The sequence below is a fragment of the Lissotriton helveticus genome, chromosome 2_1 (genome assembly GCF_964261635.1).
Source record: "Lissotriton helveticus chromosome 2_1, aLisHel1.1, whole genome shotgun sequence".
NCBI lineage: Eukaryota > Metazoa > Chordata > Amphibia > Caudata > Salamandridae > Lissotriton > Lissotriton helveticus.
The window spans coordinates 1,887,957,835-1,888,102,013 of NC_136059.1; positions in this window are offsets into that span (position 1 = coordinate 1,887,957,835).

Here is a 144,179-nt window from a genome sequence, read left to right on the forward strand (position 1 = left end):
ATTCAGCCAGCGATTAAACTTCCACAGCTGACCCCTCACCAGGGGAACACAAATAAAATTACACCACAGAACATCCAATCCTGCCTAGGTAAAGTTCCAGCTAAACGGGAACAAATACCATTCTGGTTGGCACAGAAAATCACCCAAATAGAGGCGGTGTTTCCTGACACCACCCCGCTGGAAAAACACAGGATTCTGACTATATGTCTCCCAATGGGAATCGCACCACACATTGAGGACTGTGACACTTGGGGTACAGTCTTTGCTTCCATCTACACAAAAACGCACGGTGTTCCATCCATTTCGGTAATACCAGATGTGCTAAAACAAATTCAAGATGAATACGGTCCAGAACCTGCTTTAACTCTTGGTATGAAATTACTGAAAGACTTCAAGCAGGTCTCGGCTATATTACTAGCCAACATAAAAGGTGAAGCAGCAAACGTGGCGATCCGCCAGAGGTTAAAAGAGACAGATATAGCAGACCAACCAGCTGAAATTGCCAGAATCATAGAAAAATCCTATGAAGAACTAGGCAGAGATAGTCTAGGTGGAATACCAGTAAAACCGCAACTGACTACAAGTCCAGAAAAAATATTTTTTAATAATAATAATTCAACAAAAAAGAACTGGGATGGAAATAAACAATCCAATCCTAAAGAAAAGAAATTCCAGTCCAGAGGAAGGTCTCCGAGGCGAAGAGAGAAATCTCCAAACCTAAGACAGAGGTCACCGCAGAGTGACCCCTCTGGGAATAGATATAACCTTAGAAATAGGGATAATATTAAAAAACCTGATAGATATCAAGACATTGATACACGTCCCTCTCAATCTTTTCAGAATTCCTCGCAGAAATCGGAAAGAAGAGGACGATCAGAAGAGCACGCCAAGTCCAAAGACAAGGAACCTGCTCAACTGAAAAAGAAATTACAATTTCCAAAAAAGAAGGTAGCCAGTATCAAGGTAGTTAACAATGCCGAGAATACTGAGGACACAACTGAAAAACGGAGAGTGGGCTCAGACAATGCTAGACAGCGCAGCAGAGGTGAGCATAGCTCGCAAAGTCCTTATGAATCATCTGGAGACAGTGGACACGAATGAATACCTTCAAGTGGAAACTGCAGACACCAGAGTTAGCAAGCCCCACAAGATATACGAGATAACATTACGTATAGAGGGAGATAAGACTAGGAAAATTAGGGGACTATTTTGGGATAACCTCTCCAAAGGCTATGACATCCTTCTAGCTGAAAAAGACTGGCCACCAGAGTTTGTCAGGGAGTGCCCTCATGGCGAAGAAGTAATTATGCCTGCCTTCTCGAATCATATCCCGATTCATAAAAAATATACACTTGCTAGAAAGTGGGCAGTGGCCTTAGCACCTGCTTTATATAAAAATCACGTAGGATGGGATGAGGATTCTCCTCCTCACAAAATCCAGTTAAAATCACAACCAACTGCACAAAGGCAGTACCCAATTAAGCAAGAAGCTAAAAAACAAGTAAATGAAATACTAGATCAGCTAGAATACCAGGGGGTGATTGAAACTTGCACCTCACAAATGAACAATCCTTTGTTTCCGGTCTCCAAACCAGACATTTCATACCGTCTAGTTTTGGATTACCGACACCTTAACACATGTTGCAAAACTTTTGCAGTGCAAAACTCACACAGTGCTGCACTAATGAATAACATAGTGCGCAAAAAATACAAAACAACCTTGGACTTCTCCAATGGATTCTTTTGTCAAAATATAGCACCAGAGAGCAGATATTTAACTGCATTCTCAGTAAATGGCACTCAAAAACAATTCTGTCGGTTAGCCCAGGGGTACAAGAACAGCCCGGGGGTATTCTCAGCGAGAGTAATAGAATTACTACAACTATATGATGATGAAGCATTACCTTATGTCGATGACATTTACTTAACAGATGATGACTTGGAGACTCACTTGAAAAGAGTGAACACCATAATACTTGGTTTCGCTGCAGAGGGTTACAAATTCAACTTCAAAAAATCCAGAATTGCCCATCTGACAGTCCTATTCTTAGGATATGAGTTATCAAGTGAAGGCAAAAGCCTGGCAGACAATTTCCTAGAGAAATGTGCCGTAATCCAAGCTCCTAAAACACTAAAAAACTTACAGTCAATTCTAGGCTTCCTAAATTTCGGAAGAACATACATTGCAAATTACGCAGAAAGGGTCAAACCCCTTTACGATCTAATTAAACCAGACTTTAAAAGATCCAGTTGGACTCAAACACACACAGAAATTTTGAGATCCTTACAAACAGACATGCTAATTAAAACAAAGTTAGAAACACGTGATAATACACGCAACCTTGTGATCCGAGTCATCCCAGGGAGATGCGGATTCACATACCTAACCTCTAATGAGGGAGATAAGGTACCCATTGCATTCAAATCACACATGTACACAGAAGCTGAACAGAAATTCAGTAATACAGAAAAAATCATTCGTGCAGTTCAAACCGCAATAGCTAGAGAGAAAGACATAGCTGACGGTAGACATATCACAGTCAGAACAGCGGAATCAGCCTTTGAGGCACTAACAACACCGTGTAATTTACCAACAACAACATTGAATCCGGAATGGATACAATGGGTGAATTCAATCACAACGGACAAAGTAGACTACTACTTTGATCCAGAACTAGAAGAATTGAAAAATCTAAAATATGAAAAGACGTATCCTCTGCCAATCGACATTCTGCCTCTACGACATTACGCCTGTGTAATCTATACAGACGGACATGCTCAACCCTCCGTTTGGGGAGAACAAGCATACAACCCCACATGTGAGATTACAAAAGAAGTGTGGCGCGGAGGTATATTAAAACCTCTATTAACAAAATCACACTCAGTAGAAACTAATTCAGAACAACAAACTGAAATAATCGCATTGAAAATGGCGCTAGATAATGCGGATCGCGAATTCCCGACACTTATAGTGTCAGATTCATATTACTGCGTGAAATCATATAACAGCGATTTGCAGACATGGATTCAGAACGGTTACAAAGATGACACAGATGCACCAATAAAGCAGAGACTGCTCTGGGAACAAATAGCTCTTTCACAAAAAGAACTACCAAAGACTCACGTGACTCACTCACTGAGTCATCAACGTGATGGCGTTCACGTTGTAGGGAATTCATTGGCTGAAACAGCCGCAGCGGCAGCCACTAAATCGGCTCCAGTAGTTCGAAAAAAGCGTACATTAAAATACATTGACGGTGAAACATTGCTGGCGGTAAAAACGTCATTAAAAGGCGACTGCTCAGCGTTACCGATCAACTATCCACTCAATTATACATACATAATCGATGCAAACTCCGTCCCTTTTGCTCGAATCCCTGGAGTGGGGGATAGAGTGTTTCCAAACATGGACAGGAGACACTTGTTAGTTGCAGACGCACATATGGGTGAGGGTCTTGGACACCTCAAACTAAAAGATTCTCTGGAAGATTTACAATCACGGTACTGGTGGCCAGGCATGAGCCTACATCATACCATGTTTGTAAAAAACTGCCCAAACTGCAACAGAAATCGCAGTGGGGAGAGAAAAAATAAAATACGGTGGAATCTGACTGCAGATAACATCACCAGTACAAAGAATGGCTTGCGATTAACATATACAGGCTAGTTTCCACTTATAATGTAGATCACCAGCACTCGGCTGACGTCCGGACTATTATACAAGATTTGCGAGTCTAAATGGCATATACGCTAAGAGCATGCTACGTTCGACCATTGTTTTCACTCAGGCAATCCAGCCTGGGGGGGAAACATGGCCAAATGAGCACAGCCCAGCGGGAATCTTCTCACTTCCTTCCTGAGGGTACTGGATGGTGTAAAGAAAAAACCAAGGCAGAAAGCAATCTATAATAGAAAGGATATTAGGTTCGGGAGCTGGGTGGGTCAAACATCTAATAAGTGTCCAACGTAGTCTAAATAACTTGCCAAGAAATTCTCTGTATGGATTCAGTCCGTAAGAATTATTATTCGGAACTAGGATGTTGATCTCTGACCTTGATAGTCAGACTTCAGTGGTAATAGAAAAACCCTTTGATGTCAAAGACCGTTTGGCTATTTTGCAGGACTTAAACAAAACAAGAAAAGACCTGAGCAACATACAGTTGAAACAACAGCCAACAACCACTGAAGAATCACCACCTGTCCCAGCAAGACCTGTCTGGATTCCAAAAGTCGGGGATTTAGTCAGGGAGAAGATCGCGGTAAAGAAGGAATTTGGGCCTTCTTACAGAAAAGCAGTTCCTGTCTTGTCTGTCAACGGGACAAGATCAGTTGTACTACCGCCACTTGCTGGAAAAAAGGAGAACCGAGTTGTATCCATCGACCTGGTAAAACCACAACATGTGGCCGATAACAAACGGTAGGCCAAGTGGACTCCCAATAAGTAGCAGAACACCAAGGTTTGCTACCAGTACAGAGGTCCTAACAAAGAGGCTCATCACATTCGAAACGCCTAGAGAAGAACAAGAAGGACTATGCAACAATGCAATAGAACTAAGACCTCTGAAAACCCAAATAAAAACATTTAGCAGAGACACACCAATCTACAATGAAGTACCAAGTGACAATGCAAGAAACAAAAATCCTGAAGCAATTGGAACAATTGACAGAACTGCATCCGGGTACTTCATCAACTTCGATGATTCCTCTGAAGGTTTCAGTGAATCAAAGACACAGCCATCATCAAAATCCTTTAAAGACAAAGCGAAGGAACTTTTGAAACAACTGAAAGAAACATATCTGGTTTCTCCATGGATTGAATTTTGGGTGGGTTTTGGTGCATTTATCCTCATACTTTGGCTCATCATGGTATTTACTTTGGGACGCTTCATTGAGGGAAAATATGCTAAAATGGACACAGCAAGTCAGAACATCAACTTGGTCCTCAAACCACACACATCTTCACACGTCGAGAAAAGAGAACTTTCTCCAGAACTTTCTTCAGCCAACTTCACAGCCAATCCGATACCTGGTGGGGTAGCCTGGGACAACACTGACTATGAAATTTATGGTCCGGTCGAGATCCTGAAATATCCATACCAAATCAAGATCTCTTTGAGTGACTTTGCAAAACCAAACTCATTTGCTGATGATTGGGACTTTGAAAGTATTAACAATATGATGTCTGACTTAGTAATGTCTGCTAAATTTACAAAACATGATTATTTGCAAGGTTCTACAAATTATGATAGTATGTATTGCTATAACCATTATGGTAACCATTTCTTGCATAAATCTGCACAACCTAGAAATGTTTTAAATTATAATCAATGGGAACATTGTGCAACACCTCCAAAAGGGAGTTCAAGAACCGTTTATGACAAATATTCATAGATTCAAGGTTTTAACACAAGTAATGCTGAAACATTTTATTACAAATTGTCAAACAAGACAGGGATGAAAACCATGATAACCAACACAAAATTGATATATTCAGATTCTTTCTTTGAAAAAATGAATACTTTTGGATTTGATTATTGGGACAAAAATGTTGATTTGAAAAGTGTTTGGGGTACAAAAGAATGGCAAGTACAGGGTTTAGAAGCTTTGTTTAGAGCCTGCATGATCCCAGAACAAATGATATTTTTAAATGACACTGTTCAACAAACCACCTGTCTTGGCTTAGCCAAAATCAAAGATTTAAATAACCTGTCTATTCCAAAGCCAACAATGTTTAGCAATAAATCTGATACAGATGAAGAAATAGACATAAACCATATACTTAACCAAAACAGAACACATCCTGATTGGAAACAATGGTTGATCTGGCCCACAGATACAAATAACTGTCAAGATAGATTCCTGAATAAAACACAGGGTTTCAAAATGACCAGGCCAGACCCTAGATATCCCCAAAGACATCACCCAGGGATAATAACAACCTACAGTGTGGGCAAATTATGCCTTCAATGGCTACAAACTTCCACACTGCCTGAAATTAAGCAACACCTAACTTTACTTACTGATGGTGCTGACTTGCGTGATTTCATAATGGGACCACGCAAACAGCGTCAAAAGCGTTTCATAGCAGCCTCTGTATATGCAGCATACAATGAGGCCTGGAAGGTTACTCAAATTGAAACAGCAGAAAGAATACGGGAAATTGACCGTATCAATTTGGAAAAATCACTTTCTGTAGTGGACAATGGGTTAATGACTCTGTCCTCCAGAATATTTTCATTGGACAGCATTGTGTCTTCAGCAATCGATATATTATCGCAAGACTTACTGTTATTACAACATGGTCAGTCACAATTGCGTTCTATTGTACAGCTTGGCTGGACGTTACAAAATCTGCGTTCAGGCTATGTGCCTTGGCGTTTAATCAACACAACGTCACTATTCCAAATCTTTAACCTTACTGATAGACAAATCGGTATGGCGCAAAAGGGTGCTGATTATACAATCTTGAGCATTGAAAAACTAGAAAGATTACCAATGACAATGTCAGAACGACCTGTCAGTGAATGGATAATACACGGAATCATAAATATTCCAATCTCAACCTTCAGGTTTCAATACTGCCAAAAATATATACAGGCTGGCATGTACGAGAAATTGGGAAAGGGGTACCTTAAAACAACTTGGAACCTGCCCTATTCACATGCATGTGTCAGTAATAAAGGACAGAAAGTGTTTCTTAGTGGCAACAATTGTGCTATGTCACTAAGCGGCACGCTTCTGTGTAACGGTATTAGTTTGCACGGAGCCTGTGAAGGGAATTCATACAACCTTTCATGTCACCAGCAAGGCGCACCTGCAACTGAAATAGAACCATTCTTTCAAAGACTCTATAATGGGAGTTACATTCTTATTGTAGACCGCAGATGTTGCAGTCTTATGCCCGGGACTCCTTATCTAGTAACTACAACGGCGAAGGTCAAGTGCTGTGGACGTTCTTTGTTCCCCAGCTCCTTTCCAGACAGGGAGGCGAGGGCATGGCCCAGTTTGAAAATTACTTCTATTCGAATAGATACTTTAAGCAGAATGAAAACAGTGCTTCTTCAGACGCCTACAAGGCTCACGTCATCAAAAGAAACGTATGATCTACAAGTCGCAAGGACGACTGCAGAGATACATACATTATTATCAACCAATTCCCCCGTACATTTCGCGGAAATCCTAAGCGAAATCTTAAATATTTCTGATACCACTGGGGTCTCAAAAGTATTTAAGACAGTATTTTCGATGGCATTAACACCATTCAAAGCCATACTGGGTATTTTTCCAGATTTCGTCCATTCGATTTTTGGCGGACTTCCCCTGATCCTGGGACTAATTGCAGGAATCCTATTCCTAGTCCTTATTTTTCGTTATGGCAACCCATGTCACAGATCAAACTCTCGCGACAATGGAAGATACGATCCTAGCCATTGGATACCGGGACCGGATATCAAAAATCCTGGGACTCTCCCGGCTTAGAGACCTGAACATGACTTGGTTTCTATAATTTCGACCAATGTGGCAAAGGTGTGTTTTACCTGTACTAAGGTGTCTGCTATGCGGAGAAGAATGCGTGTTAGACACCTGTCTGACGCTACAATCGGATGCGCCGGTGGATGCAGATACACTGTTGGTTCCTACCAAGGTTCACGCTTTGTGCTGCCCTCAAAGGCTGCCAATCCTGATGACGGCATTCCTGGAATCTTCACCACTACGATTGAAGAGTAGTGAAGTTGAAGATGAAAGCAACATCGAACAGGTACGACCTTCTGTCAGCAATGCAAATCAGAATGTCAATGGAGACAATCATGCGCACGAATGCATGGTTACCCCTATTTCCGACTTAGTGGAACTTTCCCATGAAGCTGTTGACAGTTTTTTCGAAAGCCTGAATGATATGATGTTCTCTCCAGAACAGAAATAGAGACTTTTGAGTAAACTCGCAAACGGCGTTCCCTGAATTCGGCCTTCAACTTTAAAAATAAAGTCACATGAACAATTACAATCCAGTTCACGGACAGCGATTTTTTCAGCAAGCCCCTAAAATATTTTTCTATATATTTTTTTCCGGGACACTAATCTTCTGCTTAAAGTAAGAAACTATTCCTAGAGAACTAAGATTTCTATTTTTAGATACTTTATATAGACTTTAGCTGCCCGCTGGTATGTTCACAAGTATTTTATTATGTGATGAAATGGTCTCGAACTTCCTTTCTGTATAGCCATATTAAGAGCCATTTCATGTGTATTTCTCATATACCAAAAAGCAATAATGCATAACAATGCGTGTTTACTTTTGCATTTAATTCATAGCTTAAGTGCATACAATATATATGACTGCAATTTTTCAGTATATTTGAAAATTTCAAAATGCATTTATGTATTTTGGGGTGGTAAGGTATACACTATACTCTATAGTATGTTGTACTATGTTATACTATGCATAGATTAGTAGATATGACCATAGTTAGCGTGGAGTGGGTGTCGTGTATTTCTATAGGTTCTGAATCAGTCCCCCTATTCCTGACCCTATTCTGGTTAAACTAACTATCAAGTTAACTAACAGTCAGCCCATGAGGCAAGAAATCCCCCATGATGCAGATACCGTTATCTGACGCAGTCACACTACGGCACAGGAACGTGTTATCTGATTAGGTCATAACGCTTGAGATCTAATTAGACAAGCGACATTCCTCCAGCCCCTGATAAGGCATACGACGTTCTCATAACAAATCAAACCTATGACAACCTGGATAATCCGTGCGGCCATTGTTTTGATTTCACAGAGAACTTTAGTAAAGAATGTGCTAACGAGCAAGTCGTATGACATCTTTATTGACGTACCTATGTCCATCCTTACGTCAATCCCGGCACCTTTAAGGTATAAATATTGCCGACCTTGCCCTATGCAAACACACGCGTGGTGACAAGACGGAGCAGCCATACTTGCCGAAGCCGAGAGCAGAAGCAGACCCCGCTGGCAGCAGCCCCGCCTTCCTGACGCGCTGAGAGACGCGCTGCTATCTCAAGCCGAGAGACCCAGCACCGGCGCTTTCGGGCAGCCCTCGCAGGCAGCCTGGAATATCGAGAGCAGAGAACGAGATACCATTCCTCATTCATCCTAACTTCCAGGTACAGAACTGAATAACCCCTCACAGAGAATTCTTTAGTTATTCACTTGGCAAAAAAAACTTAACTTAAACTGTAACTTTCTATTCCCGCCCACGCATTAGACTTAGGTCAGGTACACGGGGTAGGCGTATTTAGAAACACCAGTTGAGCACGTTTAGTCAAATGTATATGTGTATGTAAATATATTTTAACCATTTTAAACATCATATGGCTCAGAAACCATATCAATGTTTTTACAGTATTATTTTATACTATTGCTTCTAATGTATGCACTTTACTTAACTATAAGTATTGCAATAATATCGATCCATTTCTCATGTATGAGAAAAGAGACTGATCAATAAATAACACCTTTTTATTGAACACGCCCGTCTCTTCCTTTTCTCTACATTCTGATGAGACTAAGAATGCACGTACTGACTGAGTAAAATAATTGCCTTGTGCTCACACGACTCTTGAGATTGACTCTTGATTAGGGGAGAGCAAAGTTGTCATGTTCTATGGTTGTCAGAAACTAAATCCCTTCTTGTCTAATCAGGGGAGGTAATTCTTTCCTGAACATTCGAGAAAGTTTCTAGCGAACTCTGAGCTTAGCTGGCAAACCCAAAAATTAAGTCTAGTATCGACAGTAGTAGACCTAGTTAACGTCTGGTCTAGGCCTTTACTGCTGTAGGTACTATTCCAATGCGCAGAGCCTATTGGGAAAATAGGAGATACACTACAGAGGCACACCTGTACAAAGGACACCATTTGACTGGCATTTGCCTTGCTACAAACTATTTGAGAGACTTATCTCAAAGTGATTAAATCACAATTTTTATTTTCACCATGTTTGTTCTGCCATTATTTTATCTTTGCAAATGTTAGATTCCTAGCAATGTTCCAATTTAAAATGTGTAGTACCTACAGGTTGATGTTCAGGGATACCCAGAAGACACAGACTCAGGACTGGACTGATTTTGTAGATTGTGCTACTAAGGCTCTGGAGGGCTGGTTATTGGGCAGCAAAGTACAGAACTTTACAGGATTGTATAATTTGATTATGAGGGAGCAGATCCTTAGTAATGGTCAAAACCAGCTTCTACACCAGCACCTGGTGAACTCAGATCTGACCTCACCACAAGAATTGGGTAAGAGGGCAGACAAATAGGTCAGAACCAGGATTAGGCCTAAAAATCAGGGTGGAGACCAGAAGAAAGATTCTACCAAGCCTCAAGAGAAAGGTGGGGATAAATCAAAAGACAAGTCCTCCACAGGGCCCCAAAACTCCAATGGTGGGGGTGGGTCTCAAAACAGTTCCTCTAACCAAAAGAAACATTATTGCCATGTCTGTAAACAGCCGGGCCACTGGAAAACTGACAGCAGTTGCCCATGGGCCAACAATAAGGAAAACATTCCCCCAAGTAATACTCCCAGACCTCCTGTTACTGTTAGTAGTAACCCCTCAGGGGGTGGGAGTGCCCCCAAGAATTTGGGTAGGTTTACCTTGGGAACTCATATGGACTCTGGCCTAACCAGGTCCCCTACAGCAGCTACTCTTGTCTGTGAAGATGGCATGGGGTTTGGCAAATTCACTGCTTGTCCCAACACTTTGGCCAAGTACAGACAGGAGCCCCACATCAATGGCCAGAAAGTTGAAGCCTACAGAGACACAGGGGCTAGCATCACTATGGTGACTGACAGTCTAGTCCCCTCAGGACAACTTTTACCTGGGTTCACCGATCAGGTCTCCAACATTGATGGAGTGCAGAAAGATCATCCCATGGCAGTAGTAAATTTCAGCTGGGGAGGTGTCACTGGCCCAAATAGAGTGGCAGTGTCTACAAACTTGGCTGTAGATTGTCTACTGGGAAATGATCTAGAGATCTCAGCCTGGGCTGGGGTAGAACAAGAAACCAATTCCAAAATGGTAGGCCTTCCCTAAAAGGTTAGTGGGGCTGTGATTGCTACAGCCCCAGCTCAAGCAGAATTCCTTCCTAAAGAGGTTGGAAAGGCGGTGATGGTCACAGCCCAAGCTCAGACAGACTTCCCTGAAAAGGTTGGCAGGGATGTGATGGTCACAGCCCACACACAAACAGAGTTCCTTCCTGAAAAGGTTGGTAGGGTTGTGATGGTCACAGCCCAAACTCAAACAGATTTTTGTGTTGAGAAGCCTGAAACTATGGATCACTCCACTCAGACAGAGGAATGTATGACATAATATCGACAGACAGAATATCTACATACAAAAATATCGACACAAAAATATCGAAATCAAAAATATCGGAGTCATATCTTCATAAAGGTAAGTACAAAAATATCGAAAAATTTATATCGTAGTACAAAAATATCGAAATTAAAAAATATCGTTTTTTTAAATGTATTAATAATAATGTAAAAATTATTTTAAAATACATATAATTTTACAAATATTAAATAAAAACATTAAAACATAATTAAAAAATTAAAACTAATACATATACATTTAAAATAAATAAAAAACTTAATAACAATGTAATTATTTTTTTTTATTTCATTTAATTGATTTAAATTAAATTTAAATTTATTTTAATTTTTACCCTGTACGCCTGTACCCCAAAAACCCAAAACTGACCCTGAACCCTAAAAATACCCCTGTACCCCAAAAACCTCAAACTGACCCTGAACCCTAAAAATACCCCTTTACCCAAAAACTGAAAACTGACCCTGAACCCTAAAAATACCCCTTTACCCAAGAACTGAAAACTGACCCTGAACCCTAAAAATACCCCTTTACCCAAAAACTGAAAACTGACCCTGAACCCTAAAAATACCCCTTTACCCAAAAACTGAAAACTGACCCTGAACCCTAAAAATACCCCTTTACCCAAAAACTGAAAACTGACCCAGAACCCTAAAAATACCCCTTTACCCAAAAACTGAAAACTGACCCTGAACACAAAAAATACCCCTTTAACCAAGAACTGAAAACTGACCCTGAACCCTAAAAATACTCCTTTACCCAAAATTAATTAACATTATTTAATTACCAATTAATTATTAATTAACAATAACAATAAAGTAAATATATTAGCACATTAGCTATAAATAATTTAATTTACTAATTAATATAAATTTTTCCCAAATAATTAATTAACAATAACAAAAAATTATATATATTAAAAAATTAATTCTCACAAAGCCCACTTGGGAGAGCCCACGCAGATAGCAAATATTCGTTTATTTGGGAAGTTACAGCACAGTGAATGCAAGTCTGTTCCAATGAAATAAACAGCCTGACGCGTTTCATGCTTCACAGCATTTCTTCAGAGGCTGGCGTCCTTGTGAAGTGAAGCACTCGGCATTACAAAAATAGTCTTCCCAGCTGCCCCAGTGGGCGTTGGCTCTCGCTTAGTCTGCTGGTTGTTGTAGTGCCGACAATCAAACCCCAGTGGGTTGCTATCACTTCGACAAACTTTGGACAAAATAAAAACCAAGTGGCTCTGGAAAAGAGTCCTGCTCACACCATGTTGTGTCTTGTTGCCTCCCAAACGGCTATTCTGCCTGCAATGCTGCTTCGAGTGAAAAGCAGCGCAGTCCAAACATCCATGGCAGGTCTCTCCCACGACCGGGACCGGCCGTCATTAATTGATTCTCACAAAGCCCACTTGGGAGAGCCCACGCAGATAGCAAATATTCGTTTATTTGGGAAGTTACAGCACAGTGAATGCAAGTCTGTTCCAATGAAATAAACAGCCTGACGCGTTTCATGCTTCACAGCATTTCTTCAGAGGCTGGCGTCCTTGTGAAGTGAAGCACTCGGCATTACAAAAATAGTCTTCCCAGCTGCCCCAGTGGGCGTTGGCTCTCGCTTAGTCTGCTGGTTGTTGTAGTGCCGACAATCAAACCCCAGTGGGTTGCTATCACTTCGACACACTTTGGACAAAATAAAAACCAAGTGGCTCTGGAAAAGAGTCCTGCTCACACCATGTTGTGTCTTGTTGCCTCCCAAACGGCTATTCTGCCTGCAATGCTGCTTCGAGTGAAAAGCAGCGCAGTCCAAACATCCATGGCAGGTCTCCCCACGACCGGGACCGGCCGTCATTAATTGATTCTCACAAAGCCCACTTGGGAGAGCCCACGCAGATAGCAAATATTCGTTTATTTGGGAAGTTACAGCACAGTGAATGCAAGTCTGTTCCAATGAAATAAACAGCCTGACGCGTTTCATGCTTCACAGCATTTCTTCAGAGGCTGGCGTCCTTGTGAAGTGAAGCACTCGGCATTACAAAAATAGTCTTCCCAGCTGCCCCAGTGGGCGTTGGCTCTCGCTTAGTCTGCTGGTTGTTGTAGTGCCGACAATCAAACCCCAGTGGGTTGCTATCACTTCGACAAACTTTGGACAAAATAAAAACCAAGTGGCTCTGGAAAAGAGTCCTGCTCACACCATGTTGTGTCTTGTTGCCTCCCAAACGGCTATTCTGCCTGCAATGCTGCTTCGAGTGAAAAGCAGCGCAGTCCAAACATCCATGGCAGGTCTCTCCCACGACCGGGACCGGCCGTCATTAATTGATTCTCACAAAGCCCACTTGGGAGAGCCCACGCAGATAGCAAATATTCGTTTATTTGGGAAGTTACAGCACAGTGAATGCAAGTCTGTTCCAATGAAATAAACAGCCTGACGCGTTTCATGCTTCACAGCATTTCTTCAGAGGCTGGCGTCCTTGTGAAGTGAAGCACTCGGCATTACAAAAATAGTCTTCCCAGCTGCCCCAGTGGGCGTTGGCTCTCGCTTAGTCTGCTGGTTGTTGTAGTGCCGACAATCAAACCCCAGTGGGTTGCTATCACTTCGACAAACTTTGGACAAAATAAAAACCAAGTGGCTCTGGAAAAGAGTCCTGCTCACACCATGTTGTGTCTTGTTGCCTCCCAAACGGCTATTCTGCCTGCAATGCTGCTTCGAGTGAAAAGCAGCGCAGTCCAAACATCCATGGCAGGTCTCTCCCACGACCGGGACCGGCCGTCATTAATTGATTCTCACAAAGCCCACTTGGGAGAGCCCACGCAGATAGCAAATATTCGTTTATTTGGGAAGTTACAGCACAGTGAATGCAAGTCTGTTCCAATGAAATAAACAGCCTGACGCGTTTCATGCTTCACAGCATTTCTTCAGAGGCTGGCGTCCTTGTGAAGTGAAGCACTCGGCATTACAAAAATAGTCTTCCCAGCTGCCCCAGTGGGCGTTGGCTCTCGCTTAGTCTGCTGGTTGTTGTAGTGCCGACAATCAAACCCCAGTGGGTTGCTATCACTTCGACAAACTTTGGACAAAATAAAAACCAAGTGGCTCTGGAAAAGAGTCCTGCTCACACCATGTTGTGTCTTGTTGCCTCCCAAACGGCTATTCTGCCTGCAATGCTGCTTCGAGTGAAAAGCAGCGCAGTCCAAACATCCATGGCAGGTCTCTCCCACGACCGGGACCGGCCGTCATTAATTGATTCTCACAAAGCCCACTTGGGAGAGCCCACGCAGATAGCAAATATTCGTTTATTTGGGAAGTTACAGCACAGTGAATGCAAGTCTGTTCCAATGAAATAAACGGCCTGACGCGTTTCATGCTTCACAGCATTTCTTCAGAGGCTGGCGTCCTTGTGAAGTGAAGCACTCGGCATTACAAAAATAGTCTTCCCAGCTGCCCCAGTGGGCGTTGGCTCTCGCTTAGTCTGCTGGTTGTTGTAGTGCCGACAATCAAACCCCAGTGGGTTGCTATCACTTCGACAAACTTTGGACAAAATAAAAACCAAGTGGCTCTGGAAAAGAGTCCTGCTCACACCATGTTGTGTCTTGTTGCCTCCCAAACGGCTATTCTGCCTGCAATGCTGCTTCGAGTGAAAAGCAGCGCAGTCCAAACATCCATGGCAGGTCTCTCCCACGACCGGGACCGGCCGTCATTAATTGATTCTCACAAAGCCCACTTGGGAGAGCCCACGCAGATAGCAAATATTCGTTTATTTGGGAAGTTACAGCACAGTGAATGCAAGTCTGTTCCAATGAAATAAACAGCCTGACGCGTTTCATGCTTCACAGCATTTCTTCAGAGGCTGGCGTCCTTGTGAAGTGAAGCATTCGGCATTACAAAAATAGTCTTCCCAGCTGCCCCAGTGGGCGTTGGCTCTCGCTTAGTCTGCTGGTTGTTGTAGTGCCGACAATCAAACCCCAGTGGGTTGCTATCACTTCGACAAACTTTGGACAAAATAAAAACCAAGTGGCTCTGGAAAAGAGTCCTGCTCACACCATGTTGTGTCTTGTTGCCTCCCAAACGGCTATTCTGCCTGCAATGCTGCTTCGAGTGAAAAGCAGCGCAGTCCAAACATCCATGGCAGGTCTCTCCCACGACCGGGACCGGCCGTCATTAATTGATTCTCACAAAGCCCACTTGGGAGAGCCCACGCAGATAGCAAATATTCGTTTATTTGGGAAGTTACAGCACAGTGAATGCAAGTCTGTTCCAATGAAATAAACAGCCTGACGCGTTTCATGCTTCACAGCATTTCTTCAGAGGCTGGCGTCCTTGTGAAGTGAAGCACTCGGCATTACAAAAATAGTCTTCCCAGCTGCCCCAGTGGGCGTTGGCTCTCGCTTAGTCTGCTGGTTGTTGTAGTGCCGACAATCAAACCCCAGTGGGTTGCTATCACTTCGACAAACTTTGGACAAAATAAAAACCAAGTGGCTCTGGAAAAGAGTCCTGCTCACACCATGTTGTGTCTTGTTGCCTCCCAAACGGCTATTCTGCCTGCAATGCTGCTTCGAGTGAAAAGCAGCGCAGTCCAAACATCCATGGCAGGTCTCTCCCACGACCGGGACCGGCCGTCATTAATTGATTCTCACAAAGCCCACTTGGGAGAGCCCACGCAGATAGCAAATATTCGTTTATTTGGGAAGTTACAGCACAGTGAATGCAAGTCTGTTCCAATGAAATAAACAGCCTGACGCGTTTCATGCTTCACAGCATTTCTTCAGAGGCTGGCGTCCTTGTGAAGTGAAGCACTCGGCATTACAAAAATAGTCTTCCCAGCTGCCCCAGTGGGCGTTGGCTCTCGCTTAGTCTGCTGGTTGTTGTAGTGCCGACAATCAAACCCCAGTGGGTTGCTATCACTTCGACAAACTTTGGACAAAATAAAAACCAAGTGGCTCTGGAAAAGAGTCCTGCTCACACCATGTTGTGTCTTGTTGCCTCCCAAACGGCTATTCTGCCTGCAATGCTGCTTCGAGTGAAAAGCAGCGCAGTCCAAACATCCATGGCAGGTCTCTCCCACGACCGGGACCGGCCGTCATTAATTGATTCTCACAAAGCCCACTTGGGAGAGCCCACGCAGATAGCAAATATTCGTTTATTTGGGAAGTTACAGCACAGTGAATGCAAGTCTGTTCCAATGAAATAAACAGCCTGACGCGTTTCAACATGGCAACAAGACACAACATGGTGAGAGCAGGACTCTTTTCCAGAGCCACTTGGTTTTTATTTTGTCCAAAGTTTGTCGAAGTGATAGCAACCCACTGGGGTTTGATTGTCGGCACTACAACAACCAGCAGACTAAGCGAGAGCCAACGCCCACTGGGGCAGCTGGGAAGACTATTTTTGTAATGCCGAGTGCTTCACTTCACAAGGACGCCAGCCTCTGAAGAAATGCTGTGAAGCATGAAACGCGTCAGGCTGTTTATTTCATTGGAACAGACTTGCATTCACTGTGCTGTAACTTCCCAAATAAACGAATATTTGCTATCTGCGTGGGCTCTCCCAAGTGGGCTTTGTGAGAATCATATTAAAAAATTACTCTAATTAATGTAATTTACTAATTAATATTAATTAAGTACCAATTAATTATTAATTAAAAATATGTACACACTTATATTAATTAATTAACTAATTAATATTAATCAATTACCAATTAATTGTTAATTAAAAATATTTACAAACATATATTAATTAATTAACTAATTAATATTAATCAATTACCAATTAATTATTAATTAAAAATATTTACTAACATATATTAATTAATGAATTATTATTAAATTACTTCCCACCCTATTCCCCTATAAACCCACAACCCGCTCTAATACTAAAACGCAAAATGTTAACAAAATTACTAATTTTCAAACATACATTTCTAAACATATTTAGCAAGCATATAAATAACAAAATAAAATACATAACACTAAACAACAAAATTTCGATATTACTAACATACATACCTTAATCTCGATATTCAGTCTGTCGATATTATGGCACATCGATATACTATACCATCGATATTAAAACATCGATATTATTGTATATCGATATTTTAATTTCGATATTTTGTCTGACTACCCAGACAGAGAGTATTGGGGAGGAAGAAAAATCTCCCTCCCACCATGCATTAGGTGAGAGTCAGCCTCCTCAGGGAACTGACCCTACCCCTTGTGAAGAAACTGCCCCAGAGGTAGCCAGGCCTGGCCTGACAGAGCCTCTGATGTCAGTGGACCCTTCCAAGGTGGGACCCAGTCTGGAGCAGGTAACCTGCCCCTCTCTACCCTGCCTCAGTCAGCCCAGGGCTGTAGAGGTCAGGGAGGCCAGTGGACCCCAAAGGGCCCCCTGTCCACAAGAACACCCCATCAGCAGATTAGGGGGAACCAAAGCTAGCAGCCCTAGCAAGGTGAACATTTCAGAAACTCCTGAGGGATCTCCCTTACACCTATTTAGGAACCTCCCCCAGATGGACACTGTTGGGCACAGCCAAACATGGGACCCAAAGGCCCCAAAACTGACCTGTCCCTCCAGTAAGCCAACAGAAGGGACCCAGCCTCCAGCTGTAGGCAGCCAGAGGTTGACCCTGAGAGCACAGTGCAACTCAGTCATGGAAAGAAAGGCACACATGGTGGATAGTGATTGGAGGAAGCTGAGCCCTACATTAGTGGAGCCTCACTTCAGTACTCCATCTCAACAACAGCCTTTTACTTTGCCAAAACACACCACAGGTAGAGATTCCCTATGGTGGAGTGAGGGTGAGGAACCCTAGGGTGAGGGATTACTTAGTGGACCATGAGACAGGGGGTAACCATGCTAGTGCAGGTACTTCCTTATATGGCCACTTAGGCAATATAGGCTTACCTGGTCAAGGATAGCCTTATCTCCTTTCGTTTGGAGGGGGGGTTGTGTAGGAAGGTGGACACCTGACTATGGTTACCCCAGATTTTTTGCCTTGTGTTTAGCTGGTTTTCGACTTAGTTGGCCTGGGATCCTGCTAATCAGGGCCCCAGGTTATCTGCTCTCTCTGTAAAATGGACTCCATGTACCCTAGGTACATAACTAATTGGATATTGGGTCACCTTATGAGCCCCTGTATAGTGTACTATAGGTACCCAGGGCATAGGTGCACCCAAGGCCTACCAGGGGCTGCAGCATATCTTTTGCCACCCCTGGCTGGCCATCCAAACTGACACAACTGGCTGATCACTCAGCTGGGGCAAGGTCGTGTAATCACCCCTTGCTTAGATATAGTATACCTATGTCTAAACCTATATCTAGACACATATACACCTATAAGTCACTCCTATGGCAGGCCTTAACAATCCTGAAGGCAGAGTGTTTGGTTTTATGTGAGATGGTGCTCTAGCATGAGCTGAGCCTGTCTGCAGCTTTCGGAACCATGTCCTTATAGCTGTTCTAGGATATTGCCATACCATATACTCTTAAGTGCAATATGTACCTCGCGATGAGATGCTATCTTTGGTTTGGCTTTATCAAAACATGTCGTGTAAGGTGTCATATGCTTTGGAATACTACCCCCTCGCCAGTCCAGGTGACGGGGGTAGCATTCCACCCTTCTAGAGGGAGAAGACATGTTACTTCCATTAATCCCGGTTAAAGTTAACCAGAGCCTCAGCATCACAAAATTGATGCTGCTGCCACAGACACAAGTCTGACCTCCTGATGCTGGGAGTCCTTCCAGCGAGGGAGGCTTGGACAATAGGTTTCCTGTCACAGGGAGGTGCTAGCACCACCCCAGACAGGCTATAGTGTATTGGGGCAGGGAGGGCTGAATGAAATGAGACACTGCCTGGGGCACACAAGGTGTCCCATGTATAGTCCAGTTCAAACCGGTGCTGGGGCACCCCAGCCCCAGCTCTGGCGTGAAACTGGACAAAGGGAAAGGGGTGTAACCACCCCCTTCCTGGGTCCCACCCACAGGAGGGACCTAGCAGGTAATCCAGCCCCTAGATTTGGTATATAGGTAGGAGCTGAGTCCCAAGACTTTATATTTATCCTGACTGAAACTCTGATACGAAACTCTGGACCTTCGACATCCTACTCGACGTAGAAGACTGAAGAATCTCCCTTTTGGTCAAGGAGTGACCACCCTGTACAAGCAGGCACCATCAAGCGCTCAATGGTTTGCTTTGTCATTGCTCCTGCCAGAGCCCGAACACAGAGCCTGACAAGACCCACACTTCCAGACATCCAACAGCCCGATCCACAGCCACAGCAAAGCTGAGCCCCGTGGAGGCAACGAGAGACGTGGGACCGGCCAACTTGCAAAGCCAGTGAATTGCTTTTCATGCAACTTCTGAGGCTCCCTCGAAATTGTGCATTGGAGATTGAGAAGCCGCAGCCCCAAGCATCAGCTGTATCGAGTGCTGCGTGGGGCCCTTTTGCATTTTCCTGCTCGACGAGTCTGTCTGGTCACTTGCCCGTTGGCTAGTGGCCTCTGTGATGACGAAATCCAAATTCTACACTGCTTGTCTGGTTGCTCCAGACTGGCCCTTGCTTCCCCGCGAAGGAGAAGCCCCTCAGTCCTTGCTGGCCTGAGTGAGAAGCCTTCTTTGAATCCTGCATGGGTTGCCTTTGCCAAGGCTTGTTGACTCCAATCCGGAAGCCGATACTGCCGACAGCAAGAGCCTTTGTTGGACAGTCCGTGCCCAGCTCCTGGCTGTCGTCGACACCTCCTGGTCCATGTGGCAGCAGAGACAAGCTTCACAACATCACCTGATTGCTTCCCAACATCGCCTGGTTCCTTCCTGGTTCCATCCTGGTCACTGGCTAGTGACCCAGACTCTGTCCCCTCTGCTTTCAGGTACTCCTCATCATCGGTCCACCCGTGGATCCAACTGGCATCTTCTCTCCTGGTCGCCTGCAGCATCTTTCTCCAAGGCTCCATAGAACTCCACGACGAAACCCAACACACTTTGGGACCTATGCACCCGCTTCCTGTGGGTGAGGTAAAGTGAGTACTGCTGTGCTCCTGTGAAGATTAACTCTCCTAGTGTCCTAGTTTCAAGTGGTTAGCTTCTAGCCCAGTCGGAAGACTCCTAAATCTTTAACTTTCTAACTTTACACACCTATTGACTTCTATGTGTGCACGCGTGTGCATTTAGACTCTGCACCCGCATCCCGTGGGCCTTCTGCTTCCTAACTACTGTTAGTCCAGTGTAGCCCCAGCGATTCCCTAGGCCCTAGGCCTTTCAACTGTTCGTGACGTGGTTCTTATACCACTATTTTAGTATATGGTTTAGTGGGCCACCAGGGCCAATCCATATTTGTGCAACTTATTGTATGTTATATTGAGTTACTTGTTATGCACTTGTGCCTCTGCCCTCATAAAAAGTTCAGAAGATTGATTTAGAAATAAATACATATATTTTGAATATATAACCGGTGTGGTGTCCTTTCATTTGGTATTAAAGTGATTGCATATGGTAAAACAGCTGGCTTTACATGCCCTCTTGAGTTTAGCCTAAGACTGCTTTTGTCCATGCTACCACTAGGATAGCAGGTCTATAAGGTTGACTTTACAACCATCACCATAAGGGTTGTTTGGACTGATAAAGGGTGCCCACTAGAATAGTGGACATCACATATCAGGCCAACTTCTCACAATAAGTACCTAGAGACAACTATCAGGCCCATGTGGGAGGGGCAGGGGCGTAGCTTCAGTGGGGGTGTTTGGGGTGTAACACCTCTGAAATGCATTGCTGATTCAGTAGTTGGTCTAGGGTCCCTGATTCGGATAACTTATTTCTGCATAGTTTGTTCTTGTTTCACTAAGAGATTTTACCTTGTTCATTTGTTGGATCAGGGATACTTAATATATATAGTGAATGGTTTACCAAAAAAGTAGTAAATCTGCTCTCACAGATGTGCTCCTTTAATGGGTGCAAATGTACTACTGTTTGGAATTCAGAAACATTGGCAGTAGTAGCCTTGGCAAGCTGTTCTAGTCTCATGTTTCCAGGCATACTACTGACAGTCAAACACCCAAAAAGTGATCGAATGAATGGAGTAGCCTTCCACATCATTTTTCATCCACTGTTCAACAATATGTCCGCCTAATGCAAAGCAGGACTCACCCTGTCCCCTATGGAAACAGTCCACCCAGATTATTGGTCATCTCCCCCTCCATCGTGGAGCCCACTGCTTTTTTAGTTGGGAAGTTTGAGATTCACACTCCCTGGATCTCATTAGCTAAGCTACGCCCCAGCATTTTTCTCTTTCCCATCTATAAGGTGTGAGGATGCCATGGCCACAGCCTTACAGGCCTTCTCAACTCTAGTCATCACTCTGTTCCCCTGTCATCAATCACTCTGCGCTGCCCTGCATTTGAGACCATATCTTCGTTTACTCAACCTGCCGTTCGCACCCCTGTGGCAATAAGGTAGTTGTGACGTCCAGAGTGCATCAAAGGGTGTGAGGATGTCTGCTTGCATCCAAGAGCAGACATTTGAGGGCTTCCTAGATTTCCCAGTACTCTCTGCGTCCTGGAAAAGCTTTCAGGTGCCTCTGTCATTTTAACTTTACAACCAATGTTTTGGTTAGGCCCAACATTCAAACTTTTACAATATTTCATTTATTTGTTTGCGGCATGTTATTTTCTTAAATATATGAAATTAAAATCTCTACACCGACCGAGTAGATACGTTTGTAAAGTAAAATACTGTTTTATGAATTATTAAATCACTTTTAAAGGTAAATTCGAGTCAATAAGTTATTTTTCACAACCTTTTCCCATAGATTCCTACAATTAAGGTGGCTTTGAACATGTCTCCTATTTCCCAGACACCAGATACTGGGGCGTTCAGTCGAGAAATCGAACTGAACTACTACAAAGATAAACCTGTTTTGCTAAATCCGCCGTGTGCATGAGCTATTGATGTCAAAGTTGTAGCGCTTCACATGAAAGAAGAAACTTCACCTACAGTCCGGGAGCTGGCCGGGTTCTCTCTCAAACCCCCTGCGAGGGGAAACCGACAAGGTAACCCCTCCTGCCATCCACCTTTCGAGCTCAAGCGAAAGTGTCACAAACATTCCGCTGACAAGTCATGGAATATGCTGCCATAATGAGCATAATGCATTCCTGCCGGCAGGGAAACCATTTCGTGATTTAGTTGGCCTGCATTTGTGAAACGTAGCCTTGCTACACTCAGGAATTTGTAAACATTGCATGTATTTAGGGAAGATCAGAGGCATGACTCATAGCAAATCTCTGACAGAGCAAACAAACAATTATTATTTGTTTAGTGTAATGAGAAAAGGTAGTTTCTGCTTGACTGTTCTTTCTTCGTCGGCATGCCCCACCAAGAATGATGGCAGAGTTCCCATTGCCTTCTTGATTCTGTGTTTTTCCCTATTTGTTTTTGGAACAGAACAGGGTGGAAAATGAAGCCCAAATTGGGCATAATACATTTATTTTCAACTTCGCTTAATATGCGTACCTTATTGAGAACGTTTTGACCACGTGCCTCTGATAATCAGGGTGCAATGTACTTTAAGAATACACAGGTAAGTCAATTTTGCAATACTTCTGGAATAAAAACTTAACTTCAACAAATATTAAGTTTTGAAAGAAGTTTTTTAAAAGACATTTGCACCAAGCTTACATAGTTACATGAAAATTGCAGATTTAAAATGAACATTATGTTCTATAAATAGGTGCAACACCTTATCAAAATTGAATACGTTGCACATAAATAAATTCTTGCATAATAATAAGAACAAAGAAAGAGAGAGAAAGAGAGCAGCATATGAGAAATGTTAATATCTATTGAAAAGAAAAAGAGGAGTGAAAAAGAAGTGTATATGTATAAAGTCACTAGTAACATATTGTAAATATAGATTCATAAAAGGAAATATAAACAAAAAATACAATAGTACGATTCACGGAGGTTTGGGGACCTCTTCCAAGAGAGGATGGTGACTAGCAAAAGTTTGAGCAGAGGTGTCTAAAAAGATAGTAACAGGTAACCAAATTCTATCCCTCCTAATAGCAAGTGAAACTGGAGTAACATATGCTTTATCTAATTGGTGAATATAACGCACACTGTACCAACAGGCTCGAAAATAATTTTGCGAGGATTGCTTTCAATCTGTTGAAAGGCAACTGCAATTAATAAATATATTGTAAGAGTTATATGACTGCTGTTATGCGGAACATCGGAAAAGACTTCCAAGAAAAACAGTTGAAAATTAAAATGGAATGTATGTATGAAAAATAGTATTATTTAAGACCATACCGTCAGGAAAAATTGATGAGTATATGGGCATGAAAAAATCATATGGTACAGATCTGCAGAGATAGCTTTACATCACCAAATTGTTCCTGAATACGCGAATTATGGGGTGTCATGTGCTGCACTCAAAATACCCAGGCCACATGGAATTTAAACATAAACCCCTGCTACTGACAATAGAGTGAGGTATAGGCATACTGGTTATAAACTTATGGTGTCTATAGGCAATTACTCTTCAGGACCGATTATATTGCCAAATGGAGAGGGAAAGTATAGATAATTACTTTAGAGAAAATGAGGAGTTCACCCAGGACACCAAAATTGAATGTGATGCCTTTTAGGCAGCGCTCAGAATGATATGTATTAAGATCGCTCATAGAACTAGGGAGGATACTTCAGCAGGAGACTCTGTCCCTTGAGAAGATGATTTTCCCCATAAAGGGTGAGATGAAGAACAACATAATAGTGTCCCCGTGTCCCCTCTTGTCCAAACGGATATCTGCAACCCTAATGGAGAGAGTCATATGGATCACTGGCAGAACATTGGAACCAAATATATTGTGTGGATAGGATATCGTATCAAAAATATCGAGGACCAAAATATTAAGAAGGTAAGTGCAAATTGGTAAGTATAGATGTACTATTCTTAACTCAACATCTACGTGCCTTGAAGATATTGTCAAGGTACATATATGTGGAGTTATACATAGAAAAACTTAGCTTACCTAAAGTAACTTACCCTCACGATATGTTTGTCCTCGATATTCTTGACATAATATTTAATCCCACAATATCTTTGGTTCTGATATTCTGTCTAATCACCAAGTCAATGCCTGGACTATAAAGAATATATACCCAAGTTATATGCCGAAGAAGACAAGGTGGGAAGACCATTGGCGTCAATACTTTACACTGAAAAGTCCTCATCATCCATCTATTCCATATGTAGAGATGATATTGAGGTTCTCAGCTCACAATTAGACTATTATAAACTACTCTACTCTGCCCAGCATCTCTGAGAACTAAACAGAGAGTTGAAGTACCTGTTCTCTGTTGCAATTCCTTATTAGCATCCTGCCACTACAACACTGTTGAAGAGATCCAACATCAGGAGGGATCAAGCTTGCCGTTGACCATCTGGCAATGTGGTAAATGCCTGATTCAGAGAGGGTCCCCATCAAATGTTCCACTAAAAACACACAGCTTACTCCCTACCTCTTGTCCATGTACATGGCAAAAGTACAAAAAAGTATTTTTACACAGTCAGCGACGGAGGGGATCATAATTGTAGTACTTAAACCAACCTCAAGTCAACATGCAACCTATATTATGAGATATTAGGAAAAGTACTATCCAATAGATTGCTACTGTTACGTCCAGAGCTGAAGCATCATATCCAAAACGGAATAATTCCAGGTCAGAATACATTTTGTAGAAGAGGCAACTATGCCCTCTTATGAATGTGTTGCTTAAAAATAGGCCATATCCCAGTGGTGGCATCACTGAATGTAGAACAATCCTTTAACACTCCACCTTTGGCCTTACCTATTCAAATTCCTTCTAAAAATGAGCTTTGGAATGGGTTTCCGGAAATGGATATGCCTCTTGAACTCTAACTCAGGTGCGAGAGTGCACAAAGGACAGTTGATCTCCTAGCAGCAGTCAGTATGTAGGGGTACCAGACAGGCATGCCTTGTGTTGTGCTTCTAATTGTGCGTGCCATGACGAAATTTTAGGACCAGTAGCCCAAGCTAGGTGATACTGCGGATAATAGGTATCACATAATCTCCTTATATGCGGATGCTGCATTAGTATACGTGCATGGCAGGAAGAGGGATATTCAAGATGGTATGGACACCCTAATTGAATACTCAAGTGTACAAAATAGTGATGGATGGAAAGCTTGAATTAATCTAAGCCACTGGTAACTACCCGGGTACACATCCCAGCTCATTGTTTAATTTGCACACCATGCCATCTCAGTATGGGCCCAGCCGGTGCACAGTCAAAATATCGATTCCCTAATATCGACCTACAGTAATATCGAGTTGTAAATATCGAAGGTGAAGAATATCGAGGTCAAGAATATCGTTGGACAGAATATCGACTCTAAGGTAGGTAATATCGATTTTTTTTTATATCGATGTAAGTAATATCGAAGTTAGTAATATCGATATCAATTATATCGACTCTAAGGTAGGTAATATCGATTTTTTTTATATCGATGTAAGTAATATCGAAGTTAGTAATATCGATATCAATTATATCGATGTCACTAATTTCGATGTTACTAATATCGATATTTGTTGGTTGTTATGTATTTTATGTGTATGTGTTATGTTTTTGTTAAGTATTTTATTTGTTTTAAATTTTATGTGTACTATTTATTATATATTAAAAATGTTATTTTTATTTAATTTTATGTTTTAGTACTGGAGCGGGTTGTGGGTTTATAGGGGAATAGGGTGGGAAGTAATTTAATTATATTAAATAATTATACATTTTTACTAATTGTAAATTAATTTGAATTAATTTTTGCATTTAAGTTCTGTAGCGGGTTGTGAGTTTATAGGGGAATTGGGTGGGAAGTAATTTAATTGTAATTAAGTCATTATTTATTTTAGATTGGTATTGATAGTTATTTTATTTCTAATTAATTATTAATTGGCAATTAATTATTTTAATTGGTAATACATTTTATTAATTGGTAATTAAGGTTTGTATTTGGTAATTACTTTTTATAATTGGCAATTAATTTTTTTAATTGGTAATTAAGGTTTGTAATTGGTAATTACAATCTTTAATTGGCAATATATTTTTTTACTTGGTAATTAATTTTTGGGAACTGGTAAATAATATATTTTATTGTTAATTAATTTTTATTAATTGGAAATTTATTTTATTAATTGGTAAATAATTTCTTATAAAAATACTTTTTATTCAAAAATATATTTACTGTTTACCATTTTTTAATTGTTAATCCATTTTTTATTAATAATATGTTTTTTGTTTTGAAAAATATTTTAGTGTTCAATATTATTTGGTTATTTATATTAATTAATTAATATTTATTGGTATTTATTGTTAATTTATTGTTAATTAATTATGTAATTGTAATTATGTTTTTAGTAATTATCAATGGGGATTTGCAAATGATGTAGTTATTCTAAAATAAAAATTTTCATTATTTTATTTACAACAATTATTTATAGTAGTAGTAGTAGTAGAAAGCTTTATTTCGATATATACACATATCTTAAAAAGCATTACAGTACAAAAAATGGTTTTTTAAAAAGTACTCTTTACATTAATACAAGCATTTCATTCCTTATTTAAAACATACAGTTTGTGCATTGACACATGGCAAAGGAATTTATGACAAGATCATTAGCCTCGAAGATCGAGTCCGCCAAGCCCAACCCAAGAATTTAGCAAGGGAACATGCAAAAAAGGGACAAGGGTCAGATCTTAGAATTCGTAAGGCTTCGTGGTAAGATCTTGTACCAAGGCTCCTGCATAATGGCTTCAACCAAATGCGGCGCGGGACTACATAAGCTGGACAAGCGAACAAAAAGTGAGGAACTGTCTCAGGCCTGTTTACACAGAAGGGGCAATAAGGGGTCGTTTGCACCGGTACCTTCCAGCTAGCAGTCAGTGTCCCCACTGGCAATAGACCCACCCTAAATTTAAAATATAGAGCCCTCTCCCAAGATTTGGAAATCATATCCAAATATGGCTCACAAAAGTGGACATCCTTAACCATCAAAAACTCAACAGAAGTTTTACACAGCTTAGAGTTACAGTTTCTACCAGACGTCACCCATGACCAATATAGCTTCTTAAGAGTCTGCTTAGGCGGGGCGGTTCTAGTAGCCCATGCTAACTCAAGCCCCAAATTAAAAAGAAGACACTTAACTTCCTTTAACCAACGGACTTTATACCAGCAGGGTGTCAAAAGCAGTTCTCTTAGGGCTTCAGCATAGCTAGACAGTTCTGGGACCCTCCAGATTCGTGCCCATAAAAGGAGGGGACGCAACCTCGCTTGATCACTTATTGGGCGAGTTCCCATATCTAAGAGGAGTGGTAAAACAGGTGTACTATATGGTAAGCCCATAAGATCTTTATGGAATTTGTTTTCAGAACTAGTTAGAGAGTCCACTTTCTGGACACCCCATAGTTCAGACCCATACAGGGCTGCGCTAACCCCCTTGCCCTATAGATGTCTAATACAGGGCCAATGGGTTTAAGTGGGGAAGCCCGTTGTTCTTTTAGGAGCGCCCCAACCACCCTCTTATGAGCCAACAATGCCTTTTGATGATGTGGTTTCCAGCTCATAGAATCGCATAAACGAATGCCCAGATAGTCAAACTCTTTTACTCTCTCAAGTGGGACGGAATCCAGGAACGGTGGAATAACAGTTTTCCTCGGCGGGTTCAGGACCAGGAACTTGGTTTTACCTACATTAATAGCAAGGCCCCTAGTATCACTGAAGTTCTTAAAACTGGAAAGTAGACATTGCAAGCCTGCAGGGGTTTTTGAGATCAGCAGGGTATCGTCTGCGAATAGGAGGGTAGGGATTTTCCTGCCCGCCAGGGAGGGTGCATCAGCTGGTTGATTGAGTAAGTGCTCCACCACTCCGTTAACATCTAATGAGAACAGAGTGGGGGCTAGCACACAACCCTGGCGGACACCCCTATTCACAGGAATGCGTGCTGTTTTTTGGCCATGATTACCCCACCTGATCTGCGCAAAGTTATCCTTATGCAGCTTTATTAGCATATTAAGTAGATATGCGGGGATACCCATTGTATCGAGGACACACCACAATTGGTCTCGTGGGACCAGGTCAAAGGCAGTCCGTAAATCAATGAATGCAAGATACAGACTGCCCTTGCCCAGTACAACCACTTTCCAGTAAAGCATTAATAACCGGAATGTCTGTTCGATGGTCCCCGTGCCAGTTCTAAACCCAGCCTGATAATCTGAGAGTATATGTTCTTCCTCAACCCACTGTAAGAGTCTTCCTAGCACTACCTTACCCGCTACCTTCTGGGAAGAGTCTAGCAGGCTAATCGGGCGGTAGTTAGCGGGGTCGTCCCGATTCCCTTTTTTGAAAATCGGGACAACCTCCGCCCCCTTCCATGAATCCGGCAGACACCCACCCATCAATACAGCATTCAGAAGTGAGGCAATAAGACTACTCCACTCTTCAATATTGACCCTAAGTAGGTCGCCTGGAATACCATCAGGTCCCGCAGCCTTATTCGGAACAAGGGACTTAATTGCCCCCTCTACTTCTTTGGTATGGAAAGAATTGGCCTCATTATGATCCGAGCCATCAATGTGCGGGAGGTGCATCGTTGTGACTGGAGAGCCCCCCGTTAGGGAATAAAGTTGAGAAAAATGGGTAAACCACACCTCTCCAGATATATTGCATGTCAGTAGAGAGTCTTCGGGTTTATGCCTTGCTCTCAACAGGTCCCAGAAGCCCTTCGAGTCTTTCCTAGAGCTGGCCACAATTAAATCAGACCAGAATTGGGTTTCATGCTCAGCCCTGGCCAGCGCTAATGCCTTTTTATAGCTTTTCCTCACGAGACTAATGTGTCTACTAAGGCCAGATTTCACTGCTCTAATGAGCTCGCGTTTAGCAGAATGACAAGCAGGGGAAAATCAGCTCGCTCCTCCCTTAGGGGCCCTTCTTTTCTTCTCTCTAGTGCCTGCTGGGTGAGATCTGAACAGTTCTCCTAGAGCATTGACTGTCTCTATAAAGAGAACAGGGACAACCGTTTTACTAGGGCCCAAGGAGTCCAACCGTGTTTTCATATTGACCATTGTGGATTTTATTAGAGACATCTTTCCTTCATCCACAACAACTTTTTTCCATTTGAGCCGTCTACCGCAGTTCGAGGGGTAAACCTCATGCGTTGATTTCCAAATGTGTACGGGTGAGCTTGGAGTCATGCCCAACCAAGAAGGAGACAAGGTCAACACTAATGCGTTATGGTCGCTATCAGTAGTCGGCAAAACCTCCATATCTTACAGGTGGGCCCAGAGCCTGTAGTTCAGGAGCATGTAATCAATCCGGTAGGTGTGGCCTACCCTGTTATATGTATGTGCCCCTTTGGAGTCAGACCTAGATCTCCCATTGGTAGCCCTTAAGCCAAATTCCATACAAAGGGCATTAAGACCTATAGCACTCTGGGTCAATTTTTTTAATCGGGTCAAGAGTGAGAAGGGGAATACCTCTCCTAACATCTTCTTCCCAAATATCTAAGATGTCATCACTAGCAAGTGGTTCAAACGAACAATTCAGATCCCCAGCTAGTAAAACTAGAGAATCCGCATTGCAAGATCCAAGTTCCTCCTCAATGCTAGTACATGGCAGCATAGAGGCACCACCCATTGCCCCCCTTAAGTAAATATTAAACACCTCCAACTTTTTCCTACCTGAGCCTTTAAGTGATAATCGCTGCAGGTCAGGTGATTTGGTGGGCATTTGTCTAACAGAAAGACCCAATGCAATACTAACCCAGATTAGGAGGCCGCCCGATGGGCGGCCTTTGCTGCCGGGTAATTGTAGTGCAGGCACGAAGTAGGTATTGTAACCCACCCTGTGTCGGGGTTCTAGACACCAAGTTTCCTGCAAAAGGCAGATCCCAAAGGATTCAATAAAGGAATTCCAATCCGGAATGTCCATGTAGCGTACAAGGCCTGCTACATTCCAACTAAGGACTCTTAGCGTTGGACTCCCATCAATCCGCGGGCCCACTGAGGAGGCAGGCACAGGGAGATCACCAACAAGGGCGAGCCCCTTTCGCGCATGCGCCCGCAGCAGGTCCGCTTCAGCTTCCCCCACTAGGGTTTGTAATCCCTCCACCCCTGCAATTTTAGTTACAGGGGGTTCGGAATTGCTGACAGCATTAGGTCTGGGACTATTTGCAGGCGCCTTTGACAGTGATGGTAGAGCGGTCTTGGACAAATTGCACAGGTCATGATGTTCCTTAAGTTGTTCGGCATCCCCAAATCAACTGCAATATCCAAATCTAAATGGCCTACAGAGTGTATTACGGCAGGGGAAAGATCTATGGCGCTAGGTATTGGTCTTTCAGGTTCCATTAGTGTTCCCCTTAATAAACTGCCCCCACTAAGATTATTATCTAGGATCCTATTCTCATTTACCGGTGGATGTATTTTAACCTTAGCATCAGGTGGGACTCCCTGAGGCAAGGGGAGTCAATCTACATCTTCTAGGCATCCAAACCTATTAAAGGTGGGTGCCCTGTGCCACCTGGTATTTCGGTCTTTCCATCCTGCTCTCAACCCTCCCCGAGCCGAGTGTTGAACTGATAACCAATCCCCCTCATGGTTTAAATTGGGGTGGGGGGGGTAAAAAAATGTTAGAGGTCTCACTACAATAGAAGAGTTCTCTCCCCCAATATTCCACGAGCATATATGTTGGGCCGTTTGTGGATCCTCAAATGAGACCACGATGCAGTCACCTGAGATGGATTTAGGTGAAGGTCCTATCCAAGGGACTCTGCGCACCATGAGTATTTTGCTTCTCATATGGTTGAGGATCTGCCTGTTAGTGTTCAGCCAGTGGGTGACCTTATTTCTGAGGGACTGATAATTTTCCTGAGAGTGGCTCCCTATTTCAGGAACTCCAGTTATCACCGCCACATAGGGCTTTGCATCTGGGGGGAGGTCTATATATCCCCCACGAAAGTTGGCATTGTTTTGCGGGCCCTGTGTGAAGGTGCGCTGGGCCTTCCTAGCATTCGACCTTGGGACATAGCCTTCTTTGTGTGTTATAATCGAATGTTGCAGGAAAGGTTTTGCTAACTTTTGTGATAATTGTGGAGTTTTGTGTTCACAACCCTTCGTGCGCGGTTTAGGTATTGGCTTAATGGGGGGCGGTACTGGTGTAATAATGATGGGTGTTGGGGTAATTAATTCAGCTTCTGGTGGGGTACTAACTTTATTGGCTTGGAGACTAAGACTTGCTAATGTTATAATACTTTTTTGTACCTCTAGAAGATGGTTTTCAATACGTGCGAGTCTAAGGTACAGAGGAGTTAGAAGCTTTTTTAGGGTTGTCCATACAATATTTAGGAATTCCTCGTCTCTTCCCTCTACCTCACATGGTTGTGACCCATTAGTCTCTTCTATGGTATCTATGTTCGTGATGTCACAAGATATGCACATGTCGTCTGCACTAGAAAACTCCTGCTCTGGGGCTATGGTCCTGTCTATTTTACTTTCTGAGGGAAAATTTCTATCAACAATTTTGGCCCGCTTCCGTAGATATGCAGAACTAAATTTGCGTTTTCTTTTCTGCAATAGACCCTTACTATTAGGACTCGAGGGATTGACGTATTCCTCAATAGTGGGTGAAGTAGTTTCAATAAGCGTACCCGAATCCGGGTCGGTGGCAATTAAAGGAAGGTTTTGACTAGGAAGTGGTAGGATAGGGGCTGTAGTAGAAAATGCCACAGATGGTGGTAGTGAGGTATAACACACATCGGCCTGCGTAGAAGTAAGTCGTAAATTCAGTGGTTGCTCAGGGGTTTTTGCAGTTGCTATATGGCCTAAGGAAGATTTTTTGGACATAGCAAATTTTTGTGACAGTCTTCTTGCTTCCTCTAGGTCTAAGGAAACTCGTTCCTGCATTTTAGTGATTTCAATATCTATAGCAGTGTTCGTTCTAGTTATGAAATCATCTAGGGTCCCATTAAGCATCTTACCACCCTTTGCAGTCTTGCTACGGCTTGCCCGTGTGCACATGGTTCAGAATGAAAATTAATTGGGAAAGAGTTGTAGTGACAAGTGATAAACAAAATATTCCAATGAAGGAAGAGTGAAGAAAATGGTATGGCCCAGTCCAGTCTCTCAAGTCCTCGAACAGCCTCAAACGGCCCGCTCTTTGCCCGGTCTTAGCCCCGGGCTGAGTCCCGCGCGCGTCCCGCGTGCGCGGATGAACGCTTCGTTTATTTACAGGTGTGCTGTGGGCGTGCCTTGCAGGGAGAGCGGGCCAGGTGATGTTAATTGGCCTCGCGGGGACTCCTGGTAGCTGGAGTCCCCCGCGTCACGCTCGCAGCCCTGCACGCCTCGCACACACAACATGCAGCTTGGGCCCAGATGAAGCGGGACCCGCGAAGCGGGTCCGGCAGAAAGTGTCCCCGCTCAGGCTGATTGTGGCAAAGAGAGATTCAGGTACACACCCTCCAGGGAAGACGATAAACAGTCTCACCCGCTGCGAGGAAAAGGCTGGTTTTCACAGGTCCAGTGTGCTGTGGGCGTGCCTTGCAGGGAGAGCGGGCCAGGTGATGTTAATTGGCCTTGCGGGGACTCCTGGTAGCTGGAGTCCCCCGCGTCACGCTTGCAGCCCTGCACGCCTCGCGCACACAACACGCAGCTTGGGCCCAGATGAAGCTGGACCCGCAAAGCGGGTCCGGCAGAAAGTGTCCCCGCTCAGGCTGATTGTGGCAAAGAGAGATTCAGGTACACACCCTCCAGGGAAGACGATAAACAGGAGTCTCACCCGATCCGAGGAAAAGGCTGGTTTTCACAGGTCCAGTGTGCTGTGGGCGTGCCTTGCAGGGAGAGCGGGCCAGGTGATGTTAATTGGCCTCGCGGGGACTCCTGGTAGCTGGAGTCCCCCGCGTCACGCTGGCAGCCCTGCACGCCTCGCACACACAACACGCAGCTTGGGCCCAGATGAAGCGGGACCCGCGAAGCGGGTCCGGCAGAAAGTGTCCCCGCTCAGGCTGATTGTGGCAAAGAGAGATTCAGGTACACACCCTCCAGGGAAGACGATAAACAGGAGTCTCACCCGATCCGAGGAAAAGGCTGGTTTTCACAGGTCCAGTGTGCTGTGGACGAGCCTTGCAGGGAGAGCGGGCCAGGTGATGTTAATTGGCCTCGCGGGGACTCCTGGTAGCTGGAGTCCCCCGCGTCACGCTCGCAGCCCTGCACGCATCGCACACACAACACGCAGCTTGGGCCCAGATGAAGCGGGACCCGCGAAGCGGGTCCGGCAGATAGTGTGCCCGCTCCGGCTGATTGTGGCAAAGAGAGATTCAGGTACACACCCTCCAGGGAAGACGATAAACTGGAGTCTCACCCTATCCGAGGAAAAGGCTGGTTTTCACAGGTCCAGTGTGCTGTGGGCGTGCCTTGCCGGGAGAGCGGGCCAGGTGATGTTAATTGGCCTCGCGGGAACTCCTGGTAGCTGGAGTCCCCCGCGTCACGCTGGCAGCCCTGCACGCCTCGCACACACAACACGCAGCTTGGGCCCAGATGAAGCGGGACCCGCGAAGCGTGTCTTGCAGAAAGTGTCCCCGCTCAGGCTGATTGTGGCAAAGAGAGATTCAGGTACACACCCTCCAGGGAAGACGATAAACAGGAGTATGTTATATTTAACTTCGACACTATCCAACGTTTTCCCTACTATCGCACTCTCTGGAGTGGGAATAGTAATTTTTACCCCTACGCTATCCAATGTTTTCCCTACTGTTGCACTCTCTAGAGTGGGAATAGTAATTTTTACTCCTACGCTATCCAACGCTTTCCCTACTGTTGCACTCTCTGGAGTGGGAATAGTAATTTTTACCCCTACGCTATCCAACGCTTTCCCTACTGTTGCACTCGCTGGAGTTGGAATAGTAATTTTTACCCCTACGCTATCCAACGCTTTCCCTACTGTTGCACTCTCTGGAGTGGGAATAGTAATTTTTACCCCCACGCTATCCAACGCTTTCCTTACTGTTGCATTCTCTGGAGTGGGAATAGTAATGTTTACCCCTACGCTATCCAACGCTTTCCCTACTGTTGCACTCTCTGGAGTGGGAATAGTCATTTTTACCCCTACGGTATCCAACGCTTTCCTTACTGTTGCACTCTCTGGAGTGGGAATAGTAATTTTGACCCCTACGCTATCCAACGTTTTCCTTACTGTTGCATTCTCTGGAGTGGGAATAGCAATTTTTACCCGTACGCTATCTAACGCTTTCCCTACTGTTGCACTCTCTGGAGTTTGAATAGTAATTTTTACCCCTACGCTATCCAACGCTTTCCCTACTGTTGCACTGTTTGGAGTTGGAATAGTAATTTTTACCCCTACGCTATCCAACGTTTTCCCTACTGTTGCACACTCTGGAGTTGGAATAGTATTTTTACCCCTACGCTATCCAACGCTTTCCCTACTGTTGCACTGTTTGGAGTTGGAATAGTAATTTTTACCCCTACGCTATCCAACGTTTTCCCTACTGTTGCACTCTCTGGAGTTGGAATAGTAATTTTTACCAGTACGCTTTCCCTACTGTTGTACTCTCTGGAGTGGGAGTAGTAATTTGTATCTCTACGCTATCCAACGTTTTCCCTACTGTTGCACTCCCTGGAGTTGGAATAGTAATTTTTACCCCTACGCTATCCAGCGCTTTTCCTACTGTTGCACTTTTTGGAGTTGTAATAGTTATTTTTACCCCTATGCTATCCAACGTTTTATATAACTAATTTAAAAAATATTAAAAGTATATTTACTTTTTTTACATTTATTAAACATAATTCTTTACTTTTTGTTTATGTTTTTATTTTATGTTTGTAAATGTATTTGTAATTTATAATATTTTGTATTATTTTATAAATTATTAAAATAATTATTACAACTTATTGTTAAGTACATATATATTATATATTTTCTGTATATGTTTAATTAATGTATTTTTATTATATATGTATTATTTATTAATTTTAAACATTATTAGATATTTTTAACTATGTTGATTTTATTTATTTATTAGTGTTATTTACTTTATTTTACATTTATATTTTTACAGAAAAAAAAGGTTATTTTTACATCGATATTTTTAACATCTATATTTTATTTTCGATATTTTTGTACTTACCATGTTGTAGATAGGATGTCGATATTCTTGCCTTCGATATTTTTGAATCGATATTCCTGTAGGTCGATATTTTGTAGGTCGATATTTTGTCAGTGATCCACCTGAACTGGAAAAGAAGCTATCCAATACCGGTTTAGACCTGATTGAGATTATTCAGTCTGATGTAGCTTGGTTCCAGTGGCACAGTATTGAGTCGACTGGATTAGTGCATTGGTTTATTACTAGCAGCCAATGAATCAGCCTTAGACAGACTTCAGGTCGTGCAGAACACGGCGGCCAGGCTGATTCTGAATGACCCGGTAAGATCAGCCTCCAAGCCATTGCTCCAGCAATTACATTGGCTGCCCATTCGGAAACGGTGCAGTTTAAAATCCATTGCATCATTCACAAGGCATTGTTGAACCAAGGCCCACAATATATGAAAGATAAATTTCATATATATTTGTCCCCACACGGTCTTTGCGTTTGGTAGCCAAACACTTACTCAATGTACCAAGAATAAAACGGACCAGACAGGGTGCTAAAGCCCTTTCTGTGCTTGGCCCCAGTAATTGGAATAAGCTACCCGCTCAGCTCCGCTTAAGTGCTGAGCATTCTGCCTTTAGGAAACAATTAAAAACTTTTCTTTTCAGCGCCTGAGCAATAATTCCCTCTGATAATGCATTTCCCAGCACGGAGATACTCCTCCGGGAGTCGATTCAGGCGCTTTATAAGTAAATATATAAATAAATAAATAAACAGTGAGCCCTGGACCCGTAGGGTATTGCACTGAAGTATACAACAAAGTGATAGGTGCAGTGCTTGACTTAATCTCAGCCACTGGTAATTGCTTGAGGCTGCATTCCAGGCCATTGTTATTTTGCACACCATGCGTCCTCTGTTTGGACCCAACTATGTGCCTATCAGTCATCACCCTTCTCCAATAGGAACAGTCCAGTCCATACTGCCAGGCCAGGTCCTCCCTGAACCAGGACACAAGCAACTAAAACCATAAAACCAGTTTTGCCCTGATTGGAGCACTCCAGTCTGGTGTAGCTTAGTTCCAGTGCGCCACAGAGCAGGGGACCCATGCCTGGACAAACTTTTTGCACTTAGTGTGTTATACTAAAGTATACAAAAAGAAGGATAGGTGGAATACTTGAATTAATCCCAGGCACTGGCAATTGCCCAAGGTGGCATTCCAGTCCGTTGTTATTTTGCACATCATACCACCTCAATTTGGTGTACTTGATGTATGAAGCTATTCTAGTTGAAAGTTGATTGGCCACAGCCTACCCGAACCTCTATGTTACAGAAAAAACACTGTTGGAGGAGGTTTCTGAAGTAGGAGTGCACATCCCAGAATTACCGACATGATGCCTATTGAGGTTTAAAGAAGTGGCTCGGAAGCAAAATGTGCTGCATGGGCTGCCACTGGAAGTGGGACTGTGGTTAGCTTATAAGAACAGGTAGTTATTCATAACGTCAACACTGTATAAGACAATTTGGGCATTTTGGTGAGGAGAGATGAGTGAACCTCCAAAATATGCTTCTCTGCAGTTCTTAATAACACGTGAGGTGGAGAGGAGCACTGTATCTCTAGTGTATGGCACCTTACAGCACACCTTCTATGCAGATATGACCATACTGGGGGAGCAGTGGGAGGTGAGCCTGGTCAGGGACCAGTCTACATGGAATGGGTGAAGCATACAAAGAGCATACATTAAGACTATCAAAAAACATAATGCTCACATTAATTCAGTTTAATTACCTGCCCCAGGCCTATCTGCTCTCCAAGCAGAGTGATAGGATGTATAGTGGAGCAGCACTTGTGCCCTTGATGTCAGGTAGCTTGCAGACTCTTTCTGTATGGTTTGGGACAGCCCCATAATCAGGAATTATTTGAAAGAGGTAGTACACCTGGTTTCAGAGGTGAAAGACAGATCGTCTGGATCTGAGGGCCTTAAAGCCTCTTTGGACTGATGCCTGGGGCTAGGAAACACAGTGTGATGAACAGAATAATCGACATTGCAGTGATATTAGTGAACAAAAGGATCTCAAAGTACTGGAAGGCTGATCAGCAACTCACGATTATGACAGGGTCACCTGAGGAAATGGCCTAATGCTGAGAAAGCTGATCTGACATCACTGAAGGGAAATGGGAAAGGCAGAATGGAGAGCAGTGTAGGGGACTCCATATTGTTAGAGTTGGGCGACAAAACACACCACCTTGAAGGACTGGATGTCTTCGATAACATACAAGACCAACCTTTAGATGGAGGGTGATGCGATCAGTCCTGATGTTACAGGGAAGGGGTAGGATAGAACAAACATGCTTATGAGATCTAAATTTGAAAACTGGTGAAACCAGACCATGAGACCTGATAAAGTATGTTTTCCTTTGATTGTTAATTGAAAATATGAGGCCCTCTGAAAGGGGATTGACTGAAAGCAGTGATAAGATCTTGACCGATATATTACACAGGTTAATTTTCAAAAACGAAAACAAATGAAGAGTCATTTGGAATACACAACCTAAGGCATACTTACTCTGACTAAGTGCCCTAAAATAATGTACTCATTGATTCTTACTGTGCTTGGGTTGAACATCTTCACACAATACTTGACATATAGGAATGAGGTTCCATACAAGTGCCACAACTACAACTTATAGGTAGCAAAAGGCTTCTGGCTCAAAGACAAGTCACTAAGTCAGCTCCATTCTCTTTCTATAAATGATTACTCTGTTGCTGTTGACAAAATCACACACTTGGACTGTAACATTCTGAGACGTTTCACTAGTCATTAGAGAACGTTGAGCAAGAAATCCCTCAAACGTACTACTCATTCTCCAGATGTTAGATTTTTGTGGCATCAATGTGAGTGCAAAACCCTGGATCTGAGCCTTGCAATAGTTTTTAAAGATACATATCTGTTATCGTTTCAGAATGTTATGTTCTATAGCTTTAATTGAAGTGATCTTTAGAAAATAAGTATTACTTCCTCAAGTCATTTTACGGCGGAATACCTACATGTTCTTCACGACTTGCTGCTAAAATACTAACACATGTTAATACCAGCTAGGTCAACGCAAAATAATGAATATATACTCATGAGAGAAAGTTGTTATCCTTGGGTTTTTGGTAAGCCATTGAAATCAATAAATTGTCACTTTCATTATTACAATCAATTTAAGGAAGTGCAAAAACGAATTGCTTAGAAATGACCTGACTTTAGACAGAGCGAAGGTGTGAGTCTGTGAACTAAGAAATTAGAAGCAATTTTTATAATGAGCTCAATATGCATATAGATAGATGCTACTTTCAGCAGTTTTTGCCCCACAAAGCACATATTTGCTATAATATATTTGCAAGGAATGTTTACTATTAATAGAAGTGTGATGTGGAGTGATTGGAAAGATCAGATTTAGCAATGTGTTTGTTCCTTAAAAGTAACATATACAGATGAGCATTGATCTCAATAATGTATAACAAATGTAACACAGCGCATAATCATTGAAAGCCCACTTAGAACGTATGTTTGCAGGGTATGTCAGCTAATTTATTTTTAGAGCTTATATTTTTCACATTTTGTTGGAGAAAAATAACACATTTCACACACCTCAAATTGAATTGCTTGTGATGCTTTAATAAATGTGTTATTGTTAGACGGCATCTTTGGCGTGGTTTCACCTAACTTTTTGCCTCTACCTTCTGTGTTTTTGATGCTGTGCTGGATTTCGTTTTTGATGGCTTAGATGCTTTGGGGACTTTGCCACTGCTGATCAGTGTCAAAGTGCAAGTGCTCCCTGTGTAAATTGTTATTACCATTGGTTCTCCCTGATTGGCATATTTTGATTTACTGGTCGGTCCCTAGTAAAGTGCACTGGTAAATCAAATACTACTAGTGGGCCTGCAGCACTGACTGTGCCACCCACATGAGTAGCCCTGGAAAGATGTCTCAGGCCTGACACAGCAGTGCTTATGCGCAGTTTGCTAACTGCCATGTCGATTTGGCAAGTGCACTCACTTGCCAGGCCCTTACCTTCCCTTTTTTTACATATAGGACACCCAATGGTAGACCCAAGTTACCCCCCTGGGCAGGGTGCAGTGTATGTGAAAGGTAGGTCATGTAACATGTCCTGATAGTTAAATACTGTCAATTTTGTTTTTCACTATTGAAAGGCTATTTTGCCCTTCAAGACAGAATGGAGAATGCTTTGCAACATTTTACAAGCGTATCTTCCCATAGGGATAAGATAGAAAACGAAAGTTTAGGCTCTCTGAACTCAGAATTTAATAACACATCTTTTACAAATGATGTTTTTTAAACTATGTGTTTGAAAATGCCACTTTCAGAAATTAGGCATTTTCTTGTTTAACCATTCTGTTTGTTTCTGCCTGTTTGTGTATTGATTGTCTGGTTTTGGAGTGACGGGCTGGGAAGGTGCATTCTCTCAGACAGCCACTCGGGGGTTGATGTGTGTCCTGCCTTTCCTGAATGAGTCAGGGCAGGGCTGAATAGACCTGGGATACATTCAGAGTAGGAGTGAGGAGTTCGCACTAGCACCTCAATAGGCCCGGTCTGCATTTAGAGTGGTTGGGGGAGATTTTCCTTGCTCCTGAATAGTGCCTGTCTGCCTTACACAATTCTGTCTCCACCTCCTGCCGGGCAGCTGCACTAGAGAGGACAGAACTGGTTTGGACTGGGCTCTCTTACCCTTGCACAAAGAGAAAAAAAACATTTTGGGGTATAAGTATTAGACCTAAAACAACCCCCTGAACTTTAGACTACTTCTTCCTAGAGAAAAGTCTCCAAGGGCTTGAGTAGAGGTTGCCTCCTTTTCTGAAGTCCCAGGAACACAAAGACTTCACCCCAGGTCCCCTGATCTTCCTTGCTGGGTGTTCTGACCTGGCAGGAGTGCCTGTGGCTGTGTATGGCATCTCAAGGTGGTTTCTGCTACTGGGAGCTGAAAAGCAACGCAACAACAAGAAAATAGTTGCATCCCTCTTCTTGAGACAGTTTTTCCGATGCAGCGCCATGGTGCGAGAATAATCTCCCCGAACTGCAGCTGTTGAAACCGACGCAGCGCCAGTCGCCGCTGCAAGAATCTACACATCAAAGGATCGCGGCTGAAGAAATTGATGCAGCGCTGCTCAACGTTGCCGCATCCTTCGCCAACGTATCCCAGATTTCCACGCATCGTCCCTGTGAAGCAAGATTTCCCCGATGCATCACTTGCAGATCAGATTCGTCTCAGAATTGACGCATTCCTTCCCCTCACAGACCAGACCTGACGCACACCGCTACCCTGTGTCCAGCGGAACTGTCGCATCCCATCCACGAAGGTCTCAGGAATCGCTGCATCTCTTTGTTTTTCGACACTTCCCATCGCTGCAGTTGTTTAGCTTGGTGAATTTTGTGGCAACTACAGGTACTTTGCAAGAAATCACACATCCATAGTTTTCTATGGACTCAGTTGCAAAAACGTTTTAAAAGTCATTTTTCTTAATACTTGTATGTTGGATTTTTGTAATTTTTAAAGTTTAGATAAAGATACTTTATTTTTCTAAACCAGTGGTGTGTCCATTTGTGGTGTTATCACTGTGTTACTGTGAGTGTTGGTACAAATACTTTACACCTTGCCTTTGGGATAAGCCTGTCTGCTCGTGCCAAGCTACCAAGGGGTTAAGCAGGGGTTATCTAAAGTGTGTATCCCTCTTACCCTGACTAGAAGCAAGGGTCCCTATCTGGACAAAGGCACCTACCTCTGCCAACTAGAAACTCCCATTTATAACAGTTAACATTACAAATGATATATATGAAACCATTTTGCGTTTGTAAGCCTTGCAATTCACAAAATCACATGGCTACCTTCATCCCTCATTTTTAGGAGCAATTATTTGAGGTTGATAGAGAAGGTTTACCAGCAAATCATCGACGTCTTTGTCATGTGAATGGAAATAGTCATTGCCAGATACCACTTCTTACATTAATTAATCCTTGACACTAGTGCAGACTGGAGTAGGAGCTTGAGTCAACTACAGCCTGCTCCCAACCCACACCTACCCATGTTCAACTACTGCAGCACTTCATTCTCTGGCTATTGGGTCTTTTCAGATCATCACTGAGACACTATGGGCATCTCCAAGGCAAGCCAATCTTGCTTTTTGTTGTGGGCACACAGGTAAAGACCCTATCACCACAGATACAGAACACCAAGTGCACAGCTCTTGCAGATCACCTCAATGCCGACAATAAAATCAACAAAGAAATGTTTGACATCATCCTAGATTTTACTATGCCTCCTGCTGCCTGCAGCGATATCACCCACTCGCAGGAAATGTGCAGTTTTCTCAAGGATTACTGAGATGGCAAGGAAGAGGAGAAGGGTAGCCCGAGGTCACCGCAGTTCAGAGGTATGTGGGTTTAAATTTATTTTGAAATAATGTTGAATTACTTGATAATAGGGGGGATGGAGGTGGGGCTGGCCAATTGCGCTCCGCTGTGGAGTGTGCAGAGAATTGCCTTCTCTGTGTTCTCCGCAGAATGCAGAGTAGGCAAATCTCTGCACACTCCGTGGGCAGAACGGAGATCTCCGACTGAAGTTAAATCTGATCCTTCTTAGCAGAAAGAACACAAGCGGGCAGCCTGGCACCATACTCTTCAGAATCCTGCAAACTCTGCCCCAAGGTTCATCACTCAGCCCCACCCACTTCAATGCATATATGATTCCTTGTCCAGTGTCATCCATGTAGACAACATCAATATCCTCTCCTAATCAGAAGACATGCAACTCATTCACTCCCTCCTCATAGGGGCCCTCAACACAAGAAAAGGTTCACCGACCGCATGACTATAGTCGCAAACTGGATGAAAGCCAACTCTCTCAAGCTCAATACCGACAAGACAGAAGTAGTGATCTTCGGCAAGGACATCTCACCATGGAACTCCAACCAGGGGCCAGCTGAACTCAGACCCACCTCACACCCATGCTAGGAACCTCTGAATATTCATTAACAGCAAACTAGACATGACCCCACAAGTCAACATTTTCACTACATCCTGCTTCTTCACCTTAAAGATGCAGAGGAAGATCTTCACATGGCTTCAAAGCAACACTTCAAAAACTTTCATGCACATCCTACTCACCAGCAAATTGGACTATGGGAATGTCCTTTATGCTGGGAACACCAAGCAACACACTAAAAGACTACAAACATTCCAGAATGTGGGCAACCAGATTCATCCTCAATCTCCCACACAGAATTCACATCACACCACACTTCAGGGAGCTTCACTAGCCACATATAGAAAACCGCGCTCATCTCAAACTCCTCATACACGCATTCAAGGCCCTGCACAATTTAGGCAGCATCTACCTGAACAGTCACATCTCCTTCCATCAACCACCCAGACAACTTTGCACCACAGGATTCCTACTTGCACACATCCCCCGCATACACAGAAACAGATGAGGGTGGGCTTTCTCTTACAATGCTCCTAAAGAATCAAATGACCTCCAAATCCACATCAGAGCTTCCTCCTCGCTGCTTGAATTCTGCTAGAAGCTGAAAACGTAGCATGGACAGGACTACATACACACACCTGCTCAGTACCAGGATAACCTTACTGGTAATAATGCTCTTTAAATATATACATAACATATGCACCACTAGCCAGATGTACCTGTTTATCACCATGCCATTGTCATTAGCAGAAAGACAAGGAGTGACAAGGGAATTGACAACTTCCCTTGGGTATTTAGCACCCCTGATTGCACCCATATGGCACTTCAGCTATCTCACACAGAGAACACCATCTCCCAACAGGATCACTGATAGAATATCGACAGTCAGAATATCGAGCTACAAAAATATCGACGCAAGAATATCGATGTCCAGATAATCAAAGTCCCATCTACATTAAGTACAAAAATATTGGGATCAAAATATCGTTGTCAAAAATACAGTTGTTAAAAATATCGTTTTTTTAATGTTAAAAAAGAATGTAAAATAAATTAAATAATACATAGCGTAGGAGTTAAAATTACTATTCCCACTCCAGTGAGTGCAACATTAGGAAAAGTGTTGGATAGCGTAGGCGTAAAAATCACTATTCCCATTCTAGTGAGTGCAACAGTAGGGAAAGTGTTGGATAGTGTAGGGGTAAAAATTACTATTCTCACTCCAGAGAGTGCAACAGTAGGGAAAGTGTTGGATAGCGTAGTGGTAAAAATTACTATTCCCACTCCAGTGAGTGCAACAGTAGGGAAAGTGCTGGATAACAGAAGGTTAAAATTAACATGCTTATCAATTCAATATTTTTTTTAACTAAATAACCAGTTATTAATTAATTAACTTTAAATTAATTATGAATACCAATAAATTAAAATTAATAATTACTTTAAGAAAACTGAATTACTTCTCATCCTATTTCCCTATAAACCCACCACCCGCTCCTAAAATAAATTAACACAATGAATATATTAAATGATTAATCAATTAATACACATGTATTACCAATTATTAATTAATTAACAATAAACAAAATTCAATACCAATAAATAACAATGAATAGTTACTTAATTATAATAAATTACTTCCCACCTTATTTCCCTATAAACCCACAACCAGCTACAGAACTAAAATGCAAAACTTTATCAAAAATAATAAATAATTTCTAAAAATTATTATTTAATTTACTATAATTAAATTACTTTGCACCCTATTCCCCATAAACCCACAACCCGCTATGGTACTAAAACGCAAAATTTAATTACAAAAAAAAATCCTAACTTATAAAAATGTAATACATATATTTAAAAAAAATACAATACATACCAAAAAATATAGAACACATACATATAAAATACATACTAAAATACATAACACTAATATAAACATCGATATTATTAACATGGATATTTTTTGCAAACGATATTACTGACTTCGATATTAACTAAAACAATATTTCTTAACTGCATGTCGATATTCTGCTCACCGATATTCTTGATGTCGATATTCTATCCCTTCGATATTTAGAACTCAATATTTCTGTTGTTCGAAATTAACAGCTCGATATTATGTCTGTGCACCCTCCCAACAGACACCCCTGATACTACATCAGCTTGCAAAATGTATGTGGTCCCCGGTGCTGCTTCACTGATATGTATATTCTGCCTTTTCTGGGAGCACACACAACAGCTGCATCTTCCCAAAAGTCACTACTGTTACTGGAGGTTTCGCTGCCATGTGGCTAATTGGTAAGTTAAAATAACTCTCCTGGGTGTGCAACATGTGCATCTGGCGAATGGCGTCCCAAACACTGTCACTCATTGCCTGAATATATCGTAATTAGGGCTCCCGGTTTTCCGTTTAAATGTATTTTTACATATAAATACAGACGGAAAACAATTTTTCCTTTGTCTGTATGTATATGTAAAAACTGCAAAATCCTAGTAAATGTTGCAGCGCTGCTGTGCTCGAAATCAGTTCTCGCCACGTCTCTCTTTCTGATGTAGGGGAGATTCTTTCTAATCCTTCCAATCAGAGTCTTTAGGTGACGTACTGAACCAATCCTGGTCAGATTTAAGCTCACTGAGTGAGCATGTGAACACCTCCGGCCCTTCTCTCAGAACATTTGCCCCGCTACTTCCTCCTTTTGCCTGCACTACGACCAGCACCGTGCCACCGTGTTGCCACAGTCAGCATTTGTTGCTGCCCCGGCCCTTCGGAATTAACCATCTCCAGGGCTCTGCCTCTTAACTAAGCTCCCTGCCAGCCCTCGGCCATTTCAAGTAGAAAGATACCTGTATTTCCCCTGTGTATGTGCCCTCAGAGGACAGATGAATGGTGACTTCACAGTGTCCCTAGAAACAGCAGAGAGCTAGAAGCCTGGACACTAACCCGAGAAAGCGACTCCTCACACAGTCTGTCCCGCTGCAGCCTTGGGCTCCTCCCCCTCCGGTTAGAATTGGCAGCACCAGAGTCCGAAATCCGATCCTCTGTCCTCCTTGCTCATGTGTGTGTGTGTGGGAGGGGGCGAAGGGGGGGCGGCGGCGGCTCTCTTTTCACTTCGAGATTGGTGTGTTTTAAGTTGCCAGTTTCGTTGCTCCCTCGGCTCTTTACAGGTCCCTTGATGTACAACTTTACAGCTCCGTGTAAAAACACTGGCGGAGTTTGTGCAATTGCACATGTGTTTTGGGGGCATGTTTGTTGGAAGGGTGTTGTTACCCAGCTTGTGTGCACAAGCCAGGGATGTTGCACAAGGTAACAGTTGTGTGTAGTTGCAGCGTATAATTATTCATCCACCAACAGCACATTAAATTAGATTATTTACATGCCATGAATGTTTGTGCAACCGCAGTAACCGCAGTAGTAACTTTCACAAGCTGAAGGGCATTACGTTTCGATTACCATGGATTGGACACTTAAACCTGGCAAAGAAAGGAGGCATAACGACTGAAAAAGTGGAAGCACATCTTTTATACATGAGGGGTGTTCAGTTCCAGCAAAAGCAAACTTCTTCATTGATTTCTAAGCTGTTCGGTATACATCAAATTAGGACAATAACAGCATAGTGGCGCAACTAGAACCAAATTGTTTTTGGTGGTGGGGGGTTAATTCTTCAAGCAGTAGGTAGCATGGAGAGCAGGGACTCTAAGAAGTGGTGAAAAAACAACAAAGCCTCATTAACAGGCAGATGGTCTTTTAAAGACCAGTGAAGTACTGAGGTGCGGCTGTGTGTCCCCTGGAAGCTGCTTCAGCCCGACTGAAACACACCAATGAAATCAGGAACTTCAGCCTTACCACCCCATTCTACAACTGATCTCTGTGATTGAAGAGTGCTCTCCATATAACATATTGATGCATACAAAAAAATATAGACTTTAAATTTGGAAGCCTCACACACCTTCCTTTGTAAATTTAAATAAATGTGGAAAAATACGTTGGCTTTTGCTTGTAGCAAAATAAATGTAGATAAATACAGAAAAAACGCCTACAAAATAAATATGGATAAATACAGACGGAAATGGCAAAAAAATAAATACCCTAAAACCGGGAGCCCTAATCATAATAGACAAAATCTCCATAACAATAACTGTGTATATGCATTTAGAATAGTTGCACAACTTAACCAATATCTTTGTTAAAGGTGATACCAGTTATACCCTTGATCCCCATCTCCTCATATCTTTCTGACAACATCACAGCCTCAACAGAAGTACGAAAAGGCACATACATATGAAAGAGCCATCATTCAATGCACTTTTGGAATCCTTAAGTAGACCTTCAGATGTCTTGATCATACAAGGAGGGTATATCTGCAAGCCTCAGAAATTGTAACGAAGAAAGTAGTAGCTGTTTGTGTTTGGGTGTTTTACAACATGGATAAGCTATTGGACTGACATATAGACAACAATCTTGACCTATGGCCACATGCAGCTTCACAGTATGGGGTTTTGAAGAGATATCAGGTTGTGCAGGTGTGTTATCAACTAGTGGCCTCATTATTGACTTTGGTTGCTGCATCATTGTTGTTGGACAGTGTTCTGCTAATGATGAATGGTGGACTACAACACATTCCACATATACCATCTTGAGACAACACAATATCACTATCATAATGGCACAATCACACATCATGTGCTCAATTTAGTAATACACTTACACTTCACTTTACAGCTCCTTTTAACACATTTACTTTATTTCAATATTAGAAACATTTGCTTACTTGAGTACTTGTTTTAGCCATCACATGTTCCCCTGGAAGAAAGGAAACCCAATTCATCATATACACCCCTCTCCTATATTTATTGACACCTAAAATCTGGGCAGAGAACCTCCATGTGCAGGGCAGAAGTTTTTTTTTTCCATTCACAGAGTACAGCTTCGCCTACAGCTGCGAACAGGAACCGTCATGCAGGGCCAAGAATTTGAGTAATCTGTGAGCCATTTTGTTCCATCTTTTCATCACAAGAGCCCATTTTCCATCCTAGTGCTCCACACCCACCATGGGAAGGAGTGCCGGAAGCAACATCTCATGGCACAGGACATGCTGGGGAAATCTTCTTAACCAATTTGCTGTGCCCTATATTGAAAACACTGCATAGGAGGTAGCTTAAAACAGCTTGAAATATTGTAAGTATAATATGTACGTGGTAATAAATGTGTGCTTATATTTTGAAAGTGGTGTCTGTTGTCTCATTTACTGTCTTTATAGTATATCCTTGTTTCCTTGCTTCACAAGTTATTCTGTAAGCAAATGAATGGTTATTCCATTGTTCTTGTAATTTAATAATACAAATATTTGATGTATATGTAATTTTATTTGGGCACAATGGAAATGTACATAACACAATTAGTAGTTTCAAAAACGTGTTTTCATACACCGTATATTTCTGAAATTTAACTTATAATAACTTTTTTAGCCTTTCGTAATTTATCATTAAGCTCTGTGTTTTTTAACTTTTGGTATAACCAGCTCTTACAAGTTGAAGTACACACTTCTCTACACTGTTGACAGTATGATACTCAATATCTTTTTTATCAATTACATATTAAAAAATGAGTACTTTCATTGTAGAACAATTACATGTTTATAAGCCTTAAAAACATTTACATAATCCACCAGTACTCCCAATGTCAATATCCTTTCATGTACAATGTTTTATTCCCAAACTAACTAAGTGTATGCAAGTCTATTATTCTCCTTATAATACATGTGACGGGATTGCAGGAAAGTACTCAGTCCTTTGGTAACTTGACATTCAAAAACTAGGTCAGCTCACGCTAAAGACTTTCCCCCTTATTTGCATTGCAATGGTCTGACCTAAAAACCATGAATAATTCCCCACTGGATAGTAACTTAAAATTTGTCTCTTTAAACGTCAAAGGGCTTAACCACCCGACCGAACACAAAAAAATCAAAAACAACATATTTCAATTGTAACCTGATGTTATTCTACTAAAAGAGACAAAAACTAACCATGGGGGACTTGCTGGCTTTGGGAGGAAATGGATTGCAGACATCCCCATCTCCTCTATGGGACGCAAGAAAGGTGGGGTGGCCACCTTAATTTCCAAGAATTCAGGCCTATCCACTATATCACACTTGACGTATGAGAGTGGATGATGGGTTCTTTAAAAAATGTACTAAAAATTCCTGCCACTTTCACGTTCTCAATGTACATGGTCCGGATAGTGATGACCCGGATATCTGGGACTCTTTGACCCTCCGCCTGAGCGAAATTCTAAGTGACGATCTTGTAATCTTGGGCGTTGACTTCAATCTTCCCTTAGATGTAACCATCGACAGACAGTTCAGGTCACCCTTCAACCTTCTAGGTCACACAGGTCATCACACAAACTATGTACTAGACTCGGACTGCTTGACTCTTGGAGACTCAAATACCCAGACAATAGAGACTACACCTTTTATTGCCATCCCTCACAATTCTTATTCCAGAATAGACTATTTACTAATTTCCAAACCCCATATTTATCTGATAGACCAGACAGACATTCTGAGGAGGCTAATCTCTGACCACTCTCCCATTATCTTCTATCAATCAATCAATCAGGTTTTGTGAAGCGCAGCTACTCACCTGAAAGGGTCTTAAGGTGCTAGGGTGGATGCATACCTCTTGGATGTTCACTGTGATTCTTCAAAGAGACAGGTCTTGAGGTCCTTCAAGGATTTGGAGAGTGTTGGTGTCTGTCAGAAGTGGAGAGGAGGGCATCCATGCCTTAGCTGTGAGGAGGGAGAAGGGGTGTCCCCCTTCTTGATGAGTGGTACAATCTCAAGAAAGAGCTGGGCTGAGTGGAGGGATCTGTGGGGTGAGTGGAACGAGAGGCAGTGGTTCATGTAGGCGGGTCCGGTGTGCAGAGGGCCTTCTGGGTGTGGGTGAGAAGCTTGAAGGTGATGCTCATGCGACAGGCAGCCAGTGTAGTGTACTTAGTCGATGGCTTTTGTGGCAGTGGCGTGGTAGGTTTAGGACAAGTCTGGCGGTGGTGTTCTGTACGTTCTGTAGTTTGTGAGTAAGGTTCTTGTTGATCCCGGTGTAGAGTGCATTACAGTAGTCTAGTCTGCTGCTGATGAGGGCATGGGTGATGTTCTCTTGTGTTCAGGTGAATCCAGTGAAGGTCTTTCAGAATAGGTGGAGGGTGTGGAAGCAGGAAGAGGTGACAGCGTTGGAGGTTCACCAGGTGTCGGAATGTGGACCTATGGTGAGTACTTTGGTTTTGTCCATGTTGAGTTGTAGGCAGCTGTTCTTCATCCACTTGGGGACTGTTTCCATTCTTTCTTGAAAGTTTTGTTTGGACACGTTGGGTTCGTTGGAAAGGGAGAGGATGAGTTGGGTGTCATCTGCGTAGGATACAATGTTGAGTTTATGGGATCTGACAATGGGGGTGTGCAGGGCCATGTAGACGTTGAACAGGGTGGGGCTGATGGAGGATCCTTGGGGAACTCCGCAGGTGGTTGGTGTGGGATCCGAGAGCAAGGGTGGGAGTCTGACCCAATGCGTTCTGCCGGAGAGGAATGAGCGGATCCAGTTGAGGGCCTTGATCTGGATCCCTGTGTTGTGGGGTCTGCGGGCTAGGGTGCAATGTATGACTGTGTCAAGGGCGGCGGAGAGGTCCAGGAGCATGAGGGCCACAGTCTCTCCTCTGTCTCGGAGGGACCGGATGTCGTCTGTTACGGTGAGAAGGGCATTTTATGTGCTGTGATTCTTCTTGAAACCTGATTGGGAGGGATTGAGGATCTTTTTTTCTTCTATGAACGAGGCAAGTTGACTGTTGACTGCTTTTTCCATGACGTTCCCCAGATACGGGAGTAAGGAGATCCGTCTGAAGTTCTTGAGGTCAGTAGGGTCTGCTGAGGGCTTTTTCAGGAGAGGGTTGATATTGGCATGTTTTGCAATCATCTGAGAAGGAGGTGATCTTGATGGAGTGGTTGATGATTTGTCGAAGCTTGGGGCGAGGAAGTCTGCTGCTTTGTGGTATATGTGGTGGGGGGGAGTGGTCCGTGGGGGCCCCAGAGTGGGTTGTATTCATAATTTTTAGGGTGTCTTTGATGCTGAAGGCGGTCCAGCTATTCAGTGTCGGCTATGTGGTGTGCGGGATGGTGGGTGTGGGTTCTTCATGAAGGTTGTTGTCGTCGAGGTTGTCATAGAAGGTTTTGATTTTGTAATGGAAGAAGTTGATGAGTCTGTGGCAGAGGTCCTGGGAGGGTGGGATGTTGGTAGTCTCACTGTTGGGTTGGGTGAACTCTGATGATGCCGAAGAGTTCCTTGCTGTTGTGTGCATGGGTGGAGATTCTGTCCTGGAGAACTTTTTTCCTTTACTATCTGATGACTTTGTGGTGTGCGGGGATGGCTACTCTGAAGTTGTCAAGGTCTGCTAGAGTTTTGGAGTTCCTCCATAGCTTTTCAAGTCAGCTGCAGGTTTGTCTTAATTCTCTGAGTTAGGTGGAGAACGAACTGGCTTTCTTGGTGTGTGGGTTGGATATTTTCCTGAGGGAGCGATGGTGTTGGCGCAGTCGGCGATCCAGTTGTGTAGGGTACAAGAGGCGGTGGTAGGGTCATTGTCTGTTGCTGAGGGAGGCGACGAGCTGGTCATCGGAGACCTTGTTATAATTCCTGCACTGGAGCAGGTGTGGTCGTCTGCAGGGGATGTTTGTTTTGAAGGTGAAGTGAACACAGTGGCAGTCCATCCATGGGAGCTTAGAGGTGTGGCTAAAGGTGATGGAGTTTCCTGCTGTGAAGATAGATTGAGTGTGTGTCCTGATGAGTGCTTTGATTCTGGTACGATCCGTTTGAGTCTAATGTTGTGGAGGTTGTCAAGGAGGGAGGTGGAGTTGGGGTCTTGGAGGTTGTCGAAGTTGAGGGTGATGATGTTGGTGACGGAGTCCGAGAAAGGTGTGCGGTGTCCGGGTATCTGTAGATGAGGGTGCTTCAGGGGGTGGTGGATGGGTTGGTCTGTATCTTAAAGTGGAGGTGTTCCATCAGGTGTGTGGGTTCGTCAGTGTAGGTGCTTAGATGGAGGTCGGTCTTGTGAGCAATGGCAATGTCTCCTCCGGGGCAGTCCTTACAAGCAATCATATAGGTTTCGGCAAGCAAAGTGACGTCAGGGGTGGCACTGTCGAGCAGGTTCCAGATTTCCACAGCATGTCTGTGGAGGTAGCAGACATTGAGGAGGATGTATTGCAGGGTATGGGGTGCTGTGGAGTTGTTGCTGGATGGTGGAGGTGGGTCCTGGGTCTAGGTGAAGATGAAGGAGTGGTGGTAGCATCTGCAGGTGGAAGATCCGTGGGTGTTGAGAGGTGAAGGTAGTTTGCAGTATTGTTCTTGCTGACATTGAGTGCGTAGAGAGCTGAGGAGCTATAGTGTTGGCGGTTCTGAGGACCAGGGTTCCTGGGGCTGGTCGCAGGTGGGTCACAGACGGGCGCAGATGGGCTTGTCTTTGGTGCACCTTTGGCATGCCATTAAGTAGGGGTCAGAGGGGGTGGGACAGCTGGGAGGCGGGAGTGAGAGGGGCTCTGGGGCTGCAGCGGCAGGAAAACGGCAGAAGGGGCTGGGAGCGGGGGGTGAAGGAAAGCAAAAATGGGAGGAAAAAATTAGAAAAGAAAGAAAATAAATAAGAGATAAAGAAATTAAGAAAGAATTAATTAAGAAATAAAGCAGGAAATAAAATAGGAAAAAATGGCAGGTAAGAGTAATTGGCAGGAACAGCAGCAGTCCGAGGGCAAGGCACAGAGCCTCGAACCGCGGTCTGTGGCGGTGAAAGGCAGTGGGACTGCCTGGGTGCGCTGTGCCGGAGCTGTGCACTGGGAAAGCAAAAACCCAAGGGGTCTTGCTCTCCCTACTGTTGCTAATGTGTATAACCCTAGCAAGATTTGGATGTTCAAAAATAAATCAAATAAAAAACACTGCCTCCAGAGAGGTGATTGAGAAAACCGTAATAAACTACTTGGAAAACAACCCAACTGCTGAAGCTTCCCCTTCCACTCACTGAGTTGTACTGAAGGCAACTGTCAGGGGTGCCTTTATAAAGATCCAAGCCAAAATTAATAAGGATCACAATAAAGACCAGTTGGAAATAGAAAAAGATATTAAAACTCTGGAGTCTTCCCACATCTCAGACTCGAACTTCAAACCCTCTCCACCCTCACCAACAAAAAATATGAATACAACAGAATTTTGAGTGAAATAGTGGGAGTATGGGTCAACAAAAATAATAGCCTAAAACTCTGCGACACAAATAAAGCAGACAAAATCCTAGCCTCCTATCTAAAACACAAACAGAACCACACGGGAATTGTTTCTCACAGAAAAATCACATGTAACCCACAACAGACCACTAAAGGATTTGGAGATTCTTAAAGATTTTTACCAATTACTCTACAAAGATGATGTAGACATCTTTGCAACCTCCTGTTCAGCCTACGTCAGTGACATTCCCCTCCCGGTCATCTCTGATCAAGAGAAGCTGACCATTAGCTCCCCAATCTCAATTACAGAACTTGCCTCAGCAATACGTTCTTTGAAAACTCTTAACCCTTTCCATGGATCGGACTGCCCTCGGCCGTCCAATGTCACGTTGGGTGGGTGCATCGGAAGGCCAGGGGCTGTCCGAATCACGTGGAATTCGCCCGCACTGTGGGGGAATTGCACGCGCATTCAAGGGGTTAAAGCCCCAGTCCCAGATGACTACTCGGCTAACTTTTTCAAAACTTTCGCTCATTTTCTCATACCTACTCCGTTATCCCTCTATCAGCACTTTGCTGACTCTGAAGTAATTTGTATTTCACTACTAGCCAAGCCACTATAGTTGTAATACCAAAAGACGGAAAAGACCCAACGCAGGTAAAGAATTATAGACCAATTTCCCTAATTAATCTGTATGCAAAGATATACACAAAGATCCTATGTTAGAGACTCAAACCTCTCCTACTCCGACTTAATGATCGCTCACTGGTGGGTTTCATGAAGAATAGGCTGTCAAATGAAAGAGCCAAAAGGACCCCTACCAAAACAGTAGCGGTTACCCTCAATGCTGAAAAAGCTTTTAATAGGGTCTCCTAGACTTTTCTCCTTGCCTACTTATTGAAATTTAACCTTGGAGACTTTTTCACTAAAATGGTCATGGCTCTATATGGTGGCCCATCAGCAAAAGTGAGATCCTGGGGCCTACTCTCCACAGCGTTCAACATAGAGATGAGACTGGACTGCCCCTTTCCCCAACCCTTTCCATCGTAAGTCTTGTACTCCTACTTCACAAGAATAGATCTAACACACACATTCAAGGTGTCTCCTTTAATATGTCCATAGTGATGCTTGCGGCCTACGCCGATGATATTTTAATGATCACCAAAGGGGCTTCACAGTCTATGCCTGCCCTACTACAGATCATAGGAGAGCATCCCAGAGTTTCAAATAATAAACTAAATAAAGAAAAATCTGAAATTCTTGCTCTGAATAACCTCTGCTCTAGGGCTCTGTTTGCAAATACAGGCCTAGCCTGGCAACTAAAGCTTATTAAATACTTGGTTCTGGAGTTCAACTAAGACATATTAGATTCCCTTACCCCATAACAAGACCCTAATGCTGAGGAAAATAGAATCTCTCCTGGAGAGCTGGAATCCCAAATGTCTTACCTGGTGGGGCTGTATAGAGATCATCAAAATGATGATCACTCCTATAATCAATTACCCTGTGAATATGTTTCCGTTAGCCCTATTGGATGATTTTTTTAAAAAATCGATAGACTATTAAACAAATTTATGTGGCAACACAAACACGTTAGAATCTCTAGAAAAAACTCCAACTACCTGTTCATCTTGGGGGGCATTACCCTGGCTGAGTTCAGAAACTATCAAGCTGCTTTCCTCGCAAGACAGAGCTCACTCTGGTTCTCCCAGTCACTAGACTATACCCCCTCTTGGCTATCAATAGAGAGGGAGCTACTGGGTGAGCTCCACCCTATATCCCTTATAACCAGTGCCCCAAAACCCACTGCCTCTGGAAAATTCATTTTTAACACCACCAAAAGAGCCCTTCTGAATATCAACAAGCTCCTTGAGATCACTAAATCTCACATGATCTCCCTCTGGAATAACCCTAAAATTAGAATCCAAGTGTTCCAGTCTCTTGGCCACAATGGCCTCTAGGAGCATTATTTTCTTGAAAGAGCTCTGATCTCCACAGTCCCCCCTATCTTTTTGAGAATTACAAACTCGCTTCGAACTACGGGACTTGGATCTATTTGACTTCCTCAAAATTAAAGTCGGCCTGTCCAAACTTAATCTCCTTCCCTGTGAGCCCTCTCTTCCTGAATACATACTTGCATTTAATGAGTCTGGGCACCAAGTCTCCAAGTTCTATCAACTCTTAAAACCGAAATCTAGTAACCTGATCTTGAGCCCCCAGAAAAAATGGGACCACGCTGAGACTCTCACTCAGCGGGGTCCAGCTAGAAAATAACTTCCTATCCCTTGTCCAAGGATTCTTTGACCCAAAAATCGATTCATGTAGCCTCTTGATTGACTAACTGGAAAACACAGCAGCCACCTCTTTCTGATTCTGGTTAAACTGGTTCTCTTTCCTGAGAGGCGGGGAAAAAACCTCCCTCCAAGGCTCTCCATGGATAGTCCGTAAAACCTCTGTCTGGACAGCCACAGACAACTACTTTGCCTCCACCAAACCCCTTTGAAGACCTAATGTGTGAGTAGCTCATTCTATTTGTTGATGCTCACCACCTCATGTTGGTCACTGCTCTGAACAAGCAACTATTTGCCCTTCAGTACTGGTAGACACCAATCCCCCAAACTCGGTCTCTGCGCTGTCTAACTATCCTACGATTAAATACTTACGGCAAGATACCTGGCACCATTTAGCTTGTATTGTATCTGAGTTGCTCCTCTCTTTAACCTGTCTGTTTTCGCATGCAAAAGCTGGTTGTACATCTGGCCCAATATGCTTTAATATCAGTAGTAATAGCAGTAGTAATAGTAGCAGCAGTAGTACTGTTAATCTTACCTCAATGTAAGACATTACTTTAACAAAACGTCATGGTCTCCACCAGTGACTGCTTTTTGTAGGTTTTTACACCAGATAGGTATCATATCACAAATCAATTGAGTCTTTCAGGTTTCTTACTGAAGCAGGAATGAAACCATTTGCCTACTTGAACATCTGTTGGGAAATTCCAGTTTGTGCCCTCTATATTACCGATTGGTAGTAATACAGTAGTAACAATGCCCCCAATGACACCAATAAGAGGAGTATTTGTAATAGTGGTTTCATGTATTTCCACGGGATTACATCTTTATTTGCCAGACTCCTCAATCGAAAGGGAATCAACAAGTAGGAAACAATGTTTCTCTACTGATTTCTGAATGGAAACCCATTCTTCTAGGAATTTAACAGAAAGAAAGTTCTTCAGTTGTGACTAGGAGCATTTGTCCCCAGTAAAATGTCGGATTACCACACCATTTATTTATTATTTATTTATTTTATTTTTTACACTTATATGGCGCTCAGCTACCCAAAAAGGGTTTCCCGGCGCCTATGACATGTGAGGGAGCAAAGCCATATGGCGATCTGGTTTAGCATAGCTGTTTCTGGAAGAGCCAGGTTTTTATGCTCTTTCTAAACCTGCCGTAGATTTCTTCTTTTCGTATGTGTGGAGGGAGTGAGTTCCACAGAATGGGTCCTTTGACAGCGAAGGATCTTCCTCCCATTCTTGTCAGCCTGAACCTAGGGACTGTGAATTTTGCTGCTGTTTGCGAGCGCAGATTTCTTGCTGGTAAATAGGGAGTGGCTAGAGATTGCAAGTATTTTGGTGCAGTTTTTGATTTTATCCTGAACATATAGCTCAGGGCCTTGAAACTGATACGATTCTCCACCCTGAGCCAGTGCAGATCATTTAGATGTTTTGACACCCTGGCGGTTTTTGGTATTTTGCACAGGAGTCTAGCGGCTGAGTTTTGAACTATCTGTAGCCGTTTGATGACTGCCTGGTTTGCGCTCAGGTAGAGAATATTGCCGTAGTCAATACGCGAAGTAATCAGTGCGTTGACTACGGTCTTTTGGGTGGCAGGGGGCAGCATCCAAATAATTTTATGCAGCCACTTTAAGATGGTAAAGCAGAGACCTGCTACTCTATTTGCCTGCTGTTTCATTGATAGTGCATCATCAATGATAACCCCCAAGTTTCTTACTTGGGTTGCCGGAATGGGAAGGTTTCCTAATTCGGGGGGCCAGTGAGAGGAGTTCCAGAGCTCTTTGTTCTTTCCTAATAAGAGAATTTCGGTTTTGTCACCGTTCAGTTTTAGCTGGTTGGTCGACATCCAGCTGAAGATTTTATGAAGACCGTGTTTAAGAAGAGAGGGGACTGAGGGGTTTGAGTCGGACAATGAAAAAATAATTTGGGAATCATCAGCGTAGGTCATAAGGGTGAGTCCTACGCTGTCGGCTAGATCCGCTAAGTCTCTGAGATAAAGGTTAAAGAACAACGGGCTCAAAATGGAGCCCTGAGGTACTCCATGTGGGGAGTCCTACGCTGTCGGCTAGATCCGCTAAGTCTCTGAGATAAAGGTTAAAGAACAACGGGCTCAAAATGGAGCCCTGAGGTACTCCATGTGGGGCTTTGAAAGTGTCAGAGCAGGCGAGGGTAGATTTTATCTGGAAGGTCCTGTCTGTAAGAAATGACTTGATCCACTTCAATGCCTCGCCACAGATACCATTCCTCTCGAGTGTGGCCAAGAGTTTGCCATGGGAGATGGTATCGAAGGCCGCACTCAGGTCTAATAGGATGAGTGCGACAGTTTGACCTTTATCCAAGAGTCTCCTGATATTTTCGGTCACACCCAGCAGGGCGGTCTCCGTGGAGAAACCGGCTCTGAAGCCAGATTGTGTCGGATGGAGAAGATCATTTTCTTCTGTGAAGAGAGTAAGGGCAGAGTGTATGTGCTTTTCCAAGAGTTTCGAAAAGGCCGGGAGCAGAGATATAGGCCGATAATTGGTCAGTATTGTGGGGTCTGCTGATGGTTTCTTCAAGAGTGGATTTACCATCGCATGTTTCCAGAGAGATGGAACTGTGGAAAGTTGGAGGGAAGAGTTTAAGGTATTTGCTATAATGGTCAGAGATACGGTGTCGATCTGTTTCAGAACGCTGACAGGCACTGGGTCCTGAGGGGAGCCTGATGAGATAGTGTTGAGGGAGGATTTTAATGAGTCCACGGTAATAGGGGGCCACTGTTCTAGGATTTTCGTATTTTCTGATTTCGGAGGGGTGGCTTCCTGTTGGCCAGTATCATCAGAAGTGGAATTGATGTTGAGAATAATTTTTTCAATTTTATCATTGAAAAAGGATGCAAGATCCTGACATTGTTTTTTATTTAAAGGACGGGTCATCGCAGAGGTTTGGGCGCCAGCAAGGTCCTTTACCGTATTAAATAATGTCTTGGCTTTATTTGTGGCATTATTTATAGTGTTAGCGACATGCAAGGCTCGGGCCTTGATACACGAAGAGTGGAATACATTCCTGGCTTTGTTGTATATCGCACACAACAAACAATGAAATTAGGGTCTGAGGGCGAGTTTACCGACCAGCCAGGTGCATGCCCCGAAATACAGTATCAACACAACAAAGTACACCTGGGGGTCACAAAAATAAGGTCAAACCAGAGTGGATCAAAACACCAATGCTACACAAAAGACACCATTGAAGACATTATCCGTGTGAGTGAAATGCAGGCCACGTTGAGGCTCAAGAGCATCTGGAGAAATGATTTCCATCAGAAGCCACACTGTACCGCCCTCTTTCTCATCATTTGGATTCTCCTCACCCAGGAGACAAAACGGCCGGTCAGATGTTACCGTGACCGAAGTGTGTGAGGTAAGGGGTGTTATATATGGTACATAAAAGTAAATTAAACGTGGCTGCTGTAAAGGCAGTGTTATAGTGGTAAAGAGGTGATAAGTGAAGGAAAATGTAAAATTAGGTGATTAGGTGGACAAACAACATTTATTAGTGTCCCCCAATCCCTAAGAATTAAAAAGCAAGTGTGAGTGCGGGTTTTAAATAATCACCGCGCTCAATATTGGTCGACATGTTTCTGCATTATACTGAACCTAGTTTCAAAATGCATTCTTCAGGACCGAAAGATAAAAACACTGCTGCTAGGATTAAAGAAAATAAAACTATATCACCTGACCTTCAGGTATATACTCAACCGTATACTGTTGCATCACACGGTATTCGATCCACACGATAAGACAGACAAAGTAGAAAAAGAGAACATGAAAATGTCATATTCCTATGAATATATACTGTGATGAATGCACATTTCACATGTATAAAACACATATTGCTAGCTGGCAAACTCACCCAAATGTGATGGTTGAGAGGCTTCACCCCACCTGGCTACAGCGCAGGTATGAGGAGCACCGCTCTATAAAGAATTCCCAAGTAATATCTTTAGAGCGCGAAGATCAAAAGGTACATGAGTTCACAATATGGCATATTGCTATGAGCGTCCCACGCGGTCCGCATTATTAAAAATGTGGACCAACCCACTAGTACTCAACTCCACTCGTCCGATATTGACAGACCCGGTCTAAGTTAAAAAATGGCTAAGTTATCAAGAGCTAGAAATTGAGCGTGTCAGCTTGTAAATACACTGCTCAAATGAAAAACACCGTCTGATCGTTTCTAAACACCGCGCTAGTGGTGTAAATATTCAGCGCGATCTAAATCAGGCAGCAAAAGCGCACCAGAGTTACAATGCGCCGATCCTGATGGTCGCGTGATCGGTATCTTTCTGCGCGTTCTCAAGCAAACACACAGCGCGCACAGAACAGGCTGGCGCTCCCTCACCTGTCCGTCGATGTCTCCTGGCAGTCTACTGTACTGCTTGGGGGGGCACCGATGCGTCTCCCAAATGGACTAATATGCACTTCCTCATTGTGCAAGCGAGGAGGCAATCACGTGATGTAACCACGTGATCCCAGGCATGCTGGGATATGTAGTCCCTCGCACAAAAAATGCAAAAAGTGCATAAATTAGACTACCAGACAGATCGGGCTGTGCGCCAATCATGAATACGGGCCAAAAATATTAGTGATAACCCCTCACCAAGATAGATTGTTAAGCAAGTAGGGTTAAATTATAGAGGTACAGAAAAAATGGCGAAAACCCATAAAAATCACTATTCCAGAGTTCAAGTTCAGGCCTCACAAGGACATCCAGGGAATGGGTTCGTTGAGTCCCTCCTTGTCACTATTAAGGCGGTACACCCACTTCTGTTCAATTTTGAAGAGAAACCTGCTGATGTCAGTACAGGATAGGGGTATTTGAGGTTGTTCTAGGACCGTAATAATAATAATAATAATAATAAAGAGCTTATAGAGCGCTCAGTAACGCCATCGCGGCGTGTCCCCGCGCTAAGCTACCAGTGAAACCAACATAGAAAACCCAGACTCTATGCAGTATATAGGTGTGTTTTGAGCAGAGCCCTGAACCGCAGTTCATTGCCCTCCAGTCTCAACCCCGGAGGTAGTTTGTTCCAATTTTGAGCTGCCAGTAGCGCGAAGGACCGTCCACCTATTCTCGCCTTCCTGATCCTGGGAACTGTCAGCAGACCGGTACCCTCTGAACGGAGGGTCCTGGTAGGAACATATCGGCTGACTAGCTCCTTCAGATATGTCGGTGACTTATCCCAGACAATACGGTGGCAGAAAAGGAGGCACTTAAATAGCACTCGCTTCTTCACTGGCAGCCAATGAAGCGCATCCAGCGCCTGTTTCGAGCTAGCTCTCCTGGGTCTTCTTAGCACCAGTCTAGCAGCGGAGTTCTGAATAACTTGTAGGCGTCCTATGCTGCCCTCGGTTGCCCCAAGAAACAGAATGTTGCCATAATCTAACCGCGAGGTCACTAGTGCCTGCGTTAGTGTTCTTCTGGCCGATAAAGGGAGGAGGTCTAAGGTTTTGTTTAGGGTCTTTAGGACTCCAAAACATTTTCCCACAAGGCGCCTAATGTGGCCTTCATATGAGAGCGAGGGGTTCATCCAAATTCCCAGATTCTTGGCCTCCTGACATGGTATGGGGGTAGGGCCCAGACATGAAGGCCACCACTCATCCGACCATTTTTCGCTCTTTCCCCCTACCACTAGTACCTCTGTTTTAGAGCCATTAAGTTTTAAACAATGGGCATCCATCCACTCTGCTAATGCCTGCATACATGATTTAAAATTTTTTGGGGTGTTGGAGGTATTCTGTGATAGGGAGATCAGCAGCTGAGTGTCGTCAGCATACGACACTAATTCCACCCCAAAGGAGTGTACAACTTTCGCCAGAGAGGCCATGTACAAATTAAAAAGAGTGGGGCTCAAAGCAGAGCCCTGAGGCACTCCTTGGTCTAATGACAACTCCCCTGAGCGGCAAGTCCCCTGCTGAACTTGGAAACATCTCTCCGTAAGGAAAGATTGCAACCAGCCCAGCGCAGAACCAACGACCCCAGCTTCGTTCAGACACCGTAGCAAGATGGAATGCGCCACGGTGTCCAACAGAAATCTTCAGGACCGTGTCCCTTCTCCAAGAAGTGTGCGGTGAGACGGGTGGCTTGTTTCTTACACCGCACTGTGCTTTTATGTTCTTGTAACCTTGTCCTGATTTTCCGGGTGGTCATACCGACGTATCGCAAAAGGCATGGACAAGTTATTAAATATATCAAATTGCTGCTGTTGCAGTTAGTGAACCTTTTCTGTGTCCACGGGCGATTAGTCCCGATATCGACCTCGGTCGATTTCCTGGTTTGGGGACAAACACTGCACGCCCCGCATGGATGGTGTCCAGAAACTGGAGGTAGGTCCCACAGCGTCCCCACTTGCCTGGGTTCTTTATTACGCGGGCGCGTGTGGACCAATTGATCTTTTAGGTTTTGTCCTCTTTTGAAGGCGAAAATGGGTAAAGCGATATCATCGTTTCCAGTCTTCAAGATAGACCAATGCTTTTTTATGATTTTCTGCACCTGATTCGAGCGGGTATTAAATGTATTTACAAAGGCGATGCGATTGGTCTTGTCTTTTGGTGGCTGTATTTCTAGTAGAGACTCTCTATTATTATTGGACGCCCTCTTCTTTGATTGCCTGATGATCTTTCTCGGGTAGTTCTTTTCACTCAGTTGGGTTTCCAAATTTTTTGAGTGGATATCAAAGGCTTCTTTGCTAGAACAGTTCCTTTGTACCCTAAGAAATTGCCCGAAGGGCAAGTTATCCCTTAAGGCCCGAGGATGACAGCTATCATACCTTAGTAGTGCATTTCTAGCCATCGGCTTCCGGTAGAGTTCCGATTGAATGCCATTAGTAGTGGCATGTAACCTTAGATCCAAAAAGGCCAGAGATGTTCTACTATGTTCAATAGTGAACTTCAGGTAGGCATTCTTTCCATTCAACCAGTCATGGAACAATAATAGATCTGCTTCAGTGCCCCGCCACACCACCAAAATATCGTCAATATATCTTTTCCATATATATAATGACGAAAGATATGGGTTGGTGGCCTTCAAAACCTCTTGCTGTTCGAAGTTATGGACATAGAGGTTCGCCAGGCTCGGCGCAAAAACGCTGCCCATGCTGGTCCCTGACGTTTGCAGGTAGATGGTATCCTCAAAGCGAAAATAATTTTCTTTCATGGCAATTTCAGCTAGATGCATGATGAAGCTCGTGGGCGTGATGGATTGATGATCACTCTGTTCTAGTAACGCACCGACCACTTCTAGGGTCTCAGTTTGGGGAATGGACGTATATAGAGACTCTACGTCAAACGATACCAAGATATCAGTTTCAGTGTTGTATTGTATTGTAGGTAATAGTCTGAGGACATCCTTTGTATCCTGCAGGAAAGTGGGCATCGCTTTGACCATAGGGTTCAAAAAATGATCAACAAAAGTTGAAAGCGGTTCCAAGACAGACCCAATTCCAGAAATTATCGGCCTGCCAGGTGGCGGCCGCTGAGGTTTGTGCACCTTTGGAAGGCAGTAGAAGTAAGGAATTACAGGGTATTTAGTGATTAGGTATTGTCCTTCTTGGGGCGTTATCCACCCCTCCCCTGTTGCTTCCTCTACCAAGTTGTTAATTTTGGTTTGCAATTTCTCTGTCGGATCCTCTCTCAATGGGAGATATGACTTCTGATCACTCAGTTGCCGGATGCACTCATTCCGGTATGTCTCAGTATCTAAGATGACTGTCGCTCCACCCTTATCAGCAGGCTTAATAGTAATCTTGTCATTAGATGTTAACAGACGTAGAGCAAGCTGTTCGTCCTTTGGGAGGTTCATAAAAGGTCTAGTCTCTGTTTTGTAGATGCGATTAATATCACTCTCCACTGCCGCTTCAAATGTCATCACTTTCGGTGGTAGAGCAGCGGTAGGTGGATTGAAATTGGAGGGTTTCCTTAATCCAGTGTTATTGTCTTCGGGGACAGTACTTATTTGTTTTGAGTTAGAAAAGAAATAATGCAATCTTATTTTGCGAAAAAACTTTGCAAGTTCGATTTGTGCTACGAAAGGATCCCCCTTCTGGGTAGCCACAAAACCCAAGCCTTTGTTTAGGAGTCGCTCTTCAGTAGTGGAGAGTGTATGTGAACTAAGGTTCATTACGAGGCTTGTTGGTTGCTGGTCCCTGCAGTTTCCTGCGGGACTTTCTTTCCGCTGCGGAGAGTTTTCGATTGTTGAGGAGCTTCCGTGTTCCAATGCACTTGTGGTGTCGTGGTTCCTTGTCTCCTCCTGCCCCTGCCTCGTCTCGGGCCGAATCCTAAAAAAGGAAACGATCCTGGACCCTGTTGCATCGGAGGGGGGCCAAAAGGACCCATTTGAGGTGGACATTGAGGTCCAAACATCCAGGGATTAGCCGGCCACCAAGGTTGGAAATTGTTGAAATTCTGGGGATGATTGCCACTTCTCCAGTTTCTCCTGTTGCCTCGGCCTCTAGGGGTTTGGTCAGCGGATCCATGTTGTGAGGTGTCTGAATCACTAGATGCTCCATCCGAACTAGAGGTGCCATACGTAGAGCCACCCTTCTTTCCACCTCGGTTAAATGTTGGTGCTGTATATGTGTCACTAGTGTATGGATATACACGCTCCATAGAAAATTTGGCTAAGTCCTTTTTAAACTTTTCTAACTTTGTAAAAACAATTGATTCTTTAAAGTCTTTATTGTTTTTATCACTCACCGAGGTCGATATCGGGACTAATCGCCCGTGGACACAGAAAAGGTTCACTAACTGCAACAGCAGCAATTTGATATATTTAATAACTTGTCCATGCCTTTTGCGATACGTCGGTATGACCACCCGGAAAATCAGGACAAGGTTACAAGAACATAAAAGCACAGTGCGGTGTAAGAAACAAGCCACCCGTCTCACCGCACACTTCTTGGAGAAGGGACACGGTCCTGAAGATTTCTGTTGGACGGTCCTAGAACAACCTCAAATACCCCTATCCTGTACTGACATCAGCAGGTTTCTCTTCAAAATTGAACAGAAGTGGGTGTACCGCCTTAATAGTGACAAGGAGGGACTCAACGAACCCATTCCCTGGATGTCCTTGTGAGGCCTGAACTTGAACTCTGGAATAGTGATTTTTATGGGTTTTCGCCATTTTTTCTGTACCTCTATAATTTAACCCTACTTGCTTAACAATCTATCTTGGTGAGGGGTTATCACTAATATTTTTGGCCCGTATTCATGATTGGCGCACAGCCCGATCTGTCTGGTAGTCTAAATTATGCACTTTTTGCATTTTTTGTGCGAGGGACTACATATCCCAGCATGCCTGGGATCACGTGGTCACATCACGTGATTGCCTCCTCGCTTGCACAATGAGGAAGTGCATATTAGTCCATTTGGGAGACGCATCGGTGCCCCCCCAAGCAGTACAGTAGACTGCCAGGAGACATCGACGGACAGGTGAGGGAGCGCCAGCCTGTTCTGTGCGCGCTGTGTGTTTGCTTGAGAACGCGCAGAAAGATACCGATCACGCGACCATCAGGATCGGCGCATTGTAACTCTGGTGCGCTTTTGCTGCCTGATTTAGATCGCGCTGAATATTTACACCACTAGCGCGGTGTTTAGAAACGATCAGACGGTGTTTTTCATTTGAGCAGTGTATTTACAAGCTGACACGCTCAATTTCTAGCTCTTGATAACTTAGCCATTTTTTAACTTAGACCGGGTCTGTCAATATCGGACGAGTGGAGTTGAGTACTAGTGGGTTGGTCCACATTTTTAATAATGCGGACCGCGTGGGACGCTCATAGCAATATGCCATATTGTGAACTCATGTACCTTTTGATCTTCGCGCTCTAAAGATATTACTTGTGAATTCTTTATAGAGCGGTGCTCCTCATACCTGCGCTGTAGCCAGGTGGGGTGAAGCCTCTCAACCATCACATTTGGGTGAGTTTGCCAGCTAGCAATATGTGTTTTATACATGTGAAATGTGCATTCATCACAGTATATATTCATAGGAATATGACATTTTCATGTTCTCTTTTTCTACTTTGTCTGTCTTATCGTGTGGATCGAATACCGTGTGATGCAACAGTATACGGTTGAGTATATACCTGAAGGTCAGGTGATATAGTTTTATTTTCTTTAATCCTAGCAGCAGTGTTTTTATCTTTCGGTCCTGAAGAATGCATTTTGAAACTAGGTTCAGTATAATGCAGAAACATGTCGACCAATATTGAGCGCGGTGATTATTTAAAACCCGCACTCACACTTGCTTTTTAATTCTTAGGGATTGGGGGACACTAATAAATGTTGTTTGTCCACCTAATCACCTAATTTTACATTTTCCTTCACTTATCACCTCTTTACCACTATAACACTGCCTTTACAGCAGCCACGTTTAATTTACTTTTATGTACCATATATAACACCCCTTACCTCACACACTTCGGTCACGGTAACATCTGACCGGCCGTTTTGTCTCCTGGGTGAGGAGAATCCAAATGATGAGAAAGAGGGCGGTACAGTGTGGCTTCTGATGGAAATCATTTCTCCAGATGCTCTTGAGCCTCAACGTGGCCTGCATTTCACTCACACGGATAATGTCTTCAATGGTGTCTTTTGTGTAGCATTGGTGTTTTGATCCACTCTGGTTTGACCTTATTTTTGTGACCCCCAGGTGTACTTTGTTGTATATCACCTTTTTTTCTTCAGTGTAATCCTTTCGCCACTGCCTTTCCAGGGCTTTGCATCTTGATTTCTCTTTTTTCAGGAGTTCATTAAACCAAGGGGCCGGAGGACGATGGATATTCCTCTTGGTCCGCGTTTGGGGCAAACATTTCTCAACTGCATTTTCCAGCCATGAATTAGTTGCTTCGGCTATACTTTCCATATCCCGGGCAAGGGTGGGCGGTCTATTTGCAAGGGTGTGGTTCAGTTCATTGACATCGAGAAGCTTCCAGTTTCTCATGGAAGTAGCTGGCCAAGCCATATTTGTAAGGGGGGCGTTGGGTAATGTGAGGCAGAAGTGAAGAAGATGGTGGTCCGACCAACATATGGGACTGGTTTGAACCCATTTTAAATCAGGAATATTTGAAAAAATGGGGTCTAATAGGTGACCAGCCCCATGCGTGGGTCCGGAATTAAGTAGTGTCATGTTGAGTGCAGCTAGGTCGTCAATTAAATTACAACATGTTACATTTGTTTCATCTTCAAGGTGTAAATTTAGATCTCCAAGGAGTGTGAAGTTTTTAAAATCAAGATAATAGGGAGTGATATGATTTGCTAGGTTAGTAGCCCATGAATGGGCATTCCCAGGGGGCCTATATATTAGAAGTCCGGAAAGCGTAAAATTAGGGTTTAAGGTGATTTTGAAAAGTGCGGCCTCACAGTCTGGAATGTTGACTGGATCTAGGTTACAGATAAATTTTTTCAGGAAAATGATCGCAATACCCCCACCTGTTTGGCCCTGTCTGTCCCTTCTAACGATGGCGTAGTTAGAAGGAAGGGCGGTCGCAATATCCGGGCCAGAACTCTCGTGTAACCATGTTTCTGTCAGAAACAGGACACTGGGTGCCTCGTCTTGCAAAAGGGTGAAGATGTCAAGTTTGTGTTGTGGTAAGGACCTGCAGTTTACACTGTAAAAAGAATATTCGCAGAGGGCATGCTTTGGGGATCGGAATGGCGGTACAAAGCTGGGGTCAGGGTCAGGGTAGGGTTGTATATTGGAAAGTGCGAAATTGCAAAACGTACAGTGTGTGCTAACTGATGGATTTAGCACGGTACACTTGCTATGTTTTGCCGGCCGTAGCGATTTTATTTGATCAGAACTCATACCTGAGATGGTGTGATTTTGTAAAGTATGGGTCCTTGTCCCTAGTCCCCGCCTGGCCCGGACGGGCCCAGACGGGCAGGTCTTAGGCTTGTCTTTGGCGCGGCATTGGCGCGGTCGCAGCGCGTCTTCGCTGCGCGTCATAGGGAGTTTCCGATTTTTGTAGAGGACGGGCTAGTCTTCAGCTCCGCCTCTACTCCCTCGCTTGCCCAATCAGTGCCTGCCCCGGTCTGGAATCCGGAAGAAGGTACCGCCCTGCGCCCTCCACTCAAACAAGCCTAGCGCTTGCGGTGGAACGGGGCTACAGGGGTAACAAGAGGGGATTGTTCAGCAGGTAAATTACATTTCAAACACACAGTGCAATTTTTAAAATCAATCGACGCGGTGAGATAAAAAGTGAAATGTTTTCGCGTTTAAGAACTGCAATTGTTTTTAAAGCGCTGCTCGGCTGAATTTAGATATTTTAGCCTTTTAAAAAGAAAGGTGGTGTAATTAGCCTTCAATCACACACAAATCTACTGGTCACGCATCCGCATATGCTTCGCTCGTCAATATCATCAGGGAGACCACAGAATAGTAATGGGCTTTTGTAGAGGACGGGCTAGTCTTCAGCTCCGCCTCTACTCCCTCGCTTGCCCAATCAGTGCCTGCCCCGGTCTGGAATCCGGAAGAAGGTACCGCCCTGCGCCCTCCACTCAAACAAGCCTAGCGCTTGCGGTGGAACGGGGCTACAGGGGTAACAAGAGAGGATTGTTCAGCAGGTACATTACATTTCAAACACACAGTGCAATTTTTAAAATCAATCGACGCGGTGAGATAAAAAGTGAAATGTTTTCGCGTTTAAGAACTGCAATTGTTTTTAAAGCGCTGCTCAGCTGAATTTAGATATTTTAGCCTTTTAAAAAGAAAGGTGGTGTAATTAGCCTTCAATCACACACAAATCTACTGGTCACACATCCGCATATGCTTCGCTCGTCAAGGAATACTGGATGTTGCTATCTCACATTACTTGAATTTTTTGATCTGGCAAGTTTCTCCCTTGCTGCTATGATCAGGTATACTGGGCCACTCATAAATAGAATCCAAGTGGTTCTTTAATACTTTTTTCTCTCTCTCAGGATACATTTCTTTTCTGCCCCTTTGCTGTTCCGGAGAGAAGTCATGCAATTTACCTTGGCTAGAGTTAAAGAAGGGAGGATCCCTGTAGAGATAATATTCACCTGGTACATGTAGATTCCTGTAAGCCATGGTGTGTTGAAGGCTGGACATAGTTTTTTCTCTTTGGAAAGCTCCTCTCTGCCTAATCTCATAAACTGCCCACCAGGATCTGCTGTAGGTACCGTTAAGCAATCCTGCTTAACTACAATGATGTTATGCAGTGCCAATGATCAAGCAAAATATTTCAAAACCATATTACATGACACGTTACTGATTTAGACACAAAAACAGAAATGTGCACATTGCACAAAATAAGCAAAATGATACAACAAGAAAGACAAGTGAAGGAACAACACTGCAAAAGCATGTTTTAAAGAGTTAGAAAAGGAGTAAATAAATTACTAAATAGTTATAATGCTTATTAATAGATTTTCATAACAAGATTCCTCATGAAATTATGTTTTACGATTCATGTACTGATGAAAACTAATGAATCTAATAATGGTGCCTAACAGTTCTATTGCCTTTCATTGCAAATGTATTAGAAATAGATTCTGGTGCAATTATGCAATGACATCAGCTAAGAAGTTGAAACTTGCGGATGTATGACGTTACAACGCATACTTTTACAACGCATACCGTTACAACGAATTTTTTACAACGCAAAAACTTTTACAACGCATACCATTACAACGCATGTTTTTACAACGCAAGTACTTTTACAACGCATGCCATTACAACGTAAGTATTGGTAAGTATATAATATATATATTTTTTTAAATTAATTGTAATTAATATAATTTAATTTAATTTAATTTAATTTTTTTTACCCTGTACCCCTGTACCCCAAAAAACCCAAATTAACCCAGAACCCTAAAAATACCCCTGTACCCCAAAAACCCAAAACTGTCCCTGAACCCTAAAAATACCCATGTACCCCAAAAACCCAAAACTGACCCTGAACCCTAAAAATACCCCTTTACCCAAAAACTGAAAACTAACCATGAACCCTAAAAATACCCCTTTACCCAAAAACTGAAAACTGACCCTGAACCCTAAAAATACCTCTTTACCCAAAAACTGAAAACTGACCCTGAACCCTAAAAATACCCCTTTACCCAAAAACTGAAAACTGACCCTGAACCCTAAAAATACCCCTTTACCCAAAAACTGAAAACTGACCCTGAACCTTAAAAATACCCCTTTACCCAAAAACTGAAAACTGACCCTGAACCCTAAAAATAGCCCTTTACCCAAAAACTGAAAACTGACCCTGAACCCTAAAAATACCCCTTTACCCAAAAACTGAAAACTGACCCTGAACCCTAAAAATACCCCTTTACCCAAAAACTGAAAACTTAAAAAAAAAAAACATATAAAATATTAAATATAATTATATACTTACCAATACTTACGTTGTAATGGCATGCGTTGTAAAAGTACTTGCGTTGTAAAAACATGCGTTGTAATGGTATGCGTTGTAAAAGTTTTTGCGTTGTAAAAGTTTTGTTGTAATGGTAGTGCGTTGTAAAAGTTGCGTTGTAAAGGTTGTTTCCCGAAACTTACATATGGGATATTAGACTCCCTAATGATTTTAAAAATTAGGAAACAAGTTTTGTGAAATTGTTCTTTCGGAATCATTTACATGTATGGATGTTGAAAATCTGTGGCAGTAGACCATAGCTAATGCTAATAACTTTTGTATAGCAATACATTGGTGAATCAAATATTATTATTCTTTTATTATGAAGTGATGAAGTGATGTTTGCAATTTAGTGTAATTCATTTAAATGTGATATATGCATTTTAAGCTTTAAAAGACTTCTCTTTTGAGCGGCAATTTTCCCTTAGTAAGCAACTGAAGTCAATTTAGATGTCACACAGTTATGACCATGTCATAAGTGATGTTATATGTGTAGTTAGTTCAGGTAACTATAACTTCTGAATTTCTCTGGTTTTGTGCTAGTGAAATCTGAGCCTAACTATAACATCACTCTAACCTTTTTTTTCTAGTGAATTTCTAAGTAAAAAAAAATGTATATTTCCTAACTATAATGTCCCTCTAACCTTTGTTTTCGTCAGGTAATTTCTTCGTTTTTTAAATTCTATTCCTAACTATAATATCATTGTAATCTTTGATTTTTCAGTGAATTTTTATTTTTTTTAAATTGTATTTCCTAATTGTAAATTGTTGAGGTTTCATTTCTGTGAACTATGCATCATTCCAGAGTGAATTCTGCCTTACCTATTTATCCAAGAAGAGGCCACCGTTTTGTGCAACACCTCTACCCAACTAGACTACTTTCCACTGACTAATTAGTAAGTGCTACCATGTTGGGGAAATGTATAGTGCATCTCCTACACTACACTTCCTTCTTTGTAGGCCTCCTGTGCTTTCTGTGCGTGCTATTTTCTTGCTGCTTAGAGCTGGGATACCTCTTAGCTGGGGCAGCTGTTGCGCTTTATAAAATTCTAACATAACATGACATACAGCTGTCTAAAGAATGCTGAGGAAATGTCTCCAGTGACCTTTTGTGTCTGCAACATTGCCAATGTGATTGTTGCTCGATCGTCTTCAACAGATAACCTTACCAGGTGAAACTGCAGAGAAAACACACTTGGATGATGTGTACTTTATAGAAGAAAGTGTTCGTTTGTTTGGTAGAAATGCGATGGTATTCCAAGGCATCAAGTCCCCAGCTCCAAAGTTGGTGAGACGTGCGCTTCGGGGGCCTTTTAGGAAGCTGTCCATTATCCTGGGTAAAGGGCAGATGTTGCATACCGCTAATGTATATGAGGCAGGAGCAAATGGCCCGGGCTTCTAGGTAAGTTTACATGCTTCTAGTTTTTAAATGTTTAGAACATGATTTCTGGTTTCAGCAGCAGATGACAAGAAAAAAAACCCTCATCAAAGACAGTAGGTGAGATGTTGCACATGAGAAATGCAGGGACTCAAACACCACCATCACGGATTGCAGGTAACTTTTAGGTGGAAATGCAGAGAAAAAACACTTGCTTTGCCTTGGCCATGCATGCAAGGTTAGGATGATTAGTACTTTACAGAGTGGATCTTTAACATGGGCACCTGCTTGGTTTATATCTGTAAGTGCTTGGGATATCATTTCATTTCTGTTAAATGATCATAGTGTCAGAATGATTCCTGCCCTCTATATTTATCCAAGAAGACGCTACCATTTTGTGCAATACCTCTACCCAACTGGAGTACTATCTACTGGCCAATTAGCAAGTGCTACCTCGTTGAGTAAATGTATAATGCATCTCCTAAACTACAACTGCTTAAAGGACACCAAGGAAATGTCTCCAGCGACCTTGGGTTCCTGCAACTTTGCCAATATGATTGTTCAACTGAGCATCTTCACCAGATAACTTTATAAGGTGGAACTGCTGAGTATACACACATGGATGTACAGAAGTATATGCCTTTTTTACAATGAGGAGGGGGGGTGGGTCTATTTAGGCCCTGGGGACCCCATCTCCCTGGGCCTGGCCCCGGGATTTCCAGTGTGTAATAATGGGACCACGGGGAAGCCTCAAGGTCTCTGTGGTCTCAACCAGCTCATCACCTCCTGTGGGAGCAGGCATTGCTCTGATAGACGGGGAGCTGCTGAAAGTCAACTTCCTGTTTGTCAGAACAATGTTTTCATATGTTTCCCTGCATTAATTTTTTAGGGCAGGGAAACAGATGAAAACTTCACTTTCTTCAAGCCGGAGCTGTTTGACATCTCTGGCTTGAAAATATGGTGTTATGTTTGCTTTTGCTTGGTGGGAGATGTCAGCTCCCACAAAGCGAAATCAAACAGCTATCTCACATTGGGAGGTAGCAGGAGCCAACCCTGGGTAGTGGTGGTCCCCAGGCCCATCCTTGGCTAGCAGAGAGGAGTGCATGGTTGTCCTCATTGAAGTAGTTAGCCCTGGGGAGGTTGTGGTCCCTGGGGCTCCAGGGGGTCTACACGGCCCCCTCTAATTTGAATGAATTGCCCCAGGGAGATGCTGGTTCCTGGGGTTGTGGGTGGGCTGCATGGGCCCAACACAATAATTTTATGTTTTCCCCAGGGAGATGACAGTCCCCAGACTGCGGTGAAGGCTGTAGGGCCCACCTGCATTAGTTGTATATTTTGCCCTGGGGAATTAGCGATCGATAGGGCAAACAGGGAGGCCGTAAGGCCCCCCTGAAATCGTTTTATCTTTAGCCCAAAGGGAGGTTGTGGTCCCTGGGGTAGCGGGTGGGGCCATATGGGAACACCCTACATTAATTTTATCTTTAGCCCCATGGAGGTGGCGGGCCCTGTGGTGTGGGCGGGCCCAGTGAGCCCACCTATACACATGATTTAAGTCCACCGGTGAGATGGTGGTTCCTGGGCTGTGGGGGAAGCTGCACTAGCCCACACAACATGTATCTTTAGCCCCACAAAGGTGACAGTCCCCGGGGCACAAACAGTCTCAGCAGGGCCAGCTGCATGCATGATTTTGAGTGGCCCGGTGGGGTGGGGCTGCACGGGCACTCCTGCATTAATTTTATGTGTAGCCCTGGGAAAGTATCACTCTCCGGGGCAGCAGGGAGGCTGTGCAGGCCCCCACATTAGTTTTAGCTTTAGTCCTGGGGAGGTGGTGGTCCCAGTTGTAAGTCATCAATGTCAGTGCTGTAATATGTCATGCACAGTGCATTGTGGAAGCGTAAGTTATAGTTAGCTCAGGTAATATTAACTGCTAAATTTCAGTGGTTTTGTAGGAGTGAAATCAGAACCTAACTATGACGTCCCTGTAACCTTTGTTTATTTCAGTGAATTTCTAAGGTGTTTTAAATTTTATTTCCTAACTATAATTTCCCTGTTACCTTTGTGTTCTTTTGTGAATTCGAAGGTTTTTAAATTTGATTTCATAGTTGTAACTTCTAACCTTTCAGAGTGGGTGTGTGAGTGCCTGTATACGTCAGTAAGTGGGTGTGTTAGTGGCTGCATGGGTCTGTGACTGGATATGTGAGTGGTTATGTGGGTGTCCGAGAAGGTGTGTGAGTGGCTGTGTGGCTGGGTGTGTAAGTGACTTTTTTGAGGGTCAATATGGGTTTATGAGTGGGTGTGTGAGTAGCTATATGATACTGTGAGCGGGGCTGTGAGCAGCTGTATGTGGGTGAATAAAACGGGCTAGCCTCTGATGAGCTCACAGCAATCCCGCTGTGTGAGACTTACTGGTGGTAACAGGAGGTGTTCTTGGCCCCAACGATACTCAACATCCAAGAGGAATTCATCCCCTAACCATTAGTGCACCAGGAGTATTTGAAGAGTGCTAGATGATTAGGGTGGACCACTAACAATCTCACAGCAATCCCATTGTGTAGGATTTACTAGTGACAACAGGAGGGATTCTTGGCCCCCAAAGACCCAAAGCATTCAAGGGTTCTTCATCTCCCAATGAGTAGTGCACTAGGCGGCACATTTGTAGAGTGGTGCAGAAAGGGGGCAGGGCCTCCAACCAGCTCTCAGCAATTCCGCTGTGTGGGACTTGCTGGTGGTAACAGGAGGTTTACCAGTAGTGCACCAGGTTGGCAGAGTGCTGGACAAAGGAGTCTGGATCTCTAATGATGTGCATCAGTATTTGAGATTCCAGAGGCGATAGGTGCTGAGCTGACCCAGATGGGTGGATCAGTGGATTTTCAGAAAACATCACAAAAAATATTTAGATGCATTTTAACATTACAATTTACACTTTCACTCTTATGGGGTCCTGGAGATTCTATCTTGAACCCTTCATAAACATTGCAGCCTAAATTTGAGCCCTGGGGACCATTTCCCAATAAAGGAAAATGGCGGGCCCAACTTTTCTGTGAAGGTTCAGCCAGCCAATGGGGATTTACTTTGGAGCGCAGATTTAAAGATTCCTGCGGTAGGATCAGCATCCCTAGATATCTATATTATCTGCCCTTTAATATCTCTAAAACTACTGAACGGATTTACACCAAATCACAAAAAGCGTACTTTCTGGACCAAGAGCTAACTTTCTTTCAGGGTTTGGTGTAATTCCATCCAGCAGTTTGGGCTGTAGTCATATTCAAAATCCCTATGAGACTTAACATGATTAAAACAAGTTTTTGAACCCCAGATTTTTCCTGGCCCTCAGATCACCCCTAAACTTTCAACACAGCTGCTGAACTGACTAAAGTATATGTTTTTTAAAACATAATAACCCTATTCTTATGGAAACTAAATCCTAACTATAACTACCTACTAGCACCTGCCAGTGTATACATATGCAATGACATGAGTTAAATCAATTTGCAAAATATTTTTCATTTTGATTGTTAAATAATGCTCACTTCGCCTCTATGTGCGTTATTGTCATACATGTGTACTGTGGATAACAGAATGTTCACTATACACCTTAGTTGGAGACAATGTGATGTAAATGAGCTTTGCTGTGATCATAGGTGTGTCTACTAAATACAACAGAGGCATGTAATTATTGAGTGTCATGCAGTATGTGTTATAACAGTTGGCCACTTGTTTTTCACATGCAGATGTATCTTTCTAAGTGCTTTTCATATTTTACATGTTTGCTCTGATTAGGCCACTTGCCCAATATAGTTGCTTATTTTTTTCACAGCTGTCTTTGATACCCACTAATTGGTAATCTTTATTTTACTTTTATAGCAATTCTAGTATAGACTGTTTATATAAACTAAGAGTGATTAGCTATAGTGTTTTATTCATGCAATCCATTCTTTCTTGCATCCCACTGCTCTCTGTGAAATTTTAAGTAGTATTTTCTTTATGTCTTTCACTTGAATGCTATTTCTGTGGTGGATGAGGCACAATATGTAAATGAGGCCGTGATGATGACCTGTTGAGGTTGAAACACGTTCCCAAGAATAAATCTTGAAAGTAATACGCTGAGTGCATTCCTCTTTGTGTCGCACCAACCTGTGAGGCACAGCTTTAAGAGATATATATATACCCCAAAGTGAGAGGCCAGCAGGTACGTGGAGATAATCGAAATCTATTGAAGGCAGCTTAAGCAGACACAGGTCAGTGAAGTCCATTCAAAAGTGCTTGACCTTGCCAGACGTGTTTCGGAAACACCATTAATTACATGGTACCGATTCATCGATGACCTGTTTGTGATTTGGAGGGGGAGTAAAGAGGATGCAATCAAGTTTGTTGAACGGCTGAATGACAACCAATATAATATACATTTTACTGTCACCATAACCAACAACAGGTCCCTTTTCTCGACACTGAGGTTTACATAAACAACAACAGGTTGGAGACCAGACTATTCCGCAAAAGCACTGCTGGCAACATGACATTACATGCGGGTAGTACACATCCCGCACATTTGATAATGAGCATCCCATTCGGGGAAATGCTACGCCTAAGGAGACTCTGCAGCAATGAACAGGAACTAAGTGAGGCACAGGCTACCAGTACTGAAAGATTCTTGGAAAGGGGATATTCGCGTAAAACTATAGAGAAAGCCATACATAAATCCCTTGGATTTAGCCGAGAAACCCTTCCGGCCGAATATGATAGCTCGATAGAAACAATTGAGGCCATGGAGAAGGTGGAATCTGGCACTGCAGAAACCATCGATACTTTCAGGTTTATTGCAGGGTATTGTTCTCAGCACAAAGACATTCGAAAAATAGTGAACAGACATTGGCCTATTTTGCTGAAAGACCCGGTAATTGGGCACCTGCTACCCAGGAAGGCTTCTCTAACTTATAGTAATGCCCCTAACATGAGGGATAGGCTAGTGAATACTGGCCCAGAGGTGCTTGCTAAAACATCTTGGCTACACAGTAAGGGAGGTATCGACAAGTGCATATCATGCAAAGCTTGAACGCATGGCATTAATAAGAGTAGTTACAAAGATTGTTTCTGTGATCAGGAACATCTTATCAGTAAGACCCTTACTTGCAAAACTGAATTTGCAATCTACATACTGGAATGCCCCTGTGCATTGAGGTATGTGGGCAGCACGAAGCTGCCCGTGCATAAACGTATATTGCAGCACCTCAGGGCAATCACTGCCTAAGACAACAAATACCCTGTTGCATGTCATTTTAAACAACATCACCAGAGCAACAACAGGGAACTCAGGTTTTATGTCATTGACACAGTCCTGGCCAGCAGATGAGGAGGCAACAGAGAGGCAAAACTGCGCAAACTGGAAACCAGGTACATCTTACAGCTAAACACTAAGCAGCCTGGGGGCTGAACGTTACGGAAGATCTCTATACCTGTTTACACTAGGTCACTTTTAGACAGCAGGTTTATTTTCCCTATAGCGAGTGTGTTGAGCCTGAATACATACAATACAATTAGATGGTGTTGTTTATGAGAATATTAACTTATTATTTATTTATTTATTATTTTAACTTGATACCGGCTCGCACCCTCCATCATAATCGGGGATTGTTAGTGTCCCCTGACTGCCTCTGTTTCAATTTGAGTGTCTATATTGTTTACAGGATGGTCCACGAGATATATGTGCATGTATATTTATTTATATATATATATGTTTGTTCGTGTGGCTTTACCTGCTGTACTTGCGGACCTTGGGAGCTTTACATACTTCATATATATATATACATTTATATATATATATATATATATATATATATATATATATTACCTACTGGCGGTCGCCAGTAGGTATATATAGTTAGGATTTTTTTGAATAGGGATTTCTGAAAATTCTATGTTGAATAACTTTGGCGTTGATGGACGGAATTGGCTGAAATTTTCATGAAAATGGCACATATTGTTTTTGAGCGTCCCCTGAAAGTTTGGGGGGGGTTTCGTCAAGCAGGGGCCGAGAAAAAAGGGGGGTCCCAAAACGTGTTTTTAACATTGAGATTTCCATAGGGCGGTTGGACTCACTTTTAGCTCGAAGGGCTGAATGGATTTCTATGAAACTTGGCAAAATTGTAGAGACTGTTTGCCCGATGTGCCTTTGCTAGGTCTCAAGATATGTGCTCCAGTGGATTTTGAGAAATTAACGTTCCAAAAAATATATATATATGTGACAGCGTCCCGGTTAGCGCCCCGGTTCGCGTACCAGACGCGTAACGGAACTTCGCGAGGAGAAGCGGATTGGCTCCCCGGTGACTGTGAACATTCTAAACAGTTCGGTGCGGCCGGCATCTTGTCTCTCGGTAGGATCGAGAGACAAGAGAGGGGAATAAACGAAGGGGGAAATTAATAAAAGGGGGCAAGGTAGACCCCTCCTGACCCCCTAGGATTGATGTGGGGGCTATTAAAGGGCCCTGCGGGGCAAAAAAAATAATTCGTTTTTTTTGCGGGGGGGGAGCGGCCGGTACGCGCACCGGAAAGCGGTCCGGGGAGCGTAGTATGGGGAAAAAAGAATGATAGACTTTTCAAATATTGTATGTTTATTGATTGTTCTTTTTGTTGTTTTTTTTATTTTATTTTTATTTAAGTAGCAACATGTAGGTACAAATGCAGAGTCTAAAATTTAATATACACCGTCTCCTTTGTAGATATCTTGCATGTTGTTTCAGAAGTTATTGTGGTATATTGAATTCATACCATAGTCTGTCAGGAAAGCTGAAACAATATGGAGGCAGGAGATGATAAAGAGATGTTAAATAAACATGGGAGATAATATAGTTGGAGAAAGGAAGTAACTATGAGCAAACTTACTATGTAACACAAAAAAGTTGCACAGTATATTTTAAGTCTCACTTTATATTACATCTTTTTGGGTACTATTTCATAATTTTGAAATAAAAAAGAATAATGTCTCAAACAATTTGAAGTTTTAAAATTTACATTTATTGTTGTGATTTTTCAAAATCTAAAAGAATTTGCAACATTAATTCATCTGGTATGTCCTCCTTTTCAGTCCATGATTCAATTTCATTAAGAGATTTAATTAAGTCTTGGTCTACAGTGTCATCCAAAAAGTCTATTTCTTCTTTGTCTTCCTTAGGATTGTTTTAAATATTAATTTGAAATGAAATATTATTTACATTTTGTTGTGCTTCCATTTTCTTGCTGTAAATTGCATAAAAAATAAATATATCAGTAGAGATAGGGCACTGTTGGGTTTAAGTTCAGACAGGTACTTGTGAGTTTTTAACAGTGAAGTTATCTTTGGGCAGTGTATGGTTTCAGGCAGGAAGTAGAACTAGTAATAAGTGCCTGTGATGAAGCCTAAGTAAATTCATAATTATACCACAGAAGCCTAACTCAATCAATAATTTAAATAAATAAGCCTTTCTCAATGTCTAACTCTTATAGAGGGACAGTATATAACTATTTGAAAACGTTTTACAAAATTAACTGAAAGTGCATAACATAGATCTCCTTTCAAATTAACAACTTACCTTCTTCAAAGTAGTTGAAGTTTTCTGTCAAATTCTTTGCCTAATGTACCTTAGGTAGTGTTAGTCAAAATGGCTGTGTTTCCCTCTCATTTTTTTTATATATATTCATGTACTTAACCAATCAAATGTCAGCACATAAAAGTACAAAATGTAAGTAACATTTTAATTGGTTGAAAATTCAAACAGTTTCATATTTGTTTTGTCATGTAATTTACCTCAGGATATTTAGACAGGGCTACAGCCCAAATGGCTCAATGGAATACCACCAAATTTGGGTAAATGGTAGGGACTGCTATGTAGTAGGGCCTATTCTATATTTGATTAAAGTGTCTCCAGTGGTTTTTCTGTAAATTACTTTCCCACCTTTTTTTAGCGAGCGCTTACCGGTGCGCGCCCCGGTACGCGTACCGGCAGTGTTACGGGAGTCCTCCATTTTGTGTTTCGGTAGAATTGAGACAGAAGATGGAGGGCAAACAATGTTCGGAATGGGTAGAAGGGGGCATGGTAGACACTTCCTGACCCTCTAGGTTTTCTGAGGGGGGCTTAGGACGCTCATATAGGCACAAAAAAAAAAGAAACGTGGGGAGCGCCCGGTACGCGCACCGGTAAGCGTACCGGGGAGCGTACTTTGGTGAAAAAAAGTGAGAAAAGTTAGAAAAAGATAAACGTTTTGAATGATCAGTGGTAGGGTAGCTTTTGTGTTCTTTTGCTGATTTAGGTACCTACAAGTAGGTTCCAATGCACAGTCTTAAATTCAGGAGGAATATTCTATTCTCCTCATCTGAGAAGTGCACACCATCTCCTCTGTAGATGTCTTGCATGTTCTAACGCAAGTTGTTGTGGTATATTGACCCCATTCTAAAGTCTCTCATGTAAGCAGAAACAGATTTATTCATATGTTTCCGTGCTTTCTCAAATAGTGGACAAAATTGGTTGGACCAGTTCAATTTCTGTCTTTGGCATATATTGGAATATACCAAGGCAGTTTGGGGAAAAAGTGTCATCAATTGATGAAAGGTGTCCTTTAAAAGCATTTCCAGACCAACCCCAGTCATAGTGCCCAAATCATTTCCACCACAGTGCACTATTAAGAGGTCAGGGTTTGGCAATGCATTACAAAAATTATATTAAATACATATAAAATATATTTTTCCTTTAACCCCTTCGGGGCTAATGACGAGCTGGGCTCGTCATCGCGCTTACCTGTCCTGCGCGGATGACAAGGCCAGCTCGTCATCAGCCCCACCCTCGGGGGAAGCGCTGGCGCTCCCCCCGAGGCTCTCTGATCTTCGGTTTTGCAATGGGGGCGGCAGCGGAAGAGCTTCCGCTGCCGCCCCGCCCCCCCCCATGGTAATCCCTGATGACGTCAGCGCGCACAGCGCGCGCTGACATCATCAGGGATTCCCAGCGCTCAGGAAGCCATTTGCTTCCTGACCGCGCTGGAAGAAGGTAGGTTTCTCGAGGCTGGCGGGGGTTTGGGGGCAGCGAAGAGGCATCAGGGGAGAGGAAAGAGATTTTCCTTTCCCCTGATGTCTCTTTGCAGGGCATTTCTGCCTCACGATCGCGCACAGCGTCGCGATTGTGCGGCGGAAATGCCCCCACTAGACACCAGGGATATACTTTTAGTTTTTAGGAAGTGACCCCTTGGGCAAGGGTCGCTTCCAGGCGGGCTGGCAATATGTTTTCGTTTTTCTGCCCCCCCTGGGGGGAAATCGGCCCGTTTTTTCGGCCGTTTTGCCCCCAGGGGGGGCAGAAATTCCCCACTAGCACCAGGGATATTGATTTTAGCCAAGATGGCGGCCATTGATTTTGTTTACGTTTTTCTGTCCCCCCTGGGGGCAAATCGGCCCGTTTTTTTTTGCCGTTTTGCCCCCAGGGGGGACAGAAAATGCCCACTAGACACCAGGGATGTAATTTTAGTTTTTAGGAAACGACCCCTTGGGCAAGGGTCGCTTCCAGGCGGGGTCTGAGTATGTTTTCGTTTTCCTGCCCCCCCTGGGGGGAAATCGGCCCGTTTTTCGGCCGTTTTGCCCCCAGGGGGGGCAGAAATTACCCACTAGAACCAGGGATTTTTGTTGGGGCAATGTGTTTGTTTTGGGAAGCGACCCCTTGGGTAAGGGTCGCTTCCAGGTGGACATGATTGTGTTTTTGTTTTTCTGTCCACCCTGGGGGCAAATCGGCCTGTTTTTTTTGCCGTTTTGCCCCCAGGGGGGGGCGGAAAATGCCCACTAACACAAAGTTTTTAGGAAGCGACCCCTTGGGCATGTTTGCTGGTGGTGTGTGTGGGGAGTGGTACTTGGCTGGATGGTGTGCGTGGAGCGGTGCTTGGCTGGCGGTGTGTGTGGAGTGGTACTTGGCTGTCGGTGTGCGCTGAGTGGTGTTTGGCTGGCGGTGTGCGTGGAGGGGTACTTGGCTATCTATGCACGGAGTGGTGCTTGGCTGGCGGTGTGTGTGGAGTGGCGCTTGGCTGGTGGTGTGTGTAGAGTGGTACTTAGCTGTCTGTGCACGGAGTGGTGCTTGGCTGGCGGTGTGTGTGGAGTGGCGCTTGGCTGGTGGTGTGCGTGGAGTGCTACTTTGCTGTCTGTGCACGGAGTGCTGCTTGGCTGGTGGTGTGTGTGGAGTGGCGCTTGGCTGGTGGTGTGCGTGGAGTGCTACTTTGCTGTCTGTGCACGGAGTGCTGCTTGGCTGGCGGTGTGTGTGGAGTGGCGCTTGGCTGGTGGTGTGCGTGGAGTGCTACTTTGCTGTCTGTGCACGGAGTGCTGCTTGGCTGGCGGTGTGTGTGGAGTGGCGCTTGGCTGGTGGTGTGCGTGGAGTGCTACTTTGCTGTCTGTGCACGGAGTGCTGCTTGGCTGGCGGTGTGTGTGGAGTGGCGCTTGGCTGGTGGTGTGCGTGGAGTGCTACTTTGCTGTCTGTGCACGGAGTGCTGCTTGGCTGGCGGTGTGTGTGGAGTGGCGCTTGGCTGGTGGTGTGCGTGGAGTGCTACTTTGCTGTCTGTGCACGGAGTGCTGCTTGGCTGGCGGTGTGTGTGGAGTGGCGCTTGGCTGTTAGTGTGCGTGGAGTGCTACTTTGCTGTCTGTGCACGGAGTGCTGCTTGGCTGGCGGTGTGTGTGGAGTGGCGCTTGGCTGGTGGTGTGCGTGGAGTGCTACTTTGCTGTCTGTGCACGGAGTGCTGCTTGGCTGGCGGTGTGTGTGGAGTGGCGCTTGGCTGGTGGTGTGCGTGGAGTGCTACTTTGCTGTCTGTGCACGGAGTGCTGCTTGGCTGGCGGTGTGTGTGGAGTGGCGCTTGGCTGGTGGTGTGCGTGGAGTGCTACTTTGCTGTCTGTGCACGGAGTGCTGCTTGGCTGGCGGTGTGTGTGGAGTGGCGCTTGGCTGGTGGTGTGCGTGGAGTGCTACTTTGCTGTCTGTGCACGGAGTGCTGCTTGGCTGGCGGTGTGTGTGGAGTGGCGCTTGGCTGGTGGTGTGCGTGGAGTGCTACTTTGCTGTCTGCACGGAGTGCTGCTTGGCTGGCGGTGTGTGTGGAGTGCTGCTTGGCTGGCGGTGTGTGTGGAGTGGCGCTTGGCTGGTGGTGTGCGTGGAGTGCAACTTTGCTGTCTGTGCACGGAGTGCTGCTTGGCTGGCGGTGTGTGTGGAGTGGCGCTTGGCTGGTGGTGTGCGTGGAGTGCTACTTTGCTGTCTGTGCACGGAGTGCTGCTTGGCTGGCGGTGTGTGTGGAGTGGCGCTTGGCTGGTGGTGTGCGTGGAGTGCTACTTTGCTGTCTGTGCACGGAGTGCTGCTTGGCTGGCGGTGTGTGTGGAGTGGCGCTTGGCTGGTGGTGTGCGTGGAGTGCTACTTTGCTGTCTGTGCACGGAGTGCTGCTTGGCTGGCGGTGTGTGTGGAGTGGCGCTTGGCTGGTGGTGTGCGTGGAGTGCTACTTTGCTGTCTGCACGGAGTGCTGCTTGGCTGGCGGTGTGTGTGGAGTGGCGCTTGGCTGGTGGTGTGCGTGGAGTGCTACTTTGCTGTCTGCACGGAGTGCTGCTTGGCTGGCGGTGTGTGTGGAGTGCTGCTTGGCTGGCGGTGTGTGTGGAGTGGCGCTTGGCTGGTGGTGTGCGTGGAGTGCTACTTTGCTGTCTGTGCACGGAGTGCTGCTTGGCTGGCGGTGTGTGTGGAGTGGCGCTTGGCTGGTGGTGTGCGTGGAGTGCTACTTTGCTGTCTGTGCACGGAGTGCTGCTTGGCTGGCGGTGTGTGTGGAGTGGCGCTTGGCTGGTGGTGTGCGTGGAGTGCTACTTTGCTGTCTGTGCACGGAGTGCTGCTTGGCTGGTGGTGTGTGTGGAGTGGCGCTTGGCTGGTGGTGTGCGTGGAGTGCTACTTTGCTGTCTGTGCACGGAGTGCTGCTTGGCTGGCGGTGTGTGTGGAGTGGCGCTTGGCTGGTGGTGTGCGTGGAGTGCTACTTTGCTGTCTGTGCACGGAGTGCTGCTTGGCTGGCGGTGTGTGTGGAGTGGCGCTTGGCTGGTGGTGTGCTGGAGTGCTACTTTGCTGTCTGTGCACGGAGTGCTGCTTGGCTGGCGGTGTGTGTGGAGTGGTGTTTGGCTGGCGGTGTGTGGGGAGTGGTGTTTGGCTGGCGGTGTGTGGGGAGTGGTACTTGGCTGGATGGTGTGCGTGGAGTGGTACTTGGCTGTCGGTGTGCGCTGAGTGGGGTTTGGCTGGCGGTGTGCATGGTCTGGTGCTTGGATGGTGGTGTGGGTGGACTGGAACTCTGCTGGCGGTGTGTGAGTAGTTACTTTCTGTTGGTCACTACACACACTGCTAGTTGAGTGACACTCTACGCAGTCCATCATTTTCTGTAGTTGCTATGTCAGATATGTGGGCGTGTGAAAGTGATGGGCGGCTGGCGGTGTGAATGTTTTGTATGTGTCACACGTACAAAAGGTGTATGAATGTCCTTACTGCCCCTGTGTGATATGGGTACTGGTAGTAGCAAAAGACTGACTGGCACCAAAGTGGTCAGGCACTTTAAAAAAATTCAAAAAATTATCCAGTGTCTTGATGTTAAACCTCATCTAATCTCATTTGGTCTAAGCCCTAATTGATGGCCCATCTGGCCGAATTTTAATTTGGGGGGCAAATTTGGGTGTTGTTTTTTTAATTGTTATATTGTTTGTGAAATGTGGTAGTAATTTTTTTTTCTTCTCTATTTTTGTCTTGTTCCAGGCTTTTGCTGTTTGGATTGTTGTAGGTTGCGTGTCTGTTTGCAGCTTGTGTAGTTGCTTGTGCTTGGTAAGTGAATGTATTTTGTACTACTTCTCCTTGATGTTTGTCTTTTTGAAAAAGGTTGTACTTCTAGCAGTTTGTGTGGCTCTGTGGTTTTTTTTTCAGCATTAGTGTTTGATGTGCACTTTGTTTTCTAATGTCATTTCTTTTTTTCTTTCTAGTGGGATTTCATTTCTTTTCGCTGTGTCTCAACAGAGTAGGTGCTGGTGAGTGTAGCTATATTTTGTAAGAGTTAAATTGTTTTGGATTGTATTTATCTTTTAGTGAAAGCCTTACCTTGTTTACTTCTTACTTTGCACAGTGTAGGTTGTTGTTCACTTGTGTGTGCAGTCTTCTTGCTTTGTAAGGATAATGGCTAGTCGCAGGATTACTGCTCAGCAGGTTCTTGGTTTGCTTTTTGAGTCTTCCTCGGACCATGGTCCAGAGTCTGAGTCCGATTCGGACTCCCAGGAAGCGGCAGAAGATTCAGGCAGTGAGTTTTCTCTTCGCATGGAATCATCATCATCGGATGATGACTCTTCTTCTAGTGCTGATGAAGGGCCTATGGTACAGGAGGACATTGTGTTGCCGGTAGTGGGCCAAGAGGCACCTGTGCTGCTGCCTAGGGCCGCAAGGTTTCCTTTCTTTTTACGTCGGCAAGAGGCATGTGGGCTGGAGCCTGCACCCAAAAGGCTTCACATTGCTGTGGTGCGCAAAGGGGCATCTGGTGCTTTTCGTCTTCCTGCTGGTGTAGTGCAGCAAGGGGCATCTGGGGCTGTTAGGCTTCCCATTGGTGTAGAGCGGCAAGAGGCATCTGGGCCTGCTGGGTTTCCCGGTGGTGTAGTGCAGCAAGAAGCATCTCAGGCTGCTGGGCTTCCCGTTGGTGTAGTGCAGGAAGAGCCCTCTGGGGATGCTACGTCTTCTGTTGGTGTTGTGCAGCCAGAAGTATCTGTGGCTGTTAGGCTTCCCGTTGGAGAACAGCAGCAAGATGTTTCGGTGCTGCAGGCTGGGGTGGCTGCTCCCCCCGTTGATAGGGATGGCCTCTGGGTTCCCCCTGGCTTGGTGCAGCCGGCATTGCCAGAGTTCACTGGTGTTCCTGGGTGTAGAGTGAATACAGAGAATTTTCTGCCATTTAATTTTTTTCTGTTGTTTTTTGACAATGTGTTTTTGCAAGAGATTGTTGAGCAAACCAATTTATATGCAGAACAATATTTGAGGGCCAACAGTGCCAGCCTTAAGCCCTATTGTAGAGCAATCCGGTGGACTCCCACCAATGTTGAAGAGATGAAGACGTTTCTGGGATTAACTTTTTTGATGGGCTTGATAAGGAAGTCATCAATTACTTCATGTTGGTCCACTAGTCCCTTGATGGTAACAGCTATATTTCCAGCAGTCATAAGTCGTGATCGGTATACGCTTCTTCTTCGGATGATGCATTTTGCTGATAATAGTTTAGCGTTGTCACGCGATCACCCTGATTGTGACCGTTTGTTTAAAATTCGGCCTGTCCTTGATCACTTTGTTGATCGTTTTTCTGAGATTTTTGTTCCTGGTAAAGAAATTGCAGTGGATGAGTCTTTGGTGTTGTTCAAGGGCCGCTTGGTTTTTAGGCAATACATTCCTAGTAAGAGGTCACGCTATGGAATCAAACTGTATATGCTGTGTGACAGTGAGACTGGATATGTCTACAATTTCAGGGTGTACACTGGTAAGGAGTCCCGCATTAACCCTCCTGGTTGTCCTTCTACTTTTGGAGTAACTGAGAAAATTGTGTGGGAACTAGGTAGAGGATTATTTAACAAAGGCCATCATTTATATGTAGATAACTTCTACACTGGTGTGCAGTTGTTCAATGAGTTGGCCAAAGTGGGCACTGTTGCTTGTGGCACAATGCGCAGTAACCGTAAAGGTTTCCCAAAGGAACTTGTTTGCAAAAGGCTTGTGCGGGGACAGTCTACGGCATTGCGATGTGGGGAGCTTTTAGCTGTGAAGTATTCAGACAAGAGAGATGTGTACATGCTGACTACTATCCACGATGAAAGTACTGTACCTGTGCCTGTTTGGAGTCAGGGTGCTGAAGTGCGCAAACCTGTGTGCATTCTAGCTTACAATAAGTTCATGGGTGGTGTTGACAGAGTAGATCAGAGGTTGGAACCTTATGCTGCTCTTCGAAAGGCTTACGTTTGGTACAAGAAGTTGGCTATCCATCTGTTCCACTTGGCATCATTTAATGCTTTCGTTGTGTACCAGAAGTCTTGTCCTGGGACGAAGATGACTTTTCTTAAGTTTCAGGAGTCTATAATAGGCAGCCTTGTACTTGTGCAGCAGGCAAGTGTTCCTAGATTTGGAGTGGTGGAGGAAGTGGCTAGATTGCAAGATCGCCACTTTCCTGAATCTATTCCTTCCACTACTGCTAGAGACTTTCCGACTAGAAGATGCAGAGTCTGTTGGCGAAGAGGCGTGCGGAAGGAGTCTCGTATATACTGTCCTGACTGTCCTTCTAAGCCTGCATTGTGTATGTCAGCTTGTTTTAAATCGTACCACACGCAAAAGAACTATTGGGAGTTTGAATGAGCTGTAAAGTGAATTGCCTGGTCTGCATTCTGTAAAACATTTTTAGTTTGTTTCAAGGATTGGCATTAGTGCAAAGTTTTTATTTTAAGAATTTGTGTTACCTGATTTGTAGGTATTTCCATTTGTTTAGTGTTATTTTCAAAAAAAGAATTCTAAATGTGTTTGTGGTTTGTGCCGGCTGGTGCTTGGCTGGCGGTGTGTGTGGAGTTGCGCTTGGCTGTCTGTGCACGGAGTGGTGCTTTGCTGGCGGTGTGTGTGGAGTGGCGCTTGGCTGGTGGTGTTCGTGGAGTGGTACTTGGCTGTCTGTGCACGGAGTGGTGTTTGGCTGATGGTGTGTGTGGAGTGGTGCTTGGCTGGCGGTGTGTGTGGAGTGGTGCTTGGCTGTCTGTGCACGGAGTGGTGCTTTGCTGGCGGTGTGTGTGGAGTGGCGCTTGGCTGGTGGTGTTCGTGGAGTGGTACTTGGCTGTCTGTGCACGGAGTGGTGTTTGGCTGATGGTGTGTGTGGAGTGGTGCTTGGCTGGCGGTGTGTGTGGAGTGGTGCTTGGCTGTCTGTGCACGGAGTGGTGCTTTGCTGGCGGTGTGTGTGGAGTGGCGCTTGGCTGGTGGTGTTCGTGGAGTGGTACTTGGCTGTCTGTGCATGGAGTGGTGTTTGGCTGATGGTGTGTGTGGAGTGGTGCTTGGCTGGCGGTGTGTGTGGAGTGGTGCTTGGCTGGCGGTGTGTGTGGAGTGGTGCTTGGCTGGCGGTGTGTGTGGAGTGCTGCTTGGCTGGCGGTGTGTGTGGAGTGCTGCTTGGCTGGCGGTGTGTGTGGAGTGGTGCTTGGCTGGCAGTGTGTGTGGAATGTTGCTTGGCTGGCAGTGTGTGTGGAGTGGCGCTTGGCTGGTGGTGTTTGTGGAGTGGTACTTGGCTGGAGGGTGTGCGTGGAGCGGTGTTTAGCTGTCTGTGCACGGAGTGGTGCTTGGCTGGCGGTGTGCGTGGAGAGGCGCTTGGCTGGTGGTGTGCGCTGAGTGTTTGGCTGGCGGTGTGCATGGTCTGGTGCTTGGCTGGTGGTGTGGGTGGACTGGCGCTCGGCTGGCGGTGTGTGAGTAGTTACTTTCTGTTGGTCACTGCACACACTGCTTGTTGAGTGACACTCCACGCAGTCCATCAATTTGTGTAGTTCCAGTGTCAGAAATGTGGGCGTGTGAAAGTGATGGGCCCTTGAATGGCGCTGTTTGCTGGTGTGAGTGTTGAAATGTGATGGGTCCGCGGCTGGCGTTGTGAATGTTTTGAATGTGTCACACGTACGAAAGGTGTATGAATGGCCTGTAAAGAGGTTGGTGCCTTGACGTGGCTTTACAGCTCACGAGCTGTGAGTCAGTGGTTCAGTTTATCATACTTGCAATTATACACAGTGTATTTCATTTTTGTGAAATTACTTGCGTATACAATTGTATGTACTGAATCATCACTCACCCTCGTGCCAAATCCGACCAGTATGTGTGTGTGCTTGCGGATTAGATGGGTGTGCAGTAATAATTGTTTTTTTTTCTCTTTCTGCATTAGGGTGTACCTTGTCCCTTATTGTGATTGTTGTAATGTGTTGCTTTTATTCCAGATGGTGTCAGTGGTCTTGTTTGTATCAGGTATGAAAGGTGCGTGAATGGCCTGTAAAACGGTTGGTGCCTTGTCGTGGCTTTACAGCTCACGAGTTGCGAGTCACTGGTTCGGTTTTTATGCATTTATTTATTGACAGAGCATTTCATTTTTTTGAAATATCTTGTTAATAAAATTTTATATACTGAACCATCACTCGCCCTCGTGCCAAATCCAACCTGTATGTGTGTGTCTTTGAGGAATAGATAGCCGTGCTTGAATGTTTGACTTTTGAGTAACTCTGTTAAGGTGAGGTACCCTTTTACTCGGGAGAACAAGGGGAACGCTGGGTGGTAGGACATTTTTGCCGGCACGGCGATCCCACGGCAAAATGTTTGGAAAAGTGCTATTTTTACCTAATTAAGGTTTGCAAGGAGTTCTGGGTAGGAAAACATTGGGGGACCCACGCATGCCATACCTCCCTGGACTCCCCCGGGTGTCTACTTTTCAGAAATGTGTGGGTTTGGTAGGTTTCCCTAGATGGCTGTCTCGCACGGGGCCAGAAACCCAGGTAACCCCTCTTGCAAAAGCTGGAGAATTCATGTCCACCAGCTTTTGCAAGAGGGGTTACCCGGGTTTTTGGCCCCGTGCGAGACAGCCATCTAGGGAAACCTACCAAACCCACACATTTCTGAAAAGTAGACACCCGGGGGCTTCCAAGGAGGTATGGCTTGCGTGGATCCTCCAACGTTCCTTTACCCAGAATCCCTTGCAAACCTCATTTTTTGCTTGGAAAAAATCAGTTTTTTCACACGTTTTAGTGTGGGCAAGCGTGGCATCACTGGGCTCACACAAATTACCTCCCACCCAGCGTTCCCCAAGGTCTCCCGATAAAAATGGTACCTCACTTGCGTGGTTAGGCATAGCGGCTGCTTTAGGAAATGGCCCAATTCATACTGTGGAGACGAAAACATTACCTTTAGCCAAATAATCTTATTTTTTGAGGGGGTCACCTGAGCTTTTGGCCCGGGGCTTGGCAGGCATCTTTGGAAACTACCAAACCCAAACAGTTCTGAGAACTAGACACCCGGGGGAGTCTAGGGTGGTATGGCATGCGTGGGTCCCCCAATGTTTTCCTACCCAGAAACCCCTGCAAACCTGAAATTTTGGTCCAAAACCCACTTTTCCATACTTTTTTGGGTGGGATCTCGCTGCCGGAACAAATGTCCTACCACCCAGCGTTTCCCTTGTTCTCCCGAGTAAAATGATACCTCACTTGTGTGGGTGGGCCAAAGGCAAGTGACTTAGGCTGGGGTGCTTAATTTGTAAAACGTAAATGTGAGTAAAAACTACTTTTTTCAAAATTCATTTTTGGGGTGTTCTGCTTTGGGGCACCCACACAAGTGAGGTATCCTTTTACTCGGGAGAACAAGGGGAACGCAGGGTGGTACGACTTTTTTGCCGGCACGGCGATCCCACGCCAAAAAGTTTGGAAAAGGGCAATTTTTACCTAATTTTAAGGTTTGCAGAGAGTTCTGGGTAGGAAAACATTGGGGGACCCATGCATGCCATACCTCCCTGGACTCCCCCAGGTGTCTAGTTTTCAGAACTGTTTGGGTTTGCTACTTTGCAAAGAATACCACCGAGCCCCGGGCCACAAATTCAGATCCCCCCCCCCAAAATCAAGGTAGTTTTGCAATAAGGTAATGTAAATTCACCACCGTACGATTTGAACCGTTTCCTGTTGCAGCCACTATGTCTACCCACGCAAGTGAGGTACCGTTTTTTTCGGGAGACCTGGGGGCACGCTGGGTGAGTGGAAATTTGTTGATCCACGCAGATTCCAGAACTTTCCACCACAGAAATGTGAGGAAAATGTGTTTTTTTGGTCAAATTTTTATGTTTGTAAGGGATTCTGGGTAACAAAACCTGGGGGTAGGCAGACGAGTCACCCCATCCTGAATTGCCCTGGGTGTCTAGTTTTCAGAAATGTATAGGTTTGCTAGGTTTCCCTAGGTGCTGGCAGAGCTACGGCGCAAAAACAAAAGGTAGTCTTTTTGTCCGAATCGTGCAAAATTTCACTGGGAAATTGAGGTGCGACCATGCTGCGTTTTGCGCTGTTTCATGTCGCAGCCACTATGCCTACCCACGCAAGTGAGGTACCATTTTTTTCGGGAGACCTGGGGGCACGCTGGGTGAGTGGAAATTTGTTGATCCACGCAGATTCCAGAACTTTCCACCACAGAAATGTGAGGAAAATGTGTTTTTTTGATCAAATATTTATGTTTTCAAGGGATTCTGGGTAACAAAACCTGGGGGTAGGCAGACGAGTCACCCCATCCTGAATTCCCCTGGGTGTCTAGTTTTCAAAAATGTATAGGTTTGCTAGGTTTCCTTAGGTGCTGGCAGAGCTACGGCGCAAAAACAAAAGGTAGTCTTTTTGTCCGAATCGTGCAAAATTTCACTGGGAAATTGAGGTGCGACCATGCTGCGTTTTGCGCTGTTTCATGTCGCAGCCACTATGCCTACCCACGCAAGTGGGGTACCATTTTTTTCGGGAGACCTGGGGGCACACTGGGTGGATGGAAATTTGTTGATCTACGCAGATTCCAGAACTTTCCACCACAGAAATGTGAGGAAAATGTGTTTTTTTGGTCAAATGTTTTTGTTTGAAAGGGATTCTGGGTAACAAAACCTGGGGGTAGGCAGACGAGTCACCCCATCCTGAATTGCACTGGGTGTCTAGTTTTCAGAAATGTATAGGTTTGCTAGGTTTCCCTAGGTGCTGGCTGAGCTACGGCGCAAAAACAAAAGGTAGTCTTTTTGTCCGAATCGTGCTAAATTTCACTGGGAAATTGAGGTGCGACCATGCTGCGTTTTGCGCTGTTTCATGTCGCAGCCACTATGCCTACCCACGCAAGTGAGGTACCATTTTTTTCGGAAGACCTGGGGGCACGCTGGGTGGGTGGAAATTTGTTGATCCACGCAGATTCCAGAACTTTCCACCACAGAAATGTAAGGAAAATGTGTTTTTTTGGTCAAATTTGTATGTTTGTAAGGGATTCTGGGTAACAAAACCTGGGGGTAGGCAGACGAGTCACCCCATCCTGAATTGCCCTGGGTGTCTAGTTTTCAGAAATGTATAGGTTTGCTAGGTTTCCCTAGGTGCTGGCTGAGCTACGGCGCAAAAACAAAAGGTAGTCTTTTTGTCCGAATCGTGCTAAATTTCACTGGGAAATTGAGGTGCGACCATGCTGCGTTTTGCGCTGTTTCATGTCGCAGCCACTATGCCTACCCACGCAAGTGAGGTACCATTTTTTTCGGGAGACCTGGGGACACGCTGGGTGGGTGGAAATTTGTTGATCCACGCAGATTCCAGAACTTTCCACCACAGAAATGTAAGGAAAATGTGTTTTTTTGGTCAAATTGTTATGTTTGTAAGGGATTCTGGGTAACAAAACCTGGGGGTAGGCAGACGAGTCACCCCATCCTGAATTGCCCTGGGTGTCTAGTTTTCAGAAATGTATAGGTTTGCTAGGTTTCCCTAGGTGCTGGCAGAGCTACGGCGCAAAAACAAAAGGTAGTCTTTTTGTCCGAATCGTGCTAAATTTCACGGGGAAATTGAGGTGCGACCATGCTGCGTTTTGCGCTGTTTCATGTCGCAGCCACTATGCCTACCCATGCAAGTGAGGTACCATTTTTTTCGGGAGACCTGGGGGCACGCTGGGTGGGTGGAAATTTGTTGATCCACGCAGATTCCAGAACTTTCCACCACAGAAATGTGAGGAAAATGTGTTTTTTTGGTCAAATTTTTATGTTTGTAAGGGATTCTGGGTAACAAAACCTGGGGGTAGGCAGACGAGTCACCCCATCCTGAATTGCCCTGGGTGTCTAGTTTTCAGAAATGTATAGGTTTGCTAGGTTTCCCTAGGTGCTGGCAGAGCTACGGCGTAAAAACAAAAGGTAGTCTTTTTGTCCGAATCGTGCTAAATTTCACTGGGAAATTGAGGTGCGACCATGCTGCGTTTTGCGCTGTTTCATGTCGCAGCCACTATGCCTACCCACGCAAGTGAGGTACCATTTTTTTCGGGAGACGTAGGGGCACACTGGGTGCATGGAAATTTGTTGATCCACGCAGATTCCAGAACTTTCCACCACAGAAATGTGAGGAAAATGTGTTTTTTTGGTCAAATTTTTTTGTTTGAAAGGGATTCTGGGTAACAAAACCTGGGGGTAGGCAGACGAGTCACCCCATCCTGAATTGCCCTGGGTGTCTAGTTTTCAGAAATGTATAGGTTTGCTAGTTTTCCCTAGGTGCTGGCAGAGCTACGGCGTAAAAACAAAAGGTAGTCTTTTTGTCCGAATCGTGCTAAATTTCACTGGGAAATTGAGGTGCAACCATGCTGCGTTTTGCGCGGTTTCATGTCGCACCTACTATGCCTACCCACGCAAGTGAGGTACCATTTTTTTCGGGAGACCTGGGGGCACGCTGGGTGGGTGGAAATTTGTTGATCCACGCAGATTCCAGAACTTTCCACCACAGAAATGTGAGGAAAATGTGTTTTTTGGGTCAAATTTTTATGTTTGTAAGGGATTCTGGGTAACAAAACCTGGGGGTAGGCAGACGAGTCACCCCATCCTGAATTTCCCTGGGTGTCTAGTTTTCAGAAATGTATAGGTTTTCTAGGTTTCCCTAGGTGCTGGCAGAGCTACGGCGCAAAAACAAAAGGTAGTCTTTTTGTACGAATCGTGCTAAATTTCACTGGGAAATTGAGGTGCGACCATGCTGCGTTTTGCGCTGTTTCATGTCGCAGCCACTATGCCTACCCACGCAAGTGAGGTACCATTTTTTTTGGGAGACCTGGGGGCACGCTGGGTGGATGGAAATTTGTTGATCCACGCAGATTCCAGAACTTTCCACCACAGAAATGTGAGGAAAATGTGGTTTTTTGGTTAAATTTTTTTGTTTGAAAGGGATTCTGGGTAACAAAACCTGGGGGTAGGCAGACGAGTCACCCCATCCTGAATTGCCCTGGGTGTCTAGTTTTCAGAAATGTATAGGTTTGCTAGGTTTCCCTAGGTGCTGGCTGAGCTACGGCGCAAAAACAAAAGGTAGTCTTTTTGTCCGAATCGTGCTAAATTTCGCTGGGAAATTGAGGTGCGACCATGCTGCGTTTTGCGCTGTTTCATGTCGCAGCCACTATGCCTACCCACGCAAGTGAGGTACCATTTTTTTCGGGAGACCTGGGGACACGCTGGGTGGGTGGAAATTTGTTGATCCACGCAGATTCCAGAACTTTCCACCACAGAAATGTAAGGAAAATGTGTTTTTTTGGTCAAATTTTTATGTTTGTAAGGGATTCTGGGTAACAAAACCTGGGGGTAGGCAGACGAGTCACCCCATCCTGAATTGCCCTGGGTGTCTAGTTTTCAGAAATGTATAGGTTTGCTAGGTTTCCCTAGGTGCTGGCAGAGCTACGGCGCAAAAACAAAAGGTAGTCTTTTTGTCCGAATCGTGCTAAATTTCACGGGGAAATTGAGGTGCGACCATGCTGCGTTTTGCGCTGTTTCATGTCGCAGCCACTATGCCTACCCATGCAAGTGAGGTACCATTTTTTTCGGGAGACCTGGGGGCACGCTGGGTGGGTGGAAATTTGTTGATCCACGCAGATTCCAGAACTTTCCACCACAGAAATGTGAGGAAAATGTGTTTTTTTGGTCAAATTTTTATGTTTGTAAGGGATTCTGGGTAACAAAACCTGGGGGTAGGCAGACGAGTCACCCCATCCTGAATTGCCCTGGGTGTCTAGTTTTCAGAAATGTATAGGTTTGCTAGGTTTCCCTAGGTGCTGGCAGAGCTACGGCGTAAAAACAAAAGGTAGTCTTTTTGTCCGAATCGTGCTAAATTTCACTGGGAAATTGAGGTGCGACCATGCTGCGTTTTGCGCTGTTTCATGTCGCAGCCACTATGCCTACCCACGCAAGTGAGGTACCATTTTTTTCGGGAGACGTAGGGGCACACTGGGTGCATGGAAATTTGTTGATCCACGCAGATTCCAGAACTTTCCACCACAGAAATGTGAGGAAAATGTGTTTTTTTGGTCAAATTTCTTTGTTTGAAAGGGATTCTGGGTAACAAAACCTGGGGGTAGGCAGACGAGTCACCCCATCCTGAATTGCCCTGGGTGTCTAGTTTTCAGAAATGTATAGGTTTGCTAGTTTTCCCTAGGTGCTGGCAGAGCTACGGCGTAAAAACAAAAGGTAGTCTTTTTGTCCGAATCGTGCTAAATTTCACTGGGAAATTGAGGTGCAACCATGCTGCGTTTTGCGCGGTTTCATGTCGCACCTACTATGCCTACCCACGCAAGTGAGGTACCATTTTTTTCGGGAGACCTGGGGGCACGCTGGGTGGGTGGAAATTTGTTGATCCATGCAGATTCCAGAACTTTCCACCACAGAAATGTGAGGAAAATGTGTTTTTTGGGTCAAATTTTTATGTTTGTAAGGGATTCTGGGTAACAAAACCTGGGGGTAGGCAGACGAGTCACCCCATCCTGAATTTCCCTGGGTGTCTAGTTTTCAGAAATGTATAGTTTGCTAGGTTTCCCTAGGTGCTGGCAGAGCTACGGCGCAAAAACAAAAGGTAGTCTTTTTGTCCGAATCGTGCTAAATTTCACTGGGAAATTGAGGTGCGACCATGCTGCGTTTTGCGCTGTTTCATGTCGCAGCCACTATGCCTACCCACGCAAGTGAGGTACCATTTTTTTTGGGAGACCTGGGGGCACGCTGGGTGGATGGAAATTTGTTGATCCACGCAGATTCCAGAACTTTCCACCACAGAAATGTGAGGAAAATGTGTTTTTTTGGTTAAATTTTTTTGTTTGAAAGGGATTCTGGGTAACAAAACCTGGGGGTAGGCAGACGAGTCACCCCATCCTGAATTGCCCTGGGTGTCTAGTTTTCAGAAATGTATAGGTTTGCTAGGTTTCCCTAGGTGCTGGCAGAGCTACGGCGCAAAAACAAAAGGTAGTCTTTTTGTCCGAATCGTGCTAAATTTCACTGGGAAATTGAGGTGCGACCATGCTGCGTTTTGCGCTGTTTCATGTCGAAGCCACTATGCCTACCCACGCAAGTGAGGTACCATTTTTTTCGGGAGACCTGGGGGCACACTGGATGGATGGAAATGTGTTGATCCACGCAGATTCCAGAACTTTCCACCACAGAAATGTGAGGAAAATGTGTTTTTTTGGTCAAATTTTTTTGTTTGAAAGGGATTCTGGGTAACAAAACCTGGGGGTAGGCAGACGAGTCACCCCATCCTGAATCGCCCTGGGTGTCTAGTTTTCAGAAATGTATAGGTTTGCTAGGTTTCCCTAGGTGCTGGCAGAGCTACGGCGCAAAAACAAAAGGTAGTCTTTTTGTCCGAATCGTGCAAAATTTCACTGGGAAATTGAGGTGCGACCATGCTGCGTTTTGCGCTGTTTCATGTCGCAGCCACTATGCCTACCCACGCAAGTGGGGTACCATTTTTTTTGGGAGACCTGGGGGCACACTGGGTGGATGGAAATTTGTTGATCCACGCAGATTCCAGAACTTTCCACCACAGAAATGTGAGGAAAATGTGTTTTTTTGGTCAAATTTTTTTGTTTGAAAGGGATTCTGGGTAACAAAACCTGGGGGTAGGCAGACGAGTCACCCCATCCTGAATTGCCCTGGGTGTCTAGTTTTCAGAAATGTATATGTTTGCTAGGTTTCCCTAGGTGCTGGCTGAGCTACGGCGTAAAAACAAAAGGTAGTCTTTTTGTCCGAATCGTGCTAAATTTCACTGGGAAATTGAGGTGCGACCATGCTGCGTTTTGCGCTGTTTCATGTCGCAGCCACTATGCCTACCCACGCAAGTGAGGTACCATTTTTTTCGAGAGACCTGGGGGCACGCTGGGTGGGTGGAAATTTGTTGATCCACGCAGATTCCAGAACTTTCCACCACAGAAATGTGAGGAAAATGTGTTTTTTTGGTCAAATTTTTTTGTTTGAAAGGGATTCTGTGTAACAAAACCTGGGGGTAGGCAGACGAGTCACCCCATCCCGAATTGCCCTGGTTGTCTAGTTTTCAAAAATGTATAGGGTTGCTAGGTTTCCCTAGGTGCTGGCAGAGCTACGGCGCAAAAACAAAAGGTAGTCTTTTTGTCCGAATCGTGCTAAATTTCACTGGGAAATTGAGATGCGACCATGCTGCGTTTTGCGCGGTTTCATGTCGCAGCCACTATGCCTACCCACGCAAGTGAGGTACCATTTTTTTCGGGAGACCTAGGGGCACGCTGGGTGGGTGGAAATTTGTTGATCCATGCAGATTCCAGAACTTTCCACCACAGAAATGTGAGGAAAAAGTTTTTTTTTGGTCAAATATTTATGTTTGCAAGGGATTCTGGGTAACAAAACCTGGGGGTAGGCAGACGAGTCACCCCATCCTGAATTGCCCTGGGTGTCTAGTTTTTAAAAATGTATAGGTTTGCTAGGTTTCCCTAGGTGCTGGTTGAGCTACGGCTCAAAAACAAAAGGTAGTCTCTTTGTCCAAAGAGCTTAAGATTTCACTGGGAAATTGAGGAGCGACCACGTTGCATTTTGTGCCGTTTCCCGTCGTAGGCACAAGGCCGACCCACACAAGTGAGGTACCATTTTTTTTGGGAGACCTGGGGGCACGCTGGGTGGGTGGAAATTTGTTGATCCACGCAGATTCCAGAACTTTCCACCACAGTAATGTGAGGAAAATGTGTTTTTTTTGTCAAAATCTGAGCTTTGCAAGGGATTCTGGGTAACAAAACCTGGTGGTAGGCAGTCGAGTCATCCCATCCTGAATTCCCCTGGGTGTCTACTTTTCAAAAATGTATAGGTTTGCTAGGTTTCCCTAGGTGCCGGAAGAACTAGGGTGCAAAAACTACAGGTAGGCACTTTGCCAAAAAAGGGTCAATTTGTAACTGCAAAATTTAGGTGTGACCACGTTGCATTTTGCGCCGTTTCCTGTCGCAGGCACAAGGCCGACCCACACAAGTGAGGTACCGTTTTTATCGGGACACTTGGGGTAATTCATATTTGTAAATCAACTGTTATTACCAATTGAGCTTTCTTGCATTTCTCCCTTTGAATGAAAGATATTGTGTAGAAAAAAAAACTTTATGAAAAATGACCAATAATTCTCATGCTAGTATGAGTATTCCCAACTTTGAAAATGTGCAATTATATACTGTTTCTGAACTCTATAATTTGTACCCAATTCATACATACATAGGTGTCTTTCATACAGATTATTCCATGTGTACATTTTCCAAGACAAAGTGCACTATACCCAGTAAATGAAAAAATACCATTGCAAGTTGCTGCTCAGTTTTTGGATCTGGGTTCGTCGGGTTCTTGGTGAAACTACAAGTCCCATATATCCCCACAACCAGGAAGGTCTAACGGATGTAACGGTATATTGCTTTCCAAGAGCTGTCAAAATTAGAGAAAGTTATAGGTGAAAACGTTGAGACAAAAGGCCGTTGTTTTCAACAAATTTTCAAATATTCCAATATCTAACTGTTAGTTTCTATAAAGAAACCTTCATGGATTTAGACAAATGACCCCTTTCTGAATTCAGAATTTTGTCTATTTTTCGGAAATGTAAAGCTTTCCAGGATCCATTATTGCTTTCAAACTCATTTCTACCATTAACTGGAAGGAGGTGGAAAGCTCTAAAAATAGCAAAAATAGGCTATGTCCCAGAAAAATGCCAAAACTGAGTGAAAAATTTCGGTTCTCTGACAAAACACTGTCATTCCCTAAAAGCTGAGAAAATGGAGAATTCAGCCCCACAAACTCTTTTTTAATACCATATTCAGGGAAAAAGCCAGAGGCTTTCATTTGCAGCCCGTTTTTCCCATTTTTCTGAAAAAAACAAAAAAAACACTATATTTTGGTTAATTTCTGGGACCCCTCCAAGGGAATCCACAAACCCTGGGCGCCTTTAGAATCCCCATGATGTTGGAAGAAAAGGACGCAAATTTGGCGCGGATCCCTTATGTGGTCAAAAAGTTACAAGGGCCTAAGCGCGCACTACCCCAAAACACCAAAAAAAGCCTTAGCACAGGAGGGGGAAAAGGCCTAGCAGCGAAGGGGTTAAAAGAAGAATACATTTCACAGCTTTTGAAATTTGCTATTAAAAAAGCATTGAAATTCACTGAAAAAACCATAGGTTATAGACCATATATAGTTAGGAATTAGCATTTACAAAACCTTGTAAATTCACTGAAAAAACCATAGGTTATAGACCATATATAGTTAGGAATTAGTATTTTTAAAACCTTATTTTACTCACACAAAACCATTGAAATACGCATATATAGTTAGTTGCACTAACTATATATCGCGCACCCGCAATCCACTGCTGATGATGTCACATATTACATCATTCATGACATGGTCAGTGACATCACTGATGACATCACTGATGACAACTCAAATGACATCACTGACAACATCACTGATGACATCATTCATGTGATAATACGATGAACCTCTTCAGACTCTAATATAACCTTAGATACACTCAGTGTAAACAGACACTCACAGACTGTCACTCATCCATGGAGTTACTCATACACCTAGTCAGTCATGACTACTAGTTAAAAAAACATAGAAATTCACTGACGAAAACACAGGTATCAGATACTTTATAATTAGAAATTAGCATTTAAAAAACCTTAGAAATGCACTGAAAAAACACAGGTTTCAGGGACGTTATAGTTAGATATTAGAATGTAAAAAACCTTAGAAATTCACAGAAAAAAACATAGGTAACAGGGACGTTTTAGTTAGGCTGACATGTCTCTCATACAAAACGAGAGAAATTCAGCCGTTAAAGTTAGCTGAGCTAACTATAACTCTTGCCCCCTCAATGCACTGCTTGTGATTTAACATGACATCGTAAATGACATCACCGATGACATCAGTAGCTCTTAAAAACACTTACATTCACTGGATGATGTCATCAGTAGTGTCATTTAAGATGTCATCAGTGATTTCTACACTACTCATGGTCAGTGACATCACTGATGACATCTTAAATTACATCATTGATGACATAACTGATGACATCACCAAGAGAAGCAATCACACACCCACAAACAACCCATACAATCTCTCATACACCAACTCACACACACACAGCAACTCACATTACCATTTACAGACTCACACAAGTGCTCACTGAATCATAACTACTCACTCATCCACAGAGCCACTCATGCCCCTACTCACTCACTCATACAGCCACTCACTCAGCCACACACTCACCCATATCGCTACTCACACACCCATTTATTCACGTGTCAGGGGTTTCATACATATAAAAGCTGTCCATAGTAAGGCATTTGTTTTGGAATTGGCAATCACTATTTTGGCTTTCTCTGAACAGTTGTATACAGTTTGTAGAGCATATTCAAAGAGCGTTTCCAGAATATGTGTGGTTAATTGCTACTGCGAGCTATGCTATGTGTAAAGACATAGCAATGTATACAGCAATATTTGTGAAAAAGAAGATCGGATATTGATGTCATTTGAGCTATAATCAGTAATTTAATAAATCTATACTACTATTATAAAGGAAGAACTTTGAACCTTTGAGGCGGGTAAACTCGGGAACCACAGCACCAATCCACACACCCGATACATCTTTGTAATCGTCAGGGTGTGCAGATGGACATAGGCTATATAAAGTAAAAAAATATATGTTATTTAAAAAATCTATACTATATCTATACTACTATTATAAAGGAAGAACTTTGAACCTTTGAGGCGAGTAAACTCGGGAACCACAGCGCCAATCCACACACCCGATACATCGTTGTAATCGTCAGGGTGTGCAGATGGACATAGGCTATATAAAGTTAAAATATATACGTTATTTAAAAAATCTATACTACTATTATAAAGGAATAACTTTGAACCTTTGAGGCGGGTAAACTCGGGAACCACAGCGCCAATCCACACACCCGATACATCGTTGTAATCGTCAGGGTGAGGCTATATAAAGTTAAAAAATATACGTTATTAAAAAGAATTTGCGGAAAAAAAGTAGTCCCGTGGAAGAAGCGCCGGCCGCAACCTGCGTGCTGACAGTCAGGAGCGCGGGGAGGAGCGGCGTCCAGGAGTGCGAGGAGGAGCGGCGGACATGGCGCTGGGAGGAGCGGCGGACCAAGCGGAGAGGAGCGGCGGACAGGCGGTGAGGAGCGGGGGACAGGCGGGAAGGAGCGGTGACCAGCGGCGAGGAGCGGCGGCTGAGGTAAGGCTCCGGGGGCAATGTCGGGCCAGGCGGGGGTCGGCGCAGGTGGGGACGGGGCGGGCGGGGGCTTGGGGCCCTGAACACTCATGGCGGGAGGCGGGCGGGGGCCGGTGCGGACGGGGGCCATGAACACTCATTTCGGGATGGGCTGCTATGTCGGGGCGGACGGGGGCAGGGAAGCCTGATTGCTCCCAGACAAGGTCGGGCGGGCTGCTAGTTATGTCATAAAACATGTCATGAGTGGTTTCATATTTGAGGTCATAAGTAGTGCATGGTGGGAGCACAAGTTATAGTTAGTGCTGCTAACTTTAGACAGTGAATGTTGATTTTTTTTTGTTAAAAACAATATCGTCGTCACTGAGAAATTCACCTAACTAAAACATTACCTTAACCCTTGTTTTTTTCAGTGAACTTCTAAGGTTTTTTTAATCGAAAACACCTATTTTTAGTACACCTAATGGTAATGTTATTTTAACCTTTGGTTTTCTCAGTAAATATCTAGACTTTTTCAAAAATAAAAATATATGTAAAACTGCATAGAAACTAACTACTCCAACAATGTTTGCACTGAGAATGACCAACTTCTTCATTTTTGTAACTCACATATACAACATTTTTCCCAGTATATTTTTCATACTTCTTTATGTGTGTTTACATAAACTTCATATTTATATATTAAAAACACACTGATCTAATTCTCCTATATGGTAAACTAGGTGTTTTCACTATGTACATCCATTTTTAAGGTGTGTGATTGCTCTTGCGGAGGCTTGCGAGATCATAGAGTCACAAATTTCATTCTAATCAATTGCACAGAGATATTTCCCATATGGTCAGTCATTATTGAATGCTAATCTTTAATATTAACCCGTTGGCTGCTTCGGCGATTTCGCGACAGTGCGGCCATTTTAAAAAACGGGCGCGGCCGCGTCGCCCATTGGCCGACGGTAGCACCAGCGAGGTAGTGCTGCCGTCGGCCAATGGCCGACGGCAGCATGGAAGGGGTTAAAGTCAGTACACTATGTATATTGTAGTAGTTGTTTCGTTTACAAACTTAAGGCTCTCATGAGATGGTCACAAGAGTCAAACACACAATCCCCTGCATGGACTAAAATGGAGCTGTACTTTTTGTCTGGCTCTCGTGATCCACTAGCCAGATTGAACATTTTAAATGAAGTTTATAACAGTGTACTTTTGTCGCTTTGAAGAAAGTAATATATGAGAAGTGTCACATAAAGTAGAACAACAGTTGATGTATTTTGGTGTTTGAGATATTAAGAAAGTTCTCTGTTTTTATAATCTCAAGGTCTTCTCATGAGACCCCCCCAAGACTCCCGGGAGAGGAAAGAAATCCCAAGAAAAGATTGTGATTGGTTAATACAGATGTCTTTAGTTAGCAGAGAAAGATTCCTTCCTTGTCGCTTAATTTTCCGATTGGGATTTGCTGTGTTTAGACCTTTTTGGCTAGCTCTGTGACACTGCAGATTTTCTCTCACCAGAATGTCATCCTCAGATTCAGATGAGAACCCCACTGGTGTTCACTGCAACTCAGCCACCCAATCAGTCTTATGTGTGTGAATGCTTTCAAATGAGAGCATGTGGGAAAGAAGTATCTGAGAAATATGTGATTTGTAAAATATATAAAAAAATAATTCAGTAGGAGTAGCCAGAACAAGCAATACAGCATGAGTACCACTGGGATGTGGTGGCATTTGAGGGCTATGCACCCTAAATGCCTTGTCTCTACCTGAGTTAGCCCATGCCGCAGAGCTTGATAACTCATTAGGGGCATTCACATATTCATCCTGGTGACACTGTGCCTGCCCAGGTACTTAACACTCAAGCAGATAACAGCTCTTGCTATCTGAACAAAGCCCTCTTTTGCTGCTAATGCAAGTAGATCATTTTTTTCTGAGACAAGCAAGGCTGCAAGGGAAATGCTTGTCCAGGATTATAACTGCCCACCTAGACAGTGGTTTGAAAAAAAAAAATCTTAGTTCTTTTTCCTCTTTGTTTTGAAGGATATGTTGTTTTGGTTTACTCCCAATGTCTTGCTTATGTTGTACTCTTTTTTTTAAAAGTTGATATTGTTATAAAACACAAATAATACAGTTGTTAGAAATTGTTATTTAAAAAGCTCCTTTCAGAGCCGTCCGATACTTTCATTATGTATGTGTTTTGTACTGTTACCCTTTTTTTCCTTCTTGATGATTCTTACGAGATATTCATGAGATCCATGATACTCTCATATAGAGCGTGGTTGACTCTTGTGGGCCTCTCGCAAGAGTGCACTTTTATAATGGAATTTGCATTTTCACTGAAGATATCCTCTTGTAATAGATATAATTTATATGCACCAGGTTTTTGCTACCCCCTTTTTTATATGATCCCGAGAGACTTCCCCTAGATTGTAAAAATACTTTAGAAGTAGAATTTATATTTTCCTTCATTACAGTACTTACCTCTTACAATCCACATTACTAGATTATGGGGAGAGTCTGCCTTCTCCACTGAGACCTTGCAATGAGGATAACTAGGGTGTTGAGTAAGGTATAAAGAGACACTTCCTCTCCATTCACACAATTCCCAGGGTCAGTAGTATGCATAGTAGGTAGGGGATGGTACTCACCTCACATTTCCAGACTAAGTATAATACGTGCTATCCTCCCCACATATAAGGGCCGATTAGGATGGCGGACGGATTTGCGTCCGTCCGCCATCCCAGAGGTGGAGGGACCTTCCGCATGGGCTGCGGCGGTCCCTCCGTGCAAATTAGGATGTGACCGCCACCCTGGCAGTCACATCCTGGATATTTAACATTGCGGCGGGTGCTGCTTCAAGCAGCACCCGCCGCAATGTTAAAAGTGCATGTTTAATATTTACATGCACAAAGCGGCAGGCACCGCGCGGTGCCTGCCGCTTTGTGCATGTAAATACTGGGGGGTACCATAGGTACCCCCCATGTGCACCCCCCACCCGCCTACAATCTGGGGGCCCGCAACGGGCCCCCGAAATCAAATGTACACATGCTTTTCCACGGCAGAAAAACCGCCGCGGAAAAGCATGTTTACAAATGCTTCCTAATTTGGCTTGCGGTGTCTGATAGACACTGCCAGCCAAATGAGAGCTTTTCCGCCGCGGTTGTAATCCGACCGCGGCGGAAAAGCAGCGGACGGAAACCAAGACCCACCAGCCATCCTAATGCGGCGGTGGGTCTTTGGTGACTCCGCAGAGGATTTTCCGCCTCCTCCGGGCCGGAGGTGGCTTCCGCCGGCCCGGAGGAGGCGGAAAATCCTCCATCCTAATCGGCCCCATAGTTCTCTACAGTGAAATATTCATATGTATTAGTGTGTTGGAATTGATTTCCCTGTCCACTTATCTCTCCCCAGCATCACAGATATGTATGGAAATATTGGGCCTGATTCACAAAAGTAATCTGAGACAAATCTTTACTTTACGACTTTCGGTATTCACACAGGGCATATAGGAGTAGTGCAGTTAGGATTCCTAACTTTACTACTCCAAAATGCACTTTGTGAATACTGAAAGTTGTAAAAATAGGATTTTGTCTCAGTTAAACTCAAGTTTTGGTCCTAAAATCCTAACTTTACGACTTTCAGTATTCACAAAGGACATTTTGGAGAAGTAAAGTCAGGATTGCTAACTTTACTACTCCTAAAGGCCCTTTGTGAATACCGAAAGTCATAAAGTTAGGATTTTGCCTAAGATTACTTTTGTGAATAGGGCCATTGCCTTCTGCACTAACACCTATCTCCAGGACAACTTGGATTTACAGTATAGTGTAGTTAACCAGTGGCCTCTGTCCTCATACCACTCCTTGGAACAACAGTTATATGCAGTGCTGTCTGTGAAGGGAATCATTTCTCTGCTAGCACATCTTACCAGAGTAAGTGGTGTATCTAGAAGAATTTGAGAAAAATGTATCTCTCAACTCATACCTCTTCTCATGCTGATAGGTATGCACAGTAGACTGTGAGGAGTAAGTGCTCTGTTTCCTGACACAAGTCTCTTACATGATAACTCTGCTTAGTATAGTATGTACAGAGACTGGTATCCCTTTTCTGATGCATCTCTTGGATAATGTTTGTGCAAATGATGGTGTGAAATGTGGCCTTACATTGTGTTCACACCTCTCCCCAGTATTAGAGAAGTAAAAGTAAAATATAGAGGTTAAATTACCTTTATGCTGAAAGGTATGCTTTACATACCATCTATAGAGACTATGATTGAAAACACACTGCTCTCTCAGGTGAGACATATTCACAGAATAACATGTGCAAAGTAGGCTGTAGGTAGAATTTTTCTCTCTACGCATACCTCTCTTCATACTGATGAATGTCCATAGTACAGTATAAAATGAAGTATCCTCTCTGTCATATTTTATTGAGGAAATATACTTACCTGTATTTCAAACGCATCCAAATGACAACACCAATACAAAACAGGGTGTGCACAGCAATGATAGCAGTTTGTATTAGAGTATAAAAATGCACTCACCCCTGTGCAAAAATCCCTCCTTACATTACAGTTACCTATACTACAGCATGCAAGACTTCACTGTTGCATAGCAACTAACCATTCCTGCATTGCAAGTAATTGGCTCCTGTATTACCATCTCTCTTTAGGGTAATAGATATACATGTCATAGCATAATCACAGTACCTCAACCTGGTACTGACAGTTTTACAGAATTTTGCAATACTATAATAAACTTGAAATATATAATAAGTATTAAGAAAACCAATCCAAAGTAATTTTAAACGTATTTAATACATCAAAACAATTTAGCAACAATACAAAGTTACAACAACTACATTAATATACACTATAAACAACTATAACATGAAAAAAGCAACTTAAAATGCATAACAAATGTTCTAAAGCTCATAAGCACCTCCTAAAAACACCCCCTTTCCACTTTATTTGCCTACTAGATTGTGTGTCGCCAGCACTTCCTTTTCAGTGTTTTAGCCACCTCACGACTGCCAAAGAGTCTTAAAATTCATGCTATGTTACAGCAGGCTAGGTGGCAAAACGTCTCAGCAAAGCAGCATATCGATGTACGCAGTTCACAAAGCCTATTTCATCTGAAGTTAGCTCATGCTTCTGAAGTATTCAACTTTTCAGGCCACGCCACATACTTCCAACCTGAATACGCTGTGCATAAAGAGGTATTGAGTTCTGAACCACACAATAATCCTGCTTCTCTTAACAAGGCTCTGCTTTGCTGCTTATGTAGTAACTGCAAACACAACAATGATGGACAGAATGTGGATCAATGTCACCCATTCACCCCAGTCCAAAGATCTGGGCCCAAATCCATCGTTTTTCCACTCCACACCACCCTGGGTTACACAATGGCGATATGCAAATCAGCGCTGACCCTGTGCCCCATGGGAACAGTCCAGTCCGAACTACAAAAACCATGTCCTTCCCAGAACGGAAACAAGCATCCGAGGACCGGCCCGGTTTCGAGGTAACACCTCTTTTCAGCCCGGCTTGCTTGATTCCATTGGTGTGAAGTGCCTGGGACTCACGTCTGAGCATCCCCAGTACACTTAGAGCGGTAACTGCAAACACAACAATGATGGACAGAATGTGGATCAATGTCACACATTCACCCCAGTCCAAAGATCTGGGCCCAAATCCATCGTTTTTCCACTCCACACCACCCTAGGTTAGACAATGGCGATATGCAAATCAGCGCTGACCCTGTGCCCCATGGGAACAGTCCAGTCCGAACTACAAAAGCCATGTCCTTCCCAGAACAGAAACAAGCATCCGAGGACCGGCCCGGTTTCGAGGTAACACCCGCTTATGTAAGCAGATAATTATTTCCTCAGAGACAAGTTTAAATTTTCCTCCTTAAAAAAAGACAAAATAACGAAAAAGATAAAAGTTACTTTGAGGTCAATATGTGATAACAGTGATACATGAATATATTTTATAAACATTTCTAGATTTTTCACCCCCAATCACATATATATATATATATATATATTCACTGAAAAAACCATAGGTTATAGACCATATATAGTTAGGAATTAGCATTTACAAAACCTTGAAAATTCACTGAAAAAACCATAGGTTATAGACCATATATAGTTAGGAATTAGCATTTAAAAAACCTTATTTTACTCACACAAAACCATTGAAATTCCATATATAGTTAGTTGCACTAACTATATATCGCGCACCCGCAATCCACTGCTGATCATGTCACATATTACATCATTCATGACATGGTCAGTGACATCACTGATGACATCACTGATGACATCTCAAATGACATCACTGATGAGATCACTGATGACATCATCCAGTGACTGTGTGTTTCTGTAAAGTTTAAATATGTTTTACATATTGAAGAATGAGTAGATGTATAAGTGTCTGGACGAAGGATTTAGTAGGTGCATGACTGAATGTATGAGTGAGTGATTAAATGTGTCTCACTGAGTGCATGGGTTAGTGACTAAACTGTCTTAATTTGTGCATCATTATGTCTGTTGTTCTGTAAACTGCTGCATGTGTTGATCAGTAGCTATATGATTAACTATATGGGTTATTGATTGATTGTCCAAGTATTTGTATGGGTGACTGAGTGTGTGTGTGGCTGGCTGGGAGGTGTGTGACTCTGTGCAGATCAATGTGTACTTGTATCAATGATTGTATAAGAAAGTAAGTATGTGTTAGTATATGTTTGAAAATGTAAGGTGCTCTATGTTTAACTGTATAGACAAGAAAATGGAAGTGTGATTGATTCTTTACAGGACTGACTAGGTGTGTGAGTAACTCCATGGATGAGTGGCAGAGTGTGAGTGTCTGTATAGGTGTATGAGTGCATATGATAGTGTTGTAAAGATGAGTGATTGTATGTATGAATGATTGTATGGGTGAATGAGTGAATGTGTGTGTAGACGTAGGAATCAGTGAGTACGTATGTAGTAACTAGTATTGGTGTGTCAATGGTTTCAAAAATTATACTCTGTATTTAACACTGGGTGAAACAGAGGTTATATTAAAATGTGAGGAGATGCATTGTATTGTCACATGAATGATATCATCAGTGATGTGGTCATTGATGTCAAATGAGATGTCATCAGTGATCTCATCAGTGATGTCATTTGAGATGTCATCAGTGATGTCATCAGTGATGTCACTGACCATGTCATGAATGATGTAATATGTGACATGATCAGCAGTGGATTGCGGGTGCGCGATATATAGTTAGTGCAACTAACTATATATGGAATTTCAATGGTTTTGTGTGAGTAAAATAAGGTTTTTTAAATGCTAATTCCTAACTATATATGGTCTATAACCTATGGTTTTTTCAGTGAATTTTCAAGGTTTTGTAAATGCTAATTCCTAACTATATATGGTCTATAACCTATGGTTTTTTCAGTGAATTTCATTGGTTTTTTAACAGCTAATATCTGTAGCTGTAAAATGTATTCTTCTTTAAATCCAAAAATATATTTTATATGTTTATTAATAATTTTTTTTTTAAATATTTTTTTTTCTTCGTTCCCGCTTCGCGAATCGGGAAGCTTCCCGTTAGCTGACCTTGATGCCGCGAAATAGACCGCGAGCCGGTAAACGTTTCTTTACCGCAACTGCCGCGTTAGAAAACAACATCGTGACGCCTCCCGTCCGCATGACGTTTCGCGTTGTCGCGTGATACGTCATATGACGTGCTACGTTAGCGAACTGGTACGCTTACCGAGTCGCAAAGCACAGGTTTCTGGAAGCAAACCGGGAGGCCCTGCAAAGCGCTTAACGTAAACACAGCAGGTCATGTGACTTGGTAATAACACTTTTCATTGGTTCATTTCACTTTTGGTTTCCTAATGATGTAAGACCAGGTCATATAATCTAAAATGAACACTTTTCATTGGTTGAGAACTATTTTTTTTTTCCCAAATGATGAAAATCCCTCCTTTCCTCACTCTGACTTTCATCATTGTGAGAGAAAGACCCTTTGTTACCAGTGAGCAATGGCTTCTTTAGTAGCTTCAGCTGGTGCTTCCCCACCACCTCCACCACATCCAAGGAAGAGTGGACCACCTGCTCAAGTTATAATTCAGCAAGAAGAGGAAGAAGAGGAACAGGACGACGAGCACGAAGAGAGGCACTTTTTGCCTGAGGAGCCCAGGACGTCTCACCGGAAAGAAAACTTTATTTGACAATTTTTTAAAATTCCCAAAGGTCAGAAAAAAGTAAATGCAAGATACGTAACTTGCCTTATATGTCAAGATAGACTGTCCAGAGGGACCGACAAAAAATACAGTTTCGGAAACTACACAATGCATCGCCATATGACTAGGTGGCATCCTAACAACTACAGTGCTGCACAGTTTCGTAACGACCTAGATAATCTCCCTATTATGGCCAGAAGATCTGTTGTACCGGAAGTAACGGGACCAGAGGGCAGGGAGATGGTGCCAAATATTCAAACGAGATTTCATGAAGTAAAACACGTCTGCGTACATTGCAATGGATTCATTTGCTACGGAGAAAGAAGCATCACTCTGATCAACAGAGCTATTGACTATCATATGCAAGTTTGTACGAAACGCCCCAAATAATAAATACTTTTTTTTTGTTTTGTTTCTCCTGTTGAGCCCTTTACAATGAATCGTTTTCATTGCCCCCTGCAAGAAAAACCCAAAAAAATATATAACTGTTCAGAAAAATTCAAAAAAAGTAAAAAAATGTTCAGAAAAATAATAAAAAAAATACAAAACAACAAAAACAATAAAAAAAAGTTCTTTTCAGAACTACCTCCCCGTTATTAAAAAATTGGTACAATATTTGGAACTGTGCCAACCTCTATTTCTCGTAGTTCGCTTCCCAGTTCGCTCGCCGGTACGCGAACCGGAAGTGAACCAAAAAAAAAAAAAAACAGTAAGTATAAGGGAAGGAAACAGACACTTATGTTAAAAGAAAGACAGCTATAGGGGAGTAAACTAGAGATACTATTACCCGTAATCCACTGCTGATGATGTCACATATTACATCATTCATGACATGCTCAGTGACATCATCAGCAGAGGATTGCGGGTTTTTTGGCAACGTGCCTTATCCACGGTTTAATAACGCTGCCTTTTGCTTTATATAAGTTTTCAAATTGTATGAAATATATACCAATAGGTCGTTATGAACCTTTAGGTAGTGCTTTTCTTCATGAGGTCTGGTCGCTTCCATACACATACAGATGTTTCAAAGATGATCAAGAAGTTTATCTGAATGGAGAGGAATGCACTGAGACGCCAGATCATTCACTAATGTGTAGGCACATACAGTTACACGGTTCATGCAACAAACACCGACCAAATATGGCTTGCGTGTTGCAAGGCACGCCAGTTCCTGCTATCATCCCCACGTTCAAGTTGTTGGAAAATGGTAGTTATTTGATGCTCAATAATGAAGATTATTCTGGGTTAATTAAAAGTATTCCTTTTATCGTAACAGTAAGTGAACGGGTTATTTGCTGCAGAAATGTTCTATTTCCTCCCACACATGAACATAGGGAGTTTTCAATCTGGCCACAAATACCAACCTTGGGAGCACATTTCAACGGCATGGCAAGAATAAGAGCTCTTTTGTCTCAGAGAGAGGTGGCCTTGAGTTCGGCCCGTGAAACTTTCGTGCTTCACATAGCGAACACCCGTACAGAGGTGCAGACCCTTTTAAATACTGATTCGCCTTTGCATTTCAGCGACATTGTTCGGACTATCTTTAACGCGTCCTCCACAAAGGCCCTGGCGCACTTTTTTAAAGTTGTTACCAGTGGTCTCGTGACTTCATTTGAGAAAATCTTTGGAGTCATCCCTGCTTTCTTTCATTCTATTTTTTCCACTCTGCTTCGTGGATTCCCATTTTTACTTGCATTACCAGCGGACGCTCTTGTGCTTTTTTACATTTTTAAATATGGATGTCCCTCCTGTGCAAGCTCCCGCCCTGCAGCTGCTGACACTGTTCCGCAATCGCATGCTAGAATATTATGGCACAATGCCGTTGGCGATATTAAGCACGGCATATGGATTATCTTTTCGATTCTCCTACTTCACCTGTGTCCAGCCTGTATTTCACTGCCTGACCTGTGATTTCGATTGGGCCATTGATTTGTGTCTCTGCGGACCGGTTTCTCCTGACGTCGACTTTAATCAGCTGATGACTCCTATCATTACTCACGAGTTGGTTTGTCCTGGCGAAAGGATTATGGCTGTGGCATTGATGCATGGACTAATTGGTCCCTGGAATTTACTGACGGCAACACAGTCTTTCTTGGAACAGAGCTTTCTTGAAAACCCACCGAGCTGTCCTCTGATGGTGATAGAGGATCCGGTGCTGGGAGAGCACGTATGTTCTTTTCCGCTTTTAAATTGGATGGCTGAACTCTTTTCGGATGAAGACGGTGACTTCCTATTGGAGGCTGTTGCAGCTTATTTTGCATACACAGTTATGTCATAGACCTTTTTCATGTTTGATATGCTGAGTACTAGCATTTCATTGACAATTCATTGACTTATTTGTCAAGTTTTTATTATTTAGCTTGCCTATTGGCTTAAGACTCGATAAAGTACTTGGCTGTTTTATTTTTCTTTAGCATTAAATTTTCCTAGTTTTTAATGTTTTACCTTGCGGACCGTCCACATATAAAGTTGCAATCTGCTCTCATGAGATGGCACTTCTATTATCTTATTCAGTTCGTTTCCGGATCATGGGGAGGTGTCATCTAGGTCCTGGATATCTTTACACCGTGTTAAGTTAGCATGGGCTCATTACCGGTTTAAACGCCATTTTTCCTTTTTTGCAACTTCTGCACACGACACTTAGTTGTTGCTTTAGCTTTCAACCTAGTAGTTCATCGTGGTTTACATGAGAATAATATGTTATTGCTCTACTATCTGCTTTGCTTGTTAAACTATATCTGTACAGCGAGTGCTGAAGTTTCAAGAACAACACGATACAGAATTGTTATGAGGTCTGATCTCCACGACTTCATACTCATAACATAAGTGCAGCTTCTGCCAATTCTGGGCATGAGGCGGGTTTTATATTGCTTTGCCGAACACACATACACAACACTTGATGCGGTTCACATGAAGAGAGAGCTGGTGTATGCTGATGTGATTCCTTCAAATCTAAGACACTAAAGTATGGGCACGCCCTAAACCAACACAAACAGACCTTCTTAGCAAATAATATAATATGTGTATTAGGGAGGGTGAGATATAAGCAGCCGCGGGCCGTGGAGGGAGTTACGGTGGGGCAGGGAGGCGGGGAGGGGGAGGGGCAGGGTGGACCCTCTCCACCCTGCCCCTCCCCCTCCCTGCCTCCCTGCCCCACCGTAACTCCCTCCACGGCCCGTGGCTGCTTATAAGTGTTGCTAACTCTTATTCATTTACAGCATGTTAACATACTGTCACCATTCGCTTTTTATGTACTAGTAACTATGCTGGTAATTTTGCTACTGATAATATGTGTACTTGTATTATCTAAGATACTACGCCTGAGAAGACGGCATTAGTAAATAAACATTTCAAATACACATGTGTTCTTCTTAACTCCATGTTCTGGTTTCTAAGAAATATATAACGACCGACTGTTCATGAGTTCCACGTATCCTGCGGTACTATAAGTTCATATTCTGGATTGTCTAAACATTGAGAGTTTGTTATATCCAATGTGACACTGTACCTAGCTTGCTAAGGGGTTTTTGATTACTAAGGTGAGTTTTGGGGCACCCTAATTTGCCGAGGTTCCAATCCTCTGTCCACAGTTCTGTGTGAGAACAGAAACCCTGCGACAGGGGCACCCCCGACCCTTGCTGGAGCTTCATCACACTTGCGATACAACTCCAGCAATGCGCCACCTTTACGGCACAGATACATCACGCATCTGTGCTGTTTTTGCCCCATGATGCGCCGCATTGTAAATGCAGCACACCATAGGTGACGGAACAGCGGCACAGAATGACTAACACATCCCTGGTGATGCGCCAGTCATCATAAATCTATCCCTATGCTTCTTATCTTGTTAGAGATGAACCGCCATATGTATCATCAAAGTTTTTTGCATTTCCTAAATAGCGAACTTTAAGGAATAAATAGCGATTCTTTACCATTCCTAGTTTGCGATGAGCTATTTGCTAATTACAAATTACCCATTCATTTCCTTCATTTCCATAGGGCGGTTGGACTCACTTTTAGCTCGAACGGCTCAATGGATTTCCACGAAACTTGGCAAAATTGTAGGGACTGGTAGCCCGATGTGCCTTTGCTATGTCTCAAGATATATGCTCCAGTGGTTTTTACGAAAATTAACTTTGAAAAATATATATTGGGCTACATTGGCCTATATATATGTTGGAGCCCAAATGTAGCCCAATGTAGCCCAATGAAGCCCAATGAAGCCCAATGTAGCCCAATGTAGCCCAAAGATGGCCGCCAGAGACAAAAAAAACAAATGTAGCCCAAATATCAGCCAGATGTAGCCCAACTATAGCCCAGTGACAGAATGACCAATCAGCTTCGCAAACCTCCGTTACGCGAAGCGGAGCGCTATTACAGATATATATCTTTTTTTGAACGTTAATTTCTCAAAATCCACTGGAGCACATATATTGAGACCTAGCAAAGGCACATCGGGCTACCAGTCCCTAATATTTTACCAAGTTTCGTGCAAATCCATTCAGCCGTTCGATTATTATTATTATTATTTTTTTTTGCCCCGCGGGGCCCTTTTAAAACCTCCACATCAAACCTAGGGGGTCAGCGAGGATCTACTATGCCCCCTTATGGTCATTTGCCCCTTCGCTTTGGCCTCCTCTTGTCTCTCGATCCTACCGAGAGACAAGATGGCGGCCGCTACGGACTGTTTGGAATGTTTACAGACGCCGGAGAACCAATCAGCTTCGCTTCACAAAGCTCCGTTGCGCGAAAAGTACGCGTACTGGAGCGCTGCCCGGTCCGCTGTTACAGATATATATCTTTTTTTAAACGTTAATTTCTCAAAATCCACTGTAGCACATATATTGAGACCTACAAAAGGCACATCGGGCTACCAGTCCCTACAATTTTGCCAAGTTTCGTGCAAATCCATTCAGCCGTTCGGGCTAAAAGTGAGGCCAACCGCCCTATGGAAAACTCAATGTTAAAAACACGTTTTGGGACCCCCCTTTTTTCTCGACCCCCCCTGGACGAACCCCCCCCCCCAATTTTCAGGGGCTGCTCAGAAACAAAATGTGCCATTTTCCTGAAAATTTCAGCCAATTCCGTCCACAAACGCCAAAGTTATTAGACATAGAATTTTCAAAAATCCCATAGAGAAAAAATCCTAACTATATATACCTACTGGCGACCGCCAGTAGGTAATATATCTAATGCACCAGTAACTTGTTATTCCTTTCTCCTGAAAAATTCCACCCCATACCCATTTTTTTTTCACAAATAAATTATAGCATGCCATCAAATCTCATCTTATAACAGTTTATAAAGTAACTCATTCCTATTGAGACACCTTTGTTAACACTCACCACAGCTTTTCACTCCAGGTATATCAATGTTCACCACTCACAAATTTAATCGGACGCACGCATATGTAGAATGAGTTTCATAGAACAGTACAGGTTGTATTATTACATTCTTTGTTTTATAATTTGACAAACACTGCTTCTTTTACTTAGAAGTACACACTGTTTGTACATTACATTTTTTACCACAATCTGCAATTCTTGCTCATATCTCTCTACATTCTAATCTGAAACTCTCAAAAGCATATATTAACACATCTTCACCTTCTCAAACAACTTTCACTCTGTAAACATACTGTAGAATAAGTGTACCAACATTATTACACTTACTAACACTTCACAAGAAAGTTTTTGAAATACATTTTCAAATAACTGAACTTGGAGTTCTTTCCAAAATACAAATGATCTCCCCAGCCTCTTTCAACTTCAGATAAATGTAACTCCAAGAGACTTCCTTTGCCTCCAAAGCAACAAGGGCAAATTGAGCTATCTATGCTTTGCGCCCAATAACATCACAGCATTTCTCCAACCATTTAATAAGAAAGTAACTATTGGTTGGTCCTTGGCCCTTTTTTTTACTTTCCCATATCATCTTGCAAGACTCTTTCAGAATCGTGAAATACCTTGTGGCAGACCCGGTAATTTTCCATTGCCAGATCAAATGCACACCATAAAAAACATCTATTCATCACAGTACTAATCTCAGAAACACTGTCATGTGCCCAAGTTAGGCCCCGTAGGAATTAGTGCAATTTTTACATGCACATGGTCCTTTCCTAAAGCTGCTTTCTCTTTGCCACATCAACCTTAGGCACACATATACGTTTGTGACTCTTGGACTAGTTTCTTGGAAACACTGGCCTTGCTGACAAGGAACACTTTGTAAGCACATTATCACACTGTCTTGATATTAGGGACATGGCCCACACATGCAAGATACAAATATGTTTGTAATTATGTCCATGTGGGCACCCAGCTATCTGTGAAATACAAACAATGGCAGGCTGATCACAATCTTGGCCTGAAGAAAGGATACCATTTTCTATATATAACCTTTTGTTTCTTGACCTAATCCAAGAAGGCACTTCAGCTGACTTTGAGGGGTCCCTGCATGATGGAGCTTTTGCCTAGCAGCTGACTGGCATCTCCATGAGGGGTATCCAATTTGTGATCGAGACAGGGTCCTACACTCTTACGCATCAGGTAATGGGGTTACATCATTAAGGAAAGGGCTTCTTGGCAAAACATAAATCTGCACTATAGAAACACAGGTTAGGGTTTTGTATTGTAGGAGTGCGCTACATAGTTGTACTATTGTGTATATATGCATATATAAGTTGTGTCAACAAAATAGTAGAGCTACTCATTTTGTTTATTATTCTGAAATTGCTTCTGTCTATTAATTATCGCAGCCCATATATTCTATGCAAGAATCATTACAGTTCAAAAAATATTGAAAACGCCCCTCTGTATATTCTTGTATATTTCCCTGAGCGAAAGAGATCACGAGCGACAAATCTCCTCTACCCCACTTCTTTTTGGACTGGGCTCTTCAAAAACACCTCACCACAGGATAGCCACTCTACGTAAAATAGGGACTGGCCCTTCCTGCGAGACCTCGCCACAGGACAAGAAGGATGTGCAATAACGTGTGTGTAATGTTTGGCCTCTGCAAAAACAACAATTGATGGACAGAATGCAGAACAATGTCATGCATTCACCCCAGTACAGAGATCTGGGCCTAAATCCATCGTTTTTTTGCACTCCACACCACCCCAGGTCAGACATGGCTATATGCAAATCAGCCTCGACCCTGTGCCTCATGGGAACAGTCCAGCCCGAACTGCCAAGCCATGTCTTTCCTGGAACGGAATCAAGCATCCAAGGACCGGTTTCTGGCTATCAGCCTTCCTCAGCCTGGATAGCTTGACTCCAGTGGTGTGGAGAGCATGGGACTCACGTCTGAGCATACCCATCCCACTTGGGGTGACAAATGCAAAAACAACAATTGATGGACAGAATGCAGAACAATGTCATGCATTCACCCCAGTACAGAGATCTGGGCCTAAATCCATCGTTTTTTTGCACTCCACACCACCCCAGGTCAGACATGGCTATATGCAAATCAGCCTCGATCCTGTGCCTCATGGGAACAGTCCAGCCCGAACTGCCAAGCCATGTCTTTCCTGGACCTGAATCAAGCATCCAAGGACCGGTTTCTGGCTATCAGCCTTCATCAGCCTGGATAGCTTGAATCCAGTGGTGTGGAGAGCATGGGACTCACGTCTGAGCATACCCATCCCACTTGGGGTGACAAATGCAAAAACAACAATTGATGGACAGAATGCAGAACAATGTCATACATTCATCCCAGTACAGAGATCTGGGCCTAAATCCATCGTTTTTTTGCACTCCACACCACCCCAGGTCAGACATGGCTATATGCAAATCAGCCTCGACCCTGTGCCTCATGGGAACAGTCCAGCCCGAACTGCCAAGCCATGTCTTTCCTGGACCGGAATGAAGCATCCAAGGACCGGTTTCTGGCTATCAGCCTTCATCAGCCTGGATCGCTTGACTCCAGTGGTGTGGAGAGCATGGGACTCACGTCTGAGCATACCCATCCCACTTGGGGTGACAAATGCAAAAACAACAATTGATGGACAGAATGCAGAACAATGTCATACATTCACCCCAGTACAGAGATCTGGGCCTAAATCCATTGTTTTTTTGCACTTCACACCACCCCAGGTCAGACATGGCTATATGCAAATCAGCCTCGACCCTGTGCCTCATGGGAACAGTCCAGCCCGAACTGCCAAGCCATGTCTTTCCTGGACCGGAATCAAGCATCTAAGGACCGGTTTCTGGCTATCAGCCTTCATCAGCCTGGATAGCTTGACTCCAGTGGTGTGGAGAGCATGGGACTCACGACTGAGCATACCCATCCCACTCGAGGTGACAAATCCAAAAACAACAAATGATGGACAGAATGCAGAACAATGTCATACATTCACCCCAGTACAGAGATCTGGGCCTAAATCCATCGTTTTTTTGCACTCCACACCACCCCAGGTCAGACATGGCTATATGCAAATCAGCCTCGACCCTGTGCCTCATGGGAACAGTCCAGCCCAAACTGCCAAGTCATGTCTTTCATGGACTGGAATCAAGCATCCGAGGACCTGTTTCTGGCTATCAGCCTTCATCAGCCTGGATAGCTTGACTCTAGTGGTGTGGAGAGCATGGGACTCACGTCTGAGCATACCCATCCCACTTGGGGTGACAAATGCAAAAACAACAATTGATGGACAGAATGCAGAACAATGTCATACATTCACCCCAGTACAGAGATCTGGGCCTAAATCCATCGTTTTTTTGCACTCCACACCAACCCAGGTCAGACATGGCTATATGCAAATCAACCTCGACCCTGTGCCTCATGGGAACAGTCCAGCCCGAACTGCCAAGCCATGTCTTTCCTGGAACGGAATCAAGCATCCAAGGACCGGTTTCTGGCTATCAGCCTTCATCAGCCTGGATAGCTTGACTCCAGTGGTGTGGAGAGCATGGGACTCACGTCTGAGCATACCCATCCCACTTGGGGTGACAAATGCAAAAACAACAATTGATGGACAGAATGCAGAACAATGTCATACATTCACCCCAGTACAGAGATCTGGGCCTAAATCCATCGTTGTTTTGCACTCCACACCACCCCAGGTCAGACATGGCTATATGCAAATCAGCCTTGACCCTCTGCCTCATGGGAACAGTCCAGCCCAAACTGCCAAGCCATGCCTTTCCTGGACCGGAATCAAGCATCCAAGGACCGGTTTCTGGCTATCAGCCTTCATCAGCCTGGCTAGCTTGACTCCAGTGGTTTGGAGAGCATGGGACTCACGTCTGAGCATACCCATCCCACTTGGGGTGACAAATGCAAAAACAACAATTGATGGACAGAATGCAGAACAATGTCATACATTCACCCCAGTACAGACATCTGGGCCTAAATCCATTGTTTTTTTGCACTCCACACCACCCCAGGTCAGACATGGCTATATGCAAATCAGCCTCGACCCTGTGCCTCATGGGAACAGTCCAGCCCGAACTGCCAAGCCATGTCTTTCCTGGACCGGCATCAAGCATCCAAGGACCGATTTCTGGCTATCAGCCTCAACACAAGACCTCTTACTTGGATGAAGAGTATGTGTACTAGCAGCCGTGGCCGTTAGTGGGAGTACCTGCCAGGCAGTGATGTGGGGAGGGGGAGGGGCAGGGTGGGGTGTAAGTAAGTAAAATCTTTATTCGGGATTCATTTTCCATGAATTACCATAAAAGCATTTTTACATTTCATTTACAAACATTTTAAAAGAAAATATTTTCAAATCGTTACAATTTATCATAGAGTTACTTATGTAGGACAATTTAGCTATTGTAGTTCTGAAAGTTGACCCTTGACTTAAAAATACATTTTAAGAAGGTACTGACGACTTTGCAAGTATATTCTGAGCTTAAAAATTGTAACCTCAACATTGCAGGACGGCATTTACGAAGTCCAAAAGTTTTCAACAATGGGGTTAAAAAAAGGCTTCGATGGACAGAATAATATTTGCAAAATAGAACCGTATGGATTGTCGACTGTTCAGATGTTTCATCACAAGGACAGGGGATTAAACTCTCTTCACAACTGTTTCTAATTGGGAATGCTACTATCCTGTGAAAAATGTTCAATCTGAATCTTGTTAGTAAGAATCGTTCAAACTGCGAGATAACATAGGTTAAGTATGGTTCCATTTCAATAGTCGTCAGCGAATGCTGTACTGATGGTTTTTTGATCTCCTCAGTAATACGTAGCTCTTCAAAGTGACTCAGGGCCTTTGCCTTGAGCTCTTTCTTGGAAATTCTGGCTATAGTATCGGGATTATAATAAAAATCGGCCATTTCTAGATCAATGAGGAGATTTTTGACATAAGTTAGCCAATCTATATTTTGTGCATGGTCAAGTTTCATACAGTTCGCAACAATAGCTTTAGTTAAGGAATTCCTTGTTGAGACCCATATTCTACGCCATAGAAGTACAGGTTCAATTTTGGCCAAGTCCTCAATGTGTGGGAGACCCAGTTCTGTGTGAGAGGCAAAAGTAGATACTCTTTTTGGTACTGACAATAAGAATCTTATAAAGGTGTTCTCTGCAACCTGTAGTGGTTTAGTTTGTTTGTGGACCCATAAACCCGCCCCATAAAGTGCAATTGAGTGGCACTTTGCTCTATATATTTGGAGAAGTTCGACCGGAGGTTTCTTCCCTAATTTCTGGGCAAATTTCACAAGGGCAGCGATAGAGCGCAAAAGTTGGTGTTTGCGCGCTTCTATGGCCGCTCTCCAGTTGATCTTTCTATCTATCATAATTCCCAGATAGGGATATTGGGAAGTGGTTTCTAGTTTTATATTGTTTAAGAAAATAGATTTTTCATTTTTCTTAGGGCGTCCTGCTGTCATAACAAAAGTTTTCTTAATGTTTATGAGGAGATCTAAATCACTCATAAATTTCGCATAGCTATTCAAAGATTTTTGTAGCTCGCGAGGTGTACGTGCTATGATTACCGCGTCGTCTGCGTATAGGAGCGCAGAGACCAGTCGATCTTTGACTCGGGGCAGGTCCTAACCCCCCCGTAACATCTCTACCTCAAGGCCGTTGGTATAGAGGGAGAAAAGAAAGGGGGCCAGGACGCATCCTTGCCTGACCCCACGCTCTACTGGAAAATAATCTGTCAATTCTCCCCGAATTCCATATCGAACTCTCGCAGAAGCGTTGGAGTAGAGCTCTCTAAGGAAGGTCACAAGGGCCTCTTCGATTCCCATTTTTGCCAAGACTGACCAGAGTTTTGCATGGCTGACGCAATCAAAAGCAGCAGAGAGGTCCACATATACCATGTAGAACCTCTCACGCTTTGCTAGAACATACTTTCCCATCAATAGGGCCAGGTTGAGGGCTTGTTCTGTTGTTCCGTGGCCCTCCCGGAAGCCATATTGGATATCCGAGAGGGACCCGGTCTCGTCCACCCACTCCTGGAGACGCTGCAGAACCACTCTGCCCAGTACCTTCCCCAGTGAGTCCAGGAGGGAGATTGGGCGGTAGCAGGTTGTTTCCTCTCTGTTTCCCTTCTTGAAAATTGGGACCAAAATTGATTGGGTCCAAGATATAGGCAGTCCACAGGCCATTGCTGCATCAAACACCCTTTTTATTATTGGTGCCCAAAGATCTAATCGAGATTTAAAAAAATCAACTGGAACCCCATCGGGACCTGGGGCTTTTCTACTCTTACTAGCGTTTACTGCGTTTATTACCTCAGATAAATCGACTGTCACTGGAATTGGAAAGGGGTTATCCATATTTACATTATCGTTTTTACCACCATCATCTGCTACTGGTGGTTTGCAGAAGATCCTAGAAAAATGGTTTATCCAAGATTGTCCCTCAATGGCTACATCGAGGGTTGGATGGTCTGTTGAGTCTAACAGGAAAGGTGCTTTAACTACTTTCCAGAATAAATCACTGTTTTTATTAAGTGAGCTTTCATGAAGCTGATCCCATAACGCATTTTTCAGCTCTTCTTTTCTCTTTTTACAGGCCGATTTGTAGACTATTCTCAAGTTCCTAACCCTCTCTTTATCTCTTTTTGGTTGTGCTAAGGCTCTCTTTAATTTTTTATGAGCTGCCGAACATTCATGGTTGAACCATCTATTTCTTTTTTCTATGATCCCTTTCTGTTTGACAGAGAGGTATTCATTTACTTTACCCAAGATTGTATTAAAATGAGATAAGACTTCGTCATTAGAAACCTCCATGTCTAAACACTTCAGGATGTCTGTTTGTGTTGCCTTTACAACCTTACTTGTCAGGAGATTTGGATCAATCTTCCCCCACCCCAGAGTATAGCCATTTGTTCTTGTAAGCTGGATATTATTCTGGGAGAGGGTAGACATTAAGATTTGGGCTGATAGCTGAGATTGATCCAAAGTTAGATCAAAAACTAAGGCTGAGTGGTCACTTAATGTGTTGGTTTTACTCCGAAATTCACAATCTTATTTTCAAGGGTCGCTGTAGGATATAATCAATTGTAGTTGCACTGCCCCTACCAAGATATGTAGGGTCGAGCTTCCCAGATAAAGGGTTTATTTGGTTCAGTATTGTTAGATCCAAACTAGACATTGGATCCTGCATCCGGACCTGCCTCGCACCAGCACCCGCCAAGACGAACACCAGCAGCACCCACCTCAAGTGCATCCTGATCAACACCCGCTCCGTCCACAGACACGCCATCGAACTCTGGAACCTCCTAGACGCCAAAGCCCCTGACGTTGCCTTCCTCACGGAGACCTGGATGAACGCCTCTTCAGCTCCTGACATCGCCATCGCCATCCCAGAGGGCTACAAGATCGTCCGGAGGGACCGAAACGCCAACCAGATGGGAGGAGGCATCGCCATCATCCACAGGAACACCATCCGTCTCACGACCAGCACCGACAACACCCTGACCAGCGCCGAACACCTGCATTTCCAGATCCACACCAACCCGAACACCACCCTCAGAGGCACACTGATCTACCGACCCCCTGGACCACGCACACAATTCAGCGAGGACATCGCCGACTTCGTCAGCCCGCATGCCCTCCCCTCCGCTGACTACATCCTCCTGGGAGACCTCAACTTCCATCTGGAGAACAACAACGACCGCAACACCACCACCCTGCTCGACAACCTCGCCAACCTTGGACTCAAGCAACTGGTGTCCACCCCCACCCACCTCGCCGGACACACACTCGACGCAGTCTTCTCTTCCAGCACAGACATCGAGTTCAGCCACGCCACAGAGCTTCAATGGACGGACCACAGCTGCGTCCACTTCACCTTCAAGAGAACGACGACCCACCAACACCAGCAACAGGCCGCCCGCAGAAGCTGGAACAAGATCACAGCAGACCAGCTCGCCACCTCCCTGAGCCAGCACCCTCCTGCCAGCTCAGCGAACCCCAGCCAGGCCGCCGACAACCTCACGAAGTGGATCAGCAACTGCGCGGACGAACTCGCCCCTCTGAGGACCCCGCCTAGCAGACCCGGCAGCAAGAAGGCCCCATGGTTCACCAACGAACTCAAGAGCTCCAAGAAGAACTGCCGAGCCCTCGAGAAAGTCTGGAAAAGGGAACCGACACCGGACAACAGGACCTCCTACAAACTGGCCACCCGGAAACACCACCAGCTGATCCGCGCCGCCAAGAAAACAGCATTTAAGGACCGGTTGGACAACAACGCACACAACTGCAAGGAACTCTTCAACATCGTGAAAGAGCTTTCCAACCCCAGCGCAGGAAACAACGACGTCACCCCATCGCAAGACCTCTGCAACTCCCTCGCTTCATACTTCCACAACAAGATCACGGACATACACAGCAGCTTCAACAACCAACCAACGCACACCATGACCGAACAACCACCCCCCACCACCATCCTCCACGCCTGGACCCCGATCAGCACCGAAGACACCATCCGCACAATGAACTCCATCCACTCCGGATCACCGACCGACCCCTGCCCTCACCACGTCTTCAACAAGGCCGACGCTGTCATCGCACCCCACCTGCGAGACATCATCAACACATCCTTCGACACCACCATCTTCCCGGAGAGCTGGAAACACGCCGAACTCAGCGCTCTACTCAAGAAACCAACAGCGGACCCCACCGACCTCAAGAATTACCGCCCCATCTCGCTTCTCCCGTTTCCAGCCAAAGTCATCGAGAAGACCGTCAACAAGCAGATGGCCGCCTTCCTCGAGACGAACGGATCCCTCGACCCCTCACAGTCCGGCTTCCGAGCCAACCACAGCACCGAGACCGCCCTCATCGCCGCCACCGATGACATCCGAGCCCTGATGGACAATGGAGAAACAGCGGCCCTCATCCTCCTGGACCTCTCCGCGGCATTCGACACTGTCTGCCACCGCACCCTAGTGCAGCGCCTCAGCAACGTCGGAATTCAGGAGAAGGCTCTGGAATGGATCATCTCCTTCCTCGACGGAAGAACACAGAGAGTCCGCCTACCACAGTACAAGTCAGAGGCCTCCGAAGTCATCTGCGGCGTCCCCCAAGGATCATCTCTGAGCCCCACCCTCTTCAACGTCTACATGAGCCCCCTCGCGGCCATCGTACGCAAACACAACCTCAGCATAATCTCCTACGCCGACGACACCCAGCTGATCCTCTCCCTGACCAACGACCCCGCCGCCGCCAGAGCCAACCTGCACGAAGGGATGAAAGAGGTAGCCGAGTGGATGACGATCAGCCGCCTGAAACTGAACTCGGACAAGACGGAGATCCTCATCCTGGGCTCCTCACCCTCCGCCTGGGACGACTCCTGGTGGCCTCCCGCCCTGGGCACCGCACCCAAACCGACAGACCATGCACGCAACCTGGGCTTCATCCTGGACTCCTCCCTCTCCATGACCAGGCAAGTTAACAACGTCTCCTCGGCGTGCTTCAACATCCTACGCATGCTACGGAAGATCTTCTGGTGGATCCCCACCGAGACCAGGAAGACCGTCACCCAGGCCCTCGTCACCAGCCGTCTGGACTACGGCAACGCCCTCTACGCCGGTACCACCGCCAAGCTCCAGAAGAGACTCCAGCGGATCCAGAACGCCTCAGCCAGACTCATCCTCGACATCCCACGAACCAGCCACATCTCCGGACATCTGAGAGACCTTCACTGGCTCCCCGTCAACAAAAGAATCACCTTCCGCCTCCTCACCCACGCACACAAAGCCCTACACGACCGAGGCCCGAGTTACCTCAACAGCCGAGTCAACTTCTACGCTCCCAAACGCCACCTCCGATCAGCCAACCACGCTCTCGCCGCCGTCCCCCGCATCCGAAGAGCGACTACAGGAGGAAGGTCCTTCTCCTACCTGGCCGCCAAGACCTGGAACTCCCTCCCGACCGACCTGCGCCTGACCCAAGACCACCTCTCCTTCAGGAAGAAGCTGAAGACCTGGCTGTTCGAGCAGTAGCGGCACCCCCCCCCCCCCCCCAGCGCCTTGAGACCCTACGGGTATGTAGCGCGCTCTACAAGTGTCACTGATTGATTGATTAAGACATGGATTCATTTAAAAGATCTCCCACCGCTGAGTGAGAGAAGTGGATTGTCGGCTCCTCCACTCCGTGTCCCAAACGACAGATGTTAGTATTGTGTTTTTCGCATGGGTGGAGGTTAAAATCACCTCCCCATATGATGCTCGATGGTTCTACCCCTGGGATAAGTTTTGTATCACTACTTAGCTTCTTGCATAGGGCCCCCAGTGTTTTTAATCTATCAGGTTCCGACAAGTTGTCGTAAAGATTGACAAAGAGAATGGTCCTGTTTGTGTTAAATGACAATCTCAGGATCTGATAGTGGGTCTCTAAGCTAATTGGGGTAACAACCAAACCAACTATTGTATTTGATATATAAGTTATCAGCCCACCTTTAGGTCTTCCGTGAGTTACTGCAATCCCTGGTGAGAAATATGTTTTATATCCTATCAGGTGCATTTCTTTTGTGAGCCAAGTCTCCTGTAAGGCTAAAATTTGAGGATCATTGCCAAACTCTAAGAGGCTTCCAGAAAGGATTTTTTCACGAAGGCCAGCACAGTTCCAGAACATAATTTAAATTTTTCCTCCTCTCGTGGATCTATTTACCCTGTTTACGGTCCTATCTGTAATATTTTGCACGCATCCCAACACCTCCCTGTTATTCTCCTCATTGGGTGGAACAGGTGGGACAATATTGTTATTTCCTCTAATTGAGTCGGCCCTAACCCTATCTAGGGGTTGAATAATTTTTGCCAACTGGGTTTGATCATCTATGATGTGAATTCGACTCGAGTTTTCTGAGGGAGTCTCACCACGTCGCGTGCCTTCTTTTAAGTTTGGGCAGACTTTGAATTTACTATTAAGTCAGTCCAGACCATCTAGATCACTAAATGCCGAAAAGTGGTTAGAAGTTGGAATATTGAACTCTAGAAATGAGGGTTGATGATTATTGTTCAAATTACCCCAGTATGACTGAGGGTGGGAGTGTTGAAATGGTAGATTAAAAAAATGATTCTGGGTAGGTTGGTGCCGTACTTCACTCCACTCCGGACGATGTCTTCTCGTTTGGAATTGTCTGGGGTTGTTTAACAGTTCGCGTGGGTAGAAGTAATTAACATAATGGGTGGAAGTAATATCTCCGCCCATGGGTTCATACCAATCTCCTAATGTTCTAACCACCCTATGGTCCTTAAAGTTAATGATTATAACATCTCCCTTTTTATCTTTTGGCCTCGAGCCCACCCACACCGCTCGCCTTACTGACAGGATTTCTCCGTTTATGTGTGCGGGAAGGGGTCTATTCTGCCTCAGCCAATAGATGGTTTTATTTTTTAGTGCATGATAGTTTTCTCTAGCCCCTTCTGCTAGCTCTGGAACTCCTGTCAAGACGATCGTATATGGAGCTGAGTCCGGGGGTAGGTCGACTGTCCTGCGTCTTGGTCTTTTTGAGTGTTGTGTTGACCGCACCCCCGAATCTCTGCTAATTAAATTATTTGGGGACAGACTAGGTGTTACTGTTGGTAATGGCGGGTTTAATTGCGTTGAGGTAATAGCCACAGGGAGAGAGGGACCTGGGACCTGTAAAGGGTGAGATGATGGATTAGTAGGCTTAGTAATTTTACTATGAGGTGCCTGAGGCGGATTAGCCTTGGGAGGATGAAAGTGGGAATTATCTATGACCACCAGGGGAGGGTCTGGGTTACATTGCGCAGCTTGTGGGGTAGAGTGTGAGGAGGAGGAAGATTTGGGATCAGTGAATCTATCCCGGCTGGTAACCGCTGCTTTCAGGCTGGTCAATGTGGCTTCTAAAATGGTGAGCCTGATCTCCACCTTTTTTATGGACTCGCTAATGGGGAGAAGCAGAGATCTAAGAAGGAATTCAAGGTTGCCAGTAGAGGTTGAGGGTGGTAGTTCATTAGATAAATTAATCATTGGAGTTTCCACTGCATCAGAGATATGGATGGTTCCAGCGGGGGGAGAACTGTACACTTCATCCGGTATTTGATCGTGCTTAGGAGGTGGCTTTGGACCTTTTCCAAAGTCAGAATGGGAAATTTTTGATTTAACGTGGTTTCCCCTCGTTTTCCTTCTGCGCTTATTGGGGGGGGGACATAGGGGTTCGCATCGGGACGTAATTTTTGTTTACCTTTCACGGCAATGGGCGTTTTGCTCGGTAGAGTAGGTTGTGAGATTAAATCAATGGGGTCTCTGCTGGGGCTGTTTGAATCAGTCGCCGTAGGCGGTTGGTCTATCGGTGAACTAAGGGGAGTAGTATGGTTTCTCAGCAGGAGCGGGACGCCCTCCTCAGATAGTGAGCCCTCGCTGACGAAGAGGGACTTACTGTCTTGGGGAGTGGAAAAGTCAATTAATGGTCTCTGTTTCAGATTTTCAATCGAGCGACGGCGTTCAGCCCTACGCTCGGCCATGGAGGAGTCTTTGTCCCCGCCTCCCGGTGTTCATGCAAAGTACACATCCAAAGTCCTGTTTTTTGTTGTTCCCCCCACCTTACTCGTGGACCCCTCAGGCGCTGGTGTAGACATGTCCTATATATGCTATCCTTTGGTAGGAATGGCGGCAATATGGTCAAGAGGGTGGGCCCAGCCCAGGCTCCTCAGGCCTCTGAGGGCCACAGAGGGCCCGCCCTTTGCCCGGGCTTAGCCCCGGGCGCTCCCGCGCGCTCCCGCGCGCTCCCGCGCTGTGAGTTATGCTGGTTCTTATAGAGGACTTTTGAGGAGGGTTGGGCTGGGTTGGGCGGGGCGGTCAGGGAGAGCAGGCCAGCTGACAAGGCCTCAATCAAACCGGGGCTCCTGGGATACTGAGTCCCGGTTGATGCTCGCAGCCCTGTCTCACGCCCTGCGCCCAGCAGTTCACAAAGCTTCTCTCCCCCTCTCCTGTCGAAGCGGGACCCGCGAAGCGGGTACCGCGAGGCGTGGGCTCAGGTCCTGGAGTAAAAGTCGTCCTGGAATACAGCAGCCATATGAGTCTCAAAGGAATCCCCTGGGTGGGGTGTAGTAAACTATGAATTACGGAGGTTTACAGGTAAGTAAACATATAAATAAATAAAACTAATTTCATTGCGCGCAGTGCATCGCATTTGGGGATGCAGTACATGCAACGAAATTTGTTATATTCATTTATATGTTTATTTACCTGTAAACCTCTGTAATCCATAGTTTACTACCCCACCCTGTCCCTCCCCCTCCCCACGTCTCCACCCAGCAGGTACTCCCACTACCGACCACAGCTGTGTACCAGGATGTAGGAAGAAACTGCCATTTATCCTGAGACCTCTCTCAGCTTTCAGGTGTGTGTAGTAGGGTGTAATGGGGTTTTAGCTTCTCCAATGAGACCTCTCTTTGAGATGACAGGTGCGTGTCGTAGGGTGTGGCGATGGACTGTGCCCTATTCTTAAATCTCTCTCTTGGGTGATGGATATGCTTAGTAGGTTGTTGGGAGGGACAGGCCTCTCTGCTGAGATATCTCTGTTCATTGAAAGACGCACAACCAGGGTGAGGGGAAGAAATTAGCTCTATACTTAGAAGCTTCTCTTGGATGACAAGCATACAGACTAGGTTATAGAAATACTGCCAGGTAAGCTCAGACATCTCCCCAGATTAAAACATATGCACATGTGCACACAGGACCTCCCTTCATGATAATGAATGTCATTAGTAAAGTACAAAATGGAATATCCTCTCTGTTGACAACTTTGACTTGGACAAACAGTGCGCACGCTTGAATATAAGGACACACTCACCTCTCTTTCAAACACTTACTTATGGTATAGATATGTGTAGTAAGGTGTACATAGAGACAAACCTCTGCCCTGAAACTTCTCTCCAGAGTGACAACCATATATACTAAGATGTGCAAAAGAACTGCCATCTCCAGCAGCGGACAGCGGTGCGTAGTATACAATGATTATGCAGTTGCCTCTGTGCCAAGACCTCTTTCTTATATAAAAATAATTATACTACAGTGGGAAGAAGCACTAATCTCATAGTACCTTTACATATATATAAATCATGCAGCACAGTTAGAGTTTTTGAAAATGCAAGACTGTAATAATATTAACATCTTTACAAGCTATTAAGGAAAGAATTCAGTGGAAATTTTAAACTTTTTATTAGACTTTTTTTTAACAACATTACAAATAGCAACAACTTCAATAACAACAAACGTATCTAATCTATAAACTTTTTTGCCTCACTGATTACCAGAGACCAACACCTCCTCCGTTTTACTTCATTTGCCTACTACATTTTGATGTACGTAGATGATCTTTTCCTTTGTTTAATCCACATTAGCCTGCCAAACAATAGCTCCTTTAATAGTCATTTTCTGGCAGGCTAGGTAGCAAAAGAGTCAGTTCAAATTAAATAAAATTAGGAAAAAAGGAGTTCAGCTGGGAAATTAGAAACAAACTTAGATTGTACAGCCAAAGTAAGCTGTTCTTTACCTGACTACGCATTCTTTCAACTGGCAGATGCAACCTCTCCCCAGATACTTACTGCTGAAGCAGATAACAACCCTCCTTTTATAAATAAAACACTTTTTTGCTGTTTAAGTACACACCTTATTTTGCCACCAAAAACAAGTAGAGCTACGCAGAACAAGCTTCTTCTAGGGTACAAATGTCACCGTAGGCTGTAACAACATCAGCTGTGCAATTCATTTTTTCATCCTGTTTTACAAACAGTTAATGTTCCCTCTTTCCTCCAAAGTGAACAGTTTTTATTTATCTCCTCCATATATTTTGTAACGCAATACTTCTGATTTTCAAAACTTCTGTCTTCCATTTTTCACCTAAAAAAGAAAAGATAACCAAAAAGTGTAAAGTTGTATACTGAACAATAAATGATAACTGTGATACATCACTATATACTCAAAAGTTGTTTTTACCTTTTACACTCACAATCACATAGTTATATGCACTGTACCACCAACTTCATATTCCTTTCTTTTGAAGAATTCAAAACCCTCAAACAATGCATTTTATAACAATAAAACTATAACATCGCATCAAATATGGTTTCATAACAGTTTATAAAGTAACACATTCTTCTAGACAAATCTTTCCTAACAGTGAGCACAATGGTTTACCCTACCTACAAGTAGCAATCTACACTCAAACAACTTATAGGGGACAAATATGTGTACCGTAAGGTACATAAAACACTAGACCTTGTATTAACAGTTTGCAGATTCTTTGTTTTAAAATTATTTTTTTTAACTCCTCATTTACAACTACATACAGATTGAACATTTAATTTGTCAGTGCAACGTCCAATACTTGGAGATATCTCCCTTCATTCTAAACTCTACCTCTCCAAACCTATATTAAAAAACATGCACCTATACAACCAGCTTTTGACTCACTAAACCTTACATAGAATATGTTTTTCAAAAGTAGTAAATTTACTGACACTTCAATCAACCTCCTGGCGAGATTTCTCAATGCAGGCAGTCAGATTTCTCATTGTGAGTTGTTGTGTACGCTCGTGACCGCTTGTGTTGAGAAACTGTCCATCTCGAGTAAAAATCTACTTGAGCGGCAGAAAGCAAGCAGCGCCTGTTTGCACTGTGTATGGAGCCGTTCATGATGATTGCAAAGTGCAGACAAGCATGTGGCACTCAAAATCACCATGAACAGCATTTATCCAACCCACTTCTCTGCTTGCAGAGCTCCGCGTAGCGCAACACAGTTGTTTTTGCACTTCGCAGAGTTCCGTGTAGCAGAACTCTGCAAACTCCACCCAGGCTAATAATGGCTGTGCATAGAGCAGTGTGTGAATAGACTGGTCTCTCCTTTCAGACTTCTGTCTCAGATGACGGATATGCATAGTAGGGTGTGGGGATGGACTGCCCTCTCCTTTCAGACTTCTCTCTCAGATGACGAGTGTGCACAGTAGGGTGTGGGAGGGATGGCCCTCTCCTTTTAAACTTCTGTCTCAGATGATGGGTGTCCATAGTAGGGTTCATGGAGTGACTGGCCTCTCTGTTAAGACCTAACTCTGTAATAATAGGTGTGCACAGTAGGGTCCCTCGTGAGACTCACATCAACCTCTCACTCCCATAAGAACATGAAGGCTCACTGGCAAAAATTAGCCTCAACCAATCACAGGCTCAATGTTTGATTTTTGACTCTCCTAAGCCTAACTGTCAAATGGTTCAATTATATTTGATCCTTAATGTCTCAAAAACTACTGAAAGGATTTACACCAAATCATAAAAAGCACAATCTGCAAACCAAACTCTAGCTTCATGCTGAATTTGGTGTAATTACTTTCAGCAGATTTTTTCTAAAATCTGCCTTTTTTCTCAGCCCACACTTGATGGATCACCCAGGAACTTTCCAGGAAGGAGCTCTGGTGGATGAACTTTTTTGTTGGAATGTTTTGTAAAGATTTGTCAAGCGGGCTAAAGTTATTATCAAACCTAAAACACTCCGTCTATGAAGAAGCTGACCTTACTTTACCTACTGGCGATCACCAGTTGGTTTTATATATCTAAATTCACTGAAAAAACCATAGGTTTCAGAGACATTATAGTTAGTTGGACAGTTCACTCATACAAAACCAGATAAATTCAGCCATTATAGTTAGTAGAGCTAACTATAACTCGCGCCCCCGCAATGCACTGCTGATGACGTCACATATTACATCCCTCATGACGTGGTCAGTGACATCACTGATAACATCACTGATGACATCATCGTTGAATGTGTACTTCTGTAAAGTTTAAATATGTTTTATATAGGTTAATGCCAAGGTGTATTGAAGAATGCATGGGTGTATAAGTGTCTGGGTGGAGGATTTAATAGGTGTGTGAATGACTGTATAAGTAAGTGATTAATTGTGTCTTACTGAATGCATGAGTCAGTGACTAAACTGTGTGAATGTCTGCATAAGTGTATCTGTTGTTGTGTAAGCTGCTGCTTGGGTTGGTGAGTAGCTACATGAGTGTCTATATGGGTTATTTATTGGTTGCATGAGTATCCTTATGGGTGCCTTAGTGTTTGTGTGGGTGGGTGGGGGGTGTGACTTTCTGCATACATGTGTGAGTGGATGATTCACTGGGTGTATGGGTTCAATAGTGCATGGGGAAATAGCTGCATATGTGGGTGAGTGTGTTTATGGGTGTGTTGGTGAGTGAATGGATGTCTCAGTGGTGTATGTGTGAGTAACTACATATGTGAAAGGCAGTATATGTGAATGTTGGAGTATCTAAATGACTATATGTGAGAGTGAGTGTTTGTGAGAGTGGCTGTATAAATGAGTGTGTGCTTTTGTCAGTGATTGTATAAGAGAGTAAGTATATGTTAGTAGCTGTATGAATAGGTTAGGTAGTGAATGTATAACTATATAGGTGAGTAAATGGCAGTGTTATTAATTCTTTACATGACTAGCTAGGTGTGTCAATAACTCTATAGATGAGTGGCAGTGTGTGAGTGTCTGTATAGGTGTATGACTACATATGATAGTGTTGTATTGATGAGTGACTGCATGTATGAGTGACTGTATGGGTGAATGAATGGATGTGTGTATACCTAGCAATTAGTCAGTGGGATGCACTAACCGCTATTGGTTTGTCTATGGTTTCAAAAATGGTAGTGTGTATTTTAGATTGGGTGTATCTAAGTTTATATTAGGGTGTGTGGAGGCGCATAAAATTATAACATGGATGATGTTATCAGTGATGTCATCAGTAATGTCATTTGAGATGTCATCAGTGATGTCATCAGTGATGTCACTGACCATGTCATGAGTGATATGTGATGTCATCAGCAGTGCATTGCGGGGACGCGAGTTATAGTTAGCTCTACTAACTATAACAGACACATTTCTCTGGTTTTGTACGAGTGAAATGTTCAAATAACTATAACGTCACTGAAACCTATGGTTTTTTCAGTGAATTTCTAAGGTTTTTTAAAATTTTAATTTCTAACTATAACATCCCCGAAACCTATGGTTTTTTTCAGTGAATTTCTAAGATTTTTTAAATGCTAATTTCTAACTATTTTGTCCCTGAAACCTATGTTTCTTTTGTGAATTTCAAATGTTTTTTTAAATGCTCATTTCTAATTATAATGTTCATTAAACCTATGGTTTTTTTAAGTGATTTTAAATTATCATCCCATTCTCAACCTGGGGAAAACTGGCAAGATTGCCAGTTTTCCAGCGAGAGTCGCGAAAAAAATCACCACAAATGAGAGTGACAACTAACGCTAATGATATGCAGAGTAGGCTTTTTCATGCAAAAATAACATGAAAACACCACTTCTCGATATTTCCAACGACCAGCCAACTCTGCGATCCAAAAACAGGCAAAAAACTGTGTTAGCAGTAAGAATTTAACATCTGCCCTTTACTGGTGTAAAACGGGATGACTACATACAGTCTGAAAGGGAACCCAGCCCAGAGCCACATCTGAAGACCAACAAATGTCATGGAGCTACTGATCATGTAGCTCCGACACCCAAGAAAGCCACAACACCCACTGCCACAACCCCCAGGACCTTCCCCCGGACCCACCCCCCCCCCCCACTACCAATGGGGCAGCACAGAACAGGACAGTGGACCTTCCCAAAACGGCATGGTTCCTCAGCCCCACAATAGCTAAATGTTGGGAGATGTGGCAACCAAGTATGTGTGAATGACGCAAGTCACCCATCAATAAGAATGCACACAATGCCAAGTGTAGTGGTGATTTGATGGACAGATCTCACTATGCAGAGCACAGACCTCTCCATGTGTACATATACTGCTGGTGCTTGAAGTGTTGTGGACAGTGGAGCAGCCATGTTACCTCAGGCAGTGGGGATGATCTTGGTCATTTAGCTGTGTCCCCCCCCCCCACTGTAAGCGCAAGTGGAGTGGGCTGTTCCAATGTAGGCCACTCCAGCATAGGAGTGTGAATAAATAGGCCAGGGCTCTGGATGTGGTTACTTCTGCGAAGCCCAATGTGACTGCCAGAGCAGCGACCATCACCCTGCCACGAGGCAGCCGCTGTGACCGCCGGCCTCCTCGACACAGGCCTCCTGCGAACCCTGCGGCGCAGTACTGCAGATTTATGTCTGTACAGACTACTGCTTTCGATGTACACTGCGGACAGCAGGGCTCACAATTCAGATTGAGTCGCGATTGAAGATTACGTAGTCCAGTAGGCAACAGACAATGCTACCAGTGTGGCCCACCTGGACAACGCATCATCGCAGGGTGTGCACACACTGAGTGCTTCAGGTACCACTAACTCAGTGCACCACAAGTCATCGCCACGTAGCCTTATTAGGGCAGAATGAATTAGACAAAAAACATTGTTACCAGTGCGGCCCGCCCAGACCACACATCATCACAGGCTGTGCACACGTTGGTTACTTCAGGTGCCACTACCTCAGTGCACCACAAGTCATTGCAACGTAGCCTTATGAAGGCACAATTAATTAGACAAAAGACATTCCTACCAGTGCGGTCCGCCCGGACCACGCATCATCTCAGGCAGTGCACACGCTGAATGCTTCTGGTGCCACTAACTGTGCAATTCGAATTCAGTTTTGATTTATTAATTACAGAGTGAACTGTACTCTGTTCTCGGATTTTGTCAAGAGGAAGTGGCAAAAAGCATTCCTCGATGTCTGTACTGATTACTGCCTTCGATCTACACTGCTGACAACAGGACTCACACTTCAGATCGAGTTGAGATTGCAAATGACACAGTCCAGTAGGCAAGACACATTGCTCCCAGTGAGGCCCACCCGCACCACGCATTATCGCTGGCTGCGCACACGCTGAATGCTTCAAGTACCACTTACTCTGTGCAGTTCAAGTCAACGCCACATGGCTGTGGGCCCTTCCTGACCGCTGCCTCCGGCCTACACTGCGGTCAGCAGGGCTCACAACTCAAGATTAGTACCGATGCAAATTGTGTAAGAGACTATAATCGGTTAAAAAGACCAAATGCTCCCAATCTGTATAGCTCAAGTCAACGCCACGTGGCTGTGGGCCTTTGCTGACCGCTGCCTCCGGCCTATACTGTGGTCAGCAGGGCTCACAATTAAAATTCAGTCTTGATTCACTAATTTCAGAATCCAGTAGCCAACTGACTATAATGTCCCTGAAACCTACATATTTCAACAATGTAGTCCATACATAGTTCATCTTTTGTTCCATATGCCTACACTACAGTCAGCAGAGCTTACAATTTGAATTCAGTCTTGGTTTATTAATTGCAGAGAGAATTGTACTCTATGTCCTCGGATTTTGTCAAGAGGAAATGACAAAAATCATTCCTCGATATTTGAGCTGACTACTGCCTTCGATCTACTCTATGGACAGCAGGGCTCACAATTCAGATCAAGTTGCGAATGCAGATGACACAGTCCAGTAGGCAACAGACATTGCTACCAGTGAGGCCCTCCCGGACCACAGATCATTGCTGACTGTGCAAACGCTGATTGCTTCTGATGCCCCTACCTCAGTACACCACAACCCATGGACCATTTATGATAGAATCTTTTTTGCACGATTTCAGGTCTGCTGCCCCTACCTCAGTGCACCACAAGTCATGGACCCTTTACAATAGAATCTTTTGTGTATTATTTCACATCTGGTGCCCCCACCTTAGTGCAGCACAAGTCATAGACCCTTTATGATTGAATCTGAATTACTGTTGTACTTGTTGCCAGCACTAACCATTCCCTTCGGGCTGGCTTACACTCAACCCACATGCATCCATCACAGACATCATTGGACGTGTGACCATGGTAATAAAAAGGGTCCGAGCACATGTGCCAGTACCCAGTTCCACTATCTATCTAACTGTTTCCGTGTGTTCATTATGTATGCATGATGCTGCCCCTGGGCCCTACCACGTTACATTGTGCTGTGGGCAGTGCACACAAACATGTTACCTCTGTCAGTGGGGAAAACTTTGGTTATGTAACTTTGTCTCGGTCATTGTATAAGTACATAGGTAGAGACTGGATCATTAGCGTATTGCAAGGAGAGTGTATACTGAATTTATAAGTCCTTGGGGATTAGAGGAGTGATTGGATAAGTACATATGTTGGCAGAGCCTAACCCCCGAGCACAAGCCTGTCTCTAATTGGCTGCCCTCCATTTGCCAAAAACTGAAATTTGGGCTTTGTATTGCTACAGCTGCAACTCTCCACTGACTGTGCAATAATCTTTTATATCCACACAGATATGTCATGTGCACAACCTTTCATGTGTGGAAGTATGGATCAATGTAGGGTCAGTGATTCCCCCTATCTTCCATGTTGGCCATGTTGTGGGACTTGGGTCACAGGGTGACACATTGGCATTTGCGGCCCACGTGGCGGCAACACTACAACAGAGACTCCCGCATCAGTTGATTTCTCATACAGCCCAGGACGGAGCCACACCCATAGATTCGGAGTCATTGTTCACAGCCTCACGCAGGACTGGCAGACGCCAGGACAGCCCACTCTAATTATGCTTACATGGAGGAACGACAACGCTCCATGTCCCAGGTCTACCCTGTAGTGATCTGCTCATCACAGGTCTAGTTGTCAGCATGCCAAAGCCACTCCCTCATGGCTGGTTTACACCCACACCACACCCATGCAGCACAGGCATCACAGAACATGTGACCTTGCTAATAAAAAGGGCTGGGCGCACATGCTGGAGGCCATTTCCATTCTCTCCCATGACTTGAAGTACACAGAGGTGGTGGCAGCCGAGGCACTTTGCCCAACATGAGCCTCCCGTCATGTGGCGATGACTTGAGTTCCACTGAGTTAGTGGCACCAGACCTGAGCGGGTGTGCAGCCTGCGATGATTCATGCCTCGATACACCATCCTGGTCAGCCGCGGCTGGTTTTAATGGGCGAACGGGGCGTTGCCCTACCAACATCCAGGAGAAGACAGAGAGAGAATGTAAACCATGTGGAGCAGCTTTAAATTAAGCGCTTACTGCTTCGTTCGCTCTAACTCCAAAACAAATTCTAGTTTTTACTTTTTAAACAAAGGGGGTTGAGGTTGGAGACGAGTCCTCCTGCGCATGTGCTGGCTGCATGTTGAGGGCTGTTGCTCGCCCTCGAGGCACACATGAGGAGAGAGAATTCAGCATGATGGGAGTGGCCGGAGGAAGCGGCAATTGTTTACTTTTAAATAGGGTGCTTCTGCAGTAGCCCAGGCATTTTCAGCAGGACGCCATTGAAGTAAATATTAAGGGGCAGGGCTGGCCTTCATCGACAAAGTGAAGTGGGTGGCAACAACGGAATCACGCACTTCATGTTTGCACTACCATTTAAACCTCCTGATTGGACAATGCCAGCTGGGGGAGTGAGCTGCGGAAGAGTTCATCCAAGTATCTCCGATTTCATTTTCATGATAATCAGCACGCAGCAGGATGTTATCGATCAGGAGGGAAACCAGCACTGGTGCGCAAAGAATGTACTGCAGTACTCTTAGCGGAAGGGAGGCTCTGCTATCTTCGTCAATTTCTCACAAGTGTCGTCTCGTAATTCACTTTACAAGGTAGATGGGGATCTGCCCCTTTGGAAATGTCTACAAATAGTGAGCAATGGTGCAACACAAATCACAATGACACAGAATGACTCCATTTCTGGCTACTGGTATACGGGCACGCTCAAACAGCTTCAGCATTTGCCAGTACTGCCACCGACTGACTGAAGAATGAGGCCATTGCCAGAGCACTAGGCGAGATAGTCACAATAGTCTAACTGTTTATTATTTTTTAAATGTGCCAGCTTTGTATGAGATGGCACTGGCTTCAGTAATGTGCCCTGCACGTGACTTACCATAGGAAGCTTTTCGCTACTACTGATGGCATGCTTGTAAGCTAGAGTGGCAACCCGGTAATTTGCTGTGCCGTCGCACATCCTGACTTGAGGGCCATGCGAGGTTAGCAACTCGCGTACTAAATTTGATACTAATCTGGTGATAGCTGTCGTTTTCATAGTGTCATAGTCAGAGAGTCAGAGACTACAATTACCAGAATACATTGGGGTTTCCGTTTCACTCAGCTGCTGCCGTTTTTGAAAAACAAAAGGAGTTGAAGCTGTTGTAAAGGAAAGCATGGCAGAAAAGTACCTGAAACATGTAAATAATGGAAACCCATAATAGTTCTAGTTAAAAACGTTTTTTTATTCTTTCCAAACTGATGTTTAGAATTTTATTAGGATGACGGGAGGGAGGAGGCGTCTTATATATACTTCATCTGGATTGACTATGTCTATGTGCTTGTGCCCAATCTGTCCATGTTCTTGTGATGATGAGCTAGGGGTCGAAATGCAGTGGCCGTTCCAGCTACTGGCACTAGGAAAGACATCCACTAGTATAGGTTTGCCTATTGGGGCTTTTTTTCCCACACACTCTGTGCACTCTCAGGTGCCGCTTGTAAGATACACATTTTCATTTTGTTGTGAATATGAATTTCTGCACTGCGTGATAACTGTTTTTGATTGAGCACTTATTATGGCCTGTATGGACATGCTGTGTAAGGTGAAATGACTAACCAACTGGCCGGTGTGTCTATGCTCCCCCCTCCCGAAAAACATTTAGAAGGTAGATTTATCAAAAAATACCTGCCAATTTACGAGCTATTTAATCATTACGAGGGCATTTGTGTGCTTTCTGTGTCTTTCTGGCCTTACAAGTGGCTAGAGGCCTACAAGCCGGCGTGCTTTGGAATGCAAGCAATAACATGCTTCAAGCCAATTGTCGGGCTTTAAAAACATACATGCCCTGGTGTGTGGAAGTAACAGTCTGTGCAGTTTAAATAAAGACTGAAGGTGGTGTTCCTGTTCGTTTATTAGTAGCCGGGTGCATGTTCTTGAGTGGCAGGATGTGCAGATATGGCAAGTAGGAAAGCCGAAATGTAGGCGCTAATACACGAGCAGCACCCCTATTTAAATACTTTAAAACAATAACATATTATAGGGGAGGATTACGGGACTCATGATGAGTGGAGAATGCAGTCATTTGATCTTTGGATCTTTCAGAACATTTCACAGCCTTGCTTTAAGTATTAACCATTTGGATTAATTTGCTATTTTAAAAGAATATAAACACCTCGAAATGGGACATAGACTTACTGCAGTTAAAGACTTGTACCCACCACATGATAACCTTGAAGCTGAAGGGAAAGGGGAAAAATAAACCCCGCACTGTGAACCGTTTTAAACTACAAAATTTGCTTCTTCAATTTGTCAGGATATTTTAAGCAATTTTACTGCTTGGTTCTAAACCCCTGAAATCCTTAGTTCTGCAAGTGCAAAAAGCATCTACCTACATCATTATCTTATGAAATCTCTTTATTGATGTCATCAATACCCTGTACAATTGCTTTATTAATCTTCTTGCTTTCTCAAATATGCTCAAAAAATGAAAATGCACCATTTGCCCTCTCTTTTAAAAAGACGGTCCGCTTCACTCGCTCTGCTCAGCACCACCTACTCACCACAAACTTTTACGCCCCACTACTTTTAAATGTCACTAGCTGCCACTGATACTGGCAATCAAGACCCGATTTGAATTGTGAGCACGGCTGGACCGCTTGTACGCCAAAGACAGCTGGCTGTACAGACATGACTCCTTGGCGCGGTGCAGCAGGATGTGCGGGGGGCCTGTGCCCCACAATCCATCGACAGCTCAGGAGATTGCTTTGGCACGTGGTGGACCCTCTTGGACACACGCTGGGGGCAGAAGGTGAGCAGAGAGGCTTCTTTGCGCAGTGGCAGGCAGTCACTTGTGGGTGGTGGGAGTGGATGGTGTGCAGCAGCCTGAGTTCGCAGGGGCTGGCAGACATCTCTGGGCGTTGGGAGTGGATGGGGTGCAGCAGCCTGAGTGCGCATGGGCGGACAGACACCTATGGGTGGCGGGAGTGGGTGGGGTGCAGCAGCCTGGATGCACAGGGATGGGACAGCGATGAAGGCATGTGCACTTGTATGTACTCTACCATTACTGATTCTATACTATGTTTCAGATGAGTGAGCTTGAGGGCTGCAGAATGTCCCGGCACATGGTTGGAAACACACCGGTGGCAGAAAGGTGAGCTGTGAGGTGTTTTTCTGCAGTGTCAGCACTCACTCTCCCTCTCCATCTCTTCTTTCTCTTACTCTCTGTTCCTCTCTCTCTCTCACTCTTTCTCTCAGTATTCCTCTCACTCTTTCTTTCTTACTCACTCTCTTCCTCTCTCTCTCACTCTTTCTCTCTTTCTCTCACTCTCTCTCCTTTGATGAGCGCATGACACACAATCTTATTGTGATTCACAGATTGTCGACCCCCCGACACGGGCCTCCCTCCACGTGGCGATCACTTGAGTTCCACTGAGTGAGTGCCACCAGAGCTGAGCGGGTGTGCAGCCTGTGATGATGCGTGGCCTCGGTACAGCATCCTGGCAATCAAGACCCGATGTGAATTGTGAGCACGGCTGGACCGCGTGTACACCAAAGGCAACTGACTGTACAGACATGAATCCTCGGCGCGGTGCAGCAGGATGCACTGGGGGCTTGTGCCATGGAATCCTGCGACGGCTGAGGAGGTTGCTTCGGCACGTGGTGGGCCCTCTTGGACACATGCCAGTGGCAGAAGTTGAGCAGAGAGGCTTGTTTGCGAAGCAGCGGGCAGTCACCTCTGGGCAGTGGGAGTGGATGGTGTGCAGCAGCCTGGGTGCGCAGGGTCAGGCAGCCACCTCTGGGTGGCGGGAGTGGATGGGGTGCAGCAGCCTGGGTGTGCAGGGGTGGGACAGCGATTCAGGCATGTCCAGTTGTATGTACTCTGCCAATACTTATTCTGTACTATGTTTCAGATGAGTGAGCTTGAGGGCTGCAATATGTCCCGGCACATGGTTGTAGACACACTGGTGGTGGAAATGTGAGCTGTGAGGGTTTTGTCCACAGTGTTGGCACTCACTCCCTCTCCATCTCATCCCTTCTCTCTCTCTTCCTCTCTCTCACTCTTTCTCACACTCTTCCTCTCTCTCTCACACCTTCTCTCTTTCTCTGTCTTCCTCTCTCTCTTTCTTTCTTTCTTTCTCACTCTTTTCCTCTCTCTCTCACTCTTTCTCTCTTTCTGTCTCTCTCTCTTCTTTGATGGGCGCATGACGCACAATCTTAGCTTCCTTTTTGTCTTGCAGGCTGTGATTCACATATTGGCGAGGGATGACATGCCATGGCTGTGATTCCCATTTGTCTAACCTCACATGCATCTTTTTTGTTACATTGTGTGACATCAGCCGATTTGTTACGTTCCAGATTTTGGAAGGTTGCTGTCACATTTGTTTATCGGGTGTTGAAGGGAATGGCGGACAAGGGGCTGATGGCGGGGGGTATCGGGCACCTTTGGGTGTCTGAGCTGCATGATGGTTGGCTCCATTCCATCTGTTGTTGTTCAGGTGTGGCTGTGGGCTTGGCACCCTTTCATGTTGCAGGTTGTAGTTCAACTTTACAACAGGTCAGAGCAGGTGTAAACTTCCTGGTGCCGATCTTGCTGATGGTTGAGAAAGTTGCAAAGTGGTGTGTTCGCTCCTTTTGGCACAGCAACGCCTACTCTGCATCTCATTAGCGTTATTTTCCGGAGTCATCCATGACAATGCTTTTTGAGGCTGCTATCACTGGTAAACTGGTGATATGGGCTGTTTACACCAGCTTGTGAATGGTGCGTTAAATTTATCTTCATTTTGGTTGCGATAAAACGCTGTTAACTCATCGATGTGTCTTTGAGAATATGCCAGTCAGTGTTTTAAAAACCTGAGAAGTACTCGAGTGCCGAGCTGAGAGCCGCTCACCTAGCGCATTCACACTAGGGGGCCTCGCTGAGAGCAGCGCACACTTCATAATCACACCAGGGGGCCGTGCTGAGAGCCGCACACCCTTCGTGTTCACACTAGGGAGCCGATCTAAGGTCGCGACTCCAAACTTTTTTGAAAATAAAAAGTGTTCACTTTCATTAATTTACGTACGCCTTGGGAACCCCATCCCCCTCTCTGTCCCACGTATACATAGCCGATAATCGGCTTAAGTTCGTTCCTTTTATGCAAAATAAATTGTTGCACCTGTGACATTTCTTAACATTACAAATTTTATTCACGTCAATGGACAATAGTCACTTGATACTATGATGTCCATTATCTTCTGAATGAAGAATTTATTCACCCATATGGAATACCTAAAGACGATTTATGTAAAGGGAACATAGCATGGCTGTCACAGAATTTAGTAGCTTCATTACAGTTACCGTCACTTGAGAATTAGAACTGGATAATTGGAGGCGTTTTTAGCGCCTGGCGAAGCTTTGTCTATATATATATATATATATATATATATATATTTTTTTTTTTAAAAACACTCCTTATCCAGGCAGTAGATTCCTCGCACTCGGCAGCAGCATGAATCACAATTTATCCATAGTCGCTTTTCATTTCCTCATTTATTTTAGCTTTGTTAGCAAACCAGCACCCCAAACCGTTTCTAAGCAACATGCCTCTTGTTCACGGGGAAAGTTAGCAAACGCCATTATCGGCCATACCATTATGTATCTGTTCAAGATGACATCATTTCCTGCCACTTGGCATTATGGTTATGGTAGTTTCCAGCTATTTTACATAAAAAAACTAAATCATTGTATCTATTCATTATCACATTATTGTTTCGTGCCTTTCATCATTGTTATTTTACACTTTTTGTAGTTAAAGTGAAACCAATCTTATTCATTACCAATGTTTACAATTCATAGCCCAATTATACTGAATGGCTCTTATTTATGTCAACCAATCTAGCCCTCCGGCGGGCAGAGAAATTAATATTTCACTTGATACAGTGCAAATACGCCTAATCCTAATATCAATCACTGTATTTAGACCTCCAGTGGGCAGTGAGTGAGAGGAATCTACTGCCTGGATAAGGAGTATTTTTGAAAATATTATCGGGGGGGCTCTGCCGAGTTCCTTACGCACCACCAAAGATCGCCCAGAGACCGGAAAGTGGGGCCGTCTTTTGGACAATATATATATATATGTATATACTTCAACTTCAAAACGACTTTATTTCGATTCATAACGAATCATAAAAAGCACGTAGACATGAAATACATAATTAAGGGGTACAGTTACAACGGATTGCAGTCACTGTTAAAATAGAACAATTAAAATATTTACAAAATTTTTAAAAATGCAGAAATTTTTCAATAATTCCATCGGGTATTGTCAAAAACTGATAAGTTATCTATTTCCAGAACGTTTTTTAAGACGAAAAGCAGCTACCAAGAAGTTAGCGACACTAAACATAAATAGTGGTGAATCTAACTTTTTTAAGTAAAATAGGGCAGGCTTGATTTGGACGAACCCCTTGTTCTTAAGCAATGGAACAATATACTTTTTCCTGGGCAAATCATATATACCACAGAAGAACATAAAATGAGCAGTGTCCTGCAGAGAAAAACCATCACATTTGCAGGCCGCTAAGTCCTCTGGCTTGGCCCATGCCTTCGAGTCATTTAACAGCAAGTGAATCTGGTTAAATCTTAGTTTGGTTAATAACCAGCGATGTAATGGAATAGACACTACTGTTAAATAAGTTTCAATGGCCGGTGTAGTTTTGGAAATATAGTGCTCCCTCACAGTGGGTTTCGCAAGCTCACAGCTCTCCCGCTCCATTTCTCTCACTTTAGAAAAAGTCACTTTAAACCATTCCAGGTCATTCTTAACGATGCAGTCTGGTTTATGGAAAAGATCTGGGCGGCCCAGGGAAGTTAGTGTTTTTTTAATATATGCTAGCCACGGGATATTTTTCATATTGTCCAGAAGTAGGCAGTCTCTCATAATTGTGTGGTTCAGAGTTAAGTTGGAGTTCAGCCATGTTTTTAACCACATCAAGATAGGGGATTGTTTGATGATGTCACTGATATACCCCTGGCCTAATTCCATATGGACAGAAAAAGTGGCTGTAGATTGAGGTAATCCTAGTAGCATACGTAAGAATCTGTTTTCTTCCATCTGTATTGATTCTATATTTTTGGAATAACCCCAGATGGAAGCCCCGTATCTTACTACTGAGATTGATTTCGCTCTGTAGAGTGCCAGCATTGCTTCCGTGGGCTTGCCTCCCAGACGTTTTGAGAAGCCGACAATGGCGGCTGCTGTTCTTTTCATGGCAATGGTTTTGACAGATATTTGAGGTGCCCACGTGCCCTTATCGTCGTATACTACCCCCAGGTAGGTAAAAGTTCTCACATTGGAAATAGGAGTATTAGCACAGTAGAAGGTCTTCATGTCCTTATTTTTTCTGCCACCTACAGCCATAACATGGGACTTGTCTGTATTGATTTTTAAATCAAGGGAGGTCATAAAGGCATTGAAGGATGTCAATAGTCTTTGTAGCCCAAGAGGAGTACGTGCCACGAGCACCGCGTCGTCCGCGTAAAGGAGGACCGGAGTGGTCAGTCCACCAAAACGCGGGACGTCGAGTGATGCCAGCTCCAATGTGGATTCAAGGTGGTTAATATAGAGTGTAAATATCATTGGGGCGAGGATACACCCCTGTCGCACCCCTCTGGTAGACTTGAATCCAACTGTACAGGCTCCTTCCTGTGTCATCCTGATGGACGCTTCTAGGTCCCGATGAGCCTCAGCCAGAAAATGAACCAAGCCTGGACCTATTCACTAGGTCGAAGGCTGTGGACAGGTCCATGAACCCTAGGTAGATTGATCCTCTGGATGCCACTGTATATTTGCCTAGGATCAGATGTATGTTGAGGCACTGATCCTCCGTCCCTCTTCCCTTACGAAACCCGTATGTATATATATATATATATATATATATATATCTGACCGAGATACATAAATATGGAGTTAGGAATAGCAAATCTACACTTCCCTGTGTGCACATACCTTTCAATATTTTGTCCCTCAGTATTTTGGGGTTAAAATGTGATAGTACAACTCCTTAAAAAGAGGGGCATATTAGCAAGAACCTCATTAAAAGGATCGCCCTTTAGCGGCAAGAAACTGCCGCTAAAACAGCGATAATTTTAACAAGGGTCTTGCTAATATGCCCCATAATCCCTTAAATAGCGAGATGCATAATGGTAACATCACAAAACACTTCACTTTGAAAACACACGTAAGAGGACCAGTCCTCCACCTTGGGTTTACATTTTCAAACTCTCTGCCAGGGCTTGTCTTTCTTAAACATGCCAATTTCTCTTTACCTATGCTTAAAATCAAATGATAATTTTCATATTAAAATTGAGCATTGCTCACCCTTCATTCGCAGTTTCTGTTAGTTTTCTCCTTATTTTTTGAAAGAAATGTTTGTCACAAACTTGTCTGAAATTCGTTTGAGGATTCGTACTGGCAAGCAGTATTCTGTGGCACTTTTTTACTTCCCACAATGGCGCATGCACCTGG